We start from the raw sequence: 144,179 nt of genomic DNA, 5'->3' as shown, positions 1-144,179 counted from the left end.
CTTGTTTTTAATGTATCTTTTTATTGAAGGATAATTGCTTTACAGAATTTTGTTGTTTTCTGTCAAACCTCAACATGAATCAGCCATAGGTATATATATATATCCCCTCCCTTTTGAACTTCCCTCTCATCTCCCCCCATCCCACTCCTCTAGGATGATACAGAGCCCATGTTTGAGTTTCCTGAGCCACACAGCAAATTCCCATTAGCTATCTATCTTACACATGGTCATGTAAGTTTCCGTTTACTCGTTCCATACATCTTACCCTCTCCTCCTCTCTCTCCATGTCCATAAGTCTATTCTCTATGTCTGTTTCTCCATTGCTGCCCTGTAAATAAATTCTTCAAAACCATCTTTCTAGATTCCATATATGTGCATTAGAATATGATATTTATCTTTCTGTTTTTGACTCACTTCACTGTATATAATAGGTTCTAGGTTCATCTACCTCAGCAGAATTGACTCAAATGCATGCCTTTTTATGGCTGAGTAATATTGCATTGTATATATGTACCACAACTTCTTTATCCATTCATCTGTCGATGGGCATCAAGGTTGCTTCCATGTTCTAGCTATTGTAAATAGTGCTGCAATGAACAATGGGATACTTGTGTCTTTATCAACCCTGGTTTACTCAGGATATATGCTTAGGGGTGGGATTGCTGGGTCATACGGTGATTTTATTCCTAGTTTTTTAAGGAATCTCCATACCGTCTTCCATAGTGGCTGTATCAATTTACATTCCCACCAACAGTGCAAGAATGTTCCCTTCTCTCCACACCCTCTCCAGCATTTATTGTTTGTAGACTTTTTAGTGATGGCCATTCTGACCAGTGTGAGGTGATCTCATTGTGGTTTTGATTTGCATTTCTCTAATAATGAGCGATGTTGAGCATCTTTTCATGTGTTTGTTAGCCAGCTGTATGTCTTCTTTGGAAAAATGTCTGTTTAGGTCTTTTTCTCACTTTTTGATTGGGTTATTTGTTTTCCTGGTATTGCGTTGTATGAGCTGCTTGTATATTTTAGAAATTAATCCTTTGTCAATTGTTTCATTTGCTATTATTTTCTCCCATTCTGAGAGTTGTCTTTTCACCTTGCTTATAGTTCCCTTTGTGCAAAAGCTTTTAAGTTTAATCAGGCCCCACTTGTTTACTTTTGTTTTTATTTCCATTGCTCTAGGAAGTGGGTCATAAGGGATGTTGCTTTGATTCTCAATGATGAGAAACTGAAAGCATTCCCACTAAAATCAGGAACAAGACAATGGTGCTCACTTTCACCACTATTATTTGACATAGTTCTGGAAGTCCTGGCTACAGCACTCAAAGAAGAAAAAGAAATAAAAGGAATCCAGATCAGAAAAGAAGTAAAGCTCTCCCTGTTTGCAGATGACATGATACTCTACACAGAAAACCCTAAAGATAGTATCAGAAAATTACTAATGCTAATCAATGAATTTAGCAAAATTGCAGGATACAAAATGAATGCACAGAAATCACTTGCAATTCTATATCCTAACAATTAAAAATCAGAAAGAGAAATTAAGGAATCAATCCCATTCACCATTGTAACAAAAAGAATTAAATATATAAGAATAAACTTACCTAAGGAGACAAAAGAACTGTACACAGAAAATTATAAGACACTAATGAAAGAAATCAAGATAACATAAACATATAGAGAGATATTCCATGTTCCTGGGTAGGAAGAATCAATATTGTGAAAATGATTATACTACCAAATGCAATCTACAGATTCAATGCGATCCCTATCAAATTACCAATGGCATTTTTCACAGAACTAGGACAAAAAATTTCACAGTTCATATGGAAACACAAAAGATCCTGAATAGCCAAAGCAGTCTTGAGAAAGAAGAATGGAGCTGGAGGAATCAACCTTCCTGACTTCAGATTATACTACCAAGCTACAGTCATCAAGACAGTATGGTATTGGCACAAAAACAGAAATGTAGACCAATGGAACAAGATAGAAAGCCCAGAAATAAACACTTAGAAGTACCTTATTTTTGACAAAGAAGGCAAGAATATACAATGGGGCAAGGACAGCCTCTTCAATAAATGGTGCTGGGAAAACTGGACAGCTACATGTAAAAGAATAAAATTAGAATACTTCCTAACACCATACACAAAGATAAACTAAAAATGGATTAAAGACCTAATTTTTTTTTTATTTCAGTACTCTTTTGAATGTTTCCATCATTCATCCATTTTCCATTTTTTTCTTGATCTCTGTAATATATTTATAATAGTTATTTCAAAATACTTTTCTCCTTACCACATCTGTTTGATGTGTATTCCTGCTGCCATTGAATTATTTTTCTTTCCATTATATGAGTTATATTTTTTCTGCAACTTTCCATATCTCATAATTTTGAGTATATGCCATGAATTCTGTATTTTAAAATGATAGATAATTTGAAATGTATTTTCCCTGTTCTTTTCTCATAAGGCAGGTAGAGTGAAGGGCTGATTGCTTAGGTTTGATTGGAAACTGAGCTGTGTTGAGGCTGTTTTGTGACTCTATTTAGCATCATTTTACTTCATGTTAAAGTTTCTTGAGAAGAAGAACATTGTTGTGTTTATTATTTGTTCCTTTCACCAGAAGAACTCTCTCCCAACCATCATAACTCCCTGGGAGAATTTTTAATCTGTCTTGCTAGCTGAGGCCTTCAGCTTCTCATTTCAGCCAAGTCCTTCAGGAGAAAATGATGGTGAGGAGTGGGGCATTAATGATTAAGATTCTTGGTGTTACAGTAGGTCACACTGGCCTGCATACTTATTAAAATATTATCAGTTTCTTTTTACGTATAATCCCTCAGCTAAAAGGAGTCTCATCGTCTTCCTACTTATACCACTTTTGCCCAATATGACAAATGCAATCAGCAACTTAACAATAGCTACTGATAATCAATGAGGAAAAATTTGTTTCTTCAAGGAATTGAATTTTTTTATATTTCTTTTCACCACACCTTTTCTATGTCTTCTAATATAAATGGTATTATAGTTTAACTGGTTCTTTCTATTTGGTAAAGTACAGGTTTCCTGTAACTTTCTAAATTTTAACCAGAAGTGAACCTAGCTTACTTGTAATCAAAATATAATTTTAATAACTCAAAGTGAATGAGCATATTTGAAGAGCTAACATATATGTATATGTATGTATATGCATGGATGTATTCCCTTCCCAATCTGCCCATCTATCTTAGAGATTCATAAAAGGTTAATGTTCCTTAATTAGAAAATATGACAAAGAATAGTCAATTAATAGAATGAATAGCGTGAATACAAATTTGTTCACCAAGTCCTAGACAAATTCTTAAAATTTAGAAACATAAATTTAAAGAAAGTATTTCTTGAAGAAGACCATTACTGCTGTCCTTTCTACCTTCACAAATAATAGAGAAAAAAAATAAGTATACTTTTAATGAATCTTAAGAAAATGATGGTTTCAGTTGCATTCCTAACTTTTGAAGTTGGGATCATAAACAACCATGTTCTCTCACATGTGGCAGCTTGATGCAATGGTCAGTGACAAAACACTGCATTGGACCTCTGCTTTGGAGTCAGGATCAGCATGGCAATATTCTTTCTCCATCCTATTGAGGTAAAAATTGCTAGGCCATCAGTGTAGGATTCTGAGTCCTTGGCCTTATTTTCAATAAACATCTCTCTCCATTAACCTAAAACTATATGCTTTGTCCTGAATTCCTGAAATGTGTCCTTGATCTGATAAATTATCAGCACTCATATCCAGGGAAGGGCAGTAATTAACTTCTGTTTCATATGCCTGAGGGAAAAACAACTGGTGATCATTAATCTTTAGCCCATACATCTGGTCCATTGCAAAATGGCTAGGGAGCGTAAAAAAGGGGGTCGATTTAATCCAAGGATCAAGAGAAGCCATAAAGATGTTAACTTAAACATTTAGACCTTTAAACTGATTGGTTAAAAATTACATATTTTAAGGACAGGAGCTAATCAAAAATGTGCAGATCGATACTGATAAGGATATAAACTGCTGTAAGTCCTGCCTTTGGGGGACTCTTTACCTTCTTTCAGTGCCTATGCTGAGAGCTTTGTACTTTCCTTCTCTTTAATAAATCCTATCCACTTGCTACTGTGAGTGTTTGTGTGTTCGTGAAGTTCATTCTTTGGCTCCGCAAACAAGAACTCGGATTCCTGTTTCATTGTGGCATCAAGTATTATTTTTATATGTCCAGGTATTTTTCTGGGAAATGAAAATGATCATCTTCATCACTAATCAATGCATGCAAAGAATATGGCTCAGCTAAGAGGCAGCATTTTCACTACCATTAAAAAAAACAAAAAACTTCTTTTAAAATAATTCAAAAACAATCAAACAAACTCTACAACTTCAAATTCAAGGCATAGATACCAATATTTGAAAAGGTTTCATCAAGTAAGTCAAGAATATTTAATTAGATGCACAAATGGATGAGAAGTATAGCTAAATTTACTATAGTAAAGAGGACTTGTTGAATAGCTACAGACTGGGGGATACTGGCAGACAAAATTTCAGAATTATTGTAAGTAAAATCTTGATTTTCTTATAAAACTGGAAAAGTAGCATGATATTTACTTTCTTTTCTAACATTTGTGTATATGTTTGTGTCTATATGTATACATATATATTAAAAAAAAAAAAACTTCATTCCCTAAAATTGCTAAATTATTGATGAATGATCACTTTCATTCAGGTCAAACTAAAGGTTTTTTTCCCTAAGCACAAAATTTTCAATCTTCATCCTCTATTCCAAAGAATAAAATCTTTTCCCATATGTCTGAGACTACAGGTTTTTTTTTTTAATTTTATTTAAAAATTAAAATTTTCTTTTAAATTTTCATTAAATTATCAATTGATTCAATCTCAAGAAAAAGTTCAGCTAAAGTAGAATTTAACATTTCTTCTCTTTTTGAGGGGAGAATTATGCAAGTTTCCTTTTTCAATCAGAAGTTTTAAATAACAATTTTCACCAAAGTTTTTTAAAACTCTCAGTTTTTTTGGATAGAAATTCTGTATAAAATATAATGCAAAAATAACTCATTTCTAAATGTGCACTGGAAGAACTTTCCAGGAAAAATAGATTCCCTTATTAAGTTTAACATCCTGGCAATTGAAAAATCAAACATATGACTCAAAACAGAAAAGAAATTTTTTCTAAAGTACACTTTGTTTTAAATTTCTATTTCCCACAAAGCATCTTGAAGAATACAGATATTAACTTAGTATTTGAAAGATAATAAAATAATAATGATTGGTTGTCAAATATGATATGACTAAGTGAGATGAAAAGAAAGTTTACAATTTGATCTGTCAAATAAGTTCACTTATTGTCACAAATAAGTTCACAATTTGATCTGACTATATTGAAGGTCAATATAGTCTATTTGGACCCTATAAAACATAATATAAAATAATGGCATGTGAAATATTCACTTTTTACAATATATTTTTATATTTTATATGCAAATTGACTCTATAGAAATAATTAACAAGAATAACTTAAAAAAAAAGAACAGTATATTACACTCTTGCTTCTTAATCCAAAGGATTAAGTTTGCACTGCAAAAGAAACATCAAGATATTTCACCTTTTAAACTCTAAGACATCATTCTCAAAATGCAACTACAGTCATTTAGTGATGATGATATGCCACTAAGTAGATACTTTAATTTAGAATTTTAAAGGTAATCTCAGAGAGAAATTATATTACTTTTTCTCATAGCTTATTGTTAGTTCAGTCCCTCAGTCGTGTGTCCGACTCCTTGCAACTCCATGAATCACAGCACACCAGGCCTCCCTGTCCATCACCAACTCCCAGAGTTTACCCAAACTCATGTCCATCAAGTCGGTGATGTCATCCAGCCATCTCATCCTCTGTCGTTCCCTTCTCCTCCTGCCCCCAATCCTTCCCAGTATCAGGGTCTTTTCTAATGAGTCAACTCTTTACATGAGGCGGCCAAAGTATTGGATTTTCAGCTTCAACATCAGTCCTTCCAATGAACACCCAGGACTGATCTCCTTTAGGATGGACTGGTTGGATCTCCTTGCAGTCCAAGGGACTCTCAAGAGTCTTCTCCAACACCACAGTTCAAAAGCATCAATTCTTCGGCACTCAGTTTTCTTTATAGTCCAACTCTCACATCCATACATGACTACTGGAAAAACCATAGCCTTGACTAGATGGACCTTTGTTGACAAAGTAACGTCTCTGCTTTTTAATATGCTGTCTAGATTGGTCATAACTTTCCTTCCAAGGAGTAAGGGTCTTTTTATTTCATGGCTGCAATCACCATCTGCAGTGATTCTGGAGCCCCTAAAAATAAAGTCCACCACTGTTTCCCCATCTATTTGCCATGAAGTGATGGGACCGGATGCCATGATCTTAGTTTTCTGAATGTTGAGCTTTAAGCTCTCCTCTTTCACTTTCATCAAGAGGCTCTTTAGTTCTTCTTCACTTTCTGCCATAAGGGTGGTGTCATCCGCATATCTGAGATTATTGATATTTCTCCCGGCAGTCTTTATTCCAGCTTGTGCTTCTTCCAGCCCAGTGTTTCTCAGGATGTACTCTGCATATAAGTTAAATAAGCAGGGTGACAATATACAGCCTTGATGTACTCCTTTTCCTATTTGGAACCAGTCTGTTGTTCCATGTCCAGTTCTAACTGTTGCTTCCTGACCTGCATACATGTTTCTCAAGAGACAGGTCAGGTGGTCTGAGTGTTACCTTTATTTAATCTTTCTAAAATTTTAAATGTATGGTACAAAAAATGAATATTTTCTCGTATAAAGTAATCAAAGTGTCATAAGAATCTAAAAATGTCGTACCACTGGTCAGCACATAAAATACTTTTCTCTGATGATAATTCAAGGAAATATATGGAAAATCCAAGGAAATCTTAATGTCTAACTACTTCCTGTGAAGCTAACCCATTTCAATATTTCTGAAACTGTGCTGCCCAAAACTATGTTTCCAATCATATATAATTTAATACATAATTTTACTTCAGACCTTCTGCACCATAGAATTTAATTCTATACCACTTCTTAACATTACAAGCTTATAACCATCCTATACAAACATGGTGAGTGGAAATTACACCAACTAGTATGCAACTAGTTATGCCATTTAACTTCCTAATGTATTTTTCATTATTTGTAGATAAGATGGCTTGTTGGGCTAAAAAATATCTATGGGACTGGATCCTTCTAACTCCATCTGTAGAAATTTGTGTGTTACCCTGTTGTTGGGTTTCTATCCACAAAATAGTGTATTACTTGTATTCCAACTTCCAGTACCATGGTTTTTCTCTATTTCAGCATTTCCATATCTACATAAACTATTATACCTTTGTCTGAAAGTGAAAGTGAAAGTCACTCAGTAATGCCTGACACTTTGTGAGACCCCATGGACTATACAGTCCATGGAATTCTCCAGGCCAGAATACTGGAGTGGGTGGCCTTTCCCTTCTCCAGGGGACCTTCCCAACCCAGGGATTGAACCCAGGTCTCCCGCATTGCAGGCATAGCTGAGCCACAAGGGATGCCCACCTTTGTCTGAAGCCAAGCTTTTCACTGATTCCTGCTTCAAAATTCATCTTTCACCAAACATTTGGTAATTTTAAGTTTGACTTACTTTGAAAGGGCACACAGCATACTCATCCTGTAGCCCCTCTTTCTAACAGTGGTGTTTTCCCATTGGCTCCCTTCCCCCATCTCCCCGGAAAACCACATCTTCTCCTTCCCTGCTAGTCTCCACTCTCAACTCTGATAGCTTAAATATTTTTCCCTTAATCTGAGGCCCTCTTTGTTTTACTCTCCACTTTAAGAGACTATATGAAAGTATTTTTTCAAAAAAAAAATGCAGCTCATGTCCTAAGAGGAATTACAGTAATAAACATTTTTTCTAATTTATTATTTGTTTTGACATTAAAATTCTTCTAAAAGAACCTTAGTTTTAGTTTTCAGGGATTTTGTAAAATAATCATCATAATCATCATCTCTTTCTTTTTTTATTTTTTCAAATTGGCATCTCTTCATTCTTGCACTGTCATGATTTTCATAAAATCTAGTCCTTGCTCCTCCTAATCTTCATTTTTCCAAACTCTATCTTTTCTTTAATATGATTAAGAAAAATGTCTCATTGCTCTTTTTTCAGGATTGAAGTTTTATTAAATCATTTTTATGTAGTTATGAGAACCTAATAGCATTTGATCATCATGGTTCCTGTTACTTTGGAGAAAATAGACTCCTTAGTCCTTCCTAAATGTAGCCAATACTGATAAATAAAAATGTGAAGACATAATTTACCTTACTCAGGACTTGGAAGAAAATATGTCTTAAAAATCAGTAAAAAAAATAAAAAAATAAAAAAAAAAAAAAAAAAAAAAAAAAATCAGTACATTTCTAAGTCACTACTGTGAAGCAAACATGCTGCATTGTTAAAATCAGGTCACTAATAGTTCAAGACTTGCAAATTTAGACAAAATGTTTTGCAGCCTATCTAGCATACTTTTTTTTTTGTGAATGATTTTTTGAGCACTTAACACGGGCCAGGAAAAATTATTTCATGAAATGAGCTTGTATTTCAAAATAAAACATGCAATAAATGTCACTTTGCACAGAATATAATCTAGAAAGAATGCATATTGAAATATAAAGTATTGGGTGCGATTTAAACAATCGTAATTCATTGTTTTAGGCAAAGATAGATTAAGGTTTGTTGTATGAACCCTTGATGTAGTCATCCAAATACAATAAATACAATACCTCTTTTTAAAATTTTTTTGCTCATAAACAAACAGGTATAAATTCACAGTATAATGTTTGCACAGGCATCTATAAAGCTTTTAAATTGTTCCTCCAAAGCTGGTCTACTAGATATAGATTGAAAGAATCCATTATTAAAAGAGGGATCAAAACAGGCTGCAATTATGCCCAGTTAATCCCCTCAAAACACTGTGGTATTTCTTCACTAAAGTAATTATTTGCACGGGAGAGAAAATAACAACCATATAGAACAAATTAAAACTTTACCTTCAGATGCTACCTCAATTGTTATGCAAATTTCACTTTGTACATTCAGTCACCAGCAAGAGAATCAAATAATAGGACTTTTCTTCTCTAAGAAAAAATATTTTAAAATTATCTATTCCCTAAATAGTTGAAAATAATTGCAAATGTCACATATTTTCTCTTTTATATGATCATATACATTTCAGTACACTCGAAGGATGTCTTCAAATACTCATGTATTGAAAAGGTGAGCAAATACATCAAGCATTCTTAGAATTTCTGTAGGCTGCACCTGAATGCATGTGCAAACACACATCAAATGACCACTGCCGTGTACAAACTGCTTGTTTAGGCTTTTTTAAATACGACGATCACATGTTTAAATGTCATGCTGGGATTTAGTTAACTAAGGTGGCAGGTTCTTAAGATGGAGAATTTATTATGTTGAAATTTTCCTAATGCAAGACTGAAAAGAAAAAAAAAATATGTCAGCTTTTATTTATCTCCTATATAAATTCAAGCAATTTAGTTCTTCCCCAAAATACAGGCAGATTAGATGAGTTAGACACTAGTCAATTCATTTTGCATAGGAATGGCTCATTATTAAAAAAAAGGGCCCCGCATTTGTATTAAGCTCTGATTGGACAGAGCACAAAATGAATTTACAGTGTCACTCAGAGATGTAGCAGGACTAATGAGGGAGGAATGGTGCAGCGCAGGGTGGGTAACTATGTAGTGTGTTCATTCATTCCTTCAGCCGGTACTGTTCATGCTCAAGAAACTGAGGTGTCCCTCATTATGCATGTGTCCCGGGGGCATTCTTTAATATTTTAATAAATAACAACATCAGCCCAACAAGAAATTAATGAATAGTATCATTAATAATGAGTTGGAGTCTTGTAGTGATAGGACAGATATTAAATTGAACCACTGCGGTGCTATCTCTAGAGATTTGGGATATTTCCAGTGGCAAACAAGGCGTCTGAATGAAGCAACCACTTCTCTGTGCCAACAGCTTTTACAACAGGTTGGGAGTAATAAAAGAGGATTTTCTGCACGATAAAGTTAAGCCCTAGAAAATCTGCTGGTGTAGATCGGTGTGAAAAGTACTGCCAAACGTGATCCTTAATTAAACTTTAATTAAGATAAAGCTTTTATTTTTTTTCTCATCCAAGAAAAGTAGCAGCCAAATGGGCTCTGACTATTTTCTACCAAAATCTAGCCTAAAACCATTTTGTAATATGCCACAAAAATTATGCTCAAATAATATTAAGGTGTTGACTTAAATCCACCAAATGAGAATTTTATTAGTAATAGTTGAAATGGCATAATTGCTCACCAAAATAGTAACAACATGTGTGCGTATCTGGAGTTGTATGAACAATGAAGGGGTTCCCTGTCTCAATTTCTCACTTTCTAATATTATCATACTTAAACTCACTTTAAAAATTTTCAATTTTGTTTCAAAATATTGAGAATTTTTTTCATTGAAAACAATGATATGGGTTACATAACTTTTCAGTTAACTTGTTTCATATTAAATTTAGATCATATAAAATTGCTCCTATATTTAATAATTCTAAATTAAAAAAAACTGCTTCAGACTCTGAAAAAATTCTTCAGTTTTCAAACCTCTAATTATGTGACATATTGCTGCTAGTTTTATTTATGCTAATAATTTTATTCTTGTATTTTTGTAAACTGAGTTTGTATAGTTGAATTCTTATTTCTCAGCAAAACTGTAACTGTGCAAAGAGATGTTTTATGTTGACAACCAAATGTAATATTTGGAATCATATCAGTAACTAATTTATTCAAATTTTTTACATGGCACATTGAATGTTATTATTGTAACGTTTCTATTTTCTACTTACCCAATTTTTTCTACATTGTAAAATCCTAAAATTTTTTATTTTAAAATTATTTCTATGGAAACCTAAAATTCCTTTTTAACACAAAAATCTACACTTTATATTTTAATAGAAGAAAAGGTGGATGCAAAGCATACACATTGCTGTAATGCTCTATGCTTTTTATTCATATATAATTATATGTTTCATTACATAGCAGCAGATTTTAAACAGCTTGCCTCTTTAGCAGACAATTTTTAGATTTATAAGAATTCTGATATTAAGTGGTTTGAATACAATGTATGTTAGTTGTGTCATATCTTTGTAGTTTATCTCTGAATTTTTTATATAATATAAAATTAACAGCTACCACTTATTCAAGGAAAAGTTTCCAGATATTATAAAGCCTAATTCTATAAATAGGAGCAAGACTAATTCTGTAACTAGGGGATAAGTAAAGGATATATGAGTTTTTAACCACCATAGGGCCTTTGCCCAGATAGTTAGACAGCAATCTAAAACTAATCCCAAGGTGCCCCTAAGAAAACTGTAAAGGAGATTCATATTTTTGTTCTGACCCTCTTCATTTTTCTTCATTTTGGTATTATGTCCACACAATCTCTAGTAAATTGTAAGAAATAAACATCCCTCCAGTTCTGAATAGTGGCAATTAAAAAGGATGAACTATCTCTAAGGAGAGGTATAATTTTATGGTAAGTATTATATCATTGGAGAAGGAGATGGCAACCCCCTCCGGTCTTCTTGCCTGCAGAGTTCCACGGACAGAAGAGTCCATGTTGTCGCAAAGAGTCAGACGCAACTGAGCAACTAACACATTATGTCATTAAAAATTGTCTCAGACTGATGGGGCAGTTCAACTTAGACAAGAACGATGGCTATAGGGCTCAAGGTGTCAAGAACGTAGAACACCTTGTTAATTCTCTCTGATATGCCTGTAAATACCAAAAGGTGTTGCGAGATGAAGGTGATTCAATGAGATGAGATGAAGAGCTAGGGCTCTCAACCGCAGCAAAAAGCCTTTTATTCATGGCCCTGTGTATTTCACTTTATTTGATTCTAAATTAAGTTAATTATATCTCCTTTTTACAACATGCATACGTAGGTCTTAAGTCAAATAAACATTTAAATCAGTTCTACCCTAGACAACTTTGAAATATTTCAGACTCACAAATTGTATGATTTTGCTTGAGGAAGCTTGAGTTCTATCAAATGCTGTATCAATAAGACTTTTTTCGTCTCAGAACTGAATTAACCTACATTTTATTAAAGGCAAAAAATTACAACTGCATTGAATTAGGTGTCATAGGTAACATGTGACAAGAGCATATTCTAACTTTTGTGCATTTGACACCCTATCAGGGACAGGGGAGCCTGGTGGGCTGCCGTCTGTGGGGTCGCACAGAGTGGGACACGACTGAAGTGACTTAGCAGTAGCAGCATTTATATCATATCATATACTCATAGAATATAATCTTAGCAAATGTATTATTTGTAGTCTCCATCTTAATTCCAGTAATTCATATAGATCATAACTGGATCTTCTTACACATGAAAAACTAAGTAGAAAGGTAACAGAAGAAAATTAGAATTACCCACAAATTAAAACACTGGGAGCTCTTAAGTGAAATATGCAATAAACTATCAGGTAGCAGTTTACTGTAAAAAATTTAGAACTGACTTAATTAGATGACAAATGTATGTGTTATGAGATAAAAGATTCTAAAATGCATTCAGAATTATAAATAAAGACGAGAAGAAAAGACATGCACGAGATCATGGAAGCATTGTTCACAATAGCAAAATCTTAGCTGTCTAAATATTCATAAGAGGAGAATGAATATATAAATTTGTATATTCTCATATGTGCTGCATACTAAGTCACTTCAGTCATGTTGGACTCTTTGGGACCCTATAAACTGTAGCCTGCCCACAAGGCTCCTCTGACCATTGGATTCTCAGGCAAGAACACTGGAGTGAGTTGCTATGCCTTCCTCCAGGGGATCTTCCTGACCCAGGGATGGAAAAAGCATCTGTTATGTCTCCTGCATTTGTAGGCAGGTTCTTTACCACTAGTGCCCTGTGGGAAGCCCCATATTCTCTTTCTAGATTATATATAGAAGTCAAAATGACTTAACTACAGTGACAGGTAACAATATAGTTGAATTTGAGCACCTATTATGCAAGAAAAGAAGCCTTAAATGATTAGGTTCAGCATGATACCCTGGGCTTCCCTGTGGCTCAGAAGGTAAAGAATCTGCCTGCAATGTGGGAGACCTAGGTTCAATCCCTGGGTTGGGAATATCCCCCAGAAAAAGGCATGGCTACCCACTCCAGTATACTTGCCAGAAGAATCCCCATGGACAGGGGAGCCTGGCAGACTATAGTCCATGGGGTTGCAGTCAGACACAGATGAACTAAGCACAGCACACAGCATGATACCCTAGCTGACTCGTTAGAAAAGACCCTGATGCTGGGAAAGATCGAAGGCAAAAGGAGAAGAGGGTGGCAGAGGATGAGATTGTTAGCATCACCAACTCAATGGACATGAATTTCAGCAGACTCTAGGAGATAGTGAAGGACAGAGAAGCTTGGTGTGCTTCAGTCCATGGGGTGGCAAAGAGTGGGACATGACTTAGCGAATGAATAACAACAAAACATAGCACAAACATACCACATCACACAAATGAAACAAACACGCATAAAAAGAAAAGCCAAGTACTTATACATATGAGATTCAAGCTTTTAAGATGAGAAAGAGCTTACAGGTAAGGATTTTTGTTAAATTCCAAGCTGGGTGATAGATTCATAGGTTTTCATTACTTAATACAGATAGATTAATGATGATGATGATGAAGACAGATAAAAACAGATGATATATAGATATATGATAGACCGATACATACATACATAGCAAATAGGAGAGCTACATTAACAGGGTCAATTCAGTTTAGTTCAGTTCAGTCACTCAGTCGTATCCAACTCTTTGCGACCCCATGAATCGCAGCACGCCAGGCCTCCTTGTCCATCACCAACTCCCGGAGTCTATCCAAACCCATGTCCATCGAGTCGGTGATGCCATCCAACCATCTCATCCTCTGAGAGAGGATATATTGTACTATTAGAGAAACAAATATTGTACTATATGAGAGACAAATATTGTACTAATAGTACAATATTAAATGTACCATTTGGAAACTTTATGTCTAGATGATGTTTCTGAGACACACATGACTTCATTCATTTTGACTACAGCTTATTTTACTATGTAACGATAACATGTTTTATTTTCCCGTTCTTCACAGTCTGGACATCTATTAATACAAACAATGAAGCAGTGGACATTGCTGCTGCAGGTCTCCTGCTGCACAGGTGTGAAAGGTTAACTGGGTGAGGTGTAGGACCATCTCTGACTGTGTGAGGAGCTGCAAAACCTCCTAGTGGTCATATCAATTCCCTGTCGTCCCCTTCTCCTCCTGCCCCCAATCCTTCCCAGCATTAGGGTCTTTTCCAATGAGTCAACTCTTCACATGAGGTGGCCAAAGTATTGGAGTTTCAGCTTCAACATCAGTCCTTCCAATGAACACCCAGGACTGATCTCCTTTAGGATGGACTGGTTGGATCTCCTTGCAGTCCAAAGGACTCTCAAGAGTCTTCTCCAACACCACAGTTCAAAAGCATCAATTCTTCGGCGCTCAGCTTTCTTCACCGTCTAGCTCTCACATCCCTGCATGACCACTGGAAAAACAATAGCCTTGAGTAGACGGACCTTTGTTGGCAAAGTAATGTCTCTGCTTTTCAATATGCTATCTAGGTTGGTCATAACCTTCCTTCCAAGGAGTAAGTGTCTTTTAATTTCATGGCTGCAATCACCATCAGCAGTGATTTTGGAGCTCAAAAAAATAGCAGGGTATCATCACTGAAAGTTTCATCCATTTCTATATACCAAAATCCTGAGACATAACATGAAGGTGAAAATGGTAGTAGGTTTTAGTGATTAGAAGTGTAAAAATTTCAACCAGACAGACATAGGTCTGAATCCCAACATAAGCACTTAATAGTATTTGAACAGAAGAATTATATAAACTCTTTAATTTTCAGATTCCTCATACATAAACAGTATCCTTCACATTGCTGTATAGCATATCATATATAAAACACTTGCTATAATACCTAGCACAAAGCATATCTTCACAATAAATGTTAGGATCATTAAATATAAATTAACTAAATATATATTGTATATATAACTTTATATATGCATATTATATAGAATCATGTATATATACTTTAAGTAAAACAAGCATATAGAAAGACTAGAACGAAATATTTCAAATCTTGACTTTGGCCATTTCTAAACAGCATGACAAAAAATTAGTTTTGTTTCTCTTTTCAAGATATGCTGATTTTCTGTAATGAATAGGCATTATAGCTATAAAAACCTAAACATAGAGCTTCTCTCCCAATAGCACTAAGCACAGGACATGAGGATTGTGAAGGACTTTATAAGGTAGTTACGACAGGAGTCAAAAAGAGGGAAAACAGTCACATCACAGACTTCAGATGCTGATTTGTGTAGTGTGGGAAAATTCACAGAAATGAGCTTTGGAGAAACAGTATAATTTAAAAGAAAATAAATGGGCTAGCGTCCTAGACAGACACAGTGATGTGAAAAAATGAAAAAATGGCATGGGAAATAATATGCTTGCTACATTTTTAAAATAATGAGTAAACCACTTGGTTTTACAGGAGAAAATGGAGACAGGATAAATATAAAATGACATATTGTAATGAGTCTTAATTTCCAAAGCCAAGAGTTTATATTTTCCCTTGTATACATGGGAACTATGGAAGATTGTTGAGCTAACTTATAAAGAAGATGAGAGATACTAAACTGTAAAAGTATGCTGTCTTAGTTTGGCCTTCTCCAAAAACAAATGATGAGACTAAGTCTTGGTAGTTTATTTAGAAGAAATCTAGAGAAGCACAAGTGAAGGAGGAAGGACGTGGCACAGGGAAGGGAGAAAAGTATTAATATTGCATTCATGAGTAGATTATCTCTATGAGCAACTGGGGCTCAACATCACTAGGACTCTGTGAGAAATCGTGTGGAACATATCTCATAATTATCCCATAGAGAGCTGGGAAGGCTGGGGCATGTATCCAGCCACTCTTACCCTTTACTGATTGAAGGCTGCCCCTAAGGGCTTCCCAGGTGGCCCAGTGGTAAAAAACCCATTTGCCAATGCAGGAGACACAGGAAACAAGGGTTCAATCCCTGGAAGAATCCGTGGGTTCAATCGGGAAGATCCTCTGGATTAGGAAACGGCAACCCACTCCAGTATTCTTGCCTGGGAAATCCCATGGACAGAGGAGCTTGACATTTGAGTTTCAAGTTATGACAAGACACACAGTAGAAATGTATAACAACATTTTTAACAGTATTAAAAATGAATTTCTATTTAGAACATCCCAGAAAGTTAATGAGTTTTTGCTTGGATTTCAAAGACTTTTATTAACAGGCTTCCCTTGTGGCTCAGAATCCACCTTTAATGCAGGAGACCTGGGTTCAATCCCTGGGTTGGGAAGATCCCCTAGAGAATGGAAAGGCTATCCACTCCAGTATTCTGGCCTCGAGAATTCCATGAACTGTGTAGTCCATGGGATCACAAAGAGTCGGACATGACTGAGTGACTTTCACTTCACTATTAGCTGGCACAGTCCAACTTCTATAGGCTTACATTCAAGACAATGATAATGTGTCAACAGTAAAAATATCGAATAAATGGCAAATTACAAACTGATTTATTTATATTATCTCATTCACACTGTGAATAAGAATGAATGAAAGAAAAAATGGTTATTATACAACTTATTTCACCAATGAGGAAACTGAGATCCATGAAGTCATTAGTAGCTTGCTCTAGAGACAGTCTTCTGACTCTCTGTCCAAAATTGTGGGTAACGTCCATATGAAGTCAGACCAGCCTATCTAAACAAAATAAGATATTTCCTATATGACTGAGAGATGCAGGGATATTTTAATCTCTGTAAATTATTATTTTTATCTTTTATATTAGCTTTTTATTTCAGCAATTCTGTCATTGATTTTTCTCAGCCCTGTTTTCAAACTATAATTTTAATTCTTACACATTCTTTATTGTGCCACCTAATTTGGTTACTTTGACAATACTCTACAAACTTTAGAACAAATTCATGGGGCTTTTGGCAATTAATAAATGAATAGATGACCTGAGTAGACATTTTTCCAAAGGCGTTCAAATGGTCAACAAGCACATGAAAAGATGCTCAACATAGCTAATCATCAGAAAAATGAAAATTAAAACCACAATGAGATATCACCTGACACCTTTCAGAATGGCTGTCATCAAAAAGACCATACATAATAAATGTAAGTGAAGACGTGGAGAAAGGGGAACCAGTGTTGGTGGGAATGCAAACTGGTGCAGTGGCTATGGAAAGCAATATGAAGGCTCCTCAAAAAAACTAGAAATAGAACTACCACACGTGACAGTAATTGCATTCCTGGAAATATATCCAAAGAAAATAGAAGCACTGATTTGAAAAGATACATGCATCCCAATGTTCACAGTATAGTATTTACAATAGTCAAAATATAGAAATAACCTGAGTCCATCAATCGGTGAATGGATAAAGAAGATGTGACATATGTGTATATATGAATAAAAATAGAATGAAATTGTACCATTTGCGACAACACAGGTAAACCTGAAAAATATTAAAGTGAAAGTGAAGTCGCTCAGTCGTGTCCGACTCTTTGCGACCCCATGGACTGTATAGCCTACCATGCTCCTCCTTCCGTGGGATTTTCCAGGCAGAATACTGGAGTTGGTTGCCATTTCCTTCTCCAGAGGATCTTCCCAACCCAGGGATCAAACCCGGGGTCTCCCACATTGTAGGCAGATGCTTTACCATCTGAGCCACCAGGGGAAAATATTAAACTTGGTGAAATAAATCAGACAGAGAAAGCTGAAGACCATACGTTATGACTTACAAATGGAATCTAAAAAGATTAAAAAAAAAAAACTAGCATGTATCTCAAAAAAAGAAGCAGGCACATATACAGAACAAACTAATGATTACCAGTGGCTGGGGCAATACAGCTGTAGAGGATTAAGAGGTACAAACTATTACATATAAAATATGCTACAATGATACATTGTACAGCACAGGGAATACAGCCAATATTTTATAATAACTATAAATGGAGTATAATCTATAAAAATTTGTATCACTATGCTGTATACTTGAAACTAACATAATATAGTAAACCAACTACACCTCAATAAAAATAAATTAACTAAAAATTAAAATGTGGGGCATTTGGGAAGCAACGATTTTTATGTTTTATTGTCTTATAAATTATTACCCTGAGTATAGTATCAACATTCTTGAAATAGAATCATTAACTTTCAGGTGTCTTTCACTGTAGCAAAATTGAATCAATGTGGAGCAGTCGGTACAAGTTTTGTGCATATTATGTGTTTTCTCCTTCCTCTATTTCCAACAATAGTATTTAAGAGTTCTGATCTCTGTTTATACCACTGCAGAATGTAAACATACATTAATGCCAAATACCATTATTTCTAAAAGAATTATATATAAAAAAGTACATTTTATGAACAGCAACAAAGCTTCTCAGTATCATCATGGGTAGGGATTCTTGTTGCCAGTTTTCTTTATACTAATAGATTGGTTAAAGTGGCAACATTCAAAAAGCATGTAATGGTTTTGGTTATAGAGCATTGTCTTAGGGGTCTCTGAAGGCTATCCTTAGTTCTGAGTGATGAAAAGGCATCATATATACAAAAGAAATACCCAATTTAGTGAGTCCTGTGTCTACCATTTGAGGGACTATGACTTCTGTGAACTTTGAGTAATAATCTCCCACCTTCTGCTACGAGCTGCATGTTTGTGTCCCCCTTCACCCCAAAATTCATAGGTTGAAATCCTAACCCTTGATATGATGGTAGAAGTATATGGAGCCTTTGGGATATTATTAGGTCATAAGACATTGGAATTAGTGCCCTTATAAAAGAGAGAGCTAGCTCCAGACAGCTAGCTAGCCCCTTCAGGATGAGAGGACACAATGAGAAAGTGCCATCAATGAACAAGAAAGTGAGTCCTCACTAGACACAGAATCTGCCAGTACTTTGATCTCAGACTTTCCAGTCATTAAAACTGTAAGAAATAAATTTCTGTTGTTTATAAATCACCCAGTCTCTGGTATTTTGTTATTTTAGCCCAAACAGACTAAGACATCCCTTATAGGCAGGAGTAGAAATAATTTTACTTTCTAGAAACAGTATGTGTTTCTGAGTATGATTATTTGCACTTTCTGAATTCACAGACTGGCTAAAAAAAGAGTTTGTTAACACTGATAGCTAGATTTTGAAAAACGTTTCCACTAGACCTTTGACTTGTGCTATTTGTGCCAAATTCTGCACCCAGAATTGTGTGTGGGCACTAATTTTACCAAGGATATATAAGTTGGAGTCACTTGTAATTTCAAAATGAGGTGAGATGGCTAATTGTGCTGGCAACCTAGTTATCTGTGGGCATAACTGCCTAACTCCAGCACAGTTATTTGTATTTGTGATTTGAAGTTCAAACTAATTGAAGCAACAACTACAGAGATTGAACAAAGAGGTTCATTGCTTTTAGGTCTAACTCTCCATCTCTTCTTCTGTCAACTAAACAACCTCCCTATTCTCTCACAAATAGGATATTTATTTTATTCTGGCAATAAGTCGTGGGCAAGATATTCAACACACTGATAAATTATGGAGTAAGGAAGTTATTTTTATTGAAGTGTATTATTAATTAGAGCATAATGAAATAGTTAGGTGGCCTTTTCAATTGACAGCTAGGAGTTAAAATTCGAAAGAGCTGTTTATTATAGAGTACAAATGGCATCAAGATTCCAAAGTAGAATATGAGGCAGGTATGCCTCTATACACACTAAGTGCCCTCATTTCTGGTGACTCTGTCATGCAGCTATGATGCCCTAGTGACTAAGTCCTTTTTGATAGCTTTTTCTTAGTTTTTCATTTCCTGTGCAGGAAAAAGACTGTGGGTATTCCTCCATTTTTCTGATACAAGTCAATCTATACTAGAGTAATACAATGAAACCACAGCAGTGATCTATCTAAAAATTCAAACTTTGTTTAAATGACAGTAATTTATTTTATGCTTCTAATCCAAAAAAATGCAGCCTAAAAATGGGAATTGATTCATAATTCTTAAGTTGTTTAATGACTGTATTAAGAGAGAGTTAACACTATGATGGTTTGTACCATTACATACCATGCTACAGCAATGCTACACCTATATTATGTGCATCTAACTTCTGTAGCCACATCCACTTGACAGTGGGTGTACCTGAGAGTCTGTGTGCATACACACAATGGAGAATGCTATTTAGGTCTCTAAATGATTTCTCCCTACCCTTAATCTGTATTTAATCAGGAAACCATTCTGTAATGAGAAAACTGTTCATTTTAGTCTTTTATGTTTGTGATCCCAAGGTTCCTCCTTAGTGATTACATTTAGTAACTCCCTTTCGCTGTCTGAAAGCACAGGCAGTTTTTCCATAATAAAAACTGGATTAGCATGTATCAGGAAGAGACACCACCAGCTGTCACTTTGAAATCAGACCACTCATCCATTGAGATGACAATGGATAAACCGATAAGTGACAAGCAGTTTTCCTGTATTTATCCAGTAAGTAGTTAATATAGGCTAACATTTTCTGTAATAAAGCTATAAAAAGGGTCAAAACAGAATAAAGTTTCATTTAAATATGATAAACATTATTGGCAGAAAAAAATTCACTATGGGTAATCATGTTATTTCATTCATTCAGTTGAGCTATTATAATTGTCATTAATATTTGTACTTCTCTTTGTGGATGTGTTATTTTCATTTGATAATATTCAGTTATATATGCTGTGCAAAATCAAGAATACATATGTTTAAAGACAGAATCCAAAATGATTAAAACATTAAAAATATATCCTCTATTCTGAGGATTTCTGCATATCACATATTTCAAGGAATTCTCTGAAAACAAAATTAGCGGAGGAATTTTAATTCTATGTTTAGCAAGAGGGACTTTCCCGGTGACTTAGCGGTAAAGAATCCACCTGCAATGCAGGAGACACAGGTTAGATCCCTGGGTAAGGGAGATCCCCTGTAGAAGGAAATGGCAACCCACTCCAGTATTCTTACCTGGGAAATCCCATGGACAGAGGAGCTTGGCAGGCTACAGTTCATCAGGTCACAAAACAGTCGGACACTACTTAGAGAATAAACAACAACATATTTAGCAATTAGAATGCTTCAGGCACATCTCAAAGATTCTTTACACTGCTAAGCTGTTCCTGACTACAGGAAAAACCAAGATAAAGACAAATGAGCAATATATATCAATGAGATTTAAGAAGCACTTGTTATTGATAATGACTATCAGTAATCAGGAAATTAGGAGAGCATGATATCTCTGATCATCACCACTCAAAATGATGACTGTTGGATTTAGACCTTTATTAAATAATTTTGTTTTTAATTTTTCTTCATTAATTGCTTAAGTTACAAAACAATACATTCTCTTTTCAAGTATTGAAAAAGTATATATCAAGAAAAAGCTAATAACACTCTCCATCACCCTCCCTACATTTCCACCTTCTTAGCTAATTTATATTATCAGATTGGTATCTGTGTTTACATGACTTTTCCATGCATTATCATCCCTACATTAGGGAAAAGGAGAGCAGAATAGACAGGTGAAGTAACTTGCAAAAGATGCAGACCTAGTAATAATAGAGCCAAGATTTCAACAAAAGCAGTACACATACAACATTTACATTAAAACCATTACTCTAAAAGCCTACTTCTGTTAGATTTGATGGTTGAACAAATGAATGGGGTGAGGTAAATGAGTTTTGGGCAAATGAATTCTGTCATTAACACATATTGGTCTCCCATATTCAGTTTTGGGCAAATGAGTGCTATCATTAACACATATTAGTCTCAAAAGGAAGGAGGAGGCTTGGAGTTAGAAATTATATAGTAAATTCATTTTTTTAAATTTACCTATATTTTAAAGGACATTTGAGTTTCAGACGCTAGTAAGATTTCCAGTTATGGATGTCCAATAGGCACAAGAGCAAACAAAAGATATCTGGTCTGGGTGTACAAAATCAAGAGCACAAGCATACAGGTAAAGAACAGGAAAACAAAGTCTGAAACAAGTAATCAGAAATCTAAAGCCAAAAAGAGAATAAATGGAGACCCAGAAGCTAAGGGAATTAAGAGTTCCAAACAGAATGGAGGGCTTCCCTCGTAGCTCAGTTGGCAAAGAATCTGCCGGCAAGCAGGAGACCTGCGTTCAATTCCTGGGTTGGGAAGATTCCCTGGAGAAGGAAATAGCAACCCAGTCCAGTATCCTTGCCTGGAGAATCCCACTGACAAAGGAGCCTGGTAGGTGACAGTCGCAAAAGTTGAACATGACTTAGTGACTAAACCACCACCACCACAAAGAAGAGAGTAGGATAGTCAAAAAACATCCATCACTTCAAATAGGCAATTGGAAAAATCATTCTGCATTTTTGCCAGAACAATTAGTGAAGATGTAAATAAACTGTGATGTTGAAAGGAGAAGATATTCTCATAATGTTAACTAAGACAGACATTGGTAAACTAAGGGAATTGCTGTTCAATTGTAGTTTCATTTGTAGTGTTTGCATGATTTGTCTTACTATATGTGGAAAGATGACATCCAAGGGCAGTTGGTTGACAACTGCAGATAAGCGGGCAGACTATGCTCACTGTAGTCTCTGTCTCTCTGTATTCTGTTGCTCAGTCATGTCTGACTCTTTGCAACCCTGTGGACTGTAGCCCGCCAAGCTCCTCTGTCCATGGGATTTTCCAAGTAAGAATGCTGGAATGCGTTGCTATTTCCTACTCCAGGCGATCTTTACCCAGGGGTTGAACCCGTATCTCATGAGTCTCCTGCATTGGCAGGTAGATTCTTTACCACTGCGCCACCTGGGAAGCCATATTCACTGTATCTCACTACTTTATAGAAGGTGCTTGAGCACTGTGGATTTTGATATTCACAGACATTCTTGGACTCAATCCCCCACAAATACCAAGAGACAAATGTATTCAAAAGCTGCAGGAGAAGAGTCGGTGCAGGTAGGGAGAGTGGAGAGGAGAAAATCTGTCCTGCTCACCATCTGATCCCTAGAGTCTTCATCTCTTACTGACTAGGTGCTTGACTTGCCAGACTCTAATCTGAGTAATAATAATACACAAGTTGTTCTTAGAAGGAGAATTTCATCCCCTAGAATTTTTATTTAATGGTAAATATCTTTTACTCTAAAAATCAAAAAAACTATACATGGCTAGGAGTATGAGAAAGGACTAGAAAGCCACTAATTCCAGGAGTTCCGGTCAATACCTTTAAGCTTCACCTTCCCTTTTTGAGAATAGAGTCTCTAGTTCCTATAATTTCTACCCAGCACTAAAAGTTCTTTTAAGGGCCTTGGATACCTTTGGGTCCTGAGACCCTGGCCTCAACCCTCCTCATTTCTTCCCACTGGAGTATGTTTCATGTAGTGTTTACTGGGTTAAAAGACTGAGGTGGTTCAAGAATCCACCAGCACATATGCATTTAGGTACTCATGCCGTCCACATGCTTACCCAGCCTTTCCCCTTGAGCTGGTGAGACTACTGTCCAGTGCTTTTGCCCCTGCTACCTGTGGCTGAATGTTCCCAGAGCCTCCTAACCTCCCAAATGCTAAGAAGCTGAAGTATTTTAATATTCAGGATTATTTCAGGATATTTTTCTAGGTGCCTGAGTGTATGCCCTGTGTGGTACTTATTGAGGCTGCAGTGTGATACACAAACACACACACACACACACACACACACACACACACAATGTTTCTATATGTATTAAAATTTCATTTTATATATATGATATCAGAAAAGATAATTCTCTATAGTCATTATAATACATAAATGTAAAAAATTGCCACTTGAACACAAAATACTCTAATTTGTGAATAAAGCTATTATACCCTTAACTTTCAAATTTAAAGTTTTAACATTTAATTCTAGAGTGTTATATTAAAGGTTTTGGGACATAAGATATTTTAGGAGAGAAGTGATTAAATGAACTAGATCACATATACCAAAAATACTGTGCTTTTTTAATTAAGAAAATAAGTGAAAGAACTGTCTAAATTCTTGATTCACTGCTTTTTTTGAATTTATGTTTGAATTTAAGTAGGCCTTTTTGCATCTTGACCACTCACATACAAATACCTATTTTAAGAGATCAATGAACAACTTTTCAATTTTGTGCTTTGTTATTTTATATTCTCCTCATGTGTGTTAGTTGGCCAGTTTCTTTTTGGTTACATTAATATCTTTCTTTTTTTAAGATTACAAATAAAATATTCTTACTCATTTTTGCCATTTTATAGCATCCAAAAATAACACAAAAAAGGGTTTTTCCTTTGCCATTGTTTCACTCAAATAAGATTAAACTTAAGTTTATAAATATAGAAAACCTTACATAGAATAGCTTATCAAAGAGGAGTAAAGGTTTTTCTAAAATCTTCTGTGTATAATTACTAGTTTTGTACTTGACTTCCTGTCCCTTTAACTAGTCTATCAAGATTTGATTTAGAACTATCATAACTGAATATGAACTGATACCTGAATACTATCATATTAATCAATCAATTATCATATTGTCATATAAATACTATCATATTATCAATAATTATCATATTATCATATCAACACTATCAGAACTATCATAATTGAATATGAACTGATAACTGAATACTATCTCATGTCCCTATTTCAGAACATAAATGTAAGTCAAATTTAAAATAATTATTTTTAGTGTTCTGTAGCCAAGTGATTAAAAGCATATAAAATCATCCTTAAAATTATTAGAGGCCTGAAAAACTCTTTCTGATTACCCATTAGTCATTCTCCATTCTCTCTCCTAAAGAGAATATGATTTTGTTTGGGCGTGAGGTAGTCACATTCTTTAGAGGAGCTAGGCTTTTCTTCAGACCCAGTGGGTGAGTCTTGATTAGTGAAGGCCAGTTATATGGTAAATCTGGTCTCCTTGACTATGGCTGTCCAAGAATAGGTTTGCAATGGATGCAAAATTGCAAGGATAAGCCATAGGAAAAGAGAGTATTTGCTGAATCTTTTATAAAAGGGCTTCAGAAGAAGTATTTTCTCACCTAAGCTTTGCATTTTGTGTGTCTATGTGTGAGAATATGATACCTGGAGGTTTTGCAGCCATTTTATGACTATGACAAAATAAATCTGCAGTCAAAAGCTACCATGATGAAGGTGGCAGAGCTGAACTATAAATTTAGATCTTTGATTGTTGCATAATACTGAATTAACAAATCTTGACATCTTCCTACCTCTTCATTCCTTCTTCAGTAAAGAAATGAGTTTAGCAAAATTATAAGATACAAACAAGATCGACATACTAATGATATTTCTAAATTCTAGTAACACCAAATTAAATTTTTTAAATGTCATTAGATACAATATTTAGGGTTACATTTAATAAGAAATGTGCAATACTTATGCACTGAAAACTAAAAATAAAACAAAAAAAAATTGCCAAAAGAAAAGAAAGAAGACCTAGAAAAACTGGTTTATAGATGTCAATGCAGTCTCAATCAAAATCCAGTCAGACTTGTGGTATAAATTATAATCTGATTCTAAAGTCTACATGAAATGCAAAGACCAAAATAATTTTAGAAAAGAAGAACATAGTTGTGGAATTAATTCTATCCTATTTCAAAACTTACAATAAAGCTACAGTAATCAAGACGTTGTGGCATTGGCCAAAGGATAGATATTTAACTCAATGGAATAGAATATAAAGTTGAGACATAGAGTTACACATATATATAGAGTTACACATATATATATGATTTTGGCAAACATGCCAAGATAATTCAAGGGAAAAAAAATAGTCTTTTGAAAAATGTTCTGGAATAGTTGGATATTTCTATATAAAAATAAATAACTAAAATGTTACCCTTACCATACACCATTTGCAAAAATTAACCTGAAGTGGATCATAGAGCTAAATGTAAAAGCTAAATCTGTAAAACTAAAAAAAGGAAACAGAAAAGAAAATCCTTGTGACCTAAAGACAGTTAACGTTTCTTAGATAGTGTTCCAAAACTTGGATCCATAAAAGAAGAAAATTGATGCCTTGGACTTTGCCCAAAATGAAAAACTTTTATTCTCTATTAAAAAAAGGAAAACTTAAATCAAGAATATGTGAAGCCTTAAAATTCACTGACAGAAAGACAAACAATCTCACTTTAAAAATAAACAAAAGTGAGCAAAAGATTTGAACAGATACCGAGTGTTGTTGAGAATATGGAGCAATTAGAACTCTAATACATTGCTTGAAGGAAGGCAAAATGGTTATAACCATTTTAGGAAACAATTTTGCAATTTATTATGAAGTTAAATATACATTTACCATATGAATGAGAAATCCCATTCCTATATATTGTTACAAAGACATGGATGCAAATGTTCATAAAGTCTTTATTACTAACAGAAAAAAACTCAATGTTTATCAATTGGTAAATAAATCCATATAATAGGATACAACTCAACAACAAAAAGATAAAAAGCTACTGATATATATGACAGTATAGATGAACTTCAAATTTGTATGCTAAATGAAAAAAAAAGAAACAAAAGACTGCATACTCTGTGATTCTATTTATATAAAATTCTAAAAAAGGCAAAGATAGAAAACAGATCAGTTGTTGCCAGAAGTCGGTGGCAGGCTGGCAACAAGGAAGCACATGGAAATGAAACCTATTGAGGTGATGAAAAAATTCAATGTCATATTGTGGTATGGATTTTCCAACTGTAAACATTTTCAAAACTCATTGAATTGTACAATTAAACTTTGTGAAGTTTATTTCATGTAAATCATATGCCAATAAAGTTGATTTTTTTAAATACCTGTATTTTGCTTGTTGATGCATCCCTTTTCACCTTTCCTTGTCACCTCCAACCAGGGAAAAGAGTACTTTATCTGTAATCCTTTAAAACTACAGCCATTCTGGAGAAAGGACCACTTTGGAAAATGTTTCATACTTTTTTTTTTTATACTTCCAGTTCCAGGAATTGCATCCCCTTGGAATTAAAGCACTGGTATTGCAAGGGGGAGCAATTTGTATCTTGTTACAACATATAAGACAGCACTGAAATTCAGACCAGAGAATTAAACGACAGAGAGTAATATATGGTCAATCTCTTTTCACCTTACATCCTCTGAGATTATGGAAACTAGAGAGCATAAAATTAAACTAGCACTCATCCTCATTCTTAATATCACCCTCATCTCTGAAAAGATCTGAGAGTGATTACCAATCATTTTTGAGTGGGTGCATTCTTTCTGTCTCTTTCTCTCTCTTTCTTAGCAAACCATACAGTTTTTTTGTATATAAATTCCATTTTTACTTCTTACAATTAAGAAAGTTTGCAGCCTTTAAAAGTGAATTAACTACAATCTTTTTCTAAAATTAAAATTAAAATGGTTTGGAGATGTGGATATATTTAGTTAACTCTTTATTACCACTTTTTTTGGCAGGCTATGAAGAAAAACAGTATTTGTATGGCATTTATAATGTTACTACAGCCAAGAAAAGTGAACAATTTTCTGACAAGAACTCCATCCTTATGCCTCAACAAAAGAGACTTAAATAAATCTCAGTTCTTAATCTGAAATCTGAGATGATTAAGCCAAGAAAATCACATTTGGCATTTTAACACTTTCTAGCTTTAGTTCTTTTCCCGCTTGCATTGTGTATTTTAGCCATTTTTTCCTCATTAAACATTATTTACATGTATTTTTTACTAATATTACCATGGAGAGCTGAGCATTCAGTAGTAACAGGCAGGTTTGAGAGACACGAAGGTGTATTTGATTTTCTTTCAACTTCAGGCACTAACTTCAACAATTCTCTATTTTAGTCTTTAGTTTCTTGAATGTAAAAAGATAAAAGTAGCTATAACAACTAACATTCACATGATAAGGACTATATTTTAAAAATATAATAATTGCATTATCCAAAAATTATCTATATTTATCTGCATAAAAGAAAATTCAGGCAGTTTTTATGTTCTTCATTTTCTGTACTTTCTTAGGCATATCTTACTTTTGTAACATACCAGTTTATGTCCTCTATTCCTTTAGAAGACAAATCTCTCTCTCCTGACTACTGGACATCTTTTATTTGAGCATACCGACCTTATTTTTGGAAACTCTGCAAATACCTACAACTCATTTTCCTTCATTTCAAGAATTTAAAAGTAAAGATAAGTAAACTTTAGTTATCTTAACAGTAAGTAAAGATAAGTAAAGAAAGTGATGAGTAAGTGGGAATGTGAATATTGAGAATCACTGTGTCTTCTTAGATGCATATAATTCTGGTCATAATTTCTAATATGATTTCAACACCAAGAAAAACGTCAAGAAAGAAACAAAAATCTAGAAGAATATTAATGGTTTCACTTTTTTAAACTGGTAATTTTAGGTCTCTCTCTCTCTTTATTTTTTTTTTCTTGGGCTCCTGACAAAAGAATTTCCATATTTTCAGGAGCTGTTTTAAGATCACTTAGTAATAAGCTACAAACACTTTTAGCTGGTGGAAAAGCTGGTCTCACAGTGCAAACAATACTTCTTGGTTTTAGAAGAGGGGGAGCCAAAGGCCAAAGGGTAAATTCCACTTGTAACTTGCTGCATATTTTTGTGGGCAGAAATCAATGCCAAAATGGTAAGCAGTCTCTCCACCACCAGGCTAGCTTGTTGCTTATGTGATCAACATCCCTTAGATATGATAGAAAAGTCATTCTGAAAAGCTAAATGTATTGATAAGTCATGAAAAATTAACCCTGCCTTATTTTTTTAGATTTATGATTTCTGCATTTGCTTCATGAAAATCTGCTTTGTGAGGTTTTGCCTTTGTTTTATTCAGAGTGTAGGAAGAGAAGGAGGATGTGAGGAAGAAAAAGCCTGTGAAAGGGTTTGTTTATAATGTTTGTTCTTATTGTTTAGAAGAATTTTTAAGCCATTATGGAAAAGGCCAAAAATAAGGAGAAGGAATAATTATGAAGACAATATTTTTAAGATTCCTTTTGAGAATAAGTATAAAGAAAAAATGAGCCAGTTATAAAGAATGTCTCCCCAAATCCAGGTTTCCTGTCTAATTAGATTCTGGCAGAAGTTCCATTCTAAAGCATTCTTCAAAACATTTGGGAATTTTAAAAAATCTCTCTACAGGGGGCTGTATTGGCAAGCATAGGCTCAACAGTGAAGAAAATGAAGGAATCAATAAGACATCCCAAGTCAAAAGAGGAACATTCTTCTACTATACCTCCCTAGAGACATGTCTTTTACCTAGTAACTGGAAAAAGTAAAACCCTAAGAGCAAGAGAGGACTACCAAATGTGGTAAAATGTACTTTGCTTTTATTCAAGGCAATTTTTAGTTATTATGCTCGATAAACATTGATAGCCTTTAACTGGGGAGGTAACATATTTGGAGCAGAGATTAAGCACAAACCTCTACTGTTAAAGTGTGACACTCAGAGAACATTGGCTGAGAATTATTTACTTATTTACATTATTTTTTTTTCTTTTCTGCATGATTCAGACCAATAAATGTTTAAAATGAAAAATTAAAAGTTTAAAGAAAATTATCCAAGAAGAATGTTTTCTAGTGAATATGTCAGGACCTTGGAAGTTGCAACCCCCTAGCGAGTGTTGATTCATGTTGAGGTTTGACAGAAAACAACAAAATTCTGTAAAGCAATTATCCTTCAGTTAAAAAAAATATATTAAAAAAAAATTTAAGACAAAAAAAAGGCTGAAGAGACTGAAAAGTCAACAAGCTTTCTTGGATCTGTATGAGAGTGGGGGACTTAGGGAAAACCACGGTCTTGCAGATTGGAGAGACTGCTGGAGACAAGGAGTTCCCACCACTAACTGTGGAGGGAACCAGTACTAGGTAGGAAAACCTAAACTGTAATGGATGAATTGCTAGAAGCTCACTGTAGACAAATCACAGAGTTAAAAACTCCAAGGGAATTCAATAACATGGGGGCTTCCAAAATATTTGATTTGGGAGATTTGCCTCCAGAAACTCAACAATGCGCCCACAGTAACTATCACAGAAAAATCTCTTTCTTCCAACAGGTGAAAGAAAAGAAGCATTTTGAAAGACATCAGAGCACTCTGTTCTTAACAAAGTTTGCCCTCAGGGGAAACTAGTTAACCTGAACCTATCCTGCTGGGATATCCTCCAAGTCTAACTAACCTGGGAAAGGGAAATATCCAATTCAAGCCCACTCTAGTCATCCTGTGTTTCCTAAGTTATATGTAATACCATAGGACAAGAAAATAAAAGAAAATGTATACAAATTAGAAAGGGAAAAATAAAACCATCTTAATGCATAGATGATATGAGTATTTATGAAGGAATTTTAACAGAATTGACAAAAATGCTCCTGTAATGAGTAAGTGAACATAGCAAGAGTGAAGAGTGCAAGGCTAATGCCCCAAAGTTAACTGCTTACCTATGAAAATGCAATACCATTTATACCAGTTTTCCCAAATTAAATACTTGCATATAAATCTAACAAAGCATGTACAAAATCTATATGAGAAAAGCTACAAAAAGAAAAAAAATCAAATAAGAACTAAAAAAAGGGAGAGAATATTCATGTTCACAGATAGAAAGAAAATACTGGCATGATGTCAGTTCTTCTCAATTTGATCTATAAATCAACGCAATACTAATCAAAATCCCAGCAACTTATTTTGTGGATATTGACAAACTGATTCTAAAATTCATATAGAGAGCCAAAAGACCCAGGATAGCAAACAAAATATTGAAGAACAAAGTTGAAGGACTGACACTATCCGACTTTAAGACGTACTATGAATCTACAGTAATCACAACATTGTCATATTGATGAAAGAGAAGTAAAACTGATCATTTAACAGAATACAAGAGTTCAGAAATAGACCTACATAAATATAATAAACTAACCTTTGACAAAAGAACAAAAGCAATACAATGTAGCAAAGACAGTCGTTTCAACAAAAAGTGCTAGAGCAACTGGACAAATGCATGAAAAACAAAATCTTGATACAAACCTTATATCTTTCACAAAAAATTAACTCAAAAATGGATCCCAGATTAAAGGTAAAATACATAACTATAAAGCTCCTAGAAGATGATATAAGAGAAAACCAATGACCTTGGTTATGGTGATGACTCTTTAGATATAACACCAAAGACACAATCCATTAAAATAATTAATAAGCTGAACTTGACAAAAACTAAAAATTTATACTCTGCTAAAGACAACACCAAGAAAATAAGAAGACAAGCCACAGACAGGGAGAAAATATTTGCAAAATACATATCTAATAAAGGGCTGTTATCAAAAGTGTACAAAAAATGCTTAACACTCAACAATAAGAAAACAAGCAACCTAATTTTAAAAATGGGCTAAAGACCTAAACATATAACTGAGCAACTGAACTGAACTGAAAGACCTGAACAGATAACTCATCAGAGAAAATAAATAGATGACAAATAAGCATATGAAAAGATGCTCATGTTAGAAGTCATTGGGAAATTGCAAATTTAAAAAATGAGATATCAATAAACACATATTAGAATGGCCAAAATGGAGAAAATTGACAACACCAAATGCTGGTGAGGAAGTGGAGCAACAGAAACTCTCATTAATTGCTAGTGGGAATGCAAAATTCCAGCCACTTTGGAACAGAGTTTGGGGGTTTCTCACAAAACTAAACATTTTCTTACCAGATGAAACAGAAATATGCCCCAAACGAAAACTTATGTCCATGAAGAAACCTACACATAGATGTTTATAGAAACTTTATTTATAAGTGGAGAAACTTGGAAGTAACCAAGATGTCCATCAGTAGATGAATGGATCAATCAACTGTGGAGCATCAGGCAATGGAATATTATTCACGACTAAAAAGAAATAAGCTATCAAGCCATGGACGGACATGGCGAGAGCTCAAATGCATATTACTTAGTGAAAGAAACCAATCTGAAAAGGCTACATGCTGCATGATTCCAAATACAAGACATTCTGGAGAAGGCAAAACTATGGAAAAGATAAAAGTTCAGCAGTTGCCAGAGGTTGAAGGACAGAGTGGAGGAAGAGATGAATAGATAGAAAACAGAAGTTTTTAAGGCAGTGAAAATACTGTGTGATATCATAATGATGGCTACCTGTCATTTTACATTTGACCAAACTTATAGAACATACAACACCAAGAGTGAACTTTAAACTAGGGACTACAGGACATTATGATATGTCAATGCATATTCAATGACTGAAACAAATGTACCACTCTGTTGGGGAATATTGATAATGAGGGAGATCACGACTAAAGTGACTTAGCAGCAGCAGCAGCAGAAGGCAGGAAATATATGGGAAATCACTATACATTTCCCCCAATCTTGATATGAACCTTAAAATTCTCTTAAAAGTAAACTCTTAATAAAAAAGTGCCAAAAATATAGCCAATATTTTAATAATACTTTATAAACATGTACTTCCAAAAATACCCAACTAAAACATGACTTGGAAGTCATTAGTAAGTGGAAAGTTTTATGAGTAAAAATATTTGAGTTTCAGTGCAATCCCTTTTACTGTTCATGAGATCATGGACAAAAATCTTTACAACTTTGGGGTTAATCTTTCCTGTCAGTAAAATGAGGGCTTCCTGTTTTGCAACGTCTCCTCAAACTCTATGAGTGGCCCTGTTATTGTCCTATAGACGGCATTAGGCACTATACCCAATGCCTGTTTATGACTTATCTTCCTGGCCAACTCTACAACTGTTTTCATTCCCATTCAAGCACAGTTAATCTGAGAAGCTAATTCAACACTAAAGGATTAAAGCGCAATGATGAATTCTTACTGTGTTCTAACTTTCAGATAACATTGTAAAAAAAAAACAAAACACAGAAATCTTAAACCAAAATAATTGTCAAATATATCAAGAAATTTCAGGCAACTTAACTGGTTTAGGGAGAAAGTAATATTTTGCAGTTCATTATTTGTTTCTTAAGTCTGTCTGCACTATTTCCCTGTCCACCTCATTTCTGTATCTTACTTCATAATATCTTAGCTTGGGCTATATTAATAAAATATCACAGGCTGCATGATTTAAACAACAGAAATTTATTTTCTCACAGTTCTGGAGGCTAGAAATCCAGTATTAGTTTTCCTCACTATTTGATTTCAGATGAGAGCTCTTTTCCTGACTTGCAAAGACCTCCTCCTCACTGTGTCTTCCCAAGACACACACACACACACACACACACACAGTAAGAGAGACAGAAAGATTTCCTACATCTCTTCTCATAAGGATACCAATCATTAGATTAGGGCCCCATCTTTATGATTTTATTTAACCTTCTTAACTCCAGGCAGAGGAACCAGAGATCAAATTGCCAACATCCACTGGATCATCGAAAAAGCGAGAGAGTTCCAGAAAAACATCTATTTCTGCTTTATTGACTATGCCAAAGCCTTTGACTGTGTGGATCACAATAAACTCTGGACAATTCTGAAAGAGATGGGAATACCAGACCATCTGACCTGTCTCTTGAGAAACCTGTTTGCAGGTCAGGAAGCAACAGTTAGAACTGGACTTGGAACAATAGATTGGTTCCAAATAGGAAAAGGAGTTCTTCAAGGCTGTATATTGTCACCCTGCTTATTTAACTTCAATGCAGAGTACATCATGAGAAGTGCTGGGCTGGAAGAAACACAAGCTGGAATCAAGATTGCCGGGAGAAATATCAATAACCTCAGGTATGCGGATAACACCACCCTTATGGCAGAAAGCGAAGAAGAACTAAAAAGCCTCTTGATGAAAGTGAAAGAGGAGAATGAAAAAGTTGGCTAAAGCTCAACATTCAGAAAACTAATATCATGGCATCTGGTCCCATCACTTCATGGGAAATAAATGGGGAAACAGTGCAAACAGTATCAGACTTTATTTTGGGGGGCTCCAAAATCACTGCTGATGGTGATTGCAACCATGAAATTAAAAGACGCTTACTCCTTGGAAGGAAGGTTATGACCAACCTAGATAGCATATTTAAAAGCAGAGACATTACTTTGCCAACAAAGGTCTGTCTAGTCAAGGCTACGGTATTTCCAGTGGTCATGTATGGAAGTGAGAGTTGGACGGTGAAGAAAGCTGAGCGCCGAAGAACTGATGCTTTTGAACTGTGTTGTTGGAGAAGACTCTTGAGAGTCCCTTGAACTGCAAGGAGATCCAACTAGTCCATCCTAAAGGAGATCAGCCCTGGGTGTTCATTGGAAGGACTGATGTTGAAGCTGAAACTCCAGTACTTTGGCCACCTCATGCAAACAGTTAACTCATTGGAAAAGACCCTAATGCTGGGAAGGATTGGAGGCAGGAGGAGAAGGGGATGACAGAGGATAAGATGGTTGGATGGCATCACCGACTCGATGGACATGGGTTTGGGTAGACTCCGGGAGTTGGTGATGGACAGGGAGGCCTGGCGTGCTGCGATTCATGGGGTCACAAAGAGTCGGACACGACTGAGCGACTGAACTGAACTGAACTCCATTAGGCCTTATCAAATATGGTCACATTGAGGGGTTGGGATTTCAACATATGATTAGGGGCAGACACAAACATTCATTCCATGTCACATAATATTAACATCTACTCTGGCAACCAGATTAAAAACTGACATCTCTCATATTTTGCTGGTAAAGTTTGAATTCTTCCTCAAGCTATTTTCAGAACTCTGTTTCTTCCCCCCTTCTAAATACTTCTCACTTTGTTATGCATTTTTTCCATACAAATACAATGATCTTTATAAAACGATAATGGATTACTAATGACCCAAGTAGTAATACTCAATGTGCAAATGTACACACATGTGCACATGTATGTGTGTGCGTGTGTGTGTGTGTGTGTATTGGTGGTGGGTGCGAAGGCATTTGGGGTAGGTGGAGAAGAATAAAGCCAAAATGAAAGAGGAGTTTTTTCAAACTACATATTTTTGCCTAGAAGCTCTCTTGTCCATATCTAAGCTTTATTTTTTAAAAAACTATTCTCTCCATAGTGCTCATAGTCAGTTTATTCTCTCCTCTTTAGCCCATCTGCAATGTGAAACCATGTTCTAAATCACTGAGGTACAGAATAAGTTTTCCACTCTTAATTCTGAGATTTATATCAAGAGTGGCCTATGTATGTCTTTTAGCATACATGAACATACACTCCAGACTTCAACAACCCTAGGATAGTCATAAGTACTAAATATCATCCTACAACAATGGTTCTCCAACATTTTGGTGTCAGAATTGCTTTATATTTCTAATCATTATTAAAGAACTCAAAGAATTTTTGCATATTTGTATTTTACTTATTGATAGTTACCATATTAGAGATTTAAGCTGTAAACTTTTTAAAACACAAAACTACACAGCATACATTCCACTAGCCTTCAGAGCAAAGATGTAATCAGATATCATGTGGCCTCTGGAAAACCCATGGCACTCAAGAGAGAAGGAAAGTAAGAAAGCCAAAAACATCTTAGTGTATCATAAAAAGAGCTTGACTTTGCAGACTTTTTAGAAGGTGTTTCAGGGTGCCTATAGGTATTTAAACTATCCTTTTTGAATCACTATTGTAGGGTATTCCTAATTTTCTAAAACAATTATCAAAATGCTAGAAACAGATTTAAAATTCTGAGAGTTTAAAATATGTACTGTATCATTTATTTCATTAAAAACTATGCATTATTAAAAAAAAAAAAAAAACTGCCCCCCAAGTGACTCAGTGGTAAAGAATTTGCCTGCCAATGCGTGAGACACAGGAGATGTTGGTTTGACTCCTGGATAGGGAAGTTGCCCTGGAGGAGGAAATGCAACCCACTCCAGTATTCCTGCCTGGGAAATCCCATGGACAGAGGAGCCTGGTGGGCTACAGTCCATAGGGTTGCAAGGAGCTGGACACAACTGAGCACATATGCATATTGCATTCATAATTACTAAATATCAGCTTTGAAAATTTTTTATCCTGAAATCATCTCATCACCAATTTTACATTTTCCAGAGTCTTGCTCAAATGCCAATTTCCCTATAAAGCATGTTTTGACCTAGTTATTTCATAATGGTAAAGGTGGTAACAAAAATATTTTGATAGAATCTATATTAAAATAATTAGGCTAAATGTAAATATCTATTAACAATAATATAAATATACTTATATTAAAGTTTATTGTTAGACAAAAGAAATTTCTTTAGTAACAGGATAACAAGCTTCCCTGGTGGCACAGCGTTAAAGAATCTGCCTGCCAATGCAGGAGACGCAGGAGACGTGGGTACAATTCCTGAACTGGGAAGATTCCCTGGAGCAGAAAATGGCAACCTACTCAATATTCTTGCCTGGAAAGTCCCATGGACAGAGGAGCCTGGCAGGCTACAGTTCATGGGGCTGCAGGTAGACACAACTGAGTGTCTGAGCACACAACAGGTAAAGTATATGGGCACAGAAGAGGTAAACAACAAGACGTAGTAGTAAAACCTTAAGAATATTATCTTCTAACTGTTCACTTTTCTTTAAAAAAAAAAACAACACAAACAGAAAGAGAGGAGGGAGAGGAATTTTCCATTGCTGAGAGTGAGGATTAGAAGGAGGCACTGGAGATTTGAGGTGAGTAGAGAAGATGATAACAGTCATCTAGGAGGGAGGGAAGGTGAATGGAGTGTAGAAATGTGTGATTCTTGGGCCACGTTAAAGATCCATTGGAATTTAAATATCATAAAATTAAAATGAAAATAGCTTGATGACAAGACCTTCACAGGATTCTTAATTTGTTTCCCCTCCAAGGACCCTGTAGCTAGAAAACTTTTAAATATAATTGGTTTTCTTTGTAAGCCTATGTATTATGATCATATGTATTTGTGTGGGTGATTGCATGCATTTTAAAACATTTTTTTCTAAGAAAGGTACACAGAATTCACCAGACTGATAATCCAGTTCATCCCATAAAAAAAGGTTAAGACTTTGAATTCTAAGGAGCAGCCATAAAATTAAGGGCTAGGGGTCAGTTGGACCCAAAAACATTAAGAAAGAATCTCCAGTTTATCTTTGCTGATAGAGTCATGGCATTCCGTAGAGGGGCTGTGTTAACTCTGAACACAATATTTATGGAATAAATGATTATACTCCTCCCAAAATGTGGGCTACTCACTTTCAAAGGTAATCCTTGAATACCTTCAATTTCTTCTGTAAATATTAGTCTACGTAGACTTCTAAAATCTGAAAAATGACTTTACAAATGTCTTTTTGAGACAGTTTTAAATTTCATTTTATCTATCTATTTATATATCATCCAGATTATAAAGCATATTACTATAAAGTTGGGTGTAGTATTCTCATGAAGTTTTTAAACTCTACCCATGTCCCACATTGCAGGCAGATTCTTTACCATCTGAGCCACCAGGGAAGGCATCTGTAATTTTACCTTTTATATTTCTAATATGTATTTTTGCATTTTAAAAATTTTCTACTTAATCAGACTGACTATGAGTTTGGTTCCTTGAGTTGACCCTTTCAGAAGACAATCTTCAGAATGGAATGATGCAGCCTGGTTTGTTTTTCCCATTTTATCTATCTTGGATTAGAGTCATTGCCAACTTCCCCAACTTGCTATCAGGGTGACCTTATGCAATTTATTTAAGCTTCTTGTGCTTCAATTTCTTATTTATAAAATAAATATAGTAATTGCCAACCTCTTTAAAACGTTTTGCTGTATCAATTTATTTATATGCAAATGACTTAGAAACATGGTTGGCACATAGTAAGCTCTTAAGAAATATTATGTTTATGGCATTATTTTCTGGTTTTTCCTCTATAAAATATGTAAGGTATGTTTTACTTCCCTTGTTTTCTAATAATTAAATTGTGGTGATAAATTGCATTATCTGAGTTTTGCTTTGGCTTTAACTCACAAGTACTGAGTATACAAACAGTCACTTTATCTTCATTTCAAAATAGTTTGCCATCTCAGGTGCATTTTCATCTTTATACCCAAGAGTTATGTAGAATGTTTTAAAATGTCCCATTATTAGGCCAGAGAGGGAGGACAGGGAAGCCTGGCATGCTGCAATCCATAGGGTTGCAAAGAGTTGGACATGACTTAGCGACTGAACAACAAGTAGGCCATAGGACATTTTTGTGGTTTATTTTATCACCTAATGATTAAATATACAGGTTCTCTGATTTTTGTGTATTAAAATTTTCTAGAGATTTTCTTTTAAATTGCCCATTTTTATTAAAATATAAGTTGACTTACAATATTATATTAGTTTCAGATGTATAGCTTAGTGATTCAGTATTTTTACAGATTATACTCCACTAAAAGTTATTATAACATAATGGCTATAATTTCCTGTGTTATAAAATATATCCTTGTTGCTTTTCTATTTATCCATGATTTTTATTCAACAGTTTCTGTGAATGGGTCTTCAAAATTTGACTATAATGTACTTTACCTGTCCATCTGATGCAAAAAAAAAATATTATTTAAATCCACTTTATTGTTTATTTACTTTTTATTATTGACTCATTTTGTCTATTTCTGAGAAAGATAGAAATAACCTACTGACAGGCTGAGAGCAGCGCACAAAATGTCTCTGTCTTATTTAATGTTTTTGGTTTGACATTTTTATCACAAATCATATTGTGTAAGTAATGGCCTATAAATACCTTTTGTATTTTTATTTTTATGTGTGATTTTGTTTTCTGTGGGATTCTTATAGCATATAGTATGTTTTTTCAAAGGAAAAAAAAAGACAAATAAGGGTCTCTATGTTAAAAGCTTGCTTAATCCATTAATATTTATCATGACTTACTGGTCTGCCTAGGATTATTGCTGCTCAATTTTTTAGGTGCTTCAATTTTTCAGGTGCTATCCTTAACCTGCTTTCTTATTGTTCTTGTATTTTTCTTCCTTTTTCTGACATTGGTTGGCTGGTTTGGATTTTCTTTCTCCATTCTTCCTTTATTTATCTAGGGTTTCGGAAGTTATACGTCCATTTCTATTCTCCTGTTAAAATTTTAAACAGTGTATTTAAACTTTAAAAACTGATTTCCAAGAGTCAATCATACCATATTGTTCTCTTTCATAAGAAAAGTATAAAAATCTAAATAAATAATTGTTTTTTTACATATTCTCTCTCCCCAGCTTTCATATGTTTAGACTCACAAAGGGTAAGATCTGTTTGGTTTCTTTTTTTTATTTCAGACCCAGTTATTTTGGCTTTTGTCATTTTTGAACTTCCACTTAGATAGGGCAATTAGTATTTATAGTTCAGTTCTCCAAGATAGAATTTATAATCAAATTTGGGCCTACTCTATACTGTCAGTATATTATCATGTCATAAAGTAATGCTATAGCAGTTCTTAATGGGCATTTGTTGCAGGAATATACATATTGATCAATGAAAGAGAATAGAGTCCCAAAAGAGGAAAATGCTTCTGTCAACATTTAAGAATTTGAATTATGTAAGGAAAATGGACTGTACTGTGAATGACCACATAATAACTGGTTATGCATTTGGAAAATATAAAGATCAATTTCATAAACACATACAACATAACAAAAGTGTATTTCAGATAAGTGTAGGAACAAATGTAAAATTCTAAAAATATAATATATTGAAAAAAATTGAAAATATTTTAGTAGTCTCAAAATGAAAAAGGCTTTTCTAAATTACAAGATCCAAAATTCATAAAAGAAACATTTGATATTTTGGCCAAGTTTTTTATATTTCTGTGTTTTAAAAGTTATTACGGCCGAAGATAAAAAAGCAAGGCAAAAACTAGGAAAACAATTTTTAGCACATACACGAATCAGAATATTTATATCCAGAATCTATCATAAGAAAAGTACAACACAATGGAAAAATAAGAAAAGAATATGAAAAAATAACTCAGGGAAGAAATATAATCAGCCCATAAATACAAAGACATACTTCAACCTCACTAAAAATCAGGCTAAGGCAATTTTAAAATAAGATTTTATGTTTTAGCAAAAAATGAGAAAAAAAATGTTACTATTAACAACCAAGTTTGATAAAGGGGAGAAAATGGGCAAGTTTTTATATTTTTAGTAAAGCCATTTTTGAGATAATCTTTTTAAATTGCCATTATTAGGAAAATTCCACCTCGGCTTTATTTTAGAGAAACACAAGCATGAATGAGTAAAAAACAGTGTGTAAGGATATTCGTTATAACATTGGCTGCTTATTTTTTAAGAAATTGATAAACCATGTCAATATTTCTCACTATAGAATGATTAAATTATGACTCACTGATGCAATACAATACCTTGACTCTCTTTAAAAGCATAAGAGTGGAAGTGTCCGTCCCTTAGTAGTATCCAACTATTTGCGGCCCCATGTAGCTCACTAGGCTCCTCTGCCCATGGAATTCTCCAGGCAAGAATACGAGAGTAGGTAGCCATTCCCTTCTTCAGGGGATCTTCCTGACCCAGGGATCAAACCCAGGTCTTCTGCATTGCAGGCAGATTCTTTACCATCTGAGCGACTAGGGAAGCTCTTTAAATGTATTAGCTAGAACTAAATACACTGGTATGTAAGTATGTCTAAAATATATTAAGAGCACATCAAGACTTCCCCTGCAGTTTCAGTGGTTAAGATTCCATGCTTCCACTGCAGGGGGCATGTGTTCAACCCCTGGTCAGGGAAATAAGATCCCACGTGTGGCACAAAAAGGCCATAAATAAACTAAATAAAATATATTAAGAGCACAAAGCAACTTGTATATGTGTATTATAGATTAACAATAACTTTTATATAAAGGAGAGTACACAGCACAGTGAGAAAGAGACTGAGAGAGACAGAAATAGAAAAGAAGGGAGGAGGAGAGAAAAGAGACATGAAGAGAGAGAGGTGAGGAAGGAGAAAACACAGGCACTCATACAGGAGACACTTGTCAGTTATCTACTATGCACCAGTCTTTGTTGCATGATAAAGATAGATAGCGTCCCTCCTCTCCAGGACTGTTAACAAATACATGAACAAATCTTGACAAACCTAGACAGTGTGTTGAAAAGCAGAGACATTACTCTGCCGACAAAGGTCTGTATAGCCAAGGCGATGGTCTCCCCAGTAGTCATGTATGGTTGTGAGTGTGGGACCGACCGAAAAGAAGGCAGACCACCAAAGAACTTTGAACTGTGGTTCTGGAGAAGGCTACTGAGAGTCCCTTGGACAGCAAGGAGATCAAACCAGTCAATCTTAAGGGAGAAAAACCCTGAATATTCACTGGAAGGAGTGAAGCTGAAGCTGGAGCGCCAGTATTTTGGTCATCTGATGCAAACAGAGACTCATTGGAAAAGTCCCTGATGCTGGGAAAGGTTGAGGGCAGAAGGAAAGGAGGGTGTCAGAGGATGAGATGACTGGACAACATCACTGATGCAATGAACATGAACTTGGGCAAACTCTGGCAGACGGTGAGAGACAGGGAGGCCTGGCATGCTGTCATCCATAGGGTCACAAAGAGTCGGACATGACTGGGCAACTGAACAACAACACAATAACATGAACAAAGAACTATGTAAGGAAGTTATTCAAACAGTAATAATTCACACACTGAAAAGTGTGATAGAGAAGATAATACAGATAACACCATAGAGAATGGAAGAAGATGTGTGTGCAAATAATAGATGAAGTGCTCAGGGACTGCTGCATTGAAAAGGGCTCATTCAAGCAAAAACATGGAAGGTGAGGAGCAAACCGAGAAGGGAAATGGAATTTCAGCACAGAGAATGCCAAGACTTGAAGGAAAAAGAAGACACCCAGTATGACAGGCAGACATGTGAGGCTTGAGAGCAGAGACGTAGACCAGGGTCAGTTCACGTACGGCCACATGGGCCATAGGATAAAGTTTGGATTTATTAAAAGCACAATGAAATAATTGTTGGAGGGTTTATGTCAGGTAACATAATTTGATTTGTGTGATAGAAATGTCACTTTCACTCCCACATAAAAAATGAATTGTAGAGAACAAGAGTAAAACAGAGAGATCCATTAAGAAATGTTACAGTAATCCAAATGACAGATTACAGTGGTGGGCACTAGCTGGAGAGATAAAGTTCATATACTTAGGAGGCAAAGCAACAGAACCTTCTGTTAGGTGGAATGTGAGAAAGAAACCAAACAAGATTTCAAGATTTTGGACACGAGCAGTCAGGATGGATGGTAGAACAATTTACTAAGATTGAATAACAAGAGGAGGGGCAGGTGTTAAACCTGCAAGAATCAAGAATTCAGCTTTTATCATCTTAGGCTTGAATTAATATTAATAACATAAGCAATACTCATGTAATGCTTAATATGTTTTGAGCTCTTGCTGTATATTAACTCATTTAATTTTCATAAAACCCCATTATATAGGTAGTTGTTGCATCTCCAAGTGAAAGCTTAAAAAAGCAAGCTAAGGAGACAGATCAGGGAGTTAGTTATTTTCATATCAATAATATATTTTTTATAGATAGCTTTTAAAGCCATGGTACTAAATAAGACTCCCTAGTGTTCTGGTTATCTGTTGACATCAAGCAACAACCAACATATATGGTCAGGGACTTTGTGGTTTGATAATTCAGGCAAGGATCAATGGAAATGGTCTGTTCTCCAGAATGTCTGGGAATGGCTGCATGGAGAAAACCATCCAAAGAGTCCTTCACTCACATATTTGGTGCCTGGTCTGGTCAATTAGAAGAGTTTACTTAGGATCTGGACTAAAATGCATACATATGATCTCTGCATACGGCTTGTACTTCTTATGGCAAGGTGACATAGCAAAGAGAATAACATCAATGAGAGAATCTTTGAAGAAAATGAGACAGATCTGCCTACTTTTTATAACCTAAACTAAGAAGTGACACAGTGTGACTTCCACTATACTCTGTGGATCAAAGCAGTCATGAACCCACACAAATTCAGGAAGCAGGTACTTGGACCCTACCTATCATTGAGGGAAAAGGGACGTTAAAGAATTTGTAGACTCAAAAAAAGAAACTCCACAATTAGAATATACAGAGAAGGGAGACAAGACTGAACATTGGAGAACTCCAATATCTAGAATATTCAAAGAAGAAACCATCAAAGATAACTATATTCATATATGTGTACCTAAACTTGGAACAAATACTTGAAACACACAGTAGTAAAGCCTGAGGAGAGGTACAATTGAGGAAAAAGGTAAAGGTATGATTCTTGATAACTTCTGTAGAGCTTGAAACATTTTTAAAGAAAATGTATTACTATTTTACCTGAATGTTGTTTTCAAATAAGTGTTCAATAGATTATAAGATCATCATAAAATGTTTAACAAATATATTTGGTCCTTATTTTGTCACCTGAAGTATTTAATTTTTGAAAACATGGATGTCAATAGTTAAAGATAAAATTTAGAAAAATTTGCAAGAAACACGAGTGTTTAGGTTTTTTCAAACGTGTGTATATGTGTGTGTGTGTGTGTGTGTGTGTGTGTGTGTGTATATAAAATATTCTCCACAATTTTGATCCCCAGCAAGGGGTGTTCAAACTCAGTGGTGAAGAGACAGAGATTACATTACAGTTTTCCCTTTTCATTATCAGCTAAGGTCAGATAATTATCAGTACACTCCAGTCCTAAAATGAAGAATCGGAAAAAATTAAAGTTTTAACAGAGTATGAAAAGGGTTATAATTATAATCTTAGCTGAATAAAAATCTTGATAATTTATGTCTTTCAAGCTTTATTCGGCTCTTAAAAGAGAATTCTTATCCACAGATACATAGGTATAGAGACACAGATATATATATGGCGCTTTGTTCTAAAGAATTGCATTCATCCCAAAGCAAATTGGAATAGGAAACATATGTTTGCTCATAAAACCTATACCAACTACTAAAATGTAATCAATGTTTCTCTAAAAAGACTGAATATTCATTCACAGTTCACCAAGCCTCTCTTAGGATAAAGCAGTCAAATTGATCTATTCCTAAGACCTTTACCACAGATAGTTTTAGCTGAGAAAAAAAAAGAAGGGAAAAACATTTCTTCACTCCCATTGTCCATTCTGGGGCAATGCTTAGCACTGACTGTTCTGTCTTCTTCCTCAACCATTGACAAATGGTTTGAGAAGTCTTATTGTAAACTATGAAATCACTAGACAACAGACCAATGATGCCCTTTCATACAATACCTCTTGAAATTTTTAATTGAAATTTCGTATCTGGAACAGCTTGGTTCTGACAGAGGCCCAACAGGAAATGCCAATGTTTATTCATTCAGAACCCTCCCGCCTTTAAAAGAAGGCACTGGCTTTGTCCTTTTGCAGTGAAGAGTGTGCTCTTACATTTCCAGACAGCATTTGATAAAGTTCCACATCAGGGATCAAGGTCTTGGCAGAAAGATTGAGGTCTGCAAAAAGAGGAAAACAAAATGGACATAAATGTACATGTAATGGATTGAATGTTGGCTAAAGGGCAGATGAGGGTATGGTCATAAATAAAAACTTTTCATGGTGGCAAAAGATAACTGGAGATATATTACTGAATCAGTGTGAGAATTCCACTTATTCATTAACCATTAAGGTGAACTTAGCAATCGAATAGACAAGAAAATATCTGATTCACTAAATGTAATTGTGTTGGAAGAATGGAGAATAAAATTGAAATTCTACTCCCTAAAGAAGAAAACAACATTGAATTGTGATATGTGTGTATTGATATGTGATATGTGTGAATTGATGTGTGTGTAAATATGTATGTATATATGTATGTGTATATATATATATTATAAATAAACACAAATTAACAGGGCTTCAAGTTGAAACGTTAATCTACATGAGTTTGTTTTTTTTTTAATATATTCTCCAGGGGGTCTTACCAACCCAGGAATTGAACCCTGGTCTCCTGCATTGCTAGAAGATTCTTTACCAGCTGAGCCACAAGGGAAGCCCAAGAATACTGGAGTGGGTGGCCTGTCCCTTCTCTAGCAGATCTTCCCAACCCAGAAATTGAATCGGAGTCTCCTGCATTGCATGCAGATTCTTTACCAACTGAGCTGTCAGGAAAGCATTTAATATATTCTACTTCCTCACTATTATAAAGAGGAGCAGGTAGGTAAATAGAAAAGAGCAACGAAAGTAAAAGTGGAGAGTCCATGAAATGAAAATTCACTCTTTTTCCAAGAAAATCAGGAAATTATGGACTCAGCACTCAGCTATCATTGCTGTGGGCCCCCTTGCCCCTCTGGCATATTACCCATAGTTGGGTTGTCTGATAAAATACAGGTTACCGGTTACACTTCCCAGGTGGTGCTGGTGGTAAAGAACTAGCCTGCCAATACAGGAGATGTAAAAGATGGGAGTTCGATCCTGGGGTCAGGAAGATCCCTTGGAGGAGGGCATGGCAATGCACTGCGGGATTCTTGCCTGGAGAATCCCATGGATAGAGGACCCTGGCAGGCTATGGTCCATAGGGTCTCAAATAGTCAGACATGACTGAAGTGATTTAGCATGCACATGCACCAGTCAGTCACACTTGAATTTCAAATAAACAAATATTAAATATTTAGTGTAAGTATGTCCCATGTAATATCTGTGCCTTTATGAAATAGTTATACTAAAATTTATTGGTTGTTTACCTGAAATTCAACTTTAATTGGGTGTCCTATTTTCTTGTTGTTTTCTGAATCTTGCAACACTAACTCATAGCCAAGCTTCCATCCAACAGTTCTGGACATTGGTAAACCCTCTAGGGAAAAAATGAGATACTTGACTACATTGTTGGGGGAAAAAAATTAAAAACCTTGGCTATGATAAAAGTGAAATTACTATTGAGATGGATGAAACTGGAGCCCATTATACAGAGTGAAGTAAGCCAGAAAGAAAAACACCAATACAGTATACTAATGCATATATATGGAATTTGAAAGATGGTAATGATAACCCTATATGCGAGACAGAATAAGAGACACAGATGCATAAAACAGTCTTATGGACTCTGAAGGAGAAGGTGAGGGTGGGACGTTCTGGGACAATAGCATTGAAACATGTGTATTATCATATGTGAAACAGAACACCATTCCAGGTTCAATGCATGAGACAAATGCTCAGGGCTGGGGCAATGGGATGGCCCAGAGGGATGGGATGGGGAGGGAGGTGGGAGGGGGGTTCAGGATGGGGAACACATGTAAACCCATGGCTGATTCATGTCAATGTATGGCAAAAACCACTACAATATTGTAAAGTAATTAGCCCCCAACTAAAATAAATAAATTTATTTTTTTTTAAAAAGTGAAATTAAACAGAACCAATTATCATTATTAAATTAGATTTCTGTGTGAATGTCCTTTGAATTTTATCCTATTTAAAGAATCTTACTCCCTTAAAATTTACTTTTCTTGCCCTGTTCATTGTGAATATGAAAATTTATACTAAATAACATTTTGCTGTAGCTAACATCATAATGCATTTTTCAGTCTTGAGGATATTCTTGTATTTTGCTTTCTTTTTATAGGAAAAATTATTTTTAGATCACTTGAAATATATCACAGCAATTTTAGTCAAGCTAAGCCTAAGTTAAGTTCCTCAAAGTTTCTGTGAGTACAAGGTAATAAATAAGAAGGCATATGATACTGTCAAGAGACCTGTGAGGTAGCACTGTATCTTTGAAAAAGTCTGTGACTTTTTTGTCCTCAGTTTTTTCACATATGGGGCTTCCCAGTAGTTCACATACAAGAAAACAGTGTTGAAGAAATTAAGTAGATTATATTAAAAGTATGTTCTAAGACTTAAGACTTTAAAATTACAAAAACAAGAAATGCAATACCTACACAGTAGATTGCAACTTTTATAAAATTGACCAGTTTTTCTTTGCTACAATCCTCCCTTCTTTCATTATGGCTACAAGGTCTATGCAACCTGAAATGTATAGCATAGTCCAGCTCCAAAGTTCAGTCCCAGGACTTGCATTTCCAATAATATCAGTGATAATAATAATATCGCTCAGTCATATCTGACTCTTGGCGACCCCATGGACGGTAGCCTGCCAGGGCTCTTTTGTCCATGAAATTCTCCAGGCAAGGATGCTGGATTGGGTTGCCATTTTCTTCTCCATCCAGTAATATGATTGACTAGCCATCGCAAAGCCCCCCTACTGTGAAAAACTTATTTAGAAATATAGAAAATATAACATAAGGCCTTTTGTGCGCATAGCTGACCTCATGAGGCAATGAGTTATCTCCAAGGGCAGACCCTGGAGAAAAATTAAAAACCTAAAATAGACATGAATGCAAGATTCAGCTGTCCTGGTTGTGGTTGTGAACTGACGGACAGTGTGTGGTTGTTGTGAACCTTGGTAACCAAGGAATTGGGATTTAATGGACATTAAGGGACAAATTATAAAATCCTAGAGACATGTGAGCTGAAGAGTTGGAATTGAGACACCAAAGAAAGCCAAGATCCTTGAAAAAATATATCCTCAATGAAAGATCAGACTTTAAAATAAGTACTTTCTTTCAAAGAGAGATGAAAAGAAAGTGTTATCTATCATGAAATTGGCTCTTTATGTAAAATCAATCCTTATTTAAAAATAACATCTATACACATATATGCTATATATTAATATAGATACAGTGTGTATCTATGTATGTATGTATGTGTGCATATAGGTGAAAGGAAATTCTAATAGTATATATACATATATATAGATAGATATATAGCATATACATATATAGATATATATACAGCGAAGTTAGGACTTAAGACTTAAAGAACCTCCCACACTGCCAAGGTGGGCCTTGGGAAGGGTGTGTGTGGTATATGTTTGAAAGGAAGAATTTGATTGATAGGATAGAAACGTAAACTCTGGCAAGAGTCGCCTATGTGTCCACCAAATAATTTTCCTTCTCCTTCTGTCCACAAGATTCAACAGCCTCTTCCAGTCTCATTTGAAGTCAGATGTGGCCTTATCACAACTTTGACCAATGAAATCTGGTAGACATGAGTATGTACTTACAGAATCTAATACAAAGCCTTTAAAATAGTAGGTGCTCAACAAAAAAGAATGAATAACCTCCCCTCTTCTCTCACATTTATTTTTGATTCATTTACTCAATACTGATTGAGTACTTGTACTCTTTGGCTTCCTGGGACTGCTCCATGTAAGGACTAAACCTGGATATCTCTCTCCAATAATATCTCATGAGTGATTGTATTTCACATGACCTCACTATTAGAATTTCCTTTTCCTCATGTCTTCCAAGTTTTCCAAATTGACAACTCAACTGCTAAACTATTACAAAGGCATTCTTGCCATTTTCTTTTTGGCTGCAATGCCCTCATCTAAGAGATAGGCTTTGGTGAGTATCTCTCCAGTTGTGCTTTAGGTTAGTGAGGATATTTGCCCTTACTGATACAATTTTTTTCATAGGGGTTAGTTATCTGGTTGCCAGAGGTTGACAATAAACCATTTAGGGAACGTTTTACAAGGGTGTCACTTTAAGACATAGTCTCTAGGAATCATGTTCAGCAGGCCCTTGATATCTTGATAAAAGCACAATTGCAATAGAAAGTGTCTAAAACACCTCTTCAGGAAGCAAAAGGATGTGTGGTATACTGCTAGGCCAAATGTAAGTTTTCTGCATGTGAGATATCTTCAGAATGACATTAGTATTTATCTCTCTTTTGTGTGATCCAAAATTATCTGGTAGCAACCTAAAAATAATTCTAAAATGGTAAATATATGTGTTCTTTGAAAATAAACAAACACTTTTTAGACATGACCATTTGCTTAAACACACTATTTATCATTATAATGAAGACCCTAGTCTTTTCCTAACACACAAAGCATAGATCTTTGGCTTATGATATGGCTGTTACAGAGCCCTCCTGCTATGGTTTTATATGGTCTTTGAACATCATCCCCCTACACTTTCATGTATATAGACTAATTAAAAGAATAATATTACATTTCATTTTCCTATTTTTATCAAAAGTGATTATCTTCAACAAACTCTTTAAATTGTTCTGCTTTTGTATCAGTGATTAATGTATTGTGCCTGGTTCTTCTTGCCTGTTAATTGTTTTATACAAGTGGATGCTAATATAAGCAATAAGGTTTTATTAATGTCCCAATCAAATATATTGAAGCGTATATGTGTTAAATACATGAGGGCTAAATAGGTGATCTTTCTTAAAAGAACATTAGGTTTCGAACATTGATCCATATTTATTAATTAAGGCCTCTTTCAAAGCTTTTCTGCAGTATGATTAAAAATTGTTTCTATTTTATCATTTTAAATGGTGTATCTATTAACATATAGATTTATTCAAAAAATACAAGTGAAACTTCAGTCTCTGAAGATATAAAATTTAATATAGATAATTTATAATTCAATCCATATTTTTAAAATAAATCCTCTCCTAATAAGTACTTTAAAATAAAGTCTTCTGTGCCAAGTCATAAAAATAAATTACCTAGAATTAAATAAAACAAATTTTATTGAAACCTACAAAAAAAGAGAAAAAAAGTGTTAATTTTGATACTTTGGTGCTATCCAGGTGTAGTTTCCATTACCAAGAAATACCTCAAAATTAGATTTGATTCAAGCATTGGTTACAAAAACTCAGATACCGCAACTTTTTAGAATTTTTTAAAAAATATTAGCAGAGGCAAAATAGAATGTTGACATCAATATAAATGTGATCATATCAAATAATTTTCAACTTTTTTTCTCTCAATTTTTTAATATCTGTTACCCTGAAATCTTACCACATGTTTTGCCTGCGTAATCTTAAAATTGAGTTGTCATCTATGAGTGAATTATCAATAGATCTGATCTTAGACAATCTCTGAAAATTCAGTTATTTAGTTCATTTTTACTCATTTTTATTTAAATATGATATTTTTAACCCGAAAAAATATGAGGATAGATGGCAACACGGTCAAAACAATTTTCAATAATCATAAACTACAAATGATTCATAGCCACAATAAGCAAAGAGGGAAAATCAATAGGAAACAGACAAACATCTGTGGTAGTTTTAAAACACTGAGTTTAAATATTTTGTTTAAAAGTCTTTGCCATTAATCCCAGTGAGAAATCAGGTGTATGTACCTGCCTCTAGAATTTGGGCAGCCTTATGACTGCTTAATCAATAGAGTATGGCAGAGAAATGCTATGCATATTCCAAGGTTGCATCATAAACAACAATACATCCTCCCTAGAACACCCATTCTTAGGGCTCTGATCCTTGGTATAACTGTCTGCCAGTTCTGAAGACACTCTGCTATGAGGAAGCCAAGTTAAATTCTCTCTGTATGAAGAAAACTGGAGGAGAGAGTTAAAACTGTAGGAGAGTGTTAAAGCCAAATTAAGTTCTCTCCATATGGAGAGAACGTCCAAGGGACCTACTTAATCAGGATCTCCAGGATACAGACAAAATAAAACTATAATTTTAAAAACATATGCAATTGATTTTTAAAAAAAATATTTATTCTTTGACCAGCGATTGAACCCAGGCCCCCTGCATTAGAAGCCTGGAGTCCTAGCCACTGGATCACCAGAGAGGTCACTGCAACTGATTTTAATAGGCACATATACTTAAAATTAATCATTTACTCATATTCATCACAATCTTATACTCATCTAATCAATTGCAAGTTTCAGTCAGTAAAATCATATCGTGGGATATAATTTCACCCTTGCTGTATTGGAAAACTCCATCCCTTTCCATTCTCATTGCCTTTATTCCAGGGCACCACCCAATATTTTTAGACTACTGGTTTTTCCTGGTGACTCAGTCAGTAAAGAATCTGACTGCAATGCCAGAAACCAGGCTTCCATCCCTGGCTTGGGAAGATGCCCTGGAAAAGGAAATGGCTCCAGTGTACCCGCTCCAGTTTTCTTGCCTGGAGAATCCCATGGACAGAGGAGCCTGGTGGGCGAGAGCCCACGTGGTTGCAAAGAGTCAGACATGTCTTAGTGACTAAACCACCACCAATAGCTATCTAATCGCTTCCAGTTCTAATTTCCTTCTATCCAGACTTCACTAATCACTCAGGGGGATCTTTTTTAAAAAACAAATAGCTCTTGTTACTTTTCTGAGTAAATCATTTCAGTAGCTTTCCATAAAGTAAATGCCCGTAAAGACCAATTCCTTCAGAATCTTTATTGAACATGCCAGCCTGAATCATCCTAACCTCACATTCTTACCCTTCATTTACCTAATTCATCATTCAGGTCTCAACTTAAAATGTTATATCCTTTCCTTAATACTCCCCCTCACATGCACACATGCCTCTAGATTATGTCTTCTTGTTATTCTTCACCAGAATCATTGCTCATCCTTTTCATGGTCATCATCACATCTCCAGCTAGGTGCTTTCCCACATACACTATAAAATCCAAAAGAGCTGCGGCCACACTTGCCTTCAATGTAAATGATAAGAATTCAGAATTTAATGAAATAAATCAGTGAATGCATTTTAAGAAATTGATGAGAGGCATTTATTTCCAGTTACCAGATGTTTTGCTTTGTTTAAAAACAATTTAATAATTACAGAATGCCTAGGTAAATATTTTGATTTTTATCTTTAAAAAAAAATCTCTCTACTATTGCTTAGATGTTTCTGATGAAAATGTTAATTATTATGAAACATTTTCATATAGGAATAAAACCAGTCATACACTCATGGATAGGGTACTAGACATGGAGTGGGCAGGAAACAGACGGAACATCCCAGAGGAGAGTTCAATAAAGGGATCTTTACCAAGGTGTGAGCGGGTGTAGGGCAACATCAATGCAGTTTTGACTACTCACAATCAAGCTCATCACCATCACTCTTCCCTTTTTCTCCAAAATCCTACTGAGTGTCAATCAGTGGAATCCTTCTGCTGCTGCTGTTTAATCGCTAAGTTATCTCTGACTCTATAATCCCATGGAGCCCGCTAGGCTCCTTTAGCCAAAGAATTTCCCAGGTAAGAATACTGGAGTGGGTTCCCATTTCCTTCTCAAGGAGATCTTCCTAATCCAGGGATCGAACACACGTCTTTTGTTTAGCAGGTAGATTCTTTACCACTGAGCCACCTGGGAAACTCCAGCAAAATCCTGCTGGAAGCCAAAAGGCAAGGTGTTTTGAATCTCAGATCACCTAGGACACAGAAGAGGGTGGAGAGAGTGGATAGTGTGTCTCAGGGGAAGCCAAGAATATGCAGCTCAGGGAAGAAAAGGGTATGGCTCTATGCATAACTCAGGCTTTTTTTTTTTTTTTTTTTTATAACTCAGGCTTTTTATCAATGTCAGGTCTTTATCAGGACTATTAGCAAGCTTTGGAACACTTTGGTAAAAAGAGGTTAATACATTCTTCCCCAAATTCAATAATACCCAAAAGTACTAACTATAGTAGTTCTCAGAGATGGCAATTTCTCTGTTAGGCAGACAGCAAAAAAGGAAACAGGCATAGGGTAACCAAAAATACAAATTTTCATAGGATGATCCCAATATAAGCCTGTGTCCCATCCCCATTAATAGCACCTCCTTTAATTTTAAAGTGTCCTAGTCTGACTATCAGATTATATTACTACACCACTACTATCAAAATATATAGAGCAAAAGTCTTAGAAACAAAAATAGGAATGGGCAGAAACAAAATTAAAGCAGTAATCTTTGATTAGTTTATTATGAACTACCTAAATTAAAACCTAGAGTGTTTAAATAATGCAAATTAAAAAGGTGAATTCTAGTTTTAAGTAAATTGTCCTCTTGAGAGCTTGCCTTGTTTAGAAGAATCAAAAATAAAATTTCTAATAAGATACACAAAAGAAAGTCAATATAATTCAAAACATAAAGCAAATTCAGACTGTTTTCTTACCCACAGTGTCATAAACTAGAAACAAATAATAAAATTTAAAATAATAGCAACAGTAATGTTCTCCAAAGCTAGGTAATAAAATTATAATTCTCCCTAAAAATTATAGAATCAAAGCGGATATGAAAATTACAGTAAACTGATCTAAAAACTAAGAAAAATAAAAATCCACCCAACTACAACCTATGGAATTCAGTCAAAATGATGTTCAAAAGTAAATTTGCTGCTATCTAATTTTATTATTTCCAAAAATAAGATTAAAAATAAATTAAAATGCAGCTCTAGAAGGTAGGAAAATGATAGCAATGAAAGCAATGATAGCAAAAAAGCAAAGAATGCAAAGGAAAATTAAAAAGTCAAAAATCCGTGAATTTACAAAACATAATTTATTCAACACATCCAACTCCTGATTCTAATCAAACAGACATGTTGTTGAAAATACACCAGTAACAGAAAGAAAATAATGAAAAGAGTTTACTTTAAAGTTATAAAAATTTTTATTGTTTTAAAATGTATTAAAATATGAAATACAAAATAATATTTTATGTAGCTATGAGTGGACTGGGGATGTGTTTGCTGTTCATTTTACTTCTTGGCTTTACATTTTTTTCTTTCACCAAAATAACCTTAGAGGTTAAAAACATGTCAAGCTGCTTTGGCCTGAATCCAAAATCCCCCGCTTACCAGCTGTATGTCTACAAAAGAACATCCTTAAGCTTCAATTTCCTCATCTAGAAACACAGACAACAGAAGCACCAACTTCACAGGTTATTGTGAGACTAAATGATATCACCACTAGAAAACTTGACCAAAATGCCCTATAGTAAGGCCCAAATTTATATTTTATTAATACTATTTTTACTATTTTGCCAATTGAGCTTATTTTTCATTTAATGGAAACACTTTAGTTTTTAAGTATAATGATGAACAATGACAAGTGTGTAAGTGTACTTTAATAACTGATTTTTTTTATTTTATGATATCAAAAAACAATTTTAAATGATGAAATGAAATACCCCACTCACAACAGCAACAAAAATATTGACTAAGGATAATTCTAGCAACAAAAGTGTAGGGTCCATGAAGGAAGATTCTAAGTAAAGAACCAACCTGCCATACTTCTCAATAAGAAGACATTGACTGATGACCATATAGGTCTTCACAGAAATTCTGGTAAAAACCCAATAAACAGTCTAGTACAGCTAAAAACTCAACAATATTGTGTCTCTATTGTTTTTCAATAGAGAACGATTTGCTGACCATTAGGAGGTATTTAGTTCTTTTGTGACTCACACTTAGGAAATAAAGATGCCATAGGTAAGGGCAATACCATACCTTTTTCAGAGAAGTCCTGAATGTGCTGTTGCAATACTGTTGTGGTTTGTTTGTTTTAGGACAACAATGAAAGAAAACAGGAAATGAGGATTCTACCAGTGTAGCTCAAATGGTAAAAAAATCTGCCTGTGACACAGGAGACCAGGGTTGATTCCCTAGGTCAGGAAGATCCTCTGGAGAAAGGAATGGCAATCCACTCCAGTATTCTTGCTTGGAGAATTCCGTGGACAGAGAAGCCTGGGCAGAGAAGCTTACAGTTCGTGGGATCACAGAGTCAGACACAACTGAGTGACTAACACACACTCACCAGTGTTCAGCACAATTTCTCCACCTATCCCCTTCCCTATGAGAGTTTTGTCCCCTTTTTCACCCTCTTAAGGAAGGCTAAGAGCACGGGGAAAAAAAAGTTTCTTGTTTGTATGACTGGAGAAATATATTCTATTCATATTCATCTCTCTTATCTTGACGTCAAAAGGCATTTGTGTTTTCTAAAGTAAAAATGAAAAAAGATAGAACCAGCTTTTTGCTGTTTTCTCCTACTAGACAGAGTTCACTCTTGAGGGCACACATGTTTTTCTTCCTTCCAAGGATGCCATTTTATTTATAAATAAACAAGAAGTGAATGTTTTCTGAGTGGAGAAAGACATGGCCTTAGAGCATTCGTATGCTTACCGGTTGTTTATCTTCCAACTGAAAATGGATTTATTATTTTCAGAGGCTCTATTCAACTTATGGTCTGAATTTGAGAAACAGAGAGGCTGTGACAGGGAGGGATTGGCTAAGGGAGAAGATGAAACACTTGCCTAAGGGGAAATGAGTGACAGCAAGAGGAAAATGTCTTTGGTCATCAGTTCTCAATAGCCATCTTTTATTCCTACCTTATAGAAATCACAAGGGAAATGTATCAAAATTATAAACAATGTGAACAAGTTTTTTTTTTCCTTCAAGCTATTCTATTCAGATACAGTGTCACAAAGAAAATCTATATATGATCTACATATGAATATTCATCTATATATAAATCAATGGAGTTAGAAAAGAAAATTTAACCTTGATGAGTTTTCTGCCTCTTCTTTCTTATCTCTAAATTACAGATAAATTTAACTAAACTTCCTTGAAAATTTCCTCTGTTACAATGTCTGACATAAGTAAAGTTACCTTGGAGTGATTATTTTTTTTTAATCCTGTCATCTGGGAAATGCATTTTCTAAACTTCTGTCCTTAAGATCTTTCCCTTCTCTTCTACACTTCTTGGTTCTGGAAATGCAATCATTCCCATTGCCTCAATTATCACACTTATGGCAATGACTCCCAGATATAACACTTAACTCCTGATTCTAGTTCCTTACTTGCAATAGCAGAAAACATTTCTGCATATCTTACATCTCAACCACATTTTCAGTTTCTTAACTCAAAAATAAGAGATTCGTATTTTTCTCCTTTTTTGCTTTCAACTCTATAACTAGTTTCCAAATTTCAGTACCTTTTGCATTATGAATCCTTGTTGCCATTCTTATCACCACCACCCTGGTTCACACATTTTATATTCCCTGCTTTGACTATCAGAACTCATGTCCCGTCTTTCTCCAGTCATATTTATCGAACCCATACACTGTGGTCAGATTATTCTACCCAAAGCATCTCTGAGATCCTCTCTGCCAAAAGACAGCCTAACCTCTACTTTAAGGTCCAGTTTAAATGTCACTTCCGTCATGGTCTTTTTCTTGATATACACACTATCAGCACAATCTCCCTCCTTTCATACCTCATAACATTTTGTGTATGTATATCTTTATGTCAGTTGTCTTATGCCTATAGCTATTTATGAGAAAAAGCATGTGAGAAAAGAGAAATTAAAATTTTTCAAAAAATCAATATAATTGAAATGAATCTAGGTCTCCCATGATTAGAGTTGGCATGCTTTATTTATATAAACTTTCAACAACAGTATGAATTTGATACCTCTATTTTCAACATACTTTGAATTATGATTCTTTTTTTTTAATATTAGGCATCAAGACTGAATTCCATTAATTATTCAAAGACTGTCATCCAATAAGATTTTCACCAATATGGAAAATGCCAATTTCGTACAAAACAGTTGTTAAAGTAGAAAGAGTGAGAGGAGACACAAAACTCAATCTTTATATCCTATTACAGTTTTGTGAACTTTGAATTGAATTTCTGAAGAAAAGCAACTCACTTTTGCATTATCTGGAACCTGTCCAAAAGGAAACCTCAATGGCCTGTGATTCCTAAAGGCCACACAAAAGCCCAGCTATAATGATGAACACTAAACCTCCACTCTCTCAGTTTCTTGGCCTACTGTTACCAATGGCTTTTTAAATGATTGCTAAAGTCACAATTGCACAACTCTAAGGGAGAAGAAAAGAGCTGCTAAGATCAAGTGTATAGCCAGCTCATTTATATAGATTAGAAATATCAATATTCTTCAAAGCTATTTCTCATCCCTGTAAGTGTAGCATCACAGAAAAGCTAGCAGTCTAAGAAAATTATATCATTTTTTAGTATTTTCATGGCACAAAATTGCTCTCATATGGCTGGCAATCTGAAAGATGGGTTATCTATAAAAGGAATTTCAACTGGAAATCAGCAAATTTGGAGTCCATAATCACAATAATGAACAGCTTGCTTACCCTTATCCCTCACTCCTTTGTTTTCCCTAAGAAGAAGGAAGCATGCTAATTAAAAATAAATGTTCAAATTAAACACCCTACATAAGAAATATGCAGGTTTGATTGGGGAACAGGGAAGGCTGAGTAGAAGGCAGAGGGCACTTATAAACAAATCTTTGTGTGCACTATATAAAAAACAGAAAGTTGAGCAATGCCAAATCCAACGTCTGCAAGTTATATAATAACAGTGCTATCTCCCTTCACTTTTTTGTAAAGAAACTGAAGCCTCCTTAGTTACTTAAATGCTTATAGGCAAACATTTTATGGCAAAGTGGATTTTCAGCTAGAAAAATCTAAAATTGTTTAGAATTTTGGAATATGAAAAAATATGAAGTAATCTAGGATGTACCAATACCGAAGTTCTCAAATTCTTTCCTACAGTTTATTCATTTTGTCCCAGGAAAACATTTGAATTAACTCACTTCACTGATTAACATTTTTGTATAATATTTATAATTTATAGAGTTATGAGACTTTTGGTAAATGACCCATAAAATACCATCAAATTTAAGTCCTAGAACGTTTACTTAAAGCAATAAAGTTGGAAGAATCTGAACTTCACTCCCAGTAGAATTCTTGCTTAAAAATAAGAAATGCCTCTTCCTTTTTTTTTGTTATAAAATCCACTCTTAAAGCCACTTTGCTTTGTTAACTTTCATAGCATGTATGCTCACTACAGCCTTCAACACCTGAAAAATTAGTGGAAGAATTTGACTGATTATAGAGGCTGTTTTCCTTGTTCCACGGCTTGTTCTAAAAGGGATACTCAGCAGAACTTGCATTTTTTTTCTTTCATTTTGTGCTGTCTGCATGAGTAATTACCTCCCTGATTTCTGAGATGCAATTGAGTAGCTTCCACATTAGAAAAATCCAAAGATTGATAGAGCCATCGCTCCTAAAGGATTAGTTTGCTGCTGTAATTCCACGGAGTAGGTCATTCAAATAGCAAAATGCTACCAAGTTTAATTTCTCCTGTTTTTAAAAGCCAGATATTGTTACCAATATCAGGGAAATTGGAAAGCTCCCATGGGTCTTTTAAACAGGTGATGATCTTTAAAATTCCCTTGAGGGACTATCTCCTGCCCTTATGTGTCATCCCAGGGAATGACTTTGTGATAGCCAAGGTGTAAGTTTCACTTTCTTGAAAAATAAAGCTTATGACAATTAGTTTACTCACCTGTTAATTACAATTTCTAAATATCTATATGGATACCTACAAAGCAAGCTGAAGTCAACTGTGCAAACCGCTTCGCAGTATTTGAACTATGAAAAAGCTTTATAACCTGGTTCAGTAATGAAGTACTTCTTTTAAAACAGAAGTCATCACTGGATGAGTTAGCCTGCTGTAGTCTGCTTGAGTTGTCGTAACAAAACGCCGTAGGTTAGGTGACTCAAACAACAGCAATGTATTTTCTCACAGTCTGGAGGCTAGAATTCTGAGATCAGGATGCCAGCATGTCTGGTTCTTGTGAGAATTATTTTCTGGCTTGCAGATAGCTGCCTTCTGACTATGTCCTCCCATGGCGGAGAGAGAGCAATCTCTAGTGTCTCTTCCTCTGTTGTAAAGATGCCAGTTCTTGCAGATCAGAACTCCATCCTTATGACTGCATTAAGACTTGGTTATCTACTTAAAGTCCTGTATTCAACACAGACACATGCTTCAACATATAAATTTGGAGGGAACACATTCAATCCATAGCACAGCCCAAAGAAAGAGCCAATGAAGCCTCACTCATTTAGATGCTTGAAAACTGCGTAATTCCAAACTCATGTCATGTGTGGAATCTGGGCTTGCAGTTTAGTTCTCCCTTTTTTTCTTCTTTTTTTTTTCTTTTTTTTTTTTTTTTAAGCTAATCAGCCTGGTGGTCCCTTATATCAGGCAGGTATCTGGTGTGTATACTACAAAGACTGAAAAAACCATTACAAATAAAATTATTTGTAGCTAGCCAAAGAAAATAGAATCAAGTCTTGTTTACTCCCTCGTACTTTTCAAGTTAGATTATTTATTATATTTACAAGCTTATTTAATTTGTTGCAGATGTTCACGGAAAGGTTTTGTAAGTATTCACTGTTAGAATATTTTTTCATAAAATCCATTTTCCAAATGTCTGAATAATGACAAAAGACCTCCTAGCAGAATATTAAGCCAGGAAATTCATCTAAAAATCACAACTGTAATCATAAGTGGTATAAGCTGTAGTTGCTGTCTGATTAATTTTGGCTCAGTACAATGTTGTTGGAATGATTACTTTTGACTCAACTTTTTTTTTTTACTCTTGTGTGAAAGTAAACACCAAAGCAGAGAAAACACAGGAAGAAATGGTGGCCTCTTAAACTAAATTCTTAATGAAATCAAAGTTTAGTTTTCAGGTAATCTTACAAATATGTCCTGTTTTCTTCTATCAATATTGAAAATAGACTCGTATTTTCCATATAAAATAACAGTAAAGTTTTATTTAAATATTTATTTTCAGTCTATTTATGTAGTCCGGGGCATTTATTTTTTAAGTTTTCTGTTGTACTATTTATTCTTGTCTTTTACAATTAGCTCTGCTCCATAGTCAGTTTAACTGAAAAGCAAGATCTTTGTAAGTTAGCTGCACATTCAATTAATTGAAATTCAACCTCCCAAGACAAACCACAGATGCTCTACATATTTAGCACAGTGCTTCTAACCAGCTGTGCTAATCTGGGCAGTAACACTGCCCTGTAGCTAAACATCTGGACAGAGCTAGAAACCAGAATAATAAGTCGTTTTAGAATTCTATCAAGCAGATGACTACAGGTGACATCACAAAATGTAAAAGCAGAAAAAAAAAATATGTATCTATTGCCAATATGGTATTATAACTCAGAAGACGGATCATGCAAATTTCACAATACTGTTATCAACAAGTTTGACTTAAAACAACATTTTTCATTTTATAACTAGCTGTCCAATCACATGTACAAAATCTTAAATTTCAAACAGAGATGAGGTTGTACAGTTATGAAAACTGCATCACTTCTTGAAGAGGCAAAGGAACTAGCTCTTTTACCATTTAGTACTTGTGCCAGGGATAAAATTACACTAGTTGAAGAGAATCATGTCAAAAAAAATGTTTCTATGCCCTAGTCCTGCCTATGGCATTAAGACACTATCAGATTCACCACAAGAATTATGAGAAAGAGTTGTTTACTTTTGAAGATTCCATGAGGGAGGCATATTTTTCTATCTACACAGAAATTACTATTTGTTATTGTTGTTCAGTTGCTAGGTTGTGTATGACTCTGCCATCTCATGGACTATAGCATGCCAGGCTCCTCTGTCCTCCACTGTCTCCTGGAATTTGCTCACATTCATACCCACTGAGTTGGTGATGCTGTCTATTTCATCTTCTGCTGCCCGCTTCTACTTTTGCTTTCAATCTCTCCCAGCATCAGGGTCTTTTCCAAGAGTCACCTCATCTCATCAGGTGGCCAAAGTATTAGAGCTTCAGCTTCAGCATCCTTCCTTTCAATAAATATTCAGGGTTGATTCCCTGTAGGATTGACTAGTTTGTTCTCCTTGCAATCCAAGATACTCTCCAGAGTCTTCTCCAGTATCATCATTCGAAAGCATCCTTTCTTTGGCACTCAGCTTTCTTTTTGGTTCAACTCTCACATCTATTCAAGACTTCTGGAAAAACCATAGTTTTGACTCTACGAACCTCTGTTGACATTATTTGTTTTTACTTTAACACAGGTGGAAGTTGAAAACATTTGCACCACTTGCTTTGTGTGCCAGAATTCCAGAAAAACCAAACAATTTTAACATCTACATCCAGAGAGTAGATTAGGAATTTTGATCATATGAAGGAAGAATAAAGACTATCTTGTGCCTAATGGCAAATTTCCATTGAAATTGATTGGAATTCAGAGACTATGGCAATCTCTTAAATATATTTCTTCTAGACAGAGATTAACTGGGAAAATCTTTCTCAATTTCAGATTAGAAATTAGGAACAACCAAGCAACTTTGAAGAACAACACAAAAACTTTGAGCCTAAAATCGCCAAAACTAATACATATAAAATACAACAACTGAAAACTCCAGTTTGATTCTGCAGGAAGACCAAACATTCAGAAAACTGTTTTTTTTTTTCTTCATGCCAACTCATAACTCACTAATTAAAATCTCTAGATTGTCTGAGAAAAAATATCACTAAAAATTTTCTTTTAGATTTTTCATTCCATGATTTCACATAAACATTTAGACTTCAGAGTTCATTTTCATCCTTTCAGTGTTTTTACAAATATATAAAGTCTACTGAGCATTTAAAAAGTGTTCTTATAAATGTAAACATTCATGGAGGACAATATTGTTCTTTAAGCTATTAGGCCAGAATTTGTCTTCCTAGCTTAACTTTAAGATCTTATTTCCTACATATTCATATGAGCTTCTCTGGTGGTTCAGCAGAAAAGAATCCACCTGCAATGAAGCAGCCGCAGGTGATGCAGGTTTGATCCCTGAGTCAAGAAGATCCCCTGGAGGAGGCAATAGCAACCCCACTCCAGTATTCTTGCCTGGACAATGCCATGGATAGAGGAACATGAAAGGCTACAGTCCATAGTGTTGCAAAGAGTTGGACACGACTGAAGCAACTTAGCACACACGCACATAAATATTCATACGAAAAAGGTGTTTTCATATAAATAAAAGTTGAGGGAGGTTACACATTTTTATCATCATTTCCATTACAGAATAAAGTCGTGTGTACAATTAAGAACTCACAATATCTCTGTAGCTGAAATCTATATCCCAGAAATTTACCATTTGATAAAGAGAGACAGAAGAATATTAATACCAATAGTTTGCTGAGAATCATTTTCACAGTAATAAAGAAGTAAATAAGTTTGCTTAAATTTGCTCAGAAAAGTATTTCCTCATTCTAACATTCAGTGTCTTGATTGAAAGACAGCCCAGTATTTGGAAAGTGAAACAGTCATAAAGAGACTTTTGAGAGATGGATGAGTTGGAAGACACTAAGCTCCATTCACCTCATGAACACTAAAAAACCACCACTGAGTAATTTGGAATAGGGGAAGGAAGACAAGGAAAGAATTAAAAGAAGAGAAAAATAAATAAATAAATAAATAAATTTGGCTTTTATTTTGTGCTTATGTCCAACTTTAGAACAGAAATTCTAGAAATACTAATAAAGTATGTTCCATAAGTCTGCTTATACTGTCACTTGTCGATGAGCACTTAGTGACCCTATTGTCATCTACTGAAAGTGGGCAGAGTTGAAACACTATTTTTCTCCATTGTGTTTACATTTAAGAAAAAATATAAATGTAAACTTAGAAGAGTGGTCTCTGTTTGTGATCCAGAGGTATGTGTCATGCCAGGATCTCACTGCAGGAGAATGAGACACCACGGGCCTTTTGGCCCTGGGTTTGAAGATGTGACAGCATCTCCTATCAAACCAGCTGGCCATTTCAAGTACTCTTCTCCATATCTCCCTGTTCCATGTTCTTCAGAGTGGAGCATGCTTTCTGAGGCATTTCATTGTGTCTCTGTGATCAAACGTATGATAAATGTCTAATAACAAAAACAGTGGGGCTCCTGAAAAGGTTAATATGCATCTTTCTGCTTGAAGATTTATTTCTTCTTCACCCATACCACAGACAGGCTGTTGGTTTTGTGTGCTCTTGCCTTAGGAATGTTGACCTTAATAGATGGAGTCAAAGACAGGAGAAGATAAGAGTTCAAGAGAGGGAGATTTGAGGAAGAAGGCTTGTGCAGTGAAGGAGAATCTGTAAGGTAGGTAAAAGAACAGGTTTGTTATCCCTGAGTAGCAGTGACCACGTGGCTATATGTAGAGTAACACAGAAGATCAGATCTCAGCCCAGGAGTCCCAGGCTCGTGGGGTCCCTATGTTTGAAGGATGGCAAAGTATTGTCAAACCTCCAGACTAAAAGGGACGTCTCTAAAGTTACCAGTGTAACCGATGACTATGGCTCTTAAAGATCTACTATATATCTTGTTCTAGGTATGACTTTCATTGAACCCTTTATGGAGGGTCTTAACTAGTATTAAGGTTAAATTTGCAAAAGGTCTTGCAGGGGGGGAACCCTAGAGTTAGATTTGTGTAGATTTTAAAAAATAAAGGAGAGTGTTATCTCTTGCCTACTGAGTTTGTGAGCTAAAAATCTGTAAAACATTAAAGCAACACTTAGTGTATAAATTCCAAAGGAAAATAGTGTCCTGTGATCTTGGAAATCTAAGCAGAGATGATAAGAAAAAAAAAAAGTAAGCTATAGGAATAGAATTACAAAAAACGCCCTTAGATAAGGCAGAGCAACAGAAAGATCAGAAATTGAGAGAATGGCCCTTTTTTGAGAAAAGTTTCAGAGAGAAACTTGTTTTGAGAGTAAATTTGTATACCTTATATACAAATCTGTTAGTTTTTACATATATAAAAGGCAGAAAACCTATTGCATTACATTATTCTTTTCAACAAAGCTGCCCATTATAATTATGATTACACAAAGTAAAAAATAGTCCATATCTAAGAAAATGTTAAGATAGGAAGATTTAGGTTACTTTTAAAATCTGATGTAAATATTTGAATAGATAATTATGACAGTAAAATATTCACTGGCACTACATGATCAGATGTCTGTTGCATCAAATTTTGGGGAATAAAAATAGAGGGTGATATGGCCCTATTCTTGAGAATCTCAAATAAAATCTATGAATAAACAACTTGAAAACAATACATCTATCCAAATGATAGCATATGTGGTAGATATTACAAACCAGTGCTATAAATATTCAGAGAAATAGAAAACTGATGTGGCAAGCAAAACTTTCCAGAAGATTGGGAAAGAATAGAGAGGAAGAAATTCAGGCCATAGAGAGATTCTTCTAAATGTACATGTTCTATCAAACTTACTTTAACAGTGGATAAGTAATATCATTATATTCAAAAATTAAAATAAAATAGAAATAGTTGAAATAAAATCACTAATAGGATTTATAGAATATGATTGCCTGAGAAATAAAAAGAGCTATAAGTAATTATATTACATGTGTGTTTTTGGCATCAAATGTACATTAATTAGCACAGTAAATATGAAAGCTTAAATTTATGAATTCTATAGAGAGACAAAATGATCAAGTCTCAGTGTCTTAAATTTCCCCTCCATTTCACTCCCAATATATCTTGTCATTCACTAAAACACATGGTATGACTCCTCATAATAAAACATAAGCAAATAAAAAAGATCCTATCACCAGAGATTCTCTCAGTCTTAAGCTTTAGCTGTGAGAAAAGAATAATTGAACAGACTTTATACTCAGCCCATTGTGAATCTCCTAGGTAAACTCTGAGGGTTTGGGAACACAATAAAAATCCACTTCCTAGAGGGAAGTCTAGTTGACTATAGTAGCTAGACATGGAGCGCTAATGATTATTCAGCATGTCTTATAAAAAGGTCCAAAGTAGTTGACAAACTCTGTTTTTCATTTTTTTTTTTTTTTGTCACTTAAGTAGAACACAAGGAGGTGCAAACCTACAAAGCCGTTGAACATAGTTCTTATTAACTAACATTAGCTGCCTGCTTTGGGAATCGAGTCCTGGTTCTCAAAAGCAAATAATAAAAAGTAAATTTCATCACATAGGGATCTTTTTTTTTTTTTGGTTGGGTTTGTAAGTGTAGGAAGGAGATTAAACAAAATGGCCTTAAAGGCCACAAATGTACAACAGAGAAGGCTTGCTTCCTAGGATTCAAATCTATTGCACGAACTATCTGTTTTTTTTCAGAAATGGCTTACTTCTGATCTCTATAAACTGGTTGTTTGCTCTTACTTTCCCATTGCACACCAACCTTTTATTATAACTCTAATTAGTTTCATTGTTTATCTAAGTGAAGAAAACCCTCCCCTGTCATTTCAGTTGAATCTCAGATAAAGCATTCATGTTATTTTGATAATTGGTACATGTGATTTTTCAGTACTCACATGAAATATATTAAAGTTTAGACAACATTATAAGCAGATACATTATGATGGATTCCCTGTGGTGTCAGTTCACTAATGAAATATCCATTAGGCATGTATCAATAATATAATAATAAATATGAAATCTAGCTGGCATTATTAGACCTCAAAAGTGGACCACCAAAATAATTGCCTGTATCTTTGCTCATTATTAACTTGATTATCATGACAGAGTTAATTGTCAATCAGTTATTATGAAATGGTAAAGCGGGATAACCCATATAATTGTCAACTTGGTTGTCTGTAATCATCATACTCAGGTAGCAAAACTTTCAGGACCAGACTTCAGTAATCTAGTCTAAGTCTAGAAACTGGATTAATCAATATTTGTGCTACTGTGTAATTTCTTTTAGTGTTTCCTTCCTACCTCCTTGTTTTACTTGCCATCTAACTACCAATTCTGATCCTTCATGGAAATTAACTAACAATATTTTAGGCATAAGCAATTAGAAATGTATAAAATAAAACAGATTAACTCTGCTGAGTAACTTTGAGCACATACTTTCATCTTGTCCACCCTAGCAAGACCTCCTATAAGTTCTAAATTTCACTACAGAAAAATACTTTATCTTCTCACAAGTCATCAAATACCATGTTGATCTGAAACTAAATTCCTTTATTATGCGCATAAGAATCCTAACAAAGAAAGCTGTCAGTAGTTATATCTGGGATTTCAAACTCAAATGCCTACTCAGGCCAGAAAGTTATATAAAATGAGTGAAGTTACTCAGAGGTAGACTATCATAAACTGGACAAACATGACATCCATGTAAAAGAAGAAGCACCACTTAGTGAGAGCTAATTGTTTTCAGAAGAGCATTGAGCCCAGACCAGCCAAATCTTTTTGATGTTTCGAGAGAAACCAGAATTCTAGATTTTTATGGGGAAAAAAAAAATCATGATTTTAAAATTTTGGCATCAATTTAAACATTTTTAAAATGCTATGAAAGTAAAAGTAAATACATATGCTGCCTGCTTAACCCAGTTTAAATCTCCAAATTAAATAACAATGTGCTTCAACTGGAAAAAGGTTATTTTTGACTCTCCAATGTCATAGACTATTATCATTCTTATCCCTTTTCCTTTTAGAAAATTATCTTAATTTTATTTCTTTCATACACTTTTTTATTTTATGTATCTTTTCATCATTTAATTCACAACGAAACATGAGTGAGAGTTAAGAAGGATATAGGTAGGGGATATTCATATGCGCAATAGTAAGAGTGGTTAAATGCTTTTTTAGCCTAATTATCTTCTATCATCCAAGTTTAGATTTTCCACCCTTACTCTAAAATAAACCTCAAGGGAAGTACAGATTCCTTCTGTCTCTTGTTAACTGAATAGAACTAAAGATCAGTGCTCCATCACTGAAACTAAGAAGGCAATTCAAACCCCGAGTATATCTCAATAAAACTTGAAACACAAAATAAACACATGCATCTATACATAGACACATACATACACACAAACCTCAGGATATCAGTTGAAAAACGTATGAATTCTTATCTCTTCTATCATTCAGAACCCATATATAGACATTCACAAGTCTGATCTATGGATTACATGTCTAAGATGCCCAGATATCAATCCACTTTTCTCAGCAGTCCTTTCTGCTACCAGAAAAGACAATGGGTAGTAGGAGAGTGGGCCCCCTAATAAATCCTCAAGATTTTGATTACAAAGAATAAGGATATTTTCCTAGTAAGAAAAGAGTCAAACACCTTGGAAGAATTAATTATTTTGTTATAATGAAAGAATTAATAAATAATTTGGGTCACATTGTGAACTTTCCATAAAACATGCAATCAAACTGATTGGCTTAAGAAAAACCTTTTATCTTTGGTTGGGGAGTCATGGGAATCATGGCATTACAAGACACAACAATTAAGAGACACAAAAACACATCAGTCACTAACCAAGAGAAAGAGGTGAACATGCTGCCCCCAGGTCACTGCCCAATATGATTAAGAGACAGCATACAATATTCTCTAGTTGGACCTGATAAAATATAAGAACTTAATGAGGAATTATTGATTCATAAGAACATAAAATTACAGACTATCAGCTTTTACCAACATAGATACACACATTCTTGGCAAATTTTTAATGAATTTAATTCAGTAATTAATAAAAAGATTTATATATCATGGCAAAGTATAGTTTACCCCAGGAATGCAAGGTTTATTTAATACTGGAAACCCAATGTAATTCACCACTAACAGGAAAAAAAAGAAATGACATCTCAAAAAATCAGAAAATGCATTTAATAAAGCTCAATACTCATTCTATTAAGCATTCTCAGAATAAAAAGAATAGAAAAAACCTTCTTCAGTATGATAAAAGGCAACTATTATGACAATATTTATAATTGATACTATAACCTAATAATATTAGAAACAACTCAAATGCTCATCCATGGGGCATTGATTGAATAAATATGGTATATTCAAAAAAGCAACTACTCCCTTTTGAACATTAGCTGGATATAGAAACTAACTTCCAAAGGATAGAATAAAGGAAGGAAAAAAGTGACTGTTAAGCCCTACCTTAATCAAGTAATCAAATTAACTAGTGATAAGTCAGGTTGATAACAAGTCCCTCGTTATGATGCAATGAGAGGGGAATCTCATCTTTGTAGTATTCTTCCCCCAAACCCATAACCTCAGTCTAATCATTAGACAAATCCAACATGATGGATATCCCATAAAATACCTAACCAACACATCTCAAAAGTGCCAAGGTCAGGAAAAAAAGGAAAAACTAAGAAATTGTCAGAGAGCAAATGAGACTAAAGAGACATGATAACTAAAAGCAATGTAGTGTTTTTTTCATGGGATCCTAGAACCAAAAAAGGACATTAGTGGGAAAACTAGTAAAACTCTAGTAAAGTCTAAAGTTTAGTTAACAGTAAGGCACTAATGTTAGTTTCTTGGTTTTGACAAATGTACCACAGTAATATGAGATTTTAACTTTAGGGGAAACTGAATGATGGGTATATGGAAACCCCATACTATTTTTGCAGATCTTCTATAAATCTATATTTTGTCAAAATTAAAATTAGTTTAAAAAAAATGAAACAGATAAGTGTGTGTAATATAATAGCTTTGTGAGGAAATAACATAAATATATTTTTTCTTATTTACAAAAAATTAAAAATAACTAGAATTTGATAATAATAGCATCCTATAGAAATAAGTAGCATTGGGATGGATGGATATGCAAGGGATCAAGATTTTCTGAATATATCACTTTCTATTGTTTTGATTTTTTTAAGCACATCAATGTCTTACATATTAAAAACACAGAATTAAAACAAAAAGAATGAAAACATTGAATACAAACAGAAACAAATGGCCTTAAGGTATCCTTCCTGGATCACTTTGTACTAAATCCTGAAGAAACAAAAGAATTCAGAATGTAGGTATCCTGCTAGACAGCTGAACTCTAAAGGAAGATATCAAGAGGAACAGAGTGGGAGCGTGGAGGAAGAGCAGAGGTAGTGTGGCTGTTCCAAGGGACATTTGAGACACATAAGTATCAATCACAATGTGAAACCCTAATCGGATCCTGAATCAAAAGGAAAAATCAGCTATATGAAATATTTTGAAGAAATGGGAAAATTTAGTATTTAGTGTGGTCTGTATGGTGTTCTATAAGTAATAGTGATGTTCTTGGGTGTGATGAGCATGTGTGTTTGCCAGAAGATGTCCCTGTTCTTGGCAGATACATGATGAAGTTTTAGGCATGAGGTATCATGATGGCTGGAATCTACTTCCGAATGATTTGGCAAAAGGGAATTGTATGTCTATTTATAGAGAGAGGGGGATCAGACTTGGCAAGATGCTAACAGTTGGTAAATCTAGGTGTGGGATACACTGGTATTCATTATACTGTTTTTTTCTAACATTCCTATAGACTTGTCATTTTTAAAATACAAATTAAATTTCAGAGTCAGATTACTGTTTTTACCTTCTTTTTCCTTCTGATGAGCATGCTCCATCAGGCTAGGCACTTTGCAATTTTGTCATCTATTTTATACTCATCTTATCTATAGTTTTTGACCTATTCATGTTTTCTATGTCTCATTAATTTTGCTAATTTGAATTCTTCAGAGATCATCTATGTATGTCACCCATATTTTCAAGTTCTTTAGCACCTTTCAAATCTTAAAAGCACATATATGGAGTGTTGTGTAAGTTATGGACATCCCACCCAAAGAACGTTTCAGTTCCTTTCATATTTGTCATTTTATTGTTTGATTCTCACACAAAATCTAACTACAGAAACGGACATGAGCAATATTGGCCTAACATATTCAGTTTCAGTTAATATACTGTATATGGACTCTAGCAGTACCAGTTAGGAAAAAGTAGTGGTCATAACTTTTTGATTTATGAAAGGAAAAGTGGAGTCTAATATCATTAACCATTAAATATACTAATGAATACTTATGCTTTTAACCTCTCTTTTTCTTACACACTTTTCTTTCTCATGTATTCAAAACTACAGGATACAGAGAGTCAAACCCATACACACTGGTAGCAGGCCAGTGACACTGCTGGGATATCTGGCAGAACCAAAGGCTAATCACACAGCAGGAAAAAGATTGCCTCAAATGCAAGATGTTTTCCTAAGTGCAGCCTGGCATTTTGGGAGACTTTTTCTAACCATGTCTTTCATCTCTTTAAGTTCATTTTCTATACAGTAAATATTGAAGATTTGCTATCTGAGTTATAAAGAAATTGAAGACAATGTGTTTTTTTTTTAACTTCTAAGCCTTAAAATATTAAAACTTGAAACTTCGCCAAATATGTAATTTAAAGCCAGCTCACGTGCCCATACATAATACAAAATGAATATTCACCTGGACTTTTTAATGTCTTTGATGTGATTCCCTAGAAATCATCTCAAGATTATTCATTTAGAGAGCTAAATGCTTCTCCTATATTTTAGCTCTTTTTAGTTTTACTAGAAGAGGATGATAATTTAAAGAGTTCTAAAGGTGAAATTGGGGAACTAAAGTCTCATGCTAGGGTGATTGGTTAACTGCATGGACTCTCTGAGCTACACTCCTGACTCTGCTGTTTCATAGCCACGTGGTGGTGTGGGTGTCACTTTTGGCCTGATTTCCTCATCTCTAGGACAGGGTGAGCAAATCCTACAACATGGGACTGTAATAGAATAACCTGAAAACTGGAAACAAGGTGGACTAAGCAGAAGTTAAACTGATACTGGATAAAATATAACAAACATATTTTAAAATGGATCTCCCAGGAGAAAAAAGGGAAAAATCTCAAAAGACAGAAACAAAAGGGAAAATGAGGCCATAGCAATAATGCTATGTCTGGTTCTGCCATGGCTCTTTTTATTTAATTTTTTATCTTTATTTAATTTTTAAAGGTTACTTTCCATTTACAGTTATTATAAAACATTGGCTATTTTTCCTGTGCTGTACATTACATCCTTGAGCCTATCTTACAGCCAATAATTTGTATCTCCCACTTCCTCACCCCTATATTACCCTTCCTCCACTCCCCACTGGTAAGCACTAGTTTGTTCTCTATTTCTATGAGTTGGTTTCTTTTTGATATATTCACTAATTTGTTGTGTTATTTTTTTTGTTTGTTTTAGATTTCACATGTAAGTGATACCATACAGAATTTGTCTTTCTCTGTCTTTTTTCACTTAGCATAGTATACTATATCTCTTCAGTGGGGAAATGAGATTATCAAAATTGCTTATAAACAAGAGTTCAGATTAACTATAATTTTGAGAAAGGATTGGGGCTATAAGAGGCATGAAATTAGAAAGGGCACAGCTAATTACTGAAACCTTCAAGAGACTCTGTCTTCAGTAAAAAGATCTTAGAGGGGAAGAAAATCTGTCTACCTACTAAGGGAAAATGAAATTTGTTTCTACCTAACCTTTAGGTGAGAAAAAAAAGTCCCACCCTGAGAATGAAAACACAGATTTTACCTTTCAGAGGTTTAGAATCTAAATATCTAGTATATGCATGGTATAGTCAAACTTACGTTGAATACTTAGAATAAAAATTGAGTAAGGCAAAATTTGGACTTCCCCAGTGGCTCAGTGGTAAAGAATCTATCTGCAATACAGGAGTTGCAGGAGATACAGTTTCGATCCCTGGGTCAGGAAGATCCCCTGGAGAAGGGCATGGCAACTCATTCAAGTATTCTTGCCTGGAGAATCACATGGACAGAGTAGCCTGGCAGGCTACAGTCTATAGGGCTGCAAAGAGTTGGACACGACTGAAGCAACTTAGCACACACACAAGCAAGGCAAAATTTAGGAACACAAATTGATATGAGGTACTGATTGATGCTAACAACTCTCAGAGTGGATAGGAGCATGACTGCATTAATCCAACAAGGAACATTTACATGCAGAAGGACATACATGGAAGAGTGGAAACTGAGGGTATTGGAAAGAAAGGAATTCACTGAAGAAGCTGGAAAGTGAAACTATTTGTGTGATGCTAAGAGATAGGAAGTGATAAGATGGGCACAATAGCTCTAGGCATCAGGATGATTTCAAAACTGGTGTAGTGGGGAAAATAGTGAGATATCTGAAAGGTTATGTGGCCCCAAGCTACAAGTAGAAAGGAAGGAGAAAGAGAAAGTTGTGACATGACCTGACTTTCCTTACTGGGTAGAAAAAGAAAGTAGAGAAGAGACCAATTCCTTCTGTAACAATTTTTGAAGCAGATAAAAGTAAGAGAGGGAAGGAAGTGGATGGAGACAGAAGGGAGGGAAGGGAGAAGAATGACGGGAGGGAGAATAGAACATAACATGAGAGGGATGGGAGGGAGAGAGGGTGAGCTCCACTGCCCATTTCGGGGATAGATAAGAACACCCAGCAGAAAAGCAAAAACTTTGTCAGTAAATATCAAGGTCTTCTCAATTTTACCAACATACAAGGGATTCCATCTCATTTAGGGAGATGCAAGCAGGAGGAGAAGATTCTCTCTACAACTGCCCCAATCCCAATAGAGGGGAGAGCACCAATCCCCACCAAAATTTACACGTCTTCCTAGTGACTAAGACAGTGTGTAGGTCATCTGCATGTATACCATTGTTATTCATGATGCAGGTATAGTTTAAAGAAATATGGTAAAGTCTGTGTATTTGCAGATTTTATCACGTGTCAAAGAAATTTTATTTGCCAGATTATAATTCTAGACTATGCACTTCCAAGTCTTTCAGTAGATCATAATCCTAAAATAAATGGTTTCCTTGGGCTACTCTATGGCTTTCTTACCTTAGCAACGGTCGTGGGAGGAGACAGTTGAAGATGATGCCTAGTTGTTGCCTGTGGTTGGAACCTAAGAAGGTCAGTGTCATTCACTGCTACACTTAAATTCCTAATCTGTCACATTACCATAAACATATTTTGCAAGTTTCTAGCTATGTAAGTTTACCCACGTACCACTCTTTTTTCAAATATGTTCAACTTTCTAATCGAAGTAAAACAGTTATGATCATTTCTCTACATTACCTATGTATTTAAAATGTATAATAAAAGATTCTTATTCCAACACATCCATTAAAATACCATAAGCTATGATTTAAATTCCGTTGTCTGTTCATACTGAGTCTACAACTCAGCTACTCTACTATCTGGCATCTATCCTTGTTACACAAATCTGTCATTCAACTGCCTGATCAATTTTTGTGTTACAGGTTCTTGCCTCTTCATCCATTACCAATCTCTCACCTTATCTCCTCAACCTGACCCACAGCCCAGTGAGATGAAGCAGACAAATTGCATGGGCACTGGATTGGACTCAGACAAAACAAATGGTTCAAATTCTTGTTTTACCAGCCACCAGATGTATGGTTGTTGTTCAGTTGCTAAGTCATGTCCGACTCTCTAACCCCATGGATTGCAGCACGCCAGGCAGGGAAGCCTGCCCTTCACTACCTCTCAGAGTTTGCTCAAACTCATGTCCATTTAGTCAGTGATGGCATCCAACCATCTCGTCCTCTGCCACCCCCTTCTCCTCCTGCCCTCAATTTTCCCAGCAAGTTGGCTCTTCACGTCAGGTGGCCAAAGTGTTGGAACTTCAGCTATTACAGATGTATAAAACATCTAAATAGTCTATGTTTAAGTCTCCTTCAACATTAAATGTATACAATAAAACTGCTACATAGGCTTATATAAAATCAATGAAATAATGTAAGAAATATTAAAATATCCAACCAGTGCCTGGCACAGAGTAAACACTGAGTAAATGTTAGTCCACCTTTCAACAAAATGTGGGTACCATTTGTGAAAAATTGTCAACTCCTGTCACCACATCTGAAAGTCATTTCATGCTGGCCTTGCCAATTATTTTGCTTTGGAGACAAAAAAATATATTTCCTACATTTCCACTGCAAACTTCATTTCCCAGGTGCCATTGCCTGCTAGCTCACAGCTAAATTCAGCCCATAAGAGACATTGACCAGACATAGAGGGCAGAAGGAAAGGAGAAGCCAGAGTTAGCTCACCTGCTCTCTCGCTCTTCCTCACATAGCATTTCAAGCAGCAGCAGCTCCCCTGGACAAGCTCTCCCTCCATGTCCCAGCTTCCTCTTATGAGGCTTGTGAGGAAGAATCTGTCCATTCCTTCCACAGATCCTGGCAGCTTGGTGGCAATCTCTGACATTCCTTAGCTTGTAGAAGCATCACCTCAATGTCTGCCTTTATCTTCACTTTATGTTCTCACTTTCTTCATGTCTTCATTATAAAACTTTCCCCTTTTTATCAGGACACCAGTGGTTAGATTACTGGACCACATTCCTCCAGTATGACTTCAAGTTAACTTAACTAGCTGCATCTGCAATAACCATATTTCTAAATAAGGTCACATTCTTAGGGACTGAGGGTAATGACTTAAGTATAATCATTTTTTGAGGCAGACACAATCCAACTCATAAACATAGGCTAAGTGCACATTGGGAGAACATAATCTTTTAAAGGTTGCTGCAAAATCTAGTCACCTCTTTGAACATAATCTTCACTCTATAAAAACAGAAAATCTGCAAGCATCTTCCTTTCTTTACAGATCATTTCAACAGGAAAGGGAGATAATTCAAATGTAATCAAGTCTTTCCTTTATTCATAACTTTAGGTACCATGTGATTTGTGAAGATATCAGTTTATGTTTCACTTACATTACAGTATTGAATGACGTAACTGTATATAATTTATGATGGGTCTTCCAATTAGTTGTGTTTCTTAAAAGTCAGGTCACCCAGAGAGGGTCTGGAAGCGTATTAATTAGAATCAAGTAAGACAGATTGGCATTACATGTCACCACTATAAAAGGCTCAGTAGAATCAGAGAAAGAAGAGATTTGCTACAAGCTGTTACAGAAAAGAGAAGATACCATACCAGGGGAAGAAGACAGGATAGAAATAAACTGAAACTGATGCCCTACAATCCGAGAAAGCAGCAGAACAAAATATTGCTAAGACAGCCTAGTAAGTAGAAAGAAATAAAATGTTATTAACACAGAAATAAAGCTTAAAGTCAAGAGGGAATGATCTGATACAAAAACTTTAAAAGCAAATTTGCTAAAGAAATATTTTTAATTTTTGCTTGCATTTTGCTTGCAGCAAAGAAAGCTCTGGTATTATATATGGAAAGGGTAAGGCAGGTTGCCTTCTACCATGCTTCCAAGACTAAGCTCCTATTTATGATATAGGTGCTTGAGAGAAACAATTTTATGGAAAAGGGTTCTTGGGGAGAAGAAGCATAAATTTCTTGAATTCTAACCAAATTTGCCCCCCAAATCTTTGAATTTTGAATGGAGATATTGGAAGTTAGAAGATAATCATATTCAAAGGCTAAGAAAGGAGAACTTGAAACCACCCTAAGAGCCATGCTTTCTTTTATTTTTAAAAACTACTGTAGTAGGTATTTCTAGTCAAGAAACTGCAAAACAGTTACTCTTATGAAATGAAGGAACTTGCTGTGCTCTACGAAAATAATCTGCTCTGTATGATTATGTGAAATAGTGGGATTTTTTCATGGGAAATAATGTGTCTCTAGGTCCAGTATCCTTCTGAGAAATACTTAGAATAATGCAGGGGATGAGGTGGTTGGATAGCATCACCAACTCAGTGGACATGAGTTTGAGCAAACTCTGGGAGATAGTGAATGACTTAGGGAAGCCTGGCGTCCTGTAGTCCAAGGGGTCACAGAGAGTCGGGCCTGGTTTAGTGACTGAACAACAGCAACAATGATGATCTATAGTGCAATTCTAGAAAATTTTGCTTGTTAGTATGTGTGTTTTTGTACATATGCACACCCTGTTTTTTGAGAAATTGACACCAAGAGATTAAGAATTAAGACCTTGATGACTACAAAATCTCATGCAATCTTTAAGTTAGAGGACAACCTATAAGAACAAATAGGTCTTCATTTTATGAGGCTCAGTTTAACAGGAATGGTTCGTGGTCAAATGAGGCTTACCACCAAGTGAAATAGCTCAGATCTTGGGCAATACACTAATGTCAGATTATGCATTCTGAGTGCATTGCTGTTGTTTTTGTTGTTGTTCAGTTGCTAAGTTGTGCCTGACTTTTCATGACTTCATGGACTGTAGCACGCCAGTCTCCTCTGTCCTGCATTATGTCCCAGAGCTTGCTCAGATGCATGTGCATTGAGACAGTGATGCTGTCTAACTAACCATCTCATCCTCTGCCCCTTCTCCTTTTGCTGGCAATCTTTCCCCAAATCAGAGTCTTTTCCAAAGAGTTGGTCCTTTGATATGAGTGAGCCATTGGATATTAAAGATTAGCACAGTTTCCGTCTAGTCAAGGCTATGGTTTTTTCCAGTGGTCATGTATGGATGTGAGAGTTGGTTGGTGAAGAAAGCTGAGCACCGCAGAATTGATGCTTTTGAACTGTGGTGTTGGAGAAGACTCTTGAGAGTCCCTTGGACTGCGAGGAGATCCAGTCAATCCATCCTAAAGGAGATCAATCCTGGGTGTTCATTGGAAGGACTGATGTTGAAGCTGAAACTCCAATACTTTGGCCACCTCACGCGAAGAGTTGACTCATTGGAAAAGACCCTAATGCTGGGTAGGATTGGGGGCAGGAGGAGAAGGGGACGACAGAGGATGAGATGGTTAGATGGCATCACTGACTCAATGGACATGGGTTTGGGTGGACTCCGGGAGTTGGTGATGGACAGAAAGGCCTGACGTGCTGCAATTCATGGGGTCGCAAGGAGTCGGACACGACTGAGCGACTGAACTGTACTATGGATCAGGGATGGGTAGTTAGTGAATATCCTTAAATGAAGATCATTTGGATTTCAGAAACTGAGAACTTGATCTTAGACTGGAGTTGAGAAAGCATCCTCCCACTTTGGAGGCTTTAGATGTGTGCAGAGGGCTGGCACTACTCAGTGCATGGATAAATACTCAAGTTTTCCTAAAGTGTTGGTGAAAGAAATATTTCTCTTTAAGATGCACACAAGAGCTTAAGGAGTCATTTGTTGTGTTGTTATCATTGTCTAGTCACTAAGTCATGTTTAACTCTTTGTGACCCCATGGACTGTAACTCACCAGACTCCTCTGTCCATGGGATTTCCCAGGCAGGAATAATGGAGTGGTTGCACTTTACTTCTCCAGGGCATCTTCCTGACCCTGGAATCGAACCCGCATTTCTTACATCTCCTGTACTGGCAGGCAGATTCCTTAACACTGAGTGACGTGGGAAGCCCAGCCTAATATTTAATCCAGTTTGCGGTGTCCCTGAACTGGGTAGTCTTCTGTTATCTGTAAGTATTAAAAACAATTTGTTAAAAGCTATAGTCTGGTCTCATATGTGTTTTGGAGAGTTAGGACCAGAACCTACGTCCATGTTTGGGATGTAATAGTAAAGAGGGAATGGCAACCCATTCCAGTATTCTTACCTGGAAAATCTCAGACAGAGAGGCCTTGCAGGCTACAGTCATGGGCTCACAAAGAGTTGAACATAACTGAGTGACTGAGCAAGCACATATGCAGTAAAGAGGAGATCATCCTTCTCCTTCCTCCTAAAGGCTGAACACGGACAATAGCATCTTCCCAAGGGGTGGTCGGTTTTTCCAGAACTACAAGAAATGATGAACAGCGAAGCAAACAGGAGGTCTTACCAGGAAAATACTAGAGTAAAATCATGTCTAGAAAGAGCTTTATTGCAAATTAGCAGAGGGGCTAATTCATCTAATGTCCAGAAGGAAAAGAATATCTAAGGAAGATGGGAGTTTGGGCATAAAAGGCCTATTACTGCTTGTAAAGTAGGAACTAAGTGAACAACAGGTATTTCAAGCTATATGCACTTAGAAGACTCTCTGCTTTGTATTTCATTTTCTGAATAGTATTATTTGACTCAGCTTTGATAAATAAACTAATGTATGCTGTTCTTGTAAAGACATGTTTTTAAAAAGTAAAGGTAGCAGTACATTCATTTTTCCTTTGCACTTGAGATGAAATTTATGAGTAATAAAAAAGAAAGCCTCATTTCCATTTATAGTTTTCTTTTCTTCATCTTAACTACCATCCCTCCCACACTTAAAACTTTTAACCAGTCCTGGAAAATGGTAGAAAATGCCGATTTTCACCTCCTCTGCCTGCCCACTCTTTGATAAGCTTGCTAATGAGTAACGAAATAACTAAAAGGTGAGGAGAAGAAGAAAAAGAGGAGAGGTTATGAGGCCTGAATAATCAACATACCAATTAATCTCCTCTGACTAATCCTTGATTCATAAAGGAACATGGAAAATGTCCCCAAATATTAACATCATTCTGACTAGACAGACTACTGATGGTCTCACAAGGGAAAGAGAGAAAAAACACCTGTGCTGAAATTATTGAAGAGGAAATGTGCAGAGACTATATTTCAGACATAAAGAATAAAAACAGTTCGAATTTCTTCAGGGAGTTATCTAGTCATAACATAAATAGGGGGCTTCGCAGGTGGCGCTAGTGTTAAAGAACCTGCCTGCAAATGCAGGAGACTCAAGAGATGCAGGTTCAATCCCTGAGTCAGGAAGATCCTCTGGAGAAGGTCATGGCAACCCACTCCAGTATTCTTGCCTGGAGAATCCCATGGACAGAGAAGTCTGGCAGGTTATAGTCCATGGGTCACAAAGAGTCGGACATGACTGAAGCGACTTAGTACACACACAAAATATAAATAGCAATAAATCTGGAAAGCGTGAATAGAGGGTCATTTAGTTATGGTTCTATCTCCAGACAGAATAACACTTGCATTTCCAGCCTGACAATTGGCAAGTCTATCAAAAAACAGAAAAATCAACTTTGTTTGGTAAATACAAGCAGGTCCCACATTCTTTCCAATAAATAAACTCTTGTACATCTTGTTTAAAAAGATTGTATAATTTTTTTTGTAAATGTCATTTTAGGATTTAATAATTACTTTACATTTTTAGAAATTAAGGTTTGTCAGTGATTTGCCAAATAAGTTAATGTAAAGTATCTGTTCTATCTATACTCCAATAAAGAAAAGAAAAGGCTAACTAGAAATTTTGTGGGCTGATAAACTTGTGGTATTTTCTAATAAGATAATTTACCATCTTGGATAAAAAATTTCAGTCTCCTTCAAACACGTGCTTTCCATGCTTTCCTAAAAGAAAATACTTTTCGTCACTTAAATGTTCCTCCTTGTCTGAGGCCACAGCTAATTAGTGGTCAGGCTAGTTGCCTTTGGTTCTTTATCCAGTATTTTCTCAATTGCACTATATTGTTTGTGTTCAACACTGTTTTGTTTTGAACCCTGAGCTCTGAGTACTCCCTTTCCTCATTCTTTTGTTTTCTGCCATCTACTCTGGTTCTTCACATCCTCCCAGTTTGTTATTATCCAGGATGCAGCCTGAGAATGTCTTCTCAACAGTGACCTTCAAGAGAAGTGGTTAAGGTTATACCAAAAAGAATACTGGTAACCAATATTAATTTCTCATTTCTTGAGGAAACAAATATAATTCCTTTTATCATCAATAGGTCCAGCTCTTTAGGAGAAACAATATTGTCATCAGTACCAAAGGCCCGCAACCCCAGGAAGAAAAATCTTTCCTGATGAAAAATTCAAAATTAACTTTAAAAATTGGTGTAATACAGAGATGTAACTTTTCTTTTTTGTGCCTTTTGTTGGTTTGCATTTTCCTATGTCAAGTGGAGAAATTCAGATTAAATTATGTGCACCCACTAAGAACTGAACTGATTAGTTCACATATGTTAAAAAGAAATTCTTATTTCAAATGAGTAAAAATCATCTATGATTAACTCTGTTTTCTTTATCAAGAGAAAAAGAAAGAGAGGGAGGAGGGAAGGAGGAGATAGGAAGGCAGGAAAGAAGGGAGGGAGGAAGATAAAGTGATAGATGATACCAAACAGAGATCTCAGAATGTATATGGACTTTACTATTAAAAAGTGGAATATTATATATAGCTTTACAAAGAAACCTTATTATTAGACTTTTATTGCATTTTAATTTTTTATATGTCTGAGAGAATAAAAATATTCAGATAGCAAGATGAGATGTGAGCACCAGCTTCAAGATAAAACAGGTTCCATTTGACTAAAGAGAACTAGATGCTCTGGTTCTTTTATGGAAAAGATATTTAGTTCTCCCAAACCAATCAAGAAACCAAATTGTTTCTCTTGTTAAGAGGAATGGAAAGACAGAAGAGAATGAGAAAACATTTGTCATACGAGCCCTATTTTAATGCTTTCTGGGACCTATTTATCTCTTGCTTATTATATAGTCTGTATAGAAAATACAGTGTCTAAAAGCTGTCCTGGAGCTCTGGGAAATAGCAAAATGTTGTATTCCATGGACCTCACAGAGACATCAGTCTCCCCCTTGGAATCAGGTATAGCTCCCATGGCTGCTCAACCTTAGAAATTCGTGAAGTGTCTACGGTCCAGGAACTACCAAGGTAATTGTGCTCTGGATAGAGCTCAGAGAGGAGCTGTTCTTCACATGCTATTGATCACAGATGGAAATATATCTTCCTTAACTGGGTATGCTGCCCTTTAAAGTCTCCCACTTCAATGTAATGGGACAGATTGAATATTTTTCTATGTTAGTGGGTGGAAGTTTTTCCGATGCCACCCAGTTGCTCTTTTCTTACAGAAAGCAAAATACAGATTTTCTTTGGGTGAAACAGACATCAAGAAATAAAAAATAACTGTCTCACATGCAATGCAAAATGACATCCAAAGAAATCACACATCAGAAATCACACATGGCAGAAGTAAGCTTCCTTTTTGAAATATTTTGGCACCTGACACATGAGTAAAAGAATTGCATACACCACCTGAAAAAAAAAATTATGTTATAAAAAATAAATTAAATAATATATTCCTTACAGGCTTGTCCTGAAAATACAGATTGCAGACTACCTGTTCAAACATGATACTTTGAGAAATATGTTTAACAAACTAAGAAATAGTAGTCAGACCTGTAAGAACAAATTGTAACTGGTCTGCATGCCTCCATAATAGATAATCTGATTTAGTTACTCTAACCTAAGCAAATCACATATACAAAGGGATTCAGACCATTATGGAAGCTTTCTGGTTGAAATAGTCAAATCAGTTCCTAAGAGTTAAAAAAGACTCCCAAACAGAGAAAGATTCCTTTAAGTTCTAATGCAAAAGTATTCTAATTCATTTTTTAGATATAAATCCCAATATACAATTGCAATGGTTAATCATTTTTATTTTAAAAGCCATTAGTTCCTTTTGAAAATTTCTCAATGTTTATTCCAAATATAATAAAATTCTTGCCAAAATAAGTTAGAAAGTAAGGCCTGGAAGCAGAATCAGGAAAAGTATCTGTCTCATTCTTTGAAAAGGTGCACTTTTATATGTCTGCAAACACTAAATACCACAAAGCTTAAGAACTGAATATCATATAGTATACTTGTGTTAAATATTAATGAGACAAGTTCCCAACCTGTGTGTTACTCAGTGAAAGAGTTACCTAAGCAGGGAAACTGGCTTAGGAACATCTAATATATTGGTTGAAATGTTAGAGGTGATGTTTGAAGTTTGTAGCCTGTCAATGCAAGTAAGAATATGAGCCAGTTCACTTGCTGCAATAGCTTATATCTTTTTCTAGATTTCTGTTGATAGCTGGACAACTAAAATAATTTTAGCATGTAAAGTTCTCTAAATTATACACCTGGCATCATTGTATGCTTCTTGGTTTTTCTTCTAAGGTGAGTTTGCAAGGAAGGTACAAAATAAGCAAATTCCCTTCTGATTCTTTGTTTTTATTCTGACCATAATATGACTTGAGCCCTAGGCTTTTATGTAACCCATTGTTATGTGTACTCGCATAAGTTTTTAAATTCCATACTGAAAATTTTCAAATGGATATTAACGTGAATTTTAAAATACTGCAACACAGACGAGAAAGCATAATTCTGCCCAGAGAGATTTAGAAAACTTCACTAAAGAGATGACATTTGAGTTCTAAAGCATGCCTAGGAATTTTCCAGGTGGGAAAAAAAAAGAAAGGAAAAGAATCTCAAGTTTGAGAAATGCCATTTGGTCCTACAAGAGTCTAGCATAGTAAGGAAATGACAAGGCTTTCTGACCAGCTATGGAGTAGCATACACGAGGACAAATAGTGGATAGTGTGAGCATAATTACAAGCCAATATGAATTTATTGTATTTTAATTTTCCAAATGACAGCATTATGAAAATCTCCATTTTTAAAGTGATACTGCTTATGCCTACCTTCATCTTACTCTGCCTTATAATCTTTCTCAGAATGGCACAAAACATAGGCTGACAGAGACTGCTAGCTGAATTGACAAAGAAAATTGATAGAATACATGTTCTTGAGGAGAGGCACTGTAAGTATCTTAGTTAGAAAGGAATAAGAAGAAAATTCTGAAAATGGAATAAAATAAAACAAATCTTATAGCCACAAAAAGAAAGCATTATAGAGAAAAGATATATAGAAGAAGAAATATCACCTGGAATTAGCATTGGATGAATTAGATTGAGTTGATTAAACTATGTTGAAGTAAGAAGATGGACACAATATCAGGTATTAATAGGGAGGGATAAGAATATAAATGATAATTTTCTTCTGTATCTTGGACTTAAATACAAAGGCTATTGGCTGTTTTTCCCATTGTTTAGGAGAGCTGATATAAAACTATATAAGATCTTTGATAGACTCCAGGATTTTATTCTAAGATTTCATTATTCACTCAGTTAGCCTCAGTCATTGGATAATTTTTCTGCAAATGAGAAATTCCCACCCTACATGAGACTTCATGGGAAGCTTTTAAACATCGGAGTAGTAAGACCAGATTTATTTCCTGGAAGATAAACACTGGTGACAATTTAAAAAAGGATATACACTGGAGAGAATCACTAGACTCTATGAACACAGAGGATGAATGAAAATTGACATGATTTAGATGGTAGTTTATACAAGAAACAAAATCATGAGTGAGAAAGTAATAACTGGTTCTGCCTCAAGCTTGACCAGAACCAATGAAAATGGAAAATAAACTAGCAACAGCCAATACAAACTACTCTATCAGTTCGAATCACTCCTTCACAACATCTGCCATGATATGATGGAGTTTGTGAAAGGTCCTAGAAGAAGCTGAGCTTGGTTACAAGGAGATTTAATTGTGTAATTCTGTAGGAAGTGTTTGGAGAGAAAGGAGAGCAAAGCATTGATTTTTATGGAAGGAGAGATGAATTTCAAATAGCCCTTTAAAAAACAGATGCCAGGATGACCTGGAGGGATGGGATGGGGAGGGAGGTAGAAGGGGGGTTCTGGAAGGGGAAAACAGGTACACCCATGGTGGATTCATGTCCGTGTATGGCAAAATAAATCCAATATTGTACAGTTAAAAAACAGAAAATAAACTAATTTAAGAAAAGAAAATTATCATACCAGAATAAAAATAAAGGGAGTTTGGGTGAGAAAGTATTTGAAGAGAAATACTTTTAGAGAAAATTTTTGAAGAAACATCATATTGGCTTGATGATTAGCCTTTCAAATTCTTCTTCAATTGGTAATGATTAATAATTGTAGCATAAATCAAGATCATTAAGGACTTCTAAAATCATGTACTTAGACCTATGCCTTATATAATAGGTATGCTTTTTAGATATTTCTTGAACATCATAATGTTAAATCTAGTACTCATAAATGTCCTAAAAGGAAGCTAGTTATTTAAAGATATCCTGTGATAGATGTTTGGTAAAGGAAGGATCCTTTGGTAACATGAATAATTCCCCCATATTTATAGGCTAGTCACTTTGAATTTTCATGTACTGAATTATGCTTCCTTAAAGGGAGTATATCCTGACTGGCAAAGATTTTATGTTACAAAGTGTATATCTTATACTAATTTCAAATTTCAGTGCAAAATGAATGCAAATATAATTCCAATCACCTTTACACCATAAATATGCCAAAATATCTTAGCCAATGAAAAACTCCCCACTGCTAAATACATGTTTTCATGAAAAACAAATTAGATACATTTTCCTAAGGAAAAAAATTTAAATGTATTCTTTGAATCATGCTCTACATTTTTTTCCAACACAGCTTATGCTGTTCCTTACAAAGTCAATGTTTACCAGTATATTTATATGATTTTCTTTCTTTTGTTTTCCCTCTATTTGGCAGAACACACAGTACTATATAGGCATGTGTCTGAATATTTAGCCACACTATGCCAGGAGTCCACACAATGCTTAGGACTGTTTAGTTTAACAAAGAATGTGTGGCTTTTGCATGTGCTGGCACATTTGTATGAATGGCTCCAAAAACTCTATTAATGGCAGAACATACTTGTCATTTAAAATTTACAAAAGTGCAGTGAGTTTAAACAAACCACCACCATCTTTATAAATATTTCTTTTTTTGACTTTATGCTAAAAAGAAGAAACAAACAGACAAAAAAATAAAACTACATTCTTGGAAGCATAGGGCACTACATCAGAATTTAGGGAAATAAACTTTGGGGATACTTCATTGTGGTTGCCTTTTTCCTTTTTCTGTCTTTGGATTTTTATGGATAACAAGGAGAATTTCTAATATTGAAGCAGGTATTTGAACCATTCACCGGCAGAAAGAGTTTTGTAAATGCCAAACAAGCTATTTTACCTGTACAGAGAGATTTGCTTTGTCATCTATACTAGTGCTTCTAAAATTTTAATGAAACATCTGTGATGTTGTTAAAGATGCAAATTCTGATTTAGTAAGTCTGGTTTTGTGGCCAGAAAGTCTACATTTCCAAAGATCTCACAAGTGATATATATTTCTGAGAATTGTACTTTGGAAGCAAGGATACAGACGGGGGTTGAAATTTAGGGATTTAGTCTGAATCTAACACATGCTGACAGGTCAGTTATCTTTTTTGAACTTTACTTTTACCCAATTTACTCAGTAGTTTTTTTGAAAACTTGCAAGGATGGAGCATAAAGATAACATAGTAGTATGCATATACATAAGATATATTCCAAAGGTCTGTATTTTAGCTACAGTTCCTCTGTATAGAATTGTACAGCATTCCCAGGTAGCTCAGGGGTAAAGAATTCACATGCCAGTGCAGGAGATGCAGCTTTGATCCTTGGATCAGGAATATCCCCTGAAGAGAAAATGGAAACCCACTCTGGTATTCTTGCCTGGGAAACACCATGGACAGAAGAGCCTGGTGAACTACAGTGCATGGGGTCACAAAAGAGTCAGAGATGACTTAGTGGCTAAACAACAGCATACAGAGTTTTATAGTTTTGCTTAGTTGTTTCACCTCTCTGAGTCGCAGTGTCTTCTGTAATTTGGACGTACGTCAGCTATTTCATAAGGATGTTGGAAAAATGAGTGAGACAATATATATGAAAACTCTAGATAATTTAAGGCAGTAACCTTTTAGTTGTTGAAGTCATTATTGCTACATCACTGAGTTCTTTGTCAACATCAACAATCAATGCTAATTATTATTCTGTGTTTTACATAGTGTTGTGATGTATTTTGTATTTCTCCTAGTCACCATTCTGAGTCTGCTTTCTTTCAAATTTCAATTTAAAAATTATGAGTTTGGAGTTACAACATTTCTAATGTATAGTTAATAACCCTTCCCCACGTGCAGATGTTGTTTAGGGGTAAAAACAAAAACAAAACATGAATTCCAGAATCACCACTTTGTGTTCCTGGGATTTTTAAAAGCAGGCAGATAGATTTTAAGAAAAAATACACATTGAAAATCAGAAATTTTGCTTCTTTATAAATATCCATACCTGAATACCTCTTGCAAATTATTTGTGCACCTTCAGGGGTGTTCAAAGGCCTTCCTATTTGAGATGGATTACCCTTCTCCCTTAATTTATTTCCACAGGCAATATGTATTCTGCTTTCAAGACTTAAGTCCAGAAGTATCACTTTGATGAAGTTTTCCTCAACTATGTCCTGTCCAATGACCCTACCACACAAACACATAGCTAGATATAAACTTTTCCTCTTTTGAAACCTTACAATAGGATTTATTTGAAAGATTTTTTAAAATAGAACATGCCTGTGGTATAGATATAAGTTTCATTTTCTAATTCCCCTATTAAGTAGTAACCTTGTTTTTGTTGTCATTTAGTTGCTAAGTAGTGTCTGACTCTTTTGTGACCTCATAGACTGTAGCCCAACAGGCTCCTAAGTCCATGGGATTTCCCAGGCAAGACTACTGGAGTGGGTTGCTATTTCCTTCTCCAGGAGATCTTCCTGATCTAGGGATGGAGCCTGTATCTCCTGTATTAGTAGATGGATTCTTGACCCTTGAGCCACCAGGGAAGCCACAGTAGTAAACTACAAGACCGCAAATATTTTGTGACCCTGAAATATTTAGCACATTGTTTTGTATATATCAGGTATTCATATAGTTTTAAACATCCATTTTCAAAACATATTTATTTATATATATATATATATATATATATATACTTAATATTGCATTGATATAACATGCATATGAATTGAGACATTGGGATTGACACATATATACTATTGATACTATGTATAAAATAGACAACTAATGAGAACTTCTTGTATAGCTCAGGGAATTCTACTCAGTGCTCTGTGGTGACCTAAATCAGGAGGAAATCCAAAAAACAGGTTATATATGTATATGTATAGTTGATTCATTTTGTTGTACAGTAGAAACTAACACAACATTGTAAAGCAACTATACACCAATAAAAATTAATTTTAAAAATATGCACATATAAAATATGACAAAAATTAAAAGGTGTAAAGGATAATATCATCCAAATACAAAACAGAAGCGCTAACATTTTCATCCCATACCCTAAATTCACTCACTGAAGTTTGAAACTGTCTCAGAGAATATAAAAACTTGACTTTGATGTTATATGACTGTACAGTTGTCCCTCTGTACCCTTGGGGGATTGCATCCAGAACTGGCCACAGAGACCAAAATCCGCAGATGCCCAGTTCCCATAATCAACTTTCCTTATAAGTGAATGTGGAGGACTGGCTGTATATCTAGTGTCACTATACTTTATTGAGATACTGTTCTGTGTATGTTCTCTGTGATTTTTCTCCTGAGTTTAGACGACAGAAAGAGGAAAAGAACCTGAATCAGGATCTCTTCTTATTTTCTGTGAACCTGAAGTTCAGGGGAAAAAATGATGTCTGATGCTTGGAAGGGAGATAGGTAGGAAAGAAGGCAGAGATAGGAAAGGAAGAGAAGGGAGGAGAGATCAAGGAGGAAAGAGAGGGGAGCACTCTGGTAGATTTCTGGTTGGGGAAGAAAGAGAAAATCAGCTGGTCCCAAGATTGTTAAGGACCTGAACCCCACTCCCACTATGTCAGATAGATGAGTTAGCAGTTTTCAGAAAGGAAACCTAAATAGTGAAAACAGTATTCCCAAACTTGGGGAAAATCCTCCTAACCCTTGTCTGGGATCAAAGCAAGGAACTTTTGGATTTCAAGGGACCACTAATAATTGGACCTGGATATATCATCAATCCTGTAACAGTCTGTTGGTTCTGGGCATTGCACAGTGTCCTCCAGTGCTTAAGGTTTTGATAGAAAACAGAAGCCCTAATAATTACTGAGATGAAATTTCATGCCATTCATGCTGGTTGGGATTTTAGGATCAAAACAGAGATGATTTTGAATAAGAAGAAAAATCATTCTTGCACACCTGAGTATATGTGTTCTGATGTGTATACCCACTTCACATGCTGTATTGAACCTACTACTGCTTTGAATCATTTTTCTGCTCTTTTGATGATACTTCTTACTTCTCCCATTAAGAAGCATAGCCTTTTATACGTATTATGTTCTGAACAAAAATGTTTAAGGGATGAATTCACTTTTTATAGAGTGCTATTAGTCATGCAAATTATAGGTGTTTATCTGTGATTTTGCTTTTTGTAATTATACAACAATTAATTGATTTGTATTACAATTTTTGTTTGTTTCATAGACACCCAAAAATGATAGTGAAGCCAACTCATGGTGACCAAAAGTGACAAGCACTATCCCATAATGGCTAAATACCAAGTGGTTAAAGTAATTACTATACAAGTAATTACCATGGAAATAGAATCCTATTTTATAATTACAAAGTTATTTTTTTTTCCTTCTAGAGAAGTTCTGATGTGCTCTCCATGCTGCCAAATGACTTTGCTAATAGTAAGACTAAATGTGTCTTTCAGTTTACCATTAAACAAAATCATCTTTTGAGGTGAGAGTAACACTAATGAAACTAATTACCATTTTAATAGGAAGTGAGAATAGTTATGGTGCACTTTGAAAACTTTGAAAATAAATTGATTATTGAATAATCACACTCTATGTAAAGTTTTGGTCATTCACACAAGTAACTCCTATCTAACCCAGTAATTAAATCCTTTGATGCAACTCAAGTCTGAATCTACTCACTGCATACCCTTTAGTATATTTCTTAATATGGTCCACTACTCCAGAATGTTCAACACAATTAAATCTTCCCATACGTAATCTAGTTCTTCTGCTCCAAGGACAGTAGAATACTAATCTGGAATATCATTATCTCTGATAAGATACAATTACTATCTGCTTCTACCAGCCAATAGCCATTCCAATCCTACTTAGATATTTAATAGAAATGAAATGACACACCTTGTGTATGTCTATTAATATCTACTTGAGTTTTTAATTACCCAGGAAGCCAGATATATTTTATAAAAGTGTCTTATAGGAAAAATATGTAGAAACCACAGACATAGAAAAAGATAGATACTAGTTGTCATAAAGGCAGTGAAAAGAGAGCTCAGACAACTAGCCAATCTGATCACATGGACCACAGCCTTGTCTAACTCAATGAAACTAAGCCAGGCCATGTGGGGCCACCCAAGATGGATGGGTCATGGTGGAGAGGTCTGACAGAATGTGGTTCACTGGAGAAGGGAATGGCAAACCACTTCAGTATTCTTGCCTTGAGAACCCCATGAACAGTATGAAAACGCAAAAAGATAGGACACTGAAAGATGAACTCCCCAGGTCTGTAGGTATCCAATATGCTATTGGAGATGAATCGAGAAATAACTCCAGAAAGAATGAAGGGATGGAGCCAAAGCAAAAACAATATCCAGTTGTGGATGGGACTGGTGATAGAAGTAAGGTTCGGTGCTGTAAAGAGCAATATTTCGTAGGAACCTGAAATGTTAGGTCCATGAATCAAGGCAAACAGGAAGTGGTCAAACAGGAGATGACAAGAGTGAACATCGACATTCTAGGAATCATCCAACTAAGATGGACTGGAATGGGTGAACTTAACTCAGATGACCATTATATCTGCTACTGTGGGCAGGAATCCCTTAGAAGAAATGGAGTAGCCATCATAGTCAACAAAAGAGCCCAAAATGCAATACTTGGATGCAATCTCAAAAACGACAGAATGATCTCTGTTCGTTTCCAAAGCAAACCATTCAATATCACAGTAATTCAAGTTTATCCCCTGACCAGTAATGCTGAAGAAGGTGAAATTGAACAGTTCTATGAAGACCTACAAGATCTTCTAGAACAAACACCCAAAAAGATGTCCTTTCATTACAGGGAATGGAATGCAGAAGTAAGAAGTCAAGAAACACCAGGAATAACAGGCAAATTTGGCCTTGGAGTACAGAATGAAGCAGGGCAAAGGCTAATAGAGTTCTGCTAGAGAATGCACTGGTCACAGCAAACACCCTCTTCCAACAACCCAAGAGAAGTCTCTACACATGGACATCACCAGATGGTCGACACTGAAATCAGATTGATTATATTCTTTGCAGCCAATAATGGAGAAGCTCTATACAGTTAGCAAAAATAAGACTGGGAACTGACTGTGGCTCAGATCATGAACTCCTTATTGCCAAATTCAGACTGAAATTGAAGAAAGTGGAGAAAACCAGTAGACCATTCAGGTGTGACTTAAGTCAAATCCCTTATGACTATAAAGTGGAAGTGAGAAATAGATTTAAGGGACTAGATCTGATAGACAGAGTGCCTAATGAACCATGGATGAAGGTTCGTGACATTGTACAGGAGACAGGGAGCAAGACCATCCCCATGAAAAAGAAATGCAAAGAAGCAAAATGGCTGTCTGAGGAGGCCGTACAAATAGCTGTGAAAAGAAAGGAAGTGAAAAGCAAAGGAGAAAAGGAAAGAGATATCCATTTGAATGCAGAGTTCCAAAGAATAGCAAAGAGAGATAAGAAAGCCTTCCTCAGCGATCAGTGCAAAGAAATAGAGGAAAATAATAGAATGGGAAAGACTAGAGATTTCTTCAAGAAAATTAGAGATACCAAGGGAACATTTCATGAAAAGATAGGCTCAGTAAAGGACAGATGGTAGGGACCTAACAAAAGCAGAAGATATTAAAAAGAGGTGGCAAGAATACACAGAAGAACTGTACAAAAAATTCATCATGACCCAGATAATCACAATAGTGTGATCACTCACCTAGAGCCAGACATCCTGGAATGTGAAGTCAAGTGGGCCTCAGAAAGCATCACTATGAACAAAGCTAGTGGAGATGATGGAATTCCAGTTGAGCTATTTTAAATCCTAAAAGATGATGCTGTGAAAGTGCTGCACACAATATACCAGCAAATTCAGAAAACTCAGCAGTGGCCACAGGACTGGAAAAGGTCAGTTTTCATTCCAATCCCAAAGAAAGGCAATGCCAAAGAATGCTCAAACTACTGCACAATTGCACCTATCTCACACGCTAGTAAAGTAATGCTTAAAATTCTCCAAGCCAGACTTCAGCAATATGTGAACCATGAACATCCAGATATTCAAGTTGGTTTTAGAAAAGGCAGAGGAACCAGAGATCAAATTGCCAACATCCTCTGGATCATCAAAAAAGCAAGAGAGTTCCTGAAAAACATCTATTTCTTCATTATTGACTATGCCAAAGCCTTTGACTGTGTGGATCACAATAAACTGTGGAAAATTCTGAAAGAGATGGGAATACCAGACCATCTGACCTGCTTCTTGAGAAACCTGTATGCAGGTCGGGAAGCAACAGTTAGAACTTGACATGGAAAAACATACTGGTTCCAAATAGGAATAGGAGTACGTCAAGGCTGTATATTGTCGCCCTGCTTATTTAACTTCTATGCAGAGTACATCATGAGAAACGCTGGGCTGGATGAACCACAAGCTGGAATCAAGATTGCCAGAAGAAATATCAATAACCTCAGATATGCAGATGATATTACCCTTATGGCAGAAAGTGAAGAAGAACTAAAAAGCCTCTTGATAAAAGTGAAAGAGGAGAGTGAAAAAGTTGGCTTAAATCTCAACATTCAGAAAACTAAGATCATGGCATCCGGTCCCATCACTTCATGGCAAATAGATGGGGAAACGGGAAACAGTGGCTGACTTTATTTTTGGGGGCTCTGGAATCACTGCAGATGGTGACTGCAGCCATGAAATAAAAAGACCCTTACTCCTCAGAAAGAAAGTTATGACCAACCTAGACAGCATATTAAAAAGCAGAGACATTACTTTGCCAACAAAGGTCCATCTAGCCAAAGCTATTGTTTTTCCAGGAGTCATGTATGGATGTGAGAGTTGGACTATAAAGAAACCTGAGCACTGAAGAATTGATGCTTTTGAACTGTGGTGTTGGAGAAGACTCTTAAGAGTCCCTTGGACTGCAAGGAGATCCAGCCAGTCCATCCTAAAGGAAATCAGTCCTGGATATTCATTGGAAGGACTGATGTTGAAGCTGAAACTCCAATACTTCGGCCACCTGATGCGAAGAACTTACTCTATGAAAAAGACCCTGATTCTGGGAAAGATTGACGGCAGGATGACAAAGGGATGACATAGGATGAGATAGTTGGATGGCATCACTGACTCAGTGGACATGAGTTTGAGCAAGTTCAGTAGTTGGTGAAGGCCAGAACAGCCTGCCGTGCTGCAGTCCATGGGGTCCCAAAGAGTCAGACACGACTGAGCAACTGAACTGTACTGAACTTTGTATGTATCTATACACATACATACACACACACACTCACACACACAGAGTATATGTGTATGCCACAACGTCCTTATCCACTTACCCATCACTGGACACTGAAGTTGTTTCCTTGTCTTTGCTATTGTGAATAGCAAAATAATTCTCTTTTGAACTTGAGAGTGCAGAATTTTTTTTTTTTTTTTTTGACCACACTGCACAGCCTGAGGGATCTTAGTTTCCTGACCAGAGATTGAACATAAGACCCCCAGCAGTGAAAGTGTGGAGTCCTAACCACTGAACTGTCAGGGTATTTCCCAAATATCTTTTGGGGTTATGATTTTCATTTCCTTTGGATATATTCCCAGGAGTGAAATTGTTGATTCACATGGTAATTCTATTTTTAATTTCCTGAGGATCTTCAAAACAGTTTTGCACAGTGGCTGTACCAATTTACAATACCACATATAGTGCTAAAGGGATCCCTTTCCTCCACATTGATGCCAGCATTTGTCTTCTCTTGTCTTTTTCATGATGGCCATTGTAAAAGATTTTAAGTGGTTTCTCACTGTGGGTTAGGTTTATGTTTTCCTAATGACTAGTAATGTTGAGCATCTTTTCAAGTACCTGATGGTTTTTCAAATATCTTCTATGGAAAAATGTCTGTTCGGGTCCTTTGCCTATTTTTCAATTGAGTATTTTTTTTTTAACCTTTGAACCCTATGATTTCTTTATATATTTGGGGGATTAAACTCTCATATAGTTTAATATTTTCCCCACCCCATAGGCTCTCTTTTCACTTTGCTTATTTCTTTTGCTGTGTAGAAACTTTTTAGTTTGATGTCATCCTCAGTTGGTAAAGAATCTGCCTGCAATGCAGGAGACCTGGGTTCAATCTCTGGGTTTGGGAAGATCCCCTGGAGAAGGGAAAGGCTACCCACTCCAGTATTCTGGCCTGGAAGAGTCCATGGACTGTATAGTCCATGGGATTGCAAAGAATCAGATATGACTGAGCAAATTTCACTTTCACTTTCATCCTACTTAATTTTTTTTCCATTTTTTTGATAATGTTTTTGGAGTCATATTCAAAAACCATTACCAAGACTCATGTTCAAGAGTTTTATTCTTATGTTTTTTTCCTGGAGCTTCATGGCTCCAGGTCTTAAATTTAAAAATTTAATCCATTATGAGTTAATTTTCGTGAGTAGTGTAAGCTATGGATCAAGTTTTATTCTTTTACATATGCAAACCTAATTATCTCAGCTTCATTTATTGAAAAGACTCTTTTCCCACTGAATATTTTTGGTACCCTTGTCAAATATTATATGACTATATATGCTTGAGTTTATTTCTGGGTTCTCAACTATGTTCCATTAATCTATTTGTCTCTTTTTATGCAATGCCATACTGTTTTGATAACTATAGCTTTATAGTATAGCTTGAAATCAGGAAGTTTGTTGCCACCTACTTTGTTCTTTCTTTTGCTTAGTTTGGCTATTCTAGGTCGTTTGTGGGAGTGTTTTTCCCTACATCTGTAAAATAATGCCATTGGAATCTTGACTGGGATTGCATTGAATCTATAGATGGCTTTTCATAGTAGTGATATATAAAGAATAGTAATTCTTCCAATTCATGAATGGGGACTACCTTTCCATTTATTTCTGTTTTCTTCAATTTTGTTCCTCAATATCTGGAATTTTCAGAGGACAGCTCTTTCACTTTCTCAGACAAATTTATTCTTACTATTTTATTGTTTTTGATGCTATTATGAGATTGATTTATTTCTTTTTTAGAAAATATATTGTTAGTGTACAGAAATGCTAATTTTTGTGTGTTAATTTTGTATCCTGCTATTAATACTTAATTCTTTATTGATTAGGTCTAACCATTTATTGCTTGAGCCTTTAGGACTTTCTATATATAAAATCATATCATCTGAAAATAGATACACATTTTACAACTTCCTTTTTAATTCTGATACCTTTTATTTCATCTTCTTGCCTGATTGCTTCTTGTACTATGTTAAATAGGAATAGTGAGAGTGGCACACTTGTCTTGTTCCTGATCTTAAAGAACAAACTTTCAGCCTTTCATTGTTGTATGATGTTAGCACTGAGCTTGTCATATATGGCTTTTATCATTTTGAGATATATTCCTTATTTGCCTAATTTGTTGGGGTTTTACCATGAGTGAAAGTTGAATTTTGTCAAATGATTTTTCTACTTCTACTGGAATTATGATTCTTTTCTTTCATTACTGTAATGTATCACATTTATTGAAATCCATTTGTTGAACCATCCTTGTGTCCCAGGGATTAAGCTCACTTGATTATAGTGTCTGAGCCTTTAATGTGCTGCTGAATTTAGTTTGTTACTATTTTACTGAGAAATTTTGCCTCTATATTCATCAAAGTTAAGTGATAAATTCACCAGTGAAGCCATCTGGTACTGGGCTTTCCTTCATTGAAACAAAATTGGTCTTTTCAGATTTTTATTTCTTCCTGATTTAGTCTTGGTGAATTGTATGTTTCCTAGAACTTTTCCATTTTCTCTAGGTTGTCTAGGTTGTTGATGTTTAGTTGTCCATAGTAGCCTCCTATAATCTTTGAGTTTCTGTTGTATTAGTTGCAATGTCCCTTTTCATTTATAATTTTGTTGATTTGGGTTCTTTTGGTTTTTTCTCTCAGCTAATCTAGCTAAAGATTTGTCAATTTTGTTCATCTTTTCAAGGAACTAACACTAAACTTTTTTGTTTCCTTTTTTTGTTATCTATTTCATTTATTTCTAATTTTTTATTTTCTAATTATTATTTCTTTTTTTTTTCTAACTTTGAGCTCAATTTGTTCTTTCTCTAGTTTATTAAGGTGTAGAGATAGGTTGTTTATTTGGTATATTTCTTGCTTCTTAATGTAGATATTTTTTGCTATAAACTTCTCTCTTAAAACTGCTTTTACTGCTTCCCACAAGTTCTGCTCTATTGTATTTCCATCTTCATTGTTTCAAGCAACTTTTTAATTTCCCTTTTAATTTCTTCCTTAATCTATTGGTTGTTCAGAAAAGTATTGTTTAATTTTTTTGTGTTCATGAATTTTCCAGTTTTCCTCTTGTTATTGATTTCTAATTTCATGCCATTTGGTAAGAGAAGATACTTAATATGATTTCAGTCTTCTTGAATTTACTAAGATTTGTCATGTGGCCTAACATATGCTGTACCATAGAAAATGTTCCATGAACACTTGAGAAGAATGTGTATTCTACTGTTGTTGGACAGAATGTTCTATATATATCTGTTCACTTCATTTGTGTTACAGTATTCTTCATATCAACTATTTCCTTATTGATTCTCTGTCTGGATGATCTACTCATTGTTGAGAGTGGGGTATTAAAGTCTCCAACTATTATGGTATTACTGTTTACTTTTTCTTTTAGCTCTATTCGTATTTAGGTGTTCTGATGTTGGGAGCATAAATATAGACAATTGTTATATCTCCTTGATGTATTGATCCCTTTATTATTATATAATGATTTTATTTTTGCAGTTTTTATTTTAAAGTCTATTTTGTCTGATATAAATATAGTTACCCCTGCTTTTTCTTTTTTTCTTTTCTTTTCTTTTTTTTGATTACATTTGCTGGAAATATCTTTTCCCATCTCTTCACACTTAATCTAGGTGTGTCACACTTAGTCTTGTAGGGATTGTATCGTTGGATCTCTCTCTCTCTTTTTTTTTTAAATCTATTTAACAGTTCTATGTTTTCTAATGAAACAACTTAATTTATGTTTAAAGTAATTATTGATAAGTAAAGACTTCCTGTTGCCATTTTGTTAAGTGTTTTCCAGTTTCTTTATAGATCTATTCTTCCATGTTTCTTATCCTGCTATCATCTTTTGTAACTAATAACAGATTTTTGTAGCTATGGTTATTTTTATTACATTCATTTACTAACTTTTAAACTAAGAGTTGTAAGTAAGTGAGGCATTACTAGTATCATATTGTAGAATATAATTCTGACTATATGTTTACCACTACTACTGAGATTTACACTACCTTTTTCTGTTTTTATGATGTTAATTAATATTCTTTTACTTCCACTCAAATAATTCCATTTAGCATTTCTTCTAAGGCAGATTTGATGGTAATGAATTCCCTCATGTATTGTTTGTTTGAAAAATTATTTATCGCTTTATTTCTGAAGGACAGTCTTGCCAAGTATTAGAAGTTTTGGTTAACAGTTACTTTCTTTCAATATTGGTCTTGGTCTCTGTCATGAGGGGGTGCTTCAGTTTCACCCTGAAGTTCTCAAATTCTCTAGGTTGTATCTTATTCTTGAATAGTTGTTAATTCTTTTTCTTGTGAGGGGGAGAGAACTCAGGAGCAACTTGTGTTAACATCTTTGTTGATGTCACTCCTTCATTAGATTTTTTTTTTTTTTTTAGATACATGATTATGTGCAAAAATGTGTGGAAAAAACTACAAATGGTGTGGAATCCTGAGTGTGGAGATGAAAGTTAACTGGGAAAGACAAAGAAGAATTTAAGAAGTAAAATTTTACCTGGGCCTCAAAGATTGGTTAAGATTTGAATAGGTAAAGGAAATTATGAAGATCACACTCATTAAAATGAATTAGTCTTTGCAATTCCTATTTACTGTCTTGAAAAAAGTAAGAGCCTCACCAAGAAGCCCTAAAATTCCAGGAATGGATAAGGAAATTATATTCTCCCTATTAGGGAAATTTTTCTTCTAGAAAAGAATTGTATCTAGATACTTTGCTTAGCAAGAAAGGAAGACTAGATAAGTTTCAATAAAAATAAAAGTATAAAGGGACTCCCTTGGTCATCCAGTAGTTAAGTCTCTGTACTTCCAGTGCAAGGGATGTGGGTTTGATTCTTGATTAGGGAACTAAGATCTTGCATGCCATGTGGCCCCCCCCAAAAATAAAAATAAAGTAATAATCTTTTAAAATAAATAAATGTTTGGTGGTGGTTCAGTCTCTAAGTCATATCCGACTCTTGTGATCCCATGGTCTGTAGCCTGCTAGGCTCCTCTGTCCATGGGATTCTCTAGGCAAGAATACTGAAGTGAATTGCCATTTCCTTCTCCAGGTGATCTTCCCAACCCAGGGATCAAAACCCCATCTCCTGCATTGCAGGCAGATTCTTTACTAACTGAGCTACCAGGGAAGCCCCCCAAAAGTGAAAATTGCTCAGTCCTTTCCAACTCTTTGTGACCGCATGGACTATCCAGTCCATGGAGTTCTTCAGGCCAGAATACTCGAGTGGGTAGCATTTTCCCTTTAATAGTGGATCTTTTCAACCCATGAATTAAACTGGGGCCTCCTGCATTGCAGGCAGATTCTTTACCAACTGAGCTATCAAAGAAGCCCATATATGTATAAATATATATGTATAAATAAATGTATAAATAAAAGTAAAAAGACATGTCTATATCAAAGGCATAATCAAGCATGGATGGAAAACATATTGCGTCTGTTTAAAACAAGTATAGAACAATAATTTACTTCCAAGAAAAGGTTAAAAATCCAGGCAACAGGTATCATAATATGTATTAGCCAACTGTGAAAACATAAATACAAAATAACATTTTTAAATGCCAGCAAAGATTAAAGATCTCTAAAAGTTATTTTTAAATAGATCTTCCACTTCCTTCTACATTTCCTTTTTATTATTTTTACACAGTTTAGATAAGAATTATGAAGGCAATAACTTGTTGGAATTTTGATACAGATGTTTTATATGTTCCTGACAAGACACTCAAAGTAACTCTCTATTGTTTATAATTTTTTTCTTTTTATGACTCATATGCTCAATGAGTAGTTTAATTTTTTGGTTTGGAGTCTTAGACGATGGCAAGTTTTATTAAAGTTAAATATGACACAGCATTCTCTTTAACCAAACATGAACACAGACCCCTCAGTGAGAATGAGGTGTGAATAAGCATTAAAGACTATTAAAATAGAGCATAAGGATGCGAAGGTATTGATTGTAGTATGTTTCTAATACAATGTAACAGCAAAGCCTGGATAATTTCTTTTTTCTCTCCACTATTGTAAACCAACAGCATTGATGATAAATGGTATTTATCAAACTCTAATAACTAAAAAACATGTTTTTTGAAACAGTTTCCTACATTTAATGCCGTTGGATACATGTGAAATGCTTTTTGGTAGGACTTTCAAAAAATCTTCCATATTCAAAGAAAGAGACAAAATCATTGTCATATATACGCAATAAAATCTAACTAGAAAGCTTCTCATCACCCTCACAATAGGTTGGTATTTTCTTGCATTTCTTCTCATGGTACATTTCAACAGCTCTCCTTACTCTTCTCTCTCTCTCTCTCAGCAATAAAAGCTACTCATTTTTCTTTATGTAAGTGAATTTATTTGAAGATTTCAGCTGAGTTCTTTACCTAAACCCCACAGATGTATGCCATATAATTGTTGCCACATTCTTGATTATCAATAAGATACATTGCCCCGATAATTTGAAATCCTTGACAAATTTAATGGACATTTTATGTAGTGTTTCTTGACTGGAAAACGTCAAGCAGAAAAAGGCAAAGCAACATAGTCTATGTAAGCTCTCCACTGAATATGAAGGGCTGCCTAAGACACGTAGCTGACTGCCAGGTTTCTAATCACAAAGCTAAATGACTCTGGTGTTATCAAACTTATTTCTTCCAAATACTCAAGTACTAAAATGACAAATCATAGGGGTGGCTGTTAGCCTGAAGACACTTCTGTTCTATTATTTAAAGTCTGTTTTTTTTTTTAATGTCTGAGATTTCTATGTGGAAAAAATAATGAACTTTAAGAAATGTCACTTTTACTAACAGAAATTATGGCTTGAACACCTGAATATGAATATTAAATACAAAAAAGTACATTTAAATGATGTTAAGGTTGTGACACAAACTGACAAAAGCAGCAAAATTCAAAGTTAAGGATGACACTCTACCTTAACTCACCCTGTTATGAGGGGGAAAAGGGCACCAGAGTGTACAGCTGAAAATGCTATCTTGGCCTTCATTCTCCATTGCCTGATTGTGTCACATAATGTTTTACTCTTCATATTATTTAATTGGTGTTTGGCATTTGGTTCTCTCTCTTTAGCTTGAGAGAATTTTTGGTGCCCATTTATAAAATGTTACTTGCAAACCTACACATATTGATACTGTGCATTTTGGGGTCACTCTTAGGAGAGAGATCATTTGAGTTATTTAGAGAATGTGTTTATGTGTGTGTCTGTTGGGAGAGAGGCATTTATCAAACAATATGTGTACTTTGTATAAGACAGAAAATACAAACCAACAATTTTGGGGCATTGAATCTGTGCCAAGTATTATTCTAACTGTTTACAGGTATGAACTTCTTCAATACACACACACACAAATCTATGAGAAAATTATCACTTTCATCATCATCATCACCAGTATATTCATTTTTAGTTCGGTTCAGTTCAGTCACTCAGTCGTGTCCAACTCTTTGCGACCCCATGAATCACAGTATTCCAGGCCTCCTTGTCCATCACCAACTCCCGGAGTCTACCCAAACCCATGACCATTGAGTTGGTGATGCCATCCAGCCATCTCATCCTCTTTTGGCCCCTTCTCCTCCTGCCCCCAATCCTTCCCAGCATTAGGGTCTTTTCCAATGAGTCAGCTCTTCGCATGAGGTGGCCAAAGTATTGGAGTTTCAGCTTCAACATCAGTCCTTCCAATGAACACCCAGGACTGATCTCCCCTAGGATGGACTGCTTGGATTTTCTTACAGTCCTGGAAACTGAGACTCAATGACTCCAGCTGAGACCACATAGCTAATACCCACCAAAGTCAAGATTCAAACCTGGACTCCAAGCAGTCAAGTTCTTAATCATTATGACCAACAGATATGAAAGTGACAAGAATGTCACAAATATCCTTCTACAGCAACTAGTACACAACTATAGCCAAAGAAGAATTTCTAGGTCCCATCAAGCAAGCATCTGTTTAGTTTGAGCACCTATTATATACAAAGCATTAGAATATGTGCTTTGGATAAGCAGAAAGAGGCAAGAGGAAATAACAATTATAAGGAATAGACTACATGCTAGATGTTTCACTGAGGAGCATTCAAGCGCTGTATCTTCTAACTGCTTTATGTGTGTGTGCAGTCACTCAGTCATGTCCGACTCTTTGCAGCTTCATGGGCTGTAGCCCCCCAGGCTCCTGTGTCCATGGAATTTTCCAGGCAAAAATACAAGAGTCGTTTGCCATTTATTACTCCGGAGCATCTTCCTAACCCAGGAATTGAACCTGTGTCTCTTTGCGTTTCCTGCGTTGTCAGGCAGATTCTTTATCACTGCGCCACCTGGGAAGATGCTTGTTTTTAAAATCACTCTAACTGTATTCTAATTCTGGTTTTAAAGATGAGTAAACTGACACTCAAAAAGATTAAATAATTTGGATAAAACCACACACAAATTCTGGTGTTGCTAAAGCTATGCACACTTTTTCAAGACACCTAACTTTTCTGATGCTTGCTTTTCGTTGTATAAACAGCCCTCATAGGGTTATTGTAGTTTACTCTCTTGCATTTTCCAACGGAATTCTATTGCCAATCTATAAATCAACAAATATTTGCTTGAAACTAACATGTCAACTGGGCTGCGGTGGCAAACTGAGTGCAGCGGAGAGGAGCTACCCCGGGCCAGAGGTCAGCGGCGGCAGTCGAGAGGAGTTACCACGAGTCCAAGGTAAGGGTCTGCTACTGCACTTTTTTGAAGCAGCCGTGAAGAGAGACCCCGTGTCCAAGGTAAGAGAAACCCAGGTAAGACGGTGGGCACTGAGAGAGGGTATCAGGGGGCAGACAGGCTGAAACTACAGTCACGGACAACTAGCGAATCTGATCACATGGACCACAGCCTTGTCTAACTCAGTGAAACTAAGCCATGCCGCGTGGGGCCAGCCAAGAAGGACGGGTCATGATGGAGAGGTCTGACAGAATGTGGTCCACTGGAGAAGGGAATGGCAAACCACTTCAGTATTCTTGCCTTGAGAACACCATGAACAATATGAAAAGGCAAAAAGATAGGACACTGAAAGATGAATTCCCCAGGTCGGTAGGTGCCCACTGTGCTACCGGAGATCACTGGAGAAATAACTACAGAAAGAATGAAGGGATGGAGCCAAAGCAAAAACAACACCCAGTTGTGAATGGGACTGGTGATAGAAGCAAGATTTGATGCTGTAAAGAGCAATATTGCATAGGAACCTAGAATGTTAGGTCCATGAATCAGGGCAAATTGGAAGTGGTCAAACAGGAGATGACAAGAGTGAACATCGACATTCTAGGAATCAGTGAACTAAGATGGACTGGAATGGGTTAATTTAACTCAGATGACCATTACATCTACTACTGTGGGCAGGAATCCCTTAGAAGAAATGGAGTAGCCATCATAGTCAACAAAAGAGTCCGAAATGCAGCACTTGGATGCAATCTCAAAAACGACAGAATGATCTCTCTTCGTTTCCAAGGCAAACCATTCAATATCACGGTAATTCATGTCTATGCCCCAACCAGTAATGCCAAAGAAGCTGAGGTTGAACAGTTCTATGAAGATCTACAAGATCTTCTAGAACTAACACCCAAAAAAAGATGTCCTTTTCATTATAGGGGACTGGAATGCAAAAGTAGGAAGTCAAGAAACACCAGGAATAAGAGGCAAATTTGGCCTTGGAGTACAGAATGAAGCAGGGCAAAGGCTAATAGAGTTTTGTCAAGAGAACACACTGGTCATAGCAAACACCCTATTCCAACAACCCAAGAGAAGACTCTACACATGGACATCACCAGATGGTCAGTAATGAAATCAGATTGATTATATTCTTTGCAGCCACTAATGGAGAAACTCTATACAAGAGTCAGCAAAAACAAGACCGGGAGCTGACTGGATCAGATCATGAACACCTTATTGCCAAATTCAGACTGAAATTGAAGACAGTGGAGAAAACCACTAGACCATTGAGGTATGACCTAAATCAAATCCCTTTTGACTATACAGTAAAAGTGAGAAATAGATTTAAAGGACTAGATCTGATAGACAGAATACCTGATGAACTATGGATGGAGGTTTGTGACATTATACAGGAGACAGGAATCAAGACCAACCCCATGGAAAAGAAATGCAAAGAAGCAAAATGGCTGTCTGAGGAGGCTGTAAAAATAGCTGTAAAAAGACGGGAAGCTAAAAGCAAAGGAGAAAAGGAAAGATATACCCATTTGAATGCAGAGTTACAAAGAATAGCAAGGAGAGATAAGAAAGCCTTCCTCAGCAATCAATGCAAAGAAAAGGAAGGAAAACAATAGAATGGGAAAGACTAGAGATCTTTTCAAGAAAATTAGAGATACCAAGGGAACATTTCATGCAAAGATGGGCTCAATAAAGGACAGAAATGGTAGGGACCTAGCAGAAGCAGAAGATACTAAGAAGAGGTGGCAAGAATACACAGAAAAACTACAAAAAAGTTCTTCATGATCCAGACAATCACGGTGGTGTGATCACTCACCTAGAGCCAGACATTCTGGAATGTGAAGCCAAGTGAGCCTTAGGAAGCATCACAATGAACAAAGCTAGTGGAGGTGATGGAGCTCCAGTTGAGCTATTTCAAAGCCTAAAAGATGACGCTGTGAAAGTGCTGCACTCAATATGCGGGCAAATATGGAAAACTCTGCAGTGGCCACAGGACTGGAAAAGGTCAGTTTTCATTCCAATCCCAAAGAAAAGCAATGACAAAGGATGCTCAAACTACCACACAATTGCACTCTTATCACACGCTAGTAAAGTAATGCTTAAAATTCTCCAAGCCAGGCTTCAGCAATACGTGAACCATGAACTTCCAGATGTTCAAGCTGGATTTAGAAAAGGCAGAGGAACCAGAGATCAAATTGCCAACATCCTCTGGATCATCGAAAAAGCAAGAGAGTTCTAGAAAAACATCTATTTCTGCTTCATTTACTATGCCAAAGTCTTTGACTGTGTGGATCACAGTAATCTGTGGAAAATTCTGAAAAAGATGGGAATACAAGACCACCTGACCTCTTGAGAAACCTGTATGCAGGTCAGGAAGCAACAGTTAGAAATGGACATGGAACAACAGACTGGTTCCAAATTGGAAAAGGAGTACATCAAGGCTGTATATTGCCACCCTGCTTATTTAACTTCTATGCAGAGTGCATCATGAGAAACACTGGACTGGAGGAAACACAAGCTGGAATCAAGATTACCAGGAGAAATATCAATAACCTCGGATATGCAGATGACACCACCCTTATAGCAGAAAGCAAAGAAGAACTAAAGAGCCTCTTGATGAAAGTGAAAGTGGAGAGTGAAAAAGTTGGCTTAAAGCTCAACATTCAGAAAATTAAGATCATGGCATCCGGTCCCATCACTTCATGGCAAATAGATGGGGAAACAGTGGCGGACTTTTTTTTCTGTGCTCCAAAATCACTGCAGATGGTGACTGCAGCCATGGAATCAAAAGACACTTACTCCTTGGAAGGAAAGTTATGACCAACCTAGACAGCATATTAAAAAGCAGAGAGATTACTTTGTCAACAAAGGTCTGTCTAGTCAAGGCTATGGTTTTTCCAGTGGTTGTATGGATAAGAGAGTTGGACTATAAAGAAACCTGAGCACCGAAGAATTGATGCTTTTGAACTGTGGTGTTGGAGAAGAAGCTTGAGAGTCCTTTGGACTGCAAGGAGATCCAACCAGTCCATCCTAAATGAGATCAGTCCTGGGTGTTCACTGGAAGGACTGACCTTGAAGCTGAAACTCCAATACTTTGGCCACCTGATGCAAAGACCTGACTCACTGGAAAAGCCCCTGATGCTGGGAAAGATTGAGGGCAGTAGGAGAAGGGGACGACAGAGAATGAGATGGCTGGATGGCATCATCAACTCGATGGACATGGGTTTGAGTGGACTTAGGGAGTTAGTGATGGACAGGGAGGCCTGGCGTGCTGCGGTTCATGGGGTCGCAAAGAGTCAGAATTGACTGAGTGACTGAACTGAACTGAACATGTCAACTATGTTTTCCTGAAATATTTAAGGATAAATTCACATTGGTCACAGTATAACACACAGGCTTTGTTGGTAAAAAAGAGAAAAATGGTGATTAACAGCAGACAACTCTATCTCACTTCCACTTCTATAAATGTTCATCTAATAATTAAGCAAATATGACATAAAAGCTTTGTGTTACATTGCTAAAAAGAATCCTAGAGAGTATCTCAACCAAACTTCTTCTTATTGAAGTGTAAACTGAGTTCTCCCCACAATTGAATAGCCTATACTAGACCTAGGGTTAGAATTAAAGTCCCTGACTCCCAAGTGAATACATTTGCACTTTGCCATTCTTTCAGTCATCAACTGTAGATGCTATCTTTGTTTTAGAAGTTAAGCTTTATTTTCTGATAGTTTTCATCCAAATATATTGAGGCAAAGTTGACAGACACTGATGACAATGGTATTCAGTGATACTAAAGTGATTGAGAAATAAACACTCATATAATTCAAGATAATTTGAATTATTTTAACTCAGAAAGACATCAAGTTTTTATAAAGAAATACAAAAAAGTTTATAAAGTTGAGCATGACAATAAACCAAATGAGGCCTATACAAAGCACAATGACCTGTGTCACTTCTCAGCCAGCCTCTTTTGTGTTCTCATTCCCCTCTGCCATGGTGACAAGCAATGTCATCAACAGGGAACAGGCATCACATCATCAGCCCGAGTCCTATAAAAAAGAGAACTGCAACTCACCCACAGTAAGCATGTCCAAAATGGACATGCAGCATGAGCTGGAAATAAATATTTTGGGATTCTTTTATTTGAAGTCATTTATTACCATGGAATAAGCTAGCCCAGTGGTTATCAATTTTTAACATCTACCAGAATCACCTAGTCCCACGCCCAGAGTTTCTCATTCATAAAATGTTAGTTGCTCAGTCGTGTCTGACTCTTTGTGGCTCCATGTGCAGGCATACTTTGCACACTATTATTCAATTTATTCTTCTATTTAAGTTTATAGTATGCACATGTATTGAATGGATGTACCATAATTTACTTAATCTATTATCAACAAGCATTTAGATTATCTTCATTTTTCATTGCAATGGACATTTTTTATATACATTTTTAATATTTGTATAAAAATCCTTAGTATTTGAAACTTTTAACAAAAATACAGTAAAAGAAATCAGTAAGCTTATAAACCTTCTTTACATATTCTCCCATAAAAGTGAAAAGTTTCAGGGTTTCCTTTTCAAGTTTATAATTTACTGTTTTTGTTTATTCGAACAGTGCTCCTGATGGGAGGAATTCAGGATTATTATTGAAACATCTAATTCAGTGTTAAGCACTAGGAAAAGTACTGCATTTTTCTAGTTTGTAATGATCTGAAACTGAAAACTAATTCAGGTATAGTTAAATTTCATTACCAAGTGCCTTTCAATTCTTTGCTGAATCACTATTGGTTAATAGACTTTGTTCCTAGAACACATGCTTTTTTTCCAAAACAGTGTGTGTATAGGATATGTGTATATACATAATTATAGAGTAAATATTTAGAGAAAATCCTAGTATAAATTATAAATTTATAAATTTATAAATTTTCTGAATTTTTGGCAATAATGAAAATTACCTTTATAATATGTATATAATAGTGTATGAGGAGATATAATATTGCTATTTCAAAATACAAAACAGTATAAAAGATGCACATATTATGAAGAGCTAAAAGAAGCAATACAAAATTAGTGGTCCACAACTTTAGAGAGTAGCCTAAGAAAAAAATAGTAATAATAATAATCATACATAAATCATCATTAAAATTTATGAAGTATATTTTTCATTATGTCATAATTCTCACTGCAGAAATTGCAAATTATATACAAGCTCAAAAAGAAAAAAAAATAAAACTTTTAATAAGATCTGTTTTATTTTTTAAGAGTATACTTTTAATTAATATTTTAAAATTAAGCTGCCAGATTAAAATATATAACTGTAGATTTCAGAATTTTAATGTTGAATAAATGTTCCTTTTGTCAAGGTTAAAAAGAGCATGTTGAAAAATAAAGATACTAAATATACAGCTGATTGTACTAAAATAGAAAGAATTCCAACAACACAAGAGACTGCTCTACAAATATATATATCAGATGGTCAATACTGAAATCAGATTGATTATTTTCTTTGCAGCCAAAGATGGAGAAGCTCTATACAGTCAGCAAAAACAAGACTGGGAGTTGACTGTGGCTCAGATCATGAACTCCTTATTGCAAAATTCAGACTTAATTGAAGAAAGTAGGGAAAACCACTCAGGTATGACCTAAATCAAATCCCTTACAATTATACAGTGGAAGTGACAAATAGATTCAAGGGATTAGATCTGATAGACAAGAGTCCCTGAAGAACTATGGACAGAGGTTTGAAATATTATATAGGAGGCAGTGATCAAGACCATCCCCAAGAAAAAGAAATGCAAAAAGGCAAAATGGTTGTCTGAGGAGGCCTTACAAATAGCTCTGAAAGGAAGAGAAGCAAAAGGCAAAGGAGAAAATGAAAGATATACCCCATTTGAATGTAGAGTTCCAAAGAATAACAAGAAGAGATAAGAAAGCCTTCCTCAGGGATCAACCCAAAGAAATAAAGGAAAACAATAGAATGGGAAAGACTAGAGATCTCTTCAAGAAAGTTAGAGATATCAAGGGAACATTTCATGCAAAGATGGGCACAATAAAGGACAGAAATGGTATGGACCTAACAGAAGCAGAAGATATTAAGAAGAGGTGGCAAAAATACACAAAGAACTATACAAAAAAAAAAAAATCTTCATGACACAGATAACCATGATGGTGTGATCACTGTACTAGAGCCAGACATCCTGGAATGAGCCTTAGGAAGCATCACTAGGAACGAAGCTAGTGGAGGTGATGGAATTCCAGCTTAGCTATTTCAAATCCTAAAAGATGATGCTATGAGAGTGCTGCACTCAATATGCCAGCAAATTTGGAAAACTCAGCAGTGGCCACAGGACTTGAAAAGGTCAGTTTTCATGCCAATCCCAAGGAAAGGCAATGCCAAAGAATGTTCAAACTACTGCACAATTGCACTCATCTCACATGCTAACAAAGCAACACTCAAAATTTTCCAAGCTAGGCTTCAACAGTACATGAACCATGAACTTCTAGATGTTCAAGCTGGTTTTAGAAAAGGCTGAGGAACCAGAGATCAAATAGCCAACATCCGTTGCAGCATAGAAAAAGTAAGAGAATTCCAGAAAAACATCTGCCTCTACTTTATTGACTACGCCATAACCTTTGACTGTGTGAATCACAACAAACTGTGGAAAATTCTTCAAGAGATTGGAATACCAGACCACCTTACCTCTCTCCTGAGAAATCTGTAAGCAGGTCAAGGAGCAACAGTAAGAACCAGACGTGGAACAATGGACTGGTTCCAAACTGGGAAAGGAGCATGTCAAGGCTGCATATTGTCACTACTTATTTAACTTATAAGCAGATTATATCATGTGAAATGCCAGGCTGGATGAAACACAAGCTGGAATCAAGATTGCTGGGAAAAATATCAATAATCTCAGATACTCAAACAACAACACCCTTATGGCAGAAAGCAAAGAGGAAGTAAAGAGCCTCTTGATGAAAGTGAAAGAGGAAAGTGAAAAAGCTCATTTAAAACCAAATATTCAGAAAACTAAGATCATAGCATCCAGTCCCACCACTTCATGGCAAATAGACGGGGAAACAATGGAAACAGCGACAGATTTTATTTTCTTGGGCTTCAAAATCACTGCAGATGGTGACTGCAGCCATGAAATAAAAAGATGTTTATTCCTTGGAAGAAAAGCTATGACTAACCTAGATAGCACATTAAAAAGCAGAGACATTACTTTGCCAACAAAGGTCCATCTAGTAAAAGCTATGGTTTTTCCAGTAGTCGTGTATGGATGTGCGAGTTGAACCATAAGGAAAGCTTAGCACCGAATAATTGATTCTTTTGAACTGTGATGTTGGAGAAGACTCTTGAGAGTCCCTTGGACTGCAAGGAGATCAAACCGGTCAATCCTAAAGGAAGTCAGTCCTGAATATTCATTGGAAGGACTGATGCTGAAGCTGTAACTCCAATTCTTTGGCCATCTGATGCAAAGAACTGACTCAATGGAAAAGACCCTGATGCTGGGAAAGATGGAAGGCAGGAAGAGAAGGGGACAACAGAGGATGAGATGGTTGGATGACATCATGGACTCGATGGACATGAGTTTGAGCAGCTCCAGGAGTTGGTGATGGACAGGGAAGGCTGGCGTGTACTAGTCCATGGGGTTGCAAAGAGTCGGACACAACTGAATGACTGAACTGAACTGAGAGAAAATTACAGAACTTCCCAGGTGGTGCCAGTGGTATAGAACCTGCCTGACAATGAAGTAGAAATAAGAGACACAGGTTTGTTCCCTGAGTCATGAAGATCCCATGAAAGAGGGCATGGAAACCCACTTCAGTGTTTTTGCCCAAAATCCTATGAACAGAGGGCTACAGCCCATAGGGTCGCAAAGTGTTGGACACACCTTAAGCAACTTAGTATGCATGCATAGAGAATTATATTTTCAGATTGCCAAGAAAGAGGTGACTGGGGCATCCCTTCAGCTTTCTTCTTGGTTTTTAAAAAACTATGAGGTTTTTTTTTTAATGTAAAAGCAAGAGAAGTGAATCAATATGCAAAAATTGTTTTTCATTTAGAATTTGGCTGACTACTTTATATCCTCATATATAACCTCATATGACCAAAAGCTGCCATCATCCAATTAACCAAAGAAGCAGAGAGGCATCATTGAGAAGGACAAAAGTAAAGCAATGTGTAGAGAACTTCTAAATAAGACTCTGACTTTTTGATTTTTCCTTTGAACTAAGGCCCCTTCCAGGATGCTCTAGGAAGCAACTGGCTTGTTCATGTGGAAGGATTGTCAGTGGTGGACACAGCTGTGTAAATCTGGCACACTGTGTGTGTGTGTGTGTGTGTGAGTGTGTTTCCCAAGATTTGCCAGCTTTCTAACCTCCCTCACCCCACAGTTCTTGCTCAGAGTCCTCTAATCCTCCTCTGAGAACACATGATTTAAGCCTGAACCCTGCCTCTCCCACCCTGGCCCCCGTGCGGAACCTGCCATTACATTCAGTTAAGAGGGTTTTCTCTTGACTGTTTTCAAACAACATTTGGGGGGAAATGGAGAAAATAAATAGTACCAAAACTTATTTAGTTTCCTTTTGTATGAAACCTATGTCTCCTGCTGCCTTTTGAAACCCTGGCCTCTATTATGACTTTTATAGGCTAATGCAATATTGGAGAAAATATCTGCAGCCCATTGAGAAGGAACAATATTGGTTTCAAGAGCCTACAGCATTTATCTAGATGAGCTTAAAGAATATCACTCAAAACCAACAACAAATACCCAAGTAATATTTAACTACACAAGGACCTGAACTGTGAGGAATTTCATAACTTGCTTCTTTAAAGAAAAACTAATGAAATTAATAGCTGGGTTAAAGCTAGATTTTTCTATCTTGTAAATTACTCTATTTGTTTATTTAAAAAATGATCTAGGTTGATGAATTTTGTCTTCAAACAAGTAGGAAATCCTTTTCTTTGACTATCTTATCCATTCAGGTACTCATTTGGCCAATAAATATTTCTTAACCATCTGCTATGTGTCAGCAATGTTTTAGGTGTTCAGAATACAGCAATGAACAAATGATGCCAAACCCTAAACAGACGTATACAAATACTGGACCTCACTGAATTTAAATTCTAGCAGAGGAGACAGATTATAAACAAGAAACATAATAAATATGTAAATTATGTGGCATTTTAGAAAATGATATATGCTCTGGACAAAAATAAAGCAGAATAAGGAAGACTGGAAGTTCTCAGAGGAGTTGCAACTTTAAATAGCTGGTCAGGGTAGATAATACTGTGAAACTAATACTTGAGCAATGACTTTAAAGAAGTGAGGAAGTTAGCCATACATTATTTTGGAGGAAGACCATGTCATTTGGGGAGACTGTGAAACAAGAAGGTCAGTATGACTGGATAAGGAGAGTAAAGGGGAGAGTGGTAGGAAATGAGATGGAATGAAGATGTAATGTGCTGTGTGTGCTCACTCAGTCATGTCTAACTCTGTGACCCCATGGAGTGTAGCTCTCCAGGCTCCTCTGTCCATGGGGATTCTCCAAAAAGAATTCTGGAGTGAATTGCCATGCCCTCTTCCAGGGGATCTTCCCAACCCAGGGATTGAACCCAGGTCTCCCACATTGCAGGTGGATTCTTTACCATCTAAGCCACCAGGGATAATTCTGGTGAAGATATAATAAGGAATAACAAATCTGTTTTCTATATAGACCTGCTTCTTTTACTTTAACCTTTGTGTTTTATTGTTTTTGCTAAATAACGTTGCCTATAGCTTAAAGTATACATAATGGCCTAACTCAGAGAACCCTGCATCTCCCCCTCCCATGCCTGAATGTAAGACTAAACTACCTCTGTTTAGCTCACAGTAAACATCCTGACCCAGCCCACCTGTGATGGGTGCAGGAAAGAAGAAATTAAGACATCACCTTCAGGAGTCTGGCCTAAACCAGGAAATATTTGCAACAACTTATGTCCTTTTTACTTTACCTCCTCACCACCCATCACTCCCCCATCTCCACCCCACACTTTGTTCTATAAAAGAAACTAGCATCCACACCCCAGTAAAATGATTCTCTAGGACAGATGCTGGTAGTCCACCACCATCTCAGACTTCTGGCTTTCCCAATAAACCTACTATTCCTTGCCCCAACACTCTGTCTTTGGATTTACTGGCCTGTTGTGTGGTGAGAAGAATGAGCTTGGAATCAGTAACAAAGGTACCAAGCTGTGTAGGGCCTGGTTGAACATGTGAGAATTTTGGTCTTTTTCTCTGAAATGGGGAGGCATATAAGGGTTGTGAATAGAAGAGTAAGTAACCTATTTTACAAGGGTCCCTTTAGCTATGAAAGCCCTTCAGAGATGGGAATATGGGTGGATACATGGAAAACAATTATGAGATGTTTGTAGTCATTTTAATGACAGATAATAGATACTCTTACCATCTAGCTTGAAAGCAATTTAAGTATTTTTGCTGAAAGAAAAATGTTTGTCCTATTTTATGTCTACTTGATAAAATATTGCTAATTAAAAGTTCTGCAGTCATGGTCCTCAAAGCAGGGTAAGTTGATGATTTAGGCTAAGTTGTGAACTACACATGAATCTTGGTATTGTAGTTCTGAAATGCCTCTTCTTCCTCTAGGTCTCTAATGGTTTATCATGGTCATTTGGTGACCCTACAAAGTCACTATGAATATGCTCAGTACCTGGGAGGGAAGATAGAAACTTACTAATAATGTAAATCCCACTTGTTTACTTGATAGTATTTCAAATTGTATAGTCAGTATTTTCTAAATCTTCTAAATATGAGGAAAAGCAATGCACCCACTTTGGTTACAAGGAGATAAATAAACAAAACTCCAGTTGTTAGCTTTGGCTGTTGACATGCAAGTCAAGGAGATCCTGCCTTGAGGTATCTGTTTAACTAGGCCTAGACATAGGAGATGGGAGGTGCACGGGGTGGGGAGAGGTGGTTGGAACTAATGTGACCGCAGCCCAGAATTTCCCAGTCTGTTCATCAAATAGAGGTTGCTGGAGAAATTAGCAGTTGTGTTTTTTTGTTTTGTTTTTACCAAAGGCGAGTTCTTAGGGATTGCTATCTTCAAGTTAAACAAATACATTAACATCAGAGCTTGTCACAACCTTTAATATGCTAACTTTCTTCATAAACCTGCAAGAATGTAATACAATGTGCTCAGTTTCCCAATGTTATTTTGAGACCCGATCCACACTAAAAAATTTTTTCATTCTTCCTTGTATCTTTTGTCATCCTAACACCTAGCACAGTGCTTTGGGTAGAAAATTTACAAAGTAAGTAAATTCATCTGCCTAATTCCTCAGATAAGTTACATTTCATGAAGGCTAAAAGATGCATGGCTTTACCTTAATAACAGAGAAAGATAGCATTCTCTATCTTTAGACGTAAACTGTGCTCTAATCATTCCAGTTTCTTTTTCTTTATAGACTCTAGATTGCATAATATATGAAATACTTCTCAGTAGTTAGTCCATGAATACTAAATACTAATGTATGCCCATATATATGTATACATTTATACATAAACACACACATTTTTAGAATTATGACGTACCTTTTAGAAATGTGCTCTTAACTTCAAGGTCTACCATGTATTAATATATTGTGATTGCTTCAACATGTCCCTCTTCTGAATAATAGATAATTGAAGCAATTAGAATGCTTGTTCTCTGTCATCCACTATGCAAGGTAAAATGAGTAAGAATTTAACCCAGCATATGCTAAGTCAAAGCCAATGTTTTATCTACTTTTTAAAAATATAGAATGAAGACAGAATATGAAACAGGCTAGGTGCTAAACTATTTTTACAACACACTTACAACAAGTGACCTGAAACTCCTATTACCATACATTTTTGGTCCATTCAGTAGTTTTGTTTCAAATAACTGAATAACTACAGATATCATTAAAAATCTTAGAGCCAATCATTTGGAAGCTTCTGCATGCCAGTAATTCTATTCTTCAAGAACACACACAAGTGTTGTCATTGCAACTAATGAATTTATATATATATATGTGTATATATATATATATATATATATATATATATATATATATCTGTAATGGGTGTTAAGTCCTTGTACACATACATACTACCAAAGTAGGGTTTTATTCCTGAATATCCTATCTCCGGTATGAAGATTGCAATAAATATATAAAAATCTTTTTCTTTGTATAAAACAACAGCAAAAGTTTCCCTTTGTATAAAATAAGAACCATTGCCCTTCCACCTATTATGTCATATTCATTCTAAAATGAATAGTAAAAATATATTTTACTATGTAATTAGAAACAGATTCTTTGAACAGGTAAAATAGTTTTTAAATTAAAAACATCTACCCAAAATCTTGCCTTCTAAGAATAAAAAGAATTCTTGAAACTTTTTGAAACCTTAGCCAGCCAGGTGGCCAATATACTGGTCACATGAAGACTTAAAAAAGTACACATGACTCTACACAGGAAAGGTCCTGGAAAACCCTCCTCTGAAAGAATGCCCCTTGTCCATTGTGGCAAGAGCGTCTTCCTCTGATAAACAGGACAGTGCATTATGGCATCAATGGGAGACATACTCGGTCACATAGGCTTGAATGTGCACAAAGAAAAAACAGTGACTTCTGATATTTAATGACCCTTTATATTACTACAGTTGACAGTATTTTGTACCTTATGGCTACAGCTTATGGCATTTAAGAACATTATGCGTCACCTATAAGAATTTCCCAAACTCCTTAAGGTGAAAAATATTTTAATTAAAAAAAAAAAAGAAAACAAAAGCTTTTCTTTTCTCCTGATTTTGAACAGATGCACTTTGAAAAATGTTGTTGTCCTTTTAGTAAATCAGAATGTCAGCTGAGCAAAGAAATATAAACGCCTGTACTTTTTCTGTAAGTTATGATTTAAGTAAATTTAGTCAAAATAAATGACATCTAGTGAGGAATACAAGAAAACTGTATTTATTTATAAATATTTTCACTTAAATTCTAAACAAGTAATTTTACTAAGCTATAATTTGAGAAATTATAATGCAATTCTGACAAAAAAAGTCAAGAATTTTAAGTGGTAAAAAGGTGAGGGTGAACAAAAAATCTAAGTTGATAAAAAGATTAATCCACAAGCCCATGCATCTTAATGTTACAATCTATGGTTATGAGTAATCATTTGGCAACAAAACCTCCTCTAAGTGTCTCTTATCTTTTTTTCTGCCCTCATGACAGCTAACCAGCTATAGTTGACATCAGTTTAGGATTAAGTCACATTTCTACAAATCTGAGGCTGTAAGAAGAGATATACATTATTAGCCAATCAACTAGATTTTGATGGAGTATTGAGAAGCCAGCATTATTACCTAACAGAGACTAAAGTTAGTTCAATTATGCTTTTAAATAATTATTGAATTTAGCAGATCTTTGTTGGTTAGTCACTAAGTCATGTCTGACTCTTTTGTGACCCCATGGATTGTAACCCACCAGGCTCCTCTATCCATGGGATTTCCCAGGCAAGCATACTGGAGTGGCTTGCCATTTTCTTTTCCAGGGGATCTTCCCAACCCAGGGGTCGAATCTACGTCTACTGCAACAACAGGTGGGTGTTTTACAACTGAGCCACCAGGAAAGCATATCTTTAAATCAAAATAAATAAAAGTAAAATGAATATGAAATGCAAGAATGAAAAATCACAATGTTAAGTAAGTTATTAAGAATTAAAACTAAATGCACCCAAACCAGTTTGTTGCCAAACAACTCTGACATCAGAGTTTACTAAGATTAATCAGTGGTCATGGATACTGATGTCATAGATAGAGGAAGTCTGATCTGGTACAGGACACATAATTCATAACTTTTCAGCATTTTGCTTTAAGATTAAGTTTGATTGCTTTGTTATAGTTCTTCATTTCTTTAAAACTTGAGGAAAGATTCTTTGCCTTTGAATGTCATCTTAATAATACTCATGATTCAGGTATTTAGGATACTTGGAACTCTCTGTTGTAAAGAAAAGATTGTTCTATCACACATTTATGAAGCCATTTACTAACACCAGATTCACTTCCTTCACTCTTTAAACTCTAGAACACAAGGTCCATTGTCATTTTCCCCAGCATTACTTTTATGGGTCTGAGTTAAGTCAGTATCCACACTGATGGCTCTTTCAACACTCAGGCTCTCCGTTCCTTCAATAGTCTTGTATTCCATCCTACTTCAGTGACTCAGGCTCATGGGCATACTACAGATCAGAGGATGGCAAATTATGGACTTGGGCCAGGCCAGTCACTTGTTTTTTTTTTTTTAATAGGTTTTATTTTAAAAAGTAATTTCAGGTTCACAGAAGAATGATTAAAAAATATAGAAATTTTCCATATGTACACATCCTGTTTCCACATATACAGAAACTCTTCTACTAGCAACTTTACTCATCAGAGTGGTACATTTTTTACAATCAATGAACCTACAATGACCTTAGAGTTTGCTCTAGGTGTTCTGCATTATGAGTTTTGACAAATGCCTAGTAGCATGCATCCACCATTGTAGTACTGTACAGAATTCCTTCACTGCTGGAAGGCTTGTGTGCTTTGCCTATCCATCCCTCCCTCCCTGCTAATCCCTGGAAACCACTATTCTTTTTACACTCCATAATTTTGCCTTTTCCAAAATGTCATATAGTTTACTATTGATTACTATATTGTATATATTGATTACAATACATAGCCCATACAGATTTGTTTCTTTCACTTAGTAATACACGTTTAAGTTCCCTCTGTCTTTTCATTATTTGATAACTCATTTTTTAATACTGAATAATATTGCATTGTTTGGATGTACCATAGTTTATTTACTCATTCATCTATTGAAGGATAAGGGCCTCCCAGGTGGCTCAGTGGTAAAGAATCCATCTGCAATGCAGGAGATGTGGGTTCAACCCCCAGGTTGGGAAAATCCCCTGGAGAAGGAAATATAGCAACTCACTCCAGTATGCTTACCTCCCATGGACAGAGGAGCCTGGCAGGCTATAGTCCGTGGGGTCACACAGAGTTGGACACAACTTAGTGACTAAACAACAAAATTGAAGGATATCTGTGCTGCATCTAAATTTTGGCAATTATGAATAAAACTACTCTAACCATCTATGTGCAGGGTTTTTTTTCTGTAGACATAGTATCAACTCATTTGAATAAATATCAAGGAGTGTGATTATTGAATCGAATCATATGGTAAAAGTACAATTAATTTTGTAAAAAATTGCCAAACTGTCTTCTAAAGTGGTACCTTTTTGTATTGCACCAGAGATAAATGGGTTCTGGTTGCTTCACATTCTTGCCAGAATTTGGTGTTGTCAGTCTTCTGAATTTTGGTCATTCCAATAGATATGCATTGATACCTCGTTATTTTAACCTGCAATTCCCTAATGAAATATGATGTTGAACATCTTTACATATGCTTATTTGCCCTGTGTATATCTTCTGTGGTGAGGTATCTGTTCAGGGTTTTGGTCTGTTTTGTAACCAGGTTGCTTGCTTTCTTATTATTGAGTTTCAAGCATTCTTTGTATATCTTGGATAACAGTCTTTCATTAGACACGTATTTTGCAAATATTTTCTCCATGTCTGTGGCTTGTCTTCTTATTCCCTTGACATAGTCTTTCAGAGAGAAGTTTTTCTTTTTAATGAACTTGAGATAATCTATTATTTATTTCATGGATCATGCTTTAGAGTAGAAGTTAAAGAGTCTTTGCCAAATTCAAGGTCATCTAGGTTTTCTCCTATGTTAACCGCTAGTGTTTTATATTTAGATCTATGAACTATTTTGAGCTAATTTTTATAAAGGGTGTAAGGTATGTGTCTAGATTCATCTTGTTACCTGTGAATGTCCAGTTTCTCTAGTACCATTTGTTGAAAAACTGTCTTTGTTCCATTTTATTTGCTTTTGCTCCTTTTTCAAAGATAGTTAACTAGGTTTGCATTGACTTGGTCCTTTATTCTCTTCCATGGATCTATTTTTCCTTTCCTTTGCCAATATCATATTATCTTAATTACTAAAGCTTTACAGTAAGTCTTGAGATTGGGTATTGTCAGTCCTCCAACTTTGTTCTTCATCTTCAATATTGTGTTGGCGATTTTGGGTCTTTTGCATCTTTATATAAATGTTAGAGTCAGTTTTTTGATATCCACAAAATAACTTGCTGAGATTTTCATTGGGGTTGCATTGAATCTGTAGGTAAAGTAGAAAAGAACTGACATCTTGACAGTATTACCTTCTTATCCATGAACATGAAACATCTCTTTTATTTAATTCTGCCTTTCTTTCATTGGAGTTTTGAATTTTTCCTCATACATATCTTGTACATACTTCATTAGACTTATACCTAGTATTACCTTTTGGGGGTTGCCAATGTAAATTGTGTTTGTTTTTTATTTCAAATTCTACTTGTTCTTTGCTGGTATATAAGAAAGCAATTGCCTATAGCATATTAATCTTGAATTCTTCAATCATATATATTATATTTTTTTAATAAGTAAGTTTCACTGGAACACAACCATGCCCACTAATTTATGTATTGTCTGTGGCTGTTCTTCAGCCACAACAGCAGAGTTGAGTAAATGTGACAGAGACTCTATGGCCTGAAAGCCTAAAATATTTATATTGCTAACAATAATTGTACTCTTTGCCCATAATTTCATTGTAGGCATCTCACTCTCTTGACCTCTGTCTCCTGTATTTTCAGTTTACTTCCTCTAGACTTCTGACTCCAACAATTACATGATTTTTGGGAACTTTCAATCCATTGATATAACATCATTTTTTTTTCTTTCATTCCTTACCCATCTTATATTCTATGTTCCAGCATTTTAATCATTCTTTTTCATACTTCTCTTTCTTTTGAACATATTTATTGAAAATAATATCAAGCCTGGATAAATGTAATTCTCCACCTGCTTTGTGCCTATAACTTTGCAGTTGAATATAAGTGACAGAAAGGGGAAAAAAAAAGCACAAAAAACCATATCCATTGGTTTCTCTTTCACTTCATAAGCACAAAACTTAAACAGACTTCAAGTTTAAAAATAAAAGAACTATTTTATTACCTTAATCAATTCATTTTTCTTGCTATCTATTTTCTGCTTTCTCCATCTTCCTCTAACCATTACACCTCCTACCCTATCTCACAATTAATAAATGAAAATGGAAATAACTGTTAGGGAAATCAAAATGGAAATAGTCCTACTCAGGCTTCAGACTTAGGGGAGAAGGCCTCTTATCAAATTCTGACCTTATCTGGACCCTGACTGTACTACATGCCTGCCTGAAAGCATACCAATTGTTACCAGCAAGTCAAGTGGCACTTTAGATAAGAAAGGGAGTGGGTCTTGGAATCTCATAAGCCCTTGAGGGCCTGGCCAGCCCCTCAGGGTCTAAGAAGTCTTGTGACTCACAAGGTGAAACAAACAGCATTGTAAAAGTTAAAGTAAAACCAGAGCTGCGTTTTTGTGTGCAAACCAATGATAATATCAGTTTCTGGCCTGGGATTAAAACAGGAGCTCACAAAACTACAGTTCAAAATCTCACCCATGGGGTGGAAGCATCACCTGGGACTCTTTTCCAACTAGGATCAAGATTGCTGTTAATATGGGACTTTCCACAGCTATTCAAATCTGGGTGTGGGTTGTCAATTCAATGCAGTGATGTATACACTGTTATTTCTCTGTTGTTTCTATTTGTTTTCTTTTAATGACTATATATTGAAACGAAGTCAAACAATCTATAAAAATTGAAATTATTTATTCATGTGTAACAAAGGGTTTCTTTTGTTAACGAATCCTTTGACCCTAAAATAAATGTAAAACTTTCAGCGAAACAGTAATCAGAAAAGGAATTTCACAAACTCCTACCACATCTACTCACTTATCCAAATAAGTCCTTGTGCTATTTTTACTTTGGTTTCCATAGATAAATGTCCATGTTCCTGACAACTTGTCCCCTCATTCTCTGCACTTCTAGATTACTCAAGTGTATTATTCCAGAAATTACCTCTTCTTTTTCATACATCATTATTTTACACTGCCTACTGGATCAGTCCCATCAACACAAACATGCTATAATTTTTATCATGTTAAAATAAAACAAGAAATTCTCTTGATTCTATATTTCCTTCCAACTACCTTTCTGTTTCCCTTTACTATAAAACTCCCTTAAATAGTAGGGTATCATTGATATTCCTACTTCATTTCCTTCCTTTCTTTGTTGAAGGTAATCTACTAAACCTTTGAACCTAAATCTTCCACGGAAACCACTATTCTCAAGGCCACTAATTCTAACTCCAAGGATCAAACACTGTTTTCATCTTCCTTAACTTTTCAGCAGCAATAGTTTGGATTTTTCCTGATGCAGACCCTGAGACAAGGGTTCAAATGAAAGTATTTATTTAGAAATTTCAAGGAACACTAATAGATTAGTGGAAGGGGTACAGGAAAGGAAATCCAGTCAATGAAGGGTAATTATTTAAACAGCTACCGCTGGAATTTATTTCATTGAGGAAACTCATAGAAACGATAAACATTCACATAAGCATTAGTTCCACTTATCAATTTAGAGCTGGAATATTTATACACTGACTCCCTCTAGTCATTGATTAAGGGCTTCTGAGTAAGAGGATTGTATTAATTACTCAGCATTTCTGGCTCCTTCTTGGGCAGAGTGAATTTTCCTTTGTTTTGGAAATAATTCTCAGGTATGGAGATGTTGTTACCGATAGCTGCAAGTTGGCAGGAACATTCAGAGTAGGAAGGTCCAAATGATGTGAATGAGGCAACAACAGCTTCTATTAAAGCACATACATACTCTTTCTTCCAACACTTCTTCAATTGGCTTTAGAAATAGCATAAACTCTTGGTTTTTCTCTTATCTTTCCGGGCTCACTTTTCAGTCTTCCTACCTCTTTTGCTCATCCTTAACCACTAAATATTCTTCTTGTTAGCTAGACACACTCTCAAAATAATCTTATCCAGTAAATGTTATTTCCAAAATATATACCTTTAAGCTATATTTTTTTCTCTTGAAATTCAAACTTATAAATAGAACTATCTAGTTGACATCACCATTTAGTTGTCCAAGACACATCTCAAACATATTATGCCTAAGACTTAATCTCCCTGTAGTCTTCCTTATCTTAATGGAATTCCTTTTTTTCAAATTCCTCAAGTCCCTAGGAAACAAGTTTAAGTCCTTTCTCTCTCTCTCAAATTCGTATACAATCCATCAGTAAATTCTATATAATCAGCATATGATATATGTCTAGAATCCAACTACTTCTTACCACCTCCTTTGTTAATAACCTGGTCCCATATTTTGTCATATGTTGTATGTCCCATATTTTTCATATGACTCATTTGAAAAGACCCTAATGCTGAGAAAGATTGAAGGCGGGAGAAGAAGGGGACAACAGAGGATGAGATGGTTGGATGGCATCACTGACTCAATGGACATGAGTTTGAGTAAACTCTGTGAGTTGGTGATGGACAGGGAGGCCTGCTACAGTCCATGGTGTCACAAAGAGTTGGACATGACTGAGTGACTGAACTGAGCTGATATTTTGTCAACAAATTAATTACAGTAGCCTTGTATTGTGGCTCCCTCTTTTCACCTTTACTGCTCCCTCTCCACACACATATGCAAACACACAGTCTATGATCAATATAGTAGCTAAAGTGATCTTTTTAAAACATTAGCTCATATGACTTCTCTCTTCAACTCTCAAATGGTTTACTATCAGATGCAAATAGTACATGTCACAAGATTGGTACTCAATGCAATCAATCCTTTATACAAAATGTATAAAGGAATTAAGGAATAGCAATTAAAATTGAACAATTAACATTTTGCTACAGTACTTACTCAGATTACCCCATTATAACTTGCACTGCAAGGAGAGCAAACCAGTCAGTCCTAAAGGAAATCAACACTGAATATTCATTGGAAGGACTGATGCTGAAGCTCTAATACTTTGGCCACCTGATGCAAAGAGCTGACTCATTGAAAAAGATCCTGATACTGGGAAAGGGTTAAGGCAAGAGGTGAAGAGGACAACGGAGGACGAGATGGTTGGATGGCATCACCAACTCAATGGACAACTCGTGAGCAAACTCCAAGAGATGGTGAAAGACAGGGAAGCCTGGAGTGCTGTAGTCCATGGACATGACTGAGCAACTGAACAACAATAACAAAAGAAAACCAGATGAAAGGGAGAAGTACAATCCTGTTTGAATCTTTTCATTTTTTTTTATATAATATTTTTTTAGTGGAAGTTTACTTCTATGAGAAGAATGGATCTAACCAAAATACAAGATGTGAATGTTTGTAAACATTTTATGAATTTTTCATTGAATTTATATTTTTTTATAATTTATAAATTGGGAAGAAAAATATAAACAGATGACAAGCTTTATCACCTGTAATTATGTAAGTAGAAATGTTTTAAATAAAGTTCCTAGGGCTTTAATCTTCTGCTCATTACTGCTTCATAAATTTTGCAATTTCTGATTATTGTAAATATCATGCTTTGATATGTGATGAACATGTAATTACTATTCCTTGGATTTTTTTCCTCACTTACAGTACTTTGCAAACAATGTTGGCTAGAGTTAAATTAACAGAGGGCAATATGACAAAATTAAATAATAATTCCTTCTTTCTTTAAATTGTCCAATTCTTTATTCTTTGTGTTTCACACATGTGATATCTTGTTCATGACTACAAACATGGAAATGTTTTAATTTGGCACTTATCATCTCTTCCACATGCACTCTGATAGCTACTCTCTGTATGTTCCAACCCCCCAGACACATAACAGAACAATGTGTTTTCTATATTGTTAACTTCTGCAGGCCACTTAATGCCTATGTTAAACCTCAGATGTGTATTGGCCTCCTTCACTTATTTTAATGTTTCATATTAAAAACACTGATTTCACATATTAAAAGCTAAAGGAACACATTCACATCTTTCTCTTTCTATTACCATATTCTCTTAACATCCACATCAATGTGTCTTCTTCCTCTATAGTACTTTGCTTAACTTCACTCTTTTTTTTCTGTTAAACTAATGCCTAACTATGACAGTCTATGAAAGGGCTGGCTTCCTTACTTTATGCTTACTTGTGTGCTAAGTCACTTCAGTCATGTCCAACTCTGTGTGACCTATGGACTGCAGACTACCAATCTCCTCTGTCTATGGGATCCTCCAGACAAGAATACTGGAGTGGGTTGCCATACCCTTCTCCAGGGGATCTTCCTGACCCAGAGAATGAACCCAAATCTCCAGCATTGGCAGGCGGGTTCTTTACCATAATAAGTCTGCTCGATTTTGTTAACTGGAAATAAAGTGAAACATTAACACAATTTTCAAAGTAAATACTTTAAATATACAGATTTTTCTTTTTAAAAAGTAGTGTTTAAACAACTTGGTTCAAAACCTAACAAGGTATTTCTTGGACAAATCTCTATCATCACTAAGAAATTGATGCAAATATAGTTAACCATTTGTGAGCTTTCAAGTATGCTTAGTATAACTGGAGAATGAAAGACAGAGTCTCACTGAAAACAACAGATTCAACAGAGCAATAAGATGCACTTCATGATGACTCTTAAAAGAGTATTTTCATTAAAAAAGAAAAGAAAAGAAAAGAAAAGGAATATCTTCTAGCAGGAAACTGTGTATTAATGGCGAATCTGTTGCTAATTCTCATATATATAAAATATGAGAAAAACTCTATTTCTGCAATCACTCAGTAGTCATATAAGTCATGAATAAACACAAAAGGGTAGTTCATAATTGTTGGAAGGAGAAAATTTTTAAATTAAACCCACTTTTCTATATATATTATTTACTTTGCAATACTTAACAACACATTCAAAATGGACCAAACACTTTAATAATACTGTATTTTTAAATTCTTATAAAATAGTTCCATGAAATTTGTACTTTTGTTGTCCTCATTTTACAAAGATAGAACTAAGGCACAAAATGTTTAAGTAACTTTCCAAAGACCACATAGCTTAACCACTCTGTCATAAAGGCTCTCTCATAGCCTCTTTCTATATGTCTATTCTTACCCTTTTATTAAAGTACGTCTATTCTGTCTAGTACTCTTGCCTGGAAAATCCCATGGACGGAGGAGCCAGGTAGGCTGCAGTCCCTGGGGTCACTAAGAGTCACACACAACTGAGGACTGAGCGACTTCACTTTCACCTTTCACTTTCATGCATTGGAGAAGGAAATGGCAACCCACTCCAGTGTTCTTGCCTGGAGAATCCCAGGGACGGGGGAGCCTTGTGGGCTGCCGTCTATGGGGTCACACAGAGTCGGACACGACTGATGTGACTTAGCAGCAGCAGCATTCTGTCTTTAGGGCTTACCCGGTGGCGCTAGCGGTAAAGAACCCGCTTGCCAATGCAGGAGACATAAGAGACACAGGTTCAATCCCTGGGTCAGAAAGATCCCTGGAAAAAGGCATGGCAACCCACTCCAGTATTATTTCCTGGTGAATCTCATGGATAGAGGAGATTGGCAGGCTACAGTCCATGGGGTCACAAAGAGTTGGACACAACTGAAGCAACTTAACACACGCAACACACTTTGTCTTTATCAAGTTCTTCCATGATTACGTCATCTGCTGCAAATATAATAAATTTCAGACACCTTATCATCATCTCTCAAAAAACACATCACAAAAGCAGATATATGGATAGCCAATAAGCATATGAAAAAGTGTTTGAAATCATTCAGTTCAGTTCAGTTGAGTTGCTCAGTCGTGTTCAACTCTGCAGTCTGTGGACTGCAGCACACCAGGCCTCCCTGTCCATCACCAACTCCCAGAGTTTACCCAAACTCATGTCCATTGAGTCGGTGATGCGATCCAACCATCTCATCCTCTGTCATTCCCTTCTCCTCCTGTACACAATCTTTTCCAGCATCAGGGTGTTTTCAAAAGAGTAAGCTTTTCGCATTAGGTGGCCAAAGTACTGGACTTTCAGATTCAACATCAGTCCTTCCTATGAACACCTAGGACTGATCTCCTTTAGGATGGACTGGTTGAATGTCCTTGCAGTCCAAAGGACTCTCAAGAGTCTTCTCCAACACCACACTTCAAAAGCATCAATTCTTTGGTGCTCAGCTTCTTTTACAGTCCAACTCTCACATCCATACATGACTACTGGAAAAACCATAGCCTTGACTAGACAGACCTTTGTTGACAAAGTAATGTCTCTGCTTTTTAATATGTTATCTAGGTTGGTCATAACTTTCCTGCCAAGGAGTAAGTGTCTTTTTATTTCATGGCTGCTGTCACCATCTGCAGTGATTCTGGAGCCCCCCAAAATAAAGTCAGCCACTGTTTCCATTGTTTCTCCATCTGTTTTCCATGAAGTGATGGGACTAGATGCCATGATCTTAGCTTTCTGAATGTTGAGATTTAAGCCAACTTTTTCACTCTCCTCTTTCACTTTCATCAAGAGGCTCTTTAGTTCTTCTTCACTTTCTGCTATAAGGGTGGTGTCATCTGCATATCTGAGGTTATTGATATTTCTCCCAGCAATCTTGATTCCAGCTTGTGTTTCCTCCAGCCCAGCATTTCTCATGATGTACACTGCATGGAAGTTAAATAAGCAGGGTGACAATATACATCCTTGATGTACTCCTTTTCCTATTTGGAACCAGTCTGTTGTTCCATGTCCAGTTCTAACTATTGCTTTCTGACCTGCACACAGATTTTTCAAAAGGCAGATCAGGTGGTCTGGTATTCCTATTTCTTTAAGAATTTTCCAGTTTATTGTGACCCACACAGTCAAAGGCTTTGGCATAGTCAATAAAGCAGAAATAGATGTTTTTCTGGAACTCTCTTGCTTCTTCCATCATCCATTGGATGTTGGCAATTTGATCTCTGGTTCCTCTGCCTTTTCTAAAACCAGCTTGAACATCTGGAAGTTCACGGTTCATGTATTGCTGAAGCCTGGCTTGGAGAATTTTGAGCATTATTTTACTAGCATGTGAGATGAGTGCAATGGTGCAGTAGTTTGAGCATTCTTTGGCATTGCCTTTCTTTGGGATTGGAATGAAAACTGACCTTTCCAGTCCTGTAGCCATGGCTGAGTTTTCCAAATTTGCTGGCATATTGAGTGCAGCACTTCCACAGCATCATCTTTTAAGACTTGAAATAGCTCAACTAGAATACCATCACCTCCACTAGCTTTGTTCGTAGTGATGCTTCCTAAGACCCACTTGACTTCACATTCCAGGATGTCTGGCTCTAGGTGAGTGATCATACCATCATGAATATCTGGGTTGTGAAGATCTTTTTTGTACAGTTCTTCTATGTATTCTTGACAACTCTTCTTAATATCTTCTGCTTCTGTAGGTCCCTACCATTTCTGTCCTTTATTGAGCCCATCTTTGCATGAAATGTTCCTTTGGTATCTCTAATTTTCTTGAAGAGATCTCTAGTCTTTCCCATTCTATTATTTTCCTCTATTTCTTTGCACTGATCACTGAGGAAAGCTTTCTCATTTCTTCTTGCTATTCTTTGTAACTCTGCATTCAAATGGGTATATCTTTCCTTTTCTCTTTTGCTTTTGGCATCTCTTCTCTTCACAGCTATTTGTAAGGTCTCCTCAGACAGCCAGTTTGTTTTTTTACGTTTCTTTTTCTTGGGGATGGTCTTGATCCATGTCTCCTGTACAATGTCATGAACCTCCATCCAAGTTCATCAGGCACTCTATCTATCAGATCTAGTCCCTTAAATCTATTCCTCACTTCCACTGTATAATCATAAGGGATTTGATTAAGGTCATACCTGAATGGTCTAGTGGTTTTTCCTACTTTCTTCAATTTAAGTCTGAATTTGTCAATAAGGAGTTCACGATCTGAGCCACAGTCAGCTCCTGGTCTTGTGTTTGCTGACTGTATAGAGCTTCTCCATCTTTGGCTGCAAAGAATATAATCAATCTGATTTCGGTGTTGACCATCAGGTGATGTCCATGTGTAGAGTCTTCTCCTGTGTTTTGGAAGAGTGTGTTTGCTATGACCAGTGCATTCTCTTGGCAAAACTCTATTAGCCTTTGCCCTGCTTCATTCTGTATTCTAAGGCCAAATTTGCCTGTTACTCCAGGTGTTTGTGACTTTCTATTTTTGCATTCCAGTCACGTACAATGAAAAGGACATCGTTTTTGGGTGTTAGTTCTAAAAGGTCTTGTAGGTCTTCATAGACCTTCAACTTCAGCTTCTTCAGCATTACTGGTTGGGGCATAGACTTGGATTACCGTGTTATTAAATAGTTTGCCTTGGAAATGAAGAGATATCATTCTGTTGTTTTTGAGATGGCATCCAAGTACTGCATTTTGGACCCTTGTTGACTATGATGGCTACTCCATTTCTTCTAAGGGAACCCTGCCCATAGTAGTAGATATAATGGTCATCTGAGTTAAATTCACCCATTCCAGTCCATTTTAGTTCACTGATTCCTAGAATGTCAACATTCACTCTTGTCATCTCCTGTTTGACCACTTCCAATTTGCCTTGATTCATGGACCTAGCATTCCAGGTTCCTATGCAATATTGCTCTTTACAGTATCAGACCTTGCTTCTATCACCTGTCACATCCACAACTGGGTGTTGTTTTTACTTTGGCTCTGTCCCTTCATTCTTTCTGAAGTTATTTCTCCACTCATCTCCAGTAGCATATTGGGCACCTATCAACCTGGGGAATTCATCTTTCAGTGTCCTATCTTTTTGCCTTTTCATTCTGTTCATGGGGTTCTCAAGGCAAGAACACTGAAGTGGTTTGCCATTCCCTTCTCCAATGGATCACATTTTGTCAGAACTCTCCACCATGACCTGTCCGTCTTGGGTGGTCCTACTCGACATGGCTTAGTTTCATTGAGTTAGACAAGGCCGTTGTCTATGTGATCAGATTGGCTAGTTTTCTGTGATTGTGGTTTCAGTCTGTCTGCCCTCCAATGCTCTCTCTCAGCGCCTACTGTCTTACTGGGGTTTCTCTTACCTTAGACATGGGGTATCTCTTCATGGCTGCTCCAGCAAAGTGCAGGCACTGATCCTTACCTTGGACGTGGGGTATATCCTCTCAGCCGCTGCTCCTGACCTTGAATGCAGGGTATCTCCTATTGGTTGCTGCTCCTGACCTTAGACATGGGCTATCTCCTCTTGGCCGCTCGCTGCTCCCGTGCCGCCGTAGCCACAGCTCACCACTATCAATGATATTAAAATTCTGTTGAGGAGACACTTCCACTAGCAAGGTTAAAATCAAAACAGATGACAATATCAAATGTTGTTGGACAACTCATATAAACTAGACCACCCATTTAAAACTGGTATGTGTGTAAAATGCTTTCAGTTACATCACAGAAGTGTTTGGTGGTTTTTTAGTAAAGTTAAACCTAGGCCAATCTCACAATATTTCAGTGAAACATCCCCTAGTATACTTTCCCAGGTACCCTGCCCACTCATGGATAACTGCTAGGAAAAGTGACCTTGCTCTGCCTCAGCCCTTCCCTCACTTTGTGTTTTACAAACTGAGGGGTTTTAAAGCAATTTCCAGTTTTCAAAGTATTTTACTGAAACTACTTCTGTGAACTTGTTAGCAAGTTCCAGTTCCAATCGAGGAGGAGTAAACACCTCCACTGTTTCTCTCTCACTGGCTGTAACTAAAAACAGCAGATAGAATACATGGATCAGTCACCTGAAGACTCTAAACAGTAAACAGTTGAGGGAATAAGGGAAGGAAACTATGAATAGAAACTGAATGCCATTGAACTGGTAGTGAATTTAACATAGATTTTTTTCCCGCAGTATCGCTTTTTTTGGACTTAGAAACATCATCAAATCTGAACCTGTGTGCTAAATATGAACAGAAAATTGGCCAAGAGACAATACATATTCTGGCGCACACTGTAGGAAGGAGACTTCAATGGGTCAGAGACAGTGTGGGGAATATCATGGGGTTTTTCATTTGTTTTTGCAGTTTTGCCTTCCTCTAGTCCCCAGGAAATCCTATAGCTGTAGTGGTGTTGATGACAGCAATAGATGAGCAGGTGTCTAAACTCTAAGGGAGAGAATCTTTCTCACTGACCAGAGAAAGTGTTATTCTAAGAGTATGGGGGGAATCCTGTTATGCTTCTTTCTCTCCCTCCAACTTCTCCACTCCTCTATCATTTTCTCTTCTCTGTCTCCTTTCTGCTTAGCCCCAGAAACAGACATAATCACACCAGATGCATGTGAAAGCAGGGAAACTAAAACCTAAGATTTCCAACTGAAGAAGAGAAATGTGTTAGAGAAATCACAGAGAGTTGGAAGTTCAATAAAGTGATTCCATAAAGTTGTGTATTAACTCCTGGTTCACCACTAAGCTGAGCAAGCATAGATCTGACTGTGCTAAAACAAACAAAAACAAGTGACATTCTCCAGAGGAGTAAGTAAGACCTAGAGTCATATAGGAAGGGAGGCCTGGTATGCTGCATTCCATGCGGTTGCAAAGAGTTGGACACGACTGGGTGACTGAACAAAAATAATCATATAACATAATATTAAAATATAAAGATACAATCCAACATAACCTGACAGATAATACTGAAAAATTTTAACTTCTCACATTTAAGATAATCAATACACGTCAAACTTAAGATGGCATCAATTTTAGAATTAACAAAGCAAAATTTTAAATCAGCTATTAAAACCATGCTGTAAGAACAAAATTGCAAAAGAATTGTTTTCAAAGCAGATGGTTTTCACTGTTGATTTCTACCAAACATCTAAAGAAAAAATAATAACAATTCTAAACAATTTCACCAGCAAAATAGAAGAGGATAGATTACATCCCAACTCATTATATGTAGCCAACATTACCAAAAAAAACAGGCCAGAACAGAAAAGGAAACTTAACTACTAGCCAATAATCTTTATGGATATTTATCTACAAAAGTTACCAACAAAATATTGACATATCAAATCCAGCAATAAATTAAAAAAATAATTCATCATGACCAAATGGCTTTTACCACAAGAATGCAAGGTTAGTTCAATATTGAATATCAATTTTTATAATCCATTATATTAACAGATTAGAGAAAATAAACTATGCAATTATATAAACCAGTGCAAAAAAAAATGACAAAATTTAACATCTATTCATGATTTCTAAATAACTCTCAACAAATGAGGAATAGAACTATATTTCCTTAGCCTTATGAAAGAAATTTTAAAACAAAAATAAAACAAAACACACATCACAAAAATTATTTGTAATGGTACAGAATAATTGCTTTTACCTTAAAATCAGGCATAGGGTAAGAATATTATTCTCATCACTTCTATCCAAATTTTATTGGAAATTCTGGCCAGTGCAGTAAAATAAATTAAAATGAATATAGTTCAGAAAAAAAGAAATAAAACTACTCCTGTGGGTTGATAACATGATTATCTATGCAAAAACTCCAAGAAATGAAAAATAAATTCCTGTAACTACTAAGTAAGTTTAGCAAGTTCATAGGACGATAACAGACTAACATTAAAAAAATGAAAACTTATGCTCACACAAAAACCTGTACCTGAATATTTATAGCAACTCTGTTAAGATTATCCTAAGACAGTTAAAATGTCTTTCAAAGTATGGGCAAAAAACAAACTGGAACAGCCATACAATGATGTTACAGCCATAGAGTGCAGTACTATTAAGCAGTAAAGAGGAGTATTTATAGTTGCACACAACATGGATGAATCTCAAAAGCAGTATGCTGAGTGAAAGAAGCTAATTTCAAAAGGTTTTGAAAGTGAAAGTGAAGTCGTGTCCGACTCCTTGCGACCCCATGGACTGTAGCCTACCAGGCTCCTCCATCTATGGGATTTTCCAGGCAAGAATACTGGAATGGGTTGCCATTTCCTTCTCCAGGAGATCTTCCCAACCCAGGGATTGAATCCAGGTCTCCCTCATTGTAGGCAGACACTTTACTGTCTGAGCTACCAGGAAAGTCTCAAAAGGTTATAAACTAAATAATTACATTTGTATGACATCTGTAAAAGGCAAAACCACGAAAATGGAGAATATCAGTGGTTGCCAGAGGTTAGGAAAGAGGGAAGTGCTTGACAAAAAGTAGGCATTGCAAAGAAGTTTTTGGAGCAAACAAACTATTCTTTATCTTGAATGCTGTGGTGATTACACAAATCTATATACATGTGGAAATTCATAGAACTGTACACAGAAAAGCAAAAAGTTAATATATGTATATAAACTTCCAAATAATTTTTAAAACACGTTATACATCTAACCTATGACCCAACGATTTCACTCATAAGTATTTACCAAGATAAATGAAAACATGTGTCCACAAAAGGCTTGCATTTAATTGCCTTATTCATACTAACCAGAAATTAGAAACAGCCCAAATACACTATAATAGAATGAATAAACAAGTTGTGATGCTTTTACATAATGAAGTACTACTCTGAAGTAAAAAGGAACAACACAAATGAATCTTAAAAATATTATTTTGAGTAAGAGGAGCTAAATACAAAGTAGAACATATGCATGCTATATTATTCCATTTACAAGAAGTCCAAAGACAGGTACATACACATTTATATTTTTTTTTTCTTTTTCAACCATACTCCACTACCTATATACACATATTGATATTGGAAATCAAAACACTGATTGCCTATGGACATCAGGGAGGAGTCTGGAGTTAATTAAAAGAACATTGAGGAAACTTTCAGCATTAATAGATATGGTCTATATCTTGTTTGGGTTATGGTGACATGGGTGTATATAACTCTGAAGATCCATCAAACTGAACATGTGAAGTATAATTCAATATAAAATAAAATAACACATAAATTTTGAAATTAAACTGGGGTACCATAATTGTTTCATTCCCACAATGACCACAAACAAAATGGAGCACCTGTGGGGGAAGGTGGATCAAAAGGTCACCCTTAGACATGAATTCCCTGAAAAGTCATTCATTCTCAAATGTAGCTTACTAAAATAAAATTACCCTTGACTAGTTTCAACATCTTGCACTAATAAGAGCTGAATTGTATTTTGGACATCTGATAGTACCTTCTAAATTATATCTCTGATAAAGATAAACATCTCTCACTTTATTGGCTTTAAAGGGGCAATCCTGTCTGGATTCTAAACAAAATATTTCCTTTTTTTCCTCTCCTAAATTTAAGGGTATAAAAAGTTTACATCCTTAGGCATGAGATTTTAATTTCCTTTATGTTACCACAGTTTCTCCAGGTACTTTTAATTCCTTGGTCACAAAGGAAATGAAAATTATTTGGAAATAATAAATCTTTGTAATGTCAGTGCTTTCAGTAAATGGACACCTGCTCCATAGTACCACTACCCTGTTTGTTCCCAGTGGTTTTAACTTGCCGACACCACTGCTGTGCCAGTGGAGTCAATGCAGACCTGGCACCCCTAGTAATCAGGCTTCCTCAATATCACTCCTCTTGCCCATCAGAAATCTCCCTGAACTATGTAAATTTCTGGTAAGACAAAGATGTAGAATAGAAAATTCAGAGAAGAGCAAAGATAAGTTACAGAAAAAATTAATATAACAAATAAATATGAAATCTATTTGGGGGAAAAACTATAGAAGGCATTTAAAAAATTTGTCCTCAAGTATCTGGGTTAAAAAAAAAGATATGCCTTCTGCAAAAACCCAGATGACATCAATTTTAAATTTGAAACCTGAGTGTCATGAAAGGATTTACTAAATTTTGTTATATTAATAATAATGAAACCACTCTCCACCTTTCACCACACAATCAAACCACAAACCTCACCCAAGGATCTCGAACTCAGTATTGTTCAAGTCAACACACTAAAGTAATGTGGAATACAACGTGGTCTCCAGAGTTCCAAAAAGTGAGTATTAATGAAACAGTTCATTTAAAAGCAAACTTCAGCTGTTAGAAAGTGTTAGTCACTAAGTCTTGTCTGACTCTTTTGAGCCTCCATGGACTGTACCACAGGCTCCTCTATTTGTGAAATTCTCCAGGAAAGAATATGGGAGTAGGTAGCCATTCCCTCTCTAGGGAATCTTCCCAATCCAGGGATAGAACCTGGGTCTCCCACATTGTAGACAGATTCTTTACCATCTGAGTCAGCAGGGAAGAAGTTGCTCCCAATTGCCAATGGAGCCATTCCCACTGTCAGTATGGAAGCTTTACATATAATCAAACAGCAGTGAGCATCCTTAGGTCTATAAGGACATTAAATCAAGACTCAAAGGGATCCATTAAGTCAACTTTTAAAATTATACGATTCTTATTCTAGTTCTACAAACAAAATGTCCACTATGGTTTATGTATTTAGGTTTCTCAGGAAAATACAGATTGATATTATTTGTTAATGCACAAACACTCTGATTTCAAGAAAACATGAGCTATCCATTGGATGTGATGTGAGAAAGCAAAGGTTCAACGAAAGATACACAAATTATAGTTTTTATTTCCAAACCACCACAAATTCACCGTGCAGCATTTTCATCTCAAATACATCAAGAAATTAAAGATTATTTGACTCACAGCAATTAAACAAAAGCACAGCCATTATGGAGGCATTGCTTTTCATGCACGTAGACTATTTTTAAAGATTTGTTTATTTTGTTTTGTTTTTAAAGCAAAGGCATTATCTTGCTCAATTGCCCAGCAAGAAGGTTTTACAAATTTTCTCTCAAGTTTCCATAGAAATGCATTGATTAGAGCATAATTTCTGTTAATATTTTCTTCTTCTTCAGACTCCTCTGCTCACTTAAACTAACGGCGCACCTGCTCCTTGCAGTCGTTTTCATCTTTTGTTCGGCTCAGTAGGTTACCTAACTGGTGGATTTTATTGAGTTAAATCAAGCTGTCACTTCATCTGCCTGAAGGATGACTCAAATACTACACATAATAATAAAAGAAAAGTAGGATAAAATAATCTTGTCAAGCCAGAAAAACTGATTGCTTGAAGTTGTAGCCTTCAATCAATACACTAATTCCACAATTTATACCTTTTTCAATTGAAGAGGAAAGAAACTCTGATATGGTATTTCTTGGCTCACTGACCAACTTTGACCTTCTATCTATGTGAATGTAGGATTAACAAGGGCTTCTGCTTAGTGAAATCATCTATGAAAATAAGAAAACAAATGTGGGCATTTGTGGCTCCAAGTAACTATTAATTTCAGAAATGCAAGGAGCAGGTAATATTTATTTAGTATGTCCACTAAAATGAAGATTTTTATTTAGCTTGAGGTAGATGGTCTTTCCAATTTAGAAATAATTTGAGACTAGAATTGTAACATAAAATATTTCAGAATATGGCATACTATAATCCTCTAAGGATTTTTTTTCTGTTTAATCTATCCATTAAAAGCTTATGCAAAAGAATAGGTAACTAAGCAATATACCACTCTTTCTTTCAAATTGTATAGTTAGTTGGCTTTTATGAAATCTGTCATCTATGATAAAATAGAGTTACACGCTTCTATTGAGCTAGAGCTATGATTTCTTATAAAGTATAATGAACTATTTTTTCACCTGTTATTATTTTAAAATAATCTATCATTTTCAAAAGCTTAGGTTTGTTTATAAATTGTAATTAATTTGCATACCTTTTAAAATCAATAAAAGCACTTCATTTCGAAATTCTGGACTCTCTTTAGCTGTCAGATTTCTGCTTTCCCTTCATAATTCCTTCCCTGCAGGCACCAACCAGGAAATAAAATTCTTTGTTTAGCAATCCTTTTATGTTTCACTAGGCCACCTGCTTACCTTGAATTGTGACATGCAATCAAGCAGGGTCTCCAAAACTAGTACTTTTCTCCTACCCCATATATCAAATGTGTGTGAGTTTGTGCATGCTACAAAGCAACCTATAAACTGGGCCATTAAATTTTTGGTTAAAAACATTTTCAATTACAAAAGCTAAGATGCAATTTTTCAAATAGTTTTGGCTTTAAATAAGTCATCTTCTTACATTATTAAGCAGTAACATTTTCATCAAAATGAGAGCTATTTAAATGTATAATATATACTAATATATATATTTATGTATTTCTGAAATAAGGTTCCTTAGATGCTTAAGGAATGCTGGCTGCCGTGGAAGCACTAGACTATCTTTGTCCTTCTGATATGTTTAGTCATATCTTGCTTCCAGTTTCAGCTTCTTAAGTCCCTATTTGAACTTTTGAAAAAACTAGGTGAGACCATTCTGTCATATAAACCATCTGAACAGACTGAGATCATTGAATGAAGTAGAACAGAGATCTCCAAATGCTGCTAGCCTTTAAGAGCAACAAATCAGAGTCGGAGATGGGTAAACAAAAAACAAAGGTTTGTTTGTTTTCTTTCAGAGCAAGAATATTTTTTCCTAACCCAACGCATACCCCTCAAACAAGACCATGTGCTGTGCTCTTCTGGGTGCTGTGTCACTCAGTCGTACCCAACTCTTTGAGACCTCATAGACTATAACCCTGGAGAAGGCAATGGCACCCCACTCCAGTACTCTTGCCTGGAAAATCCCAAGGACAGAGGAGCCAGAGCTACAGTCCATGAGGTCGCGAAGAGTCGGACACAACTGAGCGACTTCACTTTCACTTTTCACTTTCATGCATTGGAGAAAGAAATGACAACCCACTCCAGTGTTCTTGCCTGGAGAATCCCAGGGATGGCGGAGCCTGGTGGGCTGCCTTCTATGGGGTCGCACAGAGTCGGAGACGACTGAAGCGACTTAGCAGCAGCAGCAGCAGACTATAATCCACCAGGCTCCTCTGTCCATAGGATTCTCTAGGCAAGACTACTGGAGTAGGTTGCCATTTCCTCCTCTAGGGGATTTTCCCAACCCAGGGATCGAACCCATATCTCCTGGGTCTCCTGCACTGTAGGCGAATTCTTGACCTGTTTCCTACTGCTATACCATTTGGATTTGTTATAAGAGGTGGAAAGTGGGGACTAAAGACAAAGAAAAATGTTAAAAATTTTAAAAGCTTCTCCTCCCTACCCATCAATGATACACATACACTATATCACAAGTGCACACACACACACACACACACACAAACCACTTCTTATCTTCAATAAGAATTAAATCATCTCTTAGAAGAGTTTACATTTACACATATGGAAACATATATTCATTTTTAAATGGCGAAGAAGCACATTCAAATCAGTACCAAAATTATCCAGCAAGTAAATTCCAAGACTCAATTAAAGGCCGTCAATGGCTTTCTGTTTGCACAATCCAATGAACTTGACTCACTGTTGTTCTCTATGGTGTTTATGTAGAATTTCATTCAGTTGACTAATCTCTTCTTCATGATAATATTTATTCTCCTTTATACTCTTCCACCTTTCTTGTGTCTCTTATTCCTTTTTTTATTCTCTTCCTTTCCTCTACTTTGAGCATTTCACAAGGTTTAACTCAGAGACCTATACTTATATTAGTATATATTCTCCTCTCTTTGATAATTCATTTATTCTAAAGGCTTCCATCTTCTGACTGAACTGTGGACAGCAGTCAATCTAGGATTCAGGCTTTAGTTCCTAAGAGTCACAGAGAGGTCAGGCATTAAGCACAGGGTCAGCCAAGCAGACAGTCTGGAACCAAGTAGAAACAGAAATCAGCTGTCAACGGCCAATTGGAAGATCAAGGCTGAGTGAAATGAAAAGAAAGGGATCATGCCTCAGCCAGATGTCAAGCTAGCAGAGTGGATTTTAAACTGGGACAGGTGACAGAGTCCAGAAACACACAGTTTCATATACCAAGCACCTTAAAGAGGAAAATCCTACCTGTTCTACCTTCATGCCAGGCTGAAACCAGGGACAAGCTTTCCCAGAGCTTCAACACTCAGAATCTAGATATCCTCACTGTTGTTAAGTCATCTGAAACAATGAAAAGATGCCAATAATTCTGTCCTCTATACAAATAGCTCCCAAGTTTCTATATCTTTTTCTTTCTTTTTTGATCACACTATGCAGCAAACAGGACAGTTCCCCGACCAAGGATTGAATCCTCACCACCAGCAGTGGAAGCATGGAGTCTTAATCACTGGACTTCCAGGTAAGTCCCCCAAATCTCAATATCTTATCTGACTTCGCTACAGTTTCATATTTCCAAAAGCAATCTCCCTGGAGGCTGTGTTGTCACTTCAATTTGGCAGAAGCCAATTATCTTTTCCCTCACATTTCTGTCCATTCATTCATTTACTTAACAACAAGTATCAAGTGACCACATTGTAATAAGAAGCATTCTGGGACACAGCAGAGTATTCTAGGAAACTACAGAGAACAAAAATGTCATCCTTTATGGAGCTTGCATTTTAGGGGTTGAGAGAAAGAGACAATAACAAAATGAATGGGGACACTGCATAGTATGTTCTTTTTGAATATGATGCATAAACAAGAGAGTGTGGATATAGCATCAAGACAGACAAACAGATCAGTGGAAGAAAATAGGAATTCCAGAGATAGATCCGTACATAGAGAGGCAACTGATTTTTGACAAAGAGGAGAAAGCAGTTTGGTGGAAAAATAATAGCATTCACAATAAATGAAGCTGGAATAATTGAATATTCATATTATTCAATTATTCACAAAAATAAACATCAATTCATACCTCATGTCATACATAAAAGTTAACTCAAAAAGGATCATAGACCTAACTGTAAGCCCTAGAACTATAAGATACCTGAAAGAAAATACAAGAAAAATATTTATGATTTTACTTAAGCAAAGATTTCTTAGACACAACAATAAAAAATAAAATCTGAAAGAAAGTGGTAGATTGGATTTCATCAAAATTTAATACTTTTGTTTTTCAAAAGGTACCATGAAAATACAAGCCACAAACCAGGAGAAAATATTTACAAATGATATATCTGATAAAAATACTGTATCTAAAATATGTTTTTTAAAAAGTTCTCACAACTCGACAATAATAGAATAACCCAATAAGAAAATGGGAAAGATTTTAAAGATAATTCATCAAAGAAGATATAGAGGTGACAAATAAGCATATGAAAAGATGCAAATTAAAATCACACTGATATACCACTACAGACATGTTAGAATGACTAAAATGACTGGCCATTCCAGGTGTTACCAAGAATGTGAAGGAACTGGAGGGCTCATATGCTGCTGGTGGGTAAGTAAAGTGGTGCAAACATTTTGGAAAATGGAAGGCTATATCCATGAAGAGACTTGCGCATGAATATTCAGAGCAGCTTTATTTATCAGTACCAAAAATTGAAAAGAACTCAAATATTTATTAACAGACAAATGGAAAAATAAATAATGGCATATTCATGTGATAGTTGAACTGCATAGCCTAGAAATATCAAAAAAATTAAGAAAAACTTAAATATGTCATGAATAAAGAAAATATATGCAGATACTAATATATCTTTATGCAGGCAAAAAGTGAGTGATATTTAAGATAAAATTAATGCTGTGTTAGTGTTTTATCATTTCACTTTCAAAAAATTACATTATTGCACCAGCCTATTATCACAGCTAAGTGGTTTTTTTAAGTAACAATTTTTCCCAACACTGTATTATAAATATGGCTGCTATATTGTATGCTGTAAAAATTTATAATGACTCATTTATTAGTGTATAGTCTAGGCTACCATGAAATAAGAGTATTGATTGCACTAGGTTCCCTTAAAGCAATCATAATATGGATTCTTTATTATCAATATATGAACTATTATATCTGTAAATAAGTATGAATTTCTTTTTCATATTATATTTTCACTTATGATGTCTATGTTAGTATAATATGTATAATATCTACAGTTTTGTACCATAGAAGACAGTATCAATAATATCTATGTAAGTATTGACAGAGACAATTCATCTTATAACCAATGTAATTTTTTGATATTGATAAATACAGTACTATAAATGTATTTTCTTTGTTATGATTGTCTTAATAACATTTCCTTTCCTCCAGCTTACTTTATTGGAAGAATATAGTATATAATACTTATGCAAAATATGTGCTAGTCGACTGCTTATGTTATTGATAAGGCTTCCAGTCAACAATAGGCTTTTAGCAATTAAGTTTGGGTGGAGCCAAATCATAACGCAGATTTTCCACTCTGTGGGGGTTGGCACCCCTAACCCCTGGGTTGTTTAAGGTACAACTGTTACAAAAAAGATATGACAAGTGATAAGAAGATGGAGAAAAACGAAGACTAAGTGATCAAGCTAAAAATATGCAAGCAATGCATATAGTTTTACCAGATTGCAAAGGCACAGAACGAATAATGATCAATTTTAAACCTGTATCTAGTACCAAATGTCAGGCATTGTGCTATGTCCTGGACGATACAAAAAATATATAGCAGAAAAAGTCCCTGAAATTGGAAATTGGATCTTTCAGTGGGTGGGGAAAAAAAGGGGTAAAGAGCAAAGAAAAAAACAATACAGAGCTGTCCTATACCTCAGATTGCTCAAAAATGGTTAAAATAAAAAGAAATAAATACTCAAAGGCAAGTGTGACTACAAGGGGTATGTAAGTGAAAGTGAAAGTCGCTCAGTCGTGTCCAACTCTTTGCAACCCCACAGACTGTCCATGGAATTCTCCAGGCTAGAATACTGGCGTGGGTAGCCTTTCCCTTTTCCAGAAGATCTTCTCAACCCAGGGATCAAACCCAGGTCTCCTGCATTGCAGGTGGATTCTTTACCAGCTGAGCCATATGTGCACACAGACTGGCAGATTCCATGAAAGTGCATTTTTTGGAACTGGGGAACATGACAGGGATGCGCTGGAAAGCAAGGCAGAATTCTACTCATATTCACTCACAGAACACTCATTAAGCACATAATATACACTGAGGATACAAATATATAGCTGGCTTCTGTCATGCCATAGCAACATACTGTGTGTGTTCAGTCACTTCAGTTGTGTCCGACTCTTTGCAACCCTAGGGACTATAGCCCCACAGTTTGCTCTGTCCATGCAATTCTCCAGGCAATAATATTGGAGTGGGTTGCCATGCCCTCCTCCAGGGGATCTTTCTGAACCAGAGATTGAACCCATGTCTCCTGTGTCTCCTGCATTGAAGCTGGGTTCTTTACCTCTGAGCCACTGGGAAAACCCTAGCAGCATACTACATTCCTTAACTTTTTTAAGTCACTTAAAAAAATAAGGGTTTTCTTTTTAGCTTTAAATCATTGACATAAATTAAAACCAGTAACATTTGTCAATATACAAAATACAAATTCAAATAATGCATATCACAAAATAAGTTCTTCAATGAAAAGAGTAGAATTATTTATGACCAGTTACGAATTAGTGACTATTAACCACCATGTCACCTAATTTGGTACACCATGAAATGCTATGTCAATAAGATTATTCACTCTTTTAGGTTCACTGTTAATCAGTACTGCTGCTGCTGCTGCTACTAAGAAATACCAAATTCCTGTGGGTATATAGAAGAAAAGTTTAAAAACTTTTCTTCCTTCTCTGAAAAGTAAACTGCTGAGAATTAATTCCTAGTCAAATCGTGTGGCCTTGCTCAGTAAATAAAGAAGCTATGTAAAGTGATCTCCAGCATTTGTTCTTCTTAAAATGTTAAGTACCTCGGAACTGTCCAAAAAGTGGCAGGAAATGGTTTCTTATCCATTCACAGCTGTCATTTCATTTGAAAAAATACTACAGTTAGCTTTTATCAAGTCTTTCAAAACATTTCCACTGAATATTCCAGATGGCTGTACACTCCTGATGTTAAGGTGACCAAAAGTTTTTCACATCTGTTGTGTGGCTGAATATGGAAGATGAGGTTTGGGGTCTCAGTGCCCCAGATGTGTGATGTCTGAACACAATAATGAAAATAGCTATCATATCATATACTGCTAATTATGTATCAGACACTATTCTCATTCAATATTATTACTATTAATTGTGGGAATTATTGTTATTCTCACAATAACCCTGTAAGGTAGATATTACTATTATCACCTATTACAATTAAAGCAAATTGGTTTCAGAGGATCAAACTGATATGCCCAATCTCATACAGCTGGTATGGGGTACCCTGGTAGCTCAGCTGGTAAAGAATCTGCCTGCAATGCAGGAGATTCCTGGGTCAATTCCTCGGTCAGGAAGACCTGCTGAAGAAGGGATAGGCTATCCACTCCAGTATTCTTGGGCTTCCCTGGTGGCTCAGTTGGTAAAAGAATCTGCCCAGACCTGGGCTCGATCCCTGGGTTGGGAAGATCCCTTGGAGAAAGGAACAGCTACCCACTCCAGTATTCTGGCCTGGAGAATCCTGTGGACTGTACAGTCCATGAAATAGCAAAGAGTCGGACATGACTGAGCGACTTGAACTTTCACTTCATGTACCGGTTAAGTTGTAGCGATATGATTTGAATAGAGAATTGCTTCCAGGCTGTCTCTTTTCAGGTACTTACTTGATCACTGTGGTCCTTAAGAGCATTCCTGGGGAGTCTCATGTCCATTCTCTATATCTGCATCTCTACTCCTGTCCAATAGGTTGGTATCATTTTTCTAGATTCCACATATATGTATTAATATGAAAGTGAAAGTGAAAGTGTCAGTTGCTCAGTTGTGGCTGACTCTTTGTGACCCCATGGACTGTAGCCCACCAGGCTCCTCTGTCCATGGAATTCTGCAGGCAAGGATCCAATACTGGCGTCTTTGCTGAGGGTCACACTGAGCTTCCAGCGACTTCAGGGGCATCTTTAGGAGTCAGCACTACGGCAGAAGACATCAAGACCAAAATCAAGAACTACCATACTGCTCCTTTTGACCACCACTTCCCCAACCAGAACCAGACCAGGAATTGCTGGCAGAACTACCTGGACTTCCACTGCTGTGAGAAGGCAATGACCGCTAAAGGGGGTGACATCCCCATGTGCGAATGGTACCGGCATGTGTCCAAGTCCCTCTACCCCATATCTTGGGTGTCAGCTTGGGACAACCACCAGGCAGAAGGCATGTTTCCTGGAAAGATCTGAACTGGCTCCATCCCACCTCCTCTGTCCTCTGTCCTTCTCCCCAAGGTGGTGAAGGGGGACCTGGGTACATGGTGATCCCCACCCTGGGATCCTGAATCATGGTTTAACTAATAATAAATGCTCATTGGAAACATGTAAGGCTGTGTATGTGTAAAAGAGCTGGATGATGGGGCCAGAAGCTGGGGTGGAATTAGTACCATGAACACTAAAGGGGACTGAATTCAGGGTGGGGTTTTTTGTTTTTTATTTCAGTTTTTCTTTGAATAAACTTTTACCACCTCTTCTTTACCAAACAATAGAGTGAATGATTATACAAAATAACTTCAAGTTCCTATATGTGCTAAAAGTTATCCATATGTTCTGCTTTGTTATTTGTACAATTTTTAATAAAAACTATCACCTAGCTTCAAAAAAAAGAACTTTCCAGGCAAGAATACTGGATTTCCATTTCCTTCTCCAGGGGTCCTTCCCCACTCAGGAATCAAACCCAGGTCTCCTGCATTGCAAGCAGATTCTTTACCATTTGAGCCACCAAAGAAGCCCTATGTATTAATATACAATATTTGTTTTCCTCTTTCTGACTTACTTCATTCTGTGTGATAGACTCTAAGTCCATCCATATCTCTACAGATGATCCAATTTCATTCTTTTTTATGGCTTAGTTAAATAATAACAGGCATAGTGCTATGTCCTGGATGATAAGCCTATTGGACTTTGGCAGCAATGCCCCAAGAGAAGCTGTCTCTCAGCAGAAGAGTATTCTGCATGTTTATGGACTGAAAAATATACATCCTTTAATACTTTTTTAAAAACTAGTTATCCTAAGTGATAATCCAGGGATTTATCTAAGGATTGCATTGTAGAAGGTAAACAAAAAGAAAACATAAACAATAAAATGTGGAGAAACTGTCCAGGAAAGTATTCTGGGGTTGGGGTGGTTTGGTACTAGGTAGGGTTGACATGCTGGCATTAACACATTTTATGTAACAATATCAATATCTGTATTCTAAGACATATACAATTCATCCATTTAAACTATATGTTTTAAGGGTTTTGGGTATATTCACACAGATACACAGCCATAACCACAATCAACCATAGAACATTTTCATCATCTCAAAAAGAAACTCTGTACAACATAGTGCCTATAGTTAACAGCAATACAATACACTTTAAAACCTATTTAAGCAGGTAGTTATCATAATAAGTGTTCTTACCACCAAAAAATTTAAAAAAGCAAGAAGACCCAAGATATCTTTTGGAGGTTAAAAGATGTGTTTAGTATCTTATTTGTGATGATGGTATTGGTGTATGTTTAGGTCCAAACTCAAAATAAATATATTACTATATACATTAAAGAGGCATAACTTTTTGCATAGTAAGTATGTTTTAAATAGTTTAACATTAAAGTATTTTTTAATTTCAAAGAGATTTTGTAAATGTTGAAAAGATTTTGTAGAAAGGTTTTGTAAATGTTGAAAATTAAAGGTTATTAAAGAAATATACTTAGCTAGTGTGGAATCAATGTCCTTCTTTAAAGAAGATATCACAACATTTGCCATAATTTTAATAAGGTCTACTGATTAGATGATAGTATTATATCATGTAAAATATTTTAAATGTGTGGGTTTACATTTGGACTCCTAAGTAAGAAGTTGGAACTAACTTTCCTTGCTCATCTGCTGTACCAAAATTTGATGGATTTATTTATAAGTTTTATTTTAACAAATACTATGTAAATTTTGGGCTTTCTGGCGCTTCAGTGGTAAAGCACACACCTGTCAATCCAGGAGACATGGGTTTGATCCCTAGGTCAGGAAGATCCCTGGAGAAGCGAATGGCAACCCCCTCCCCATTATTCTTGCCTGGGAAATCTCATGAACAGAGGAGCCTGGTGGGCTGTAGTCCACAGTGTCGCAAAAGAGCTGGACACGACTAAGTGAGTAAACAGCAACAACAAATGTAAATTTTACCTTTTTTTTAACTATGTGTAATAGTTATCTATAGCTGTGAAAAAAATTATTCCAAAATAAGTAGCTTAAGACAACAAGAAATATTTTAAATCTTGGATTTTCTCAAGGTTAAAAATTCAAAAGCAGCTGAGCTGGGTCCCTTGTATTGCAGTCAAGATGCTGATTTTGGATGTGGCCTTGGACTTGGGCTGGAGAATCCTCTACCAAAGTAACTCACTCATGTGGCTGATAATTTGGTGCTGGTTGATGGTGTGAAACGGTTACTGGACAGGTGGGCCTATCCATAGGACTTCTTAATTGTCCTCATGTTTGTTGATCTCCAAAATGAATTATCCAAGAGAGACAGAATCAAGTAAAAATTCTATCCTTTCAATGGTCTAGCTTCAGAAGTCACTTGGCATCCCTTCCATTACCATCTAATCATAGAAACAAATCATTAAGTCTGGAATTTTTCAGTTGAACAGAAAGCATATAGCACTTCATACAGTGGCCTAATAAACAGACTAATTATTTAGAACTAGTTAGTTAGAACATGGCTTCCACCTTTTAAAGGAAGGGGGGAGTCAGAGATTTTATAAACATATTCTAAAACCACCATCTTATATATTCAGCTTTCAAGGTGAAATACTTTATTTGAACAATCAAAAAGTCTTGATACTGAGTACAGTTTCATTTCTCAAAGTATTTATATATAATTCAATTGGCTTTAAGCATACTTATTTGGATAACAGACGAAATGGAAGATACGGAAAAAGATCTTTGCAGGAATCTAAAGTAACCAGGATTTGCAGAGAGTTTTGTGATTAAAATGAAGCAGAAAAAATCCTTGCAAAATAATCTTAGCAAAATCACCAAACCTCATTGACTTTTGAGGCTTTTCCATCCTGGTCTCATCCTTGTATAATTTCTCTAGTCATTATGTCACATATCACATTTTATAGTTAAATTTTAATTATATAAACATTAGTTCATTGCATATCAATCAGCCTTTGCTAGTGACTTAAAACAAAACAATTTATTGTTTCTCATTTTTCTGTAGGGGGTTAGCACTTCTGGTCTGGGGTGGTTAAACTGAGGACTGGCTGATCTAGTTTGGCTTTACTCCAGTGGCTATGGCTGGAGCAGGGATGGCTGGAATGTTTGTGCCTCTCTCTAAACACTGTTTTGGTAGGGAGAATAGAACATTTGAGCCTCTCCCTCTGGTCTCTCTCCTGGAAGCTAGCCCATGCTTTTCGCTTGATGCTCTAAGGGTTCTTAGCAATAAGAGAGAATAAGCCCCAGTATTAAGTCAGGGTTCTCCAGAGAAACAGAACCAATAGGATATATATACATAGATTTACATAAAGAAAATTTATTATAGAAATTGACTCATGAGGTTATGGAGGCTGAGAAGTCCCACAATCTTCCCTCTGCAAGATGTAAAATTAGGAAAGCTAACAGTGTAAGTCAGTTGGAGTGAAAAGGCCCAAGACGGGAGATGAAGAAAGGAGTTGATGTAATTTCCAATTAGCCTGAAAGCCAGAAGTAGGAGAAGATGGGTGTCTCAACTCAAGCAGAGAAAAAGATGGTGAATTTGCCCTTATTCCCCCTTTTTCTTCTATTTGGTCCTTTAAGGTATTGGTGATGCCAATCTACATTGGGGTGACATCAATTTCATCTCACCAATTCAAATGCTAATCTCTTGTGGACAGACCCAGAAATAATGTTTTCCTAGGTATCTGATCAACCCACTCTGGTATTCTTGTCTGGAAAATTCCATGGACA

General features: G+C 35.8%; 1 protein-coding gene, 2 long non-coding RNA genes and 1 pseudogene across 10 annotated transcripts; 3 read left to right on the top strand and 1 right to left on the bottom strand.

Moving 5' to 3' along the window:
• Positions 1-44,354: 44,354 nt before the first annotated feature.
• Positions 44,355-85,734, bottom strand: LOC145542216 (uncharacterized). 8 transcript variants are annotated; one of them, XM_081580606.1, is made up of 8 exons: positions 85,407-85,734; positions 77,032-77,211; positions 76,682-76,894; positions 73,614-73,941; positions 72,382-72,445; positions 67,020-67,101; positions 45,818-45,927; positions 44,355-44,590 (listed from the first exon to the last, which is right to left on the bottom strand). In XM_081580606.1, exons 4-8 carry the CDS (start codon positions 73,640-73,642, stop codon positions 44,564-44,566), a joined length of 312 nt encoding a protein of 103 aa, XP_081436732.1. In that variant the 5' UTR covers positions 73,643-73,941; positions 76,682-76,894; positions 77,032-77,211; positions 85,407-85,734; the 3' UTR covers positions 44,355-44,563. The 8 variants fall into 8 exon arrangements, 2 of the variants coding, with proteins under 2 accessions (XP_081436732.1, XP_081436731.1); XR_014079677.1 differs by lacking the exons at positions 67,020-67,101; positions 72,382-72,445; XM_081580605.1 differs by lacking the exons at positions 76,682-76,894; positions 77,032-77,211.
• A 1,468-nt stretch (positions 85,735-87,202) lies between these two features.
• LOC145542215 (uncharacterized) lies at positions 87,203-101,922 on the top strand. Its single transcript, XR_014079672.1, has 2 exons — positions 87,203-91,797; positions 101,355-101,922. It is a non-coding gene; the product is annotated as an uncharacterized LOC145542215 (long non-coding RNA).
• A 310-nt stretch (positions 101,923-102,232) lies between these two features.
• LOC145542213 (uncharacterized) lies at positions 102,233-108,942 on the top strand. The gene is made up of 3 exons (XR_014079671.1): positions 102,233-102,369; positions 104,981-105,097; positions 105,878-108,942. It is a non-coding gene; the product is annotated as an uncharacterized LOC145542213 (long non-coding RNA).
• Positions 108,943-140,085: 31,143 nt separating this feature from the next.
• Positions 140,086-140,442, top strand: LOC145540454 (cytochrome c oxidase subunit 6B1 pseudogene; annotated as a pseudogene).
• The last annotated feature ends 3,737 nt before the right edge of the window (positions 140,443-144,179 follow it).

This window comes from Giraffa tippelskirchi, chromosome 3 (genome assembly GCF_054371585.1).
Source record: "Giraffa tippelskirchi isolate mGirTip1 chromosome 3, T2T-mGirTip1v1.2.pri, whole genome shotgun sequence".
Lineage (NCBI taxonomy): Eukaryota > Metazoa > Chordata > Mammalia > Artiodactyla > Giraffidae > Giraffa > Giraffa tippelskirchi.
The sequence above is the reverse complement of the archived record's forward strand: the minus strand, read 5'-3'. Positions and strand labels throughout refer to the sequence as shown.

Coding starts and splice junctions, on each gene's coding strand:
- LOC145542216 (XM_081580606.1), bottom strand. CDS start 73,642: ATGCTATGTGAGGAAGAGCGAGAGAGCAG. Junction 72,446..73,613: donor GAGGAAGAGCGAGAGAGCAG/GTGAGCTAACTC, acceptor TGACCTTCTTAG/GTTCCAACCACAGGCAACAA. Junction 45,928..67,019: donor ATGTTCACCTCTTTCTCTTG/GTTAGTGACTGA, acceptor TTTTTTCCCTAG/AGGGTTTACCAATGTCCAGA.